At 40.1% G+C, this 144,179-nt stretch overlaps 1 long non-coding RNA gene across 1 annotated transcript; it reads right to left on the bottom strand.

Moving 5' to 3' along the window:
* Positions 1–44,081: 44,081 nt before the first annotated feature.
* LOC307186813 lies at positions 44,082–88,303 on the bottom strand. The gene is made up of 3 exons (XR_013828470.1): positions 88,119–88,303; positions 83,179–83,351; positions 44,082–44,316 (listed from the first exon to the last, which is right to left on the bottom strand). It is a non-coding gene; the product is annotated as an uncharacterized lncRNA (long non-coding RNA).
* Positions 88,304–144,179: the final 55,876 nt, after the last annotated feature.

Raw genomic sequence — 144,179 nt, 5'->3', positions numbered from 1 at the left:
AAATCAAAACTACAATGAGATATCATCTCACACCAGTCAGAATGGCCATGATCAAAAAATCTAGAAACAATAAATGCTGGAGAGGGTGTGGAGAAAAGGGAACCTTCTTGCACTGTGGGTGGGAATGTGAATTGATACAGCCACTGTGGAGAACAGTATGGAGGTTCCTTAAAAAACTACAAATAGAACTACCATATGACCCAGCAATCCCACTACCGGGCATATACCCTGAGAAAACCATAATTCAAAAAGAGTCATGTACCACAATGTTCATTGCAACTCTACTTACAATAGCCAGGACATGGAAGCAACCTAAGTGTCCATCGACAGATGAATGGATAAAGAAGATGTGGCACATATATACAATGGAATAAAAAGCCATAAAAAGAAATGAAATTGAGCTATTTGTAATGAGGTGGATAGACCCAGAGTCTGTCATACAGAGTGAAGTAAGTCAGAAAGAGAAAAACAAATACCATATGCTAACACATATATATGGAATCTAAAAAGAAAAGAAAAAAAATAGTTCTGAGAAACCTAGGGGCAGGACAGGAATAAAGCTGCCAACATAGAGAATGGACTTAAGTACACGGGTAGGGGGCAGGGTAAGCTGGGATGAAGTGAGAGAGTGGCATGGACATATATACACTACCAAATGTAAGATAGGTAGCTAGTGGGAAGCAGCCGCATAGCACAACGAGATCAGCTCAGTGCTTTATGACCACCTAGAGGGGTGGGATAGGGAGGGTGGGAGGGAGACGCAAGAGGGAGGAGATATGGGGATGTATGTATATGTATAGCTGATTCACTTTGTTATACAGCAGAAACTAACACACCGTTGTAAAGCAATTATACTCCGATAAAGATATTAAAAGAGAGTAGGTAAGTTGAGAATAATTACTGTGAACGTATTATGGATACTGTGGTGCAGTAACAATAATGAAGTGTTAAAATCAAGGTGAACACACAAATACTACTGACTGAAGGACTCGAAAAGTTTAAAAACTTGAAAAGGGCAGTTGTGAAAAACAAAGGAGTCCTGGCAGAAGGGTATGTGGAGCTGCTTCAAATGGTGGAATGGAAGAATACCAGTCAAGCCTTCGATCTAACTTGATAGTCAATAACTTGACTTTGAGCAAGTTATTTAGTTTCTCTGAGCCTCAGTTTCCCTCCTTATAAACACAAGAACTAGGCCACATGATCAGTAAGCACCTTTTCTAGCTCTAATTTTTCATGATCCCAACTGAACAATTACCATCCTTTGCTTACTTGCAGATAATTTTATTTGTAATAAAGTGACTAACAACGTGGAGGGCTGTGTTTACCAAATCAATGGAAAATTACCATTTCTAGTGTATATTCCAGTCCAGAGGTTGGCAAACTTTTGCTGTAAAATGCCAGGCAGCAAATATTTTATGCATGGTGGACCACATGGTCTCTGTCATAACTACTCAAATCTGCCATTGTAGCATGAAAGCTACCAGAGAGAATATGTGAATACTTGAGTGTGGCTGTGTTCCAATAAAACTTTATTTACAAAAACAGAAGGCAGGTTGGATTTGGCCCCCAGTCTCTAGTTTGCCAACTCAAGTATGGAAAATGGATTATACATCATTTAATGTAATTTTTAGGCTTAGGTATGTATTATACATATATGTATTATACATCGTAAGAATGCAGTAAAAGCTTTTGAGAAGAAACAAGTTTGCCCACTTGAGAATCCATATAGACTGCTATATTGCACAACTCCAGGGGCCACCATTCACAGTGACTTTATACAGCACTCTAGAATTCTATACAGTATAATATGAACGAGAGAGATGTACCTCTATGGCCCTGCTGGTGGAACTAATACGTGAGTAACACTAACAACCTAAAAGGGAGAAATTGGCTGCTGAGGAAGGAAGGAAGAATCTGAAAAAGGAGTTTCAATGGAATAGAATTTCTACCTTATATTTCCTTCAGGAACTCTAAGCCTGCCCTCTCCATGCTATTTCTTCCCCACTCCCCAAACAAAACGTTCCTATCTCAGGAAAGAGAGAGTATACCAGTCATTTTAACTTGAAGTGAATTTAACAACGAGTTACCTTTCTCAGAAGTGCTTTGATTTAAAGATTCTCAACAATTGGAGGTGCTCCAAGAAACTGTGAGGAGGTAGGGGAGAGCTCCTGAACGTACACCCCAGTAGCCACCTACTGCTTGCAATCCTTTATATTGTTTATCTGTTGGTTTACATCCCTTCCTCCAGAAAGAGAACTTATCTACGCTGAGGTCTTACCCCCACATCAAATCATACATTCCAGTAAAAGTTACTAATCAGAGGACATCTATACCCCTAATCATAGCTGATCAACTCAAGGATGGACATCTGACCCTGGCCAATCAGAGTTCTTCCCTGGGATATCTCAAACCAGAACTCAGGAAAGAAGAGTAGGTGCTTTCTCTAGTAGCGAAACTATGAAACAGCTCTCTGTCACCAACCACGTGCCCTACCACATGCACAAAGCAAGTCCGAGAGAATAAAGCCAATGTGCTGTGAGATGCCGGGAGAAGAGAGTTTGTTAGAAGAAGAGATGTTCTTATCAATACTTCCAGTTATGTTTCAGGCCCTGCTGTACCCCATCCCTCTCAGATTGTGGGGATGCCCTCAGTATCCTTCTAATAAAGTCTCCTTTTGCCCAGACTACTTCAAGTAGAATTTTTGCTACTTGTAACCAAAATAGATCTGAAAAATACAGTCCTGTAACTATAATTTTTTCCCCCAGACCTATACTCTTGTATCACGTCTTTAAGATTCTGTAGGCTTCCTTTCCCTGAGATTTTCCCAAATCTTGCTGATGGAGGAAAAGTTAAAATTTCTTCTACTGTATATCAAGCATCAACCCTAGCCCACTCATGTCTACATGCTAATAGGGATTCTGTGGTGTGGACAGAATCTACAGACTTTTGGGTATTACCACAAGGAATTCAATCTGCACCCATCCCTCAATGACCCTTAGACATGAAAGACAACACAGTAGCAAGTAAGTATATGACATGTCACCCATTTCACCAAAGGGCAGGGAAGAAGTATTCATACTTCAAAAGCTTCAATAATAAATTCAATAATGTTATCCAACTGTAGAAACCCCAACTTGGTAAGTTAAACCCCACCATTTTGTTTTGTTCTCACTGATTAGTTGGTTAATTGTCATTTTAATAAGAAATACATGTACATGGCACAACCTTGAAAGATTACGTGTGTTTATGGTGGTAAGTAAATCTCCCTTAACCACTTCCTCATTCCCCAGATACCAACTGTCCTCCCTAACAGCAACAGCTCTCATCAGTTTTTTGAATATGTTTCCAGAGATATTCTGTGTATTTATAAATATATATGCACATATATAGTTTAATACAAATGCTAGTATTATAATACATACTGTTTGTTCTTTGCTTTTTTCATGTAACAGTACATCTATTCTCATCACTCACCTGGAATGAGGCATATGTTATCTGAAGAACTGAATCTTCTGGTCACATCTGCTTGGGAGCAATACATATATAGTCACAGCTGAAGAGAGAGAGATACCTCCTGAGAGCTCTATTAGATATGCTCCTTTGTTTTCCCTTAATACTATTATAAGATAAACTGAGGCATATTAAAATTTTTAAGAGTTCTTTTGAGCAAACTGATTCAAATCAGGCAGCACCAAACCAGAAGTGCTTAGAAGTACTCTACCTATAGGAGCTCAGAGAAAGACTTTTACAGACAGACATGGAAGCAAAGCAAGGAAGTGAATTGATTGGTGACACTGGTTGCCTTATTTGGGAAAGCCTAGTTGGATGCTTGTGATTGGTTGTCTTCAGGTTTTGATTTCTTAAACCTTAAGGCATGTCAGCCTTATATTTTGGTTTGCTTATGTAGGCTGTCAAGGCACTAGAGCCACCTCAATCTAATGGCCTCCTTGCCTGATTAATATGACAGTACCAACAGCAAGTTCTTTTAAGGAAGAAACTCAAAGAGGCAAAAATACAATACTGAGCTTTGGAGATAAGGTAAATATCTAGCTGCTCACCAGATCCCAAGGGCAAACCTTGACTCTGGAGGGTTTGAAGTTTGAAGCAACACAATTCTTTATACAAGGGAGTTGTGAATTTCAGCACCTTGTGAAACAGAATAAGCTGTGGCCATTGGGTTCCAAGCCATTTTACTAAATTAACAAAAGACCAATTCAGTGATGGCTTTTGAAAAAATATTAGTTAAGTTTTCTACTAAACTTTCGCGGTTGACATCCTGAGAGAATAATTTCATGGTGGTCATAACCAAACCCAGGACTAGATCAAACATTAGTTTATTCTTACATGATCATTTACTTGTAGGTTCTCTTTAAAGGGATATAACTTTCCACAGCTCAAGAGACTTATAAGACAGTTTGAACGACCAGTTTTAAGTGATTTTTACCCCTTCTTTGGAAAAGACAGCTTGAAGTCTTTCTCTTCTATTGGGCAAATCAACTCTATAAGGGAGAACAGCCGTGACATTTATTATCATTTAAATAGATTAGAGTTTCAAAGCATGCACTGTCCTAGATCTTAGGCCATCATAAATTTTGCATAAGTTTCTTTGCTCTGAGAAGATAGTCTGACCCTGGGCAGTGCTGTCCCTGGTCCTTGCTTTTCAATTCCTCCCTCACCCCTGACTTTCTCTCTCCACATTTTAATACTCCTGCCTTTACTCTAATTGGCCTCACATGAATCATAATAGTTAAAGAGTTATAGCCATGGCCAAGAAACTGTTAACAGCTGCCTGACTTGTGCTTACTCTATGGAACTACACACCAAGTCCAACTCCAAAGAAAATTATGCTCTTTGAGCTTCCTTTTATATTTCCTTCTCTCTCTTTCCATCTCCCCTTCTGTCCATGAAGCATACTGACTTCCTGTTACATTGGATTGACCAAGGTCCTTCACTGTAAGCCTTCACTGTAAGCCTACATTCACTTCCAGGCAAATAACTTAGATCTAGACAAATCTATCCACTTCCCTCCTAACCCAATTTTTTGTTGCTATATAACAAAGTCCCCAGAAGTCTCCCTCAGCCTGGTTCTACTGGCAATTTTTTTTTTTTTTGCTAAAATATCAGTAGTTTTTATTAGTGAGTAGCGTCAACAATGAACAGCAGAAAATTTCTTGTTTTCCTCTTTTTTCCTCTCTAGATAAAAACAAACTGAGACGTCTGAGAGCCTCTTTCTCAGAGGAGACAGTTTATAAACCTATGAAATTTGGGAGTAGAGAGAAGAATATGGACTCCGCCTAGTTCTCCCCTCTTTTCACTTTGTGGTCAGTAAACTTAAAATTTGATGTGACTAAGATTGGAAATAATTATTTGCTCTCATATCTTCACGTGGAAATGAATATTCCCATATTACTTATTCAACAAATATTTATGAGTTCCTACGAGATATGTCAGGCTCTGTGTTAGGTCTGGGTGTTAAGCAGTGAAGCAAGTCATGGTAAAGAAAATCTGTGGGGGGAAGGAAAAACGAAAACATAAAACATACACGTATATACACTCACACATATGGGTGTATTTGTATATATTACTTAAACATGTATATGCATATATTTTGTATCTACTATATATTTTACACATCTATGTAAATTTAACTTCTTTATTTACCTCGTGTGCTTATTCTACACATACTTCCTATTGCACAAATTATCACAAGTACCATGAAGCTCAGCGACAGAGAACCAACTACCAATGGTGGGAGAAGTAGCTTCGGGACATTCCTGGTTCCTGGTCTTAAAGAAAAGTAGCAAAGGATCTTGAAGTCTCTGTGTGCCAGCCCACAGACTCTGGTGTGGAATGAAGGAGCCATTCAGAACTGTGTCCTATGTGGGTGACTAAATGCCTGTGAGTTCAGCCGCATAGTGAGCACACCAATGTGTTCATTCAGTGAGGAGCTAAAAATATTAGCACAGATACTGATGAAATGGATAAGGGAAATACTGAAGTCATGGTGTATAGATTACTCCTCTGAAGACAACACCTGTAAGATCCACAGCTTCTTTTCTTTCCAGCAGTGTTCCACAGTGTAATCAAGCTCAGGTGCGTAAATTATGTTTATAGCATTGTTAGAATCTCTGTGTTAACTGTAGTGAGAATATGTGCCTCAGGCTGATAGTCTCGTGTTTCCAATTCATCTTGGCATTCACTTGAACATGAACCTGCCTCTCTATTCCATAACATTTTCTTCCAGGCAGAAGGTCTCTGCTCCAGGACACTACACTTTCTAAAGCCTTTGTGCTCAAAGTCAGGCTTTCTTTTAGGTCCCTCTGAATCAGGAAGAATAATGATCTTCCTCTCTGAGACCCCAGATCTACGCTTTCTGCCCATACTCAAAATTATTTACAGTTTCCTAAATTCCTTCTCTCAGCTGGTGCCTCTCAGAATTCACCCAGAGACATTTTTGAATAGTTTTTCCTTTGTTCCTGAGATGCAGCATCCAACATGGCACTACGAAGCTCAGCCTCCAATCTTTGAGTTTCCCTTAACCTCTCCATGTCGATCTCTCTCCTACTGGTCCTTTCACTAAATGTCCCCACCATGAGACTAGCTAACAAGGTCCTCCTATCTTAATTGGGCTCTCAGAGGCTCACTTTTCTTTATGTAACCCCAGGGTCTCTCAAACTCCCACTGTTCCTCCACAATAACCTAGCTGGCATCAGTAGCCCACCTGGATACCAGTTAGCTCAGAGCTGTGACAATCATTAGCATAGCAAAGCCCAATTATATCTACAAATGCTTCCCCAATATTGCCTTTCCCTGGCAACATTTACCATTTAAAACTCCACATTTACTTTTTGTCTCAGCTGCTCCAAAGTCCAAGAGAAGCCAAATGACTTTGGGAAAGTTTGATATTTGTTTATCTTACTGAGTCATTCCAAAAGAAGTTTGTATAACCTATCTTAAATATCTGATGAAATAATTCATGACAAAATGTTAATAACTAGAAACACGCTAGTCAAACCTTTATATTCATATAGGTCAGACTTTTAATATTGTTAAGACTAATCTCTAGTTATTTAAACTTGGGCAAGTTAGGAAATGTTCCCATTATCAGATTCATCATATTAAATGAGCATACTCATTCCTCATCTCTCAGCAGTAATAGCAATAACATCAATAATATGGAGAGTAGATAGTTCACAAATGTTATGTTCCATCTCTCCTCTCCAGGGTATTTGTGTTATTTTAAGGGGTTACAGCAGCTCCCTCAATGGGATGACTCTGTGAAGGCTTCAGAAGGATTCTGTTTGGGAAAAAACCTTGGAACAAGTTCTTGCCAATGTTTCTGACATTAAGCGTATAGGTAACACCTCACTCTAGCTCTGCTATCAAGAACATCACTGGCCATTTTTTCCTCTCATTCTTGTTATTGTCCTGTAATTATCAAATAAGTTTTTGCAGTTTCTTTTCCCAAAGTCTATGTTTCTGATTATATGATAGGTGACACAAATATTGCAAAATTTACAATTTGGCACTATCCGTACAATAGATAATGTTAACTCATTCCACAATCGTGTTGCATCCCCAAATGCAGAGACTCTATTACACTGATTACCTTTATATTCCTGCAGCAATCATTGCATTTCTCTGTCTTGAATCTGCTCCATCTCTTCTGGCAACAGATTCTGTGCTCTTGACTACAGGAGTGTGCATGTGAACCAATCTGAGTCAAGAAACATTGTCCAACTCTGGCCACTGAGATTGGCCTGGAATAGACAGATGATCTATACATAGTCCTGCTCCAGAATATTTCTGGCTTGAAGGAGCAGAAATCATATCTCTCCTCTCTGGTGGAAGAATTCCTGGTAATTGAGTTTAGGGCTGCAAGTGGCCATGTTCCTTGCCTTATGTAGAAAATTTGTCTATATTAGGAAAAGATGAAGCCAATACATAAAAGAAGCTGAAAAGTGACAGAGAGATGGAGAAAGAGTCCTGACATCATCAAAGGCCAGGGAAGCAGTAGCTCTTGAGGCCAATACCACCTTTTCTGTGATGTGTTTCATGAGTAATAAATTCTCCTTCACCTTGAATGAGAATCTTGTTATTTGTAAGTTAAAAACTGCTTATTCATAAAATTTCCATTATCTTGTCCCAGCTCTTTAAGAAGAACTCCTACCAAAATAAACAGACTGGTCTACGCTATGGGAATCTACTCAAAATCTTGAGAAAGAGATGACCTTTATCATTTCCTACTAATCCACTTTGCAATCCTCTTTGCTGCTGCCTTACTTCATTGGTTTACCTCTTCTGCCATCTCGTCCCTTTTCTTAGATGTTTTCGGTTCTATCCTCAAACAATTTTAGCTTCATCTAGTCTAAAAAGACCTTTCTTTGACGCTGTTGCTGCCTCAGCATACCATGTCATTTAGCCAGGGTGTGCCAGGCTCTGCTGCAATAACAAACAGCATCAGCATCTCAGAGGAAACAACAAAGATTTATTTCTTTCTCATAATAAGTGCAATACAGGGCAGGGTGACTCTCTAGAACAAAGATCTTCTATGTGGACAACTCAATGTCCCTAATAAAGAACATTCCAGCATTCTGTGATTGTACAGTGTACAGCATTGTAGTGGATGTAGCTGCCACAGCAAGTACAAGAGGGGAAAAGAAGGATGGAGAATTGCACACAAACTCCTTAAATGCTTCTGCCCAACACTGAGACATGTCACCTTTGCAGAAATTTTATTGGCGAAAGCAACTCTTATGATCATAGCTAACTTCAAGGATTCAGTTTGCGGGAGAGAATATTGGATATGAGTAAGTATTAGATATTTCTACATCTCTCTCTCCTTTGGTTTTACCACTAGAAATCTCAAGAAGTTACAGCAAAATCAATGTAAATTTTTTTCACAAACACTCAATCCGTAACTCCTTGCAAATTTGCTTCTGCACCAATAACTTGAATCAGTCAGCGTGGGTGAAGTAATGATTTTCCCGCTTCCCCAAATCCAGTAGCTTACAACAATAAACGTTTATTTCTTTTTCATGACACTTGACTGCGGGTTGGTTGCAGCTCTGCTGCAGGCTGAAGCTCCGCCCCTTGTGTCCTCCTTTCTGGGACCAAGGCTGTAGGAGCAGTTCCCACGCTTCTGCTCAGACATGACATCGTTCACATTTGCTCACATGCCATTAGCCAAAGCACATCGTGTGGCCATACCCAAAGGCAGTGAGGCTGGGATGTACACTCCCCCCACAGGAGGCACAAAAGGTTTCAGGGCAGTGGGTGAGGATCCTCATACGGAAACGTAGATGTGAGTAACCACGAGCAATAATATAATCTGTCACAGCTCTCGGCTGGCACTGCTCTGTGGGTACTTTTCTTATTCTATCCACCTCTTCCTAGGTAGGTACCTTTTTCTTACATGGTTTTAACTATAAAATTCTAAAAATAGCACATAAATTACCTCTCTGAAACTATTTGTTTCTCTCACAACTTAACTTAAAATATTAAATCATCTGCCAGAAATATGCATTGTGTGAATTACAATTCCCATCAGCATCTCACTAGACATGCCTTAAACATATCCCAGCAGGTAAGCACTCTTCCATATATTCCCATTTCTGTCTGAGGTGGCATTATTATCCTGACCCATCCCCTGCCATTAACGTCAGTGTCATTCTTAAATCCTACTTCTTTGCCTCCCCCACATCTTGTGAGTTGAGCGTTATCTAAAATCCCTTCTAATGTTTTGTTCCCTCCCATTACCTAATTCTACTATGATCCAGATACTTCTAACTTAGGCTATTTCAATATCTTTCCTAACAGAGTACCTTATAACCCAGAAATTCCTTTCTTAAGTGTATGCCCTTAAGGATTCTCACACACATGCACAGAGAAATTGCAAGAATCTTCACTTCAGCATTGATTGGAATTACAAAAAACTGGAAAACAGGCACATGACCATTAACAAGAGAACTGACTGATTCTGGTATATTCACATGATGGAATAGCAGACAGCAGTGAAAATAAATAGTTACATATATCAACATGGACGATTTTCACAACAAAATGTCTGCTAGAATAGCAACATCACAACATGACATCCTTTCAATAAATATTTCAAATTATGCAAATAATCTCATTGTTTAGTAACATAATTTAGTAAGAGTATGTTTTAAAAGCATGGAATTCATAAATACCAAAATCATTACCATGGTTACTGAGCAGGGCATGGAGAACGGGGGTGAGAAGAGGAATGTGCCTGGAGGTGGTACACAGAGGGCTTCAACTATATCCATAATGTTGTATTACTTAAGGTGGGTTGTGGATACACAGGGGTTTTGTTTGCTTATTTTTTTACTCTTTATGACTTTAACCTATCAGAAATACTTAATGGTACACCATAAAAATTTTAAATGTCCCCTAACTAATCTCTCCATTCTAGACTCTCCCCATCTTAAAGCATTCTGCACCATTAGCCCAATTAATCTTTCTAAAATGCCATTTAGCTTTATCTTTAATTTGCAAGTCTCCTACTAGTTTCTACAGCCTATAAGGTAAATTCCACACTCCTTGCCTATCATCCAAAGCTGCCAAGACCTGGAACCCTCCCCATCACCATCTTCCTTACTCCCTTACCCGAAACATTCTCCCCTTCCCTGCCTGTTTACTTAAGTCTTATTTTCCCATCAATATCCAGTCTACCCATCCTTTTACCTTCAAACCTATCTTAGATGGTGGAATAGATGGCCCTCTTTCTTATTTAGGGCTATTCCCCATGCATACTCTTCAGCCCCTTTCTTCCCACACCCTCTGGGAACAAGTTCCATCAACTTCCCCATTTTCTTTTAACTCGCTATGTTTTCTACATTCCTTTGTCTCCTATACACCCGCTTTATCAAGCCTTCTCTTCCACTTGGCCCTGGGGGTTGAGCATCTACCACTCTGCATTCTTGGTATGCTTTTTTGGGATTGCCAAGACTTGTGAAAGGTCAAAGATTTCACCCTACTTGCAAACGAGCCACTTAGCCCCCCAGAGTTTCATGGCTCTTGGCAAAAGATGTAAAATGCCTGATCAAAGACAAATTATTTTATTGCTTACAGCAAAAGCAAGAGCTGGGACATCAGCTTTTCTCGTGCTAGTTCCCAGAACCCCAATTCCTACTGGAAGACGCAGAAGGCCATGTGACACCTGCACACACACTGGGTTACATTATAGGAAAGAAATCCTGAGATTAGGGAACAAGAGTTTTTTATAATAGTCAGTAAGAGAGAGATTGGTTCAAGATGGCAGAGTAGAAAGATGTGCATTCAATCCCTCTTGCAAAAGCACCAAATCACAACTAACTGATGAACAATAATTGACAGGAAGACACTGGAACTCACTAAAAAATATACCCCGCATCCAAAGACAAAGGAGAAGCTGCAATGAGATGGCAGGAGGGGCCCAATCACAATAAAATCAAATCCCATAACCGCTGGGTGGGTGACTCACAAACTAGAGAAGAATTATACCACAGAAGTCCTACCATTGAAGTGAATATTCTGAGCCCCACCTCATGTTTCCCAACCTGGGGGTCTGGAAATGGGAAGGGGAATTCCCAGAGAATCAGACTTTGAAGGCTAGTGGGATTTGACTGCAGGACTTCGACAGGATTGGGGGAAACAGAGACTCCACTCTTGGAGGGCACACACAAAGTAATGCGTGCATCAGGACGCAGGCGAAGGAGCAGTGACCCCATAGGAGACTGAACCAGACCTACCTGCTACTGTTGGAGGGTCTCCTGCAGAGGCGACAGGTAGCTAGAGCTCACCGTGAGGACAAAGACACTGGCAGCAGAAGTTCTGGGAAGTACTCCTTGGTATGACCCCCGCCATAGTCCACCATTAACCGCACCAAAGAGCCAGGTAGGATCCAGTGTTGGGTCGCCTCAGGCCAAACAACCAACAGGAGGGAACCCAGTCCCACCCATCAGCAGAGAAGTGGATTAAAGTTTTACTGAACTCTGCCCACCAGAGCAACACCAAGCTCTACCCACCACCAGTCCCTCCCATCAGGAAACTTGCACAAGCCTCTTAGATAGCCTCATCCACCAGAGGGCAGATAGCAGAAGCAAAAAGAACTACAACCCTAGAGCCTGAGGAACAAAAACCACCTTCAAAGAAAGACAGACAAGATGAAAAGGCAGAGGGCCATGTATCAGGTGAAGGAAAAAGATAAAACCCCAGAAAAACAACTAAACGAAGTGGAGATAGAAAACCTTCCAGAAAAAGAATTCAGGATAATGATGGTGAAGATGATCCAGGACCTTGGAAGAAGAATGGAGGCAAAGATCGAGAAGATGCAAGAAATGTTTAATAAAGACCTAGAAGAATTAAAGAACAAACACAGGGAAGAATTAAAGAAAAAACAAACAGAGATGAACAATAAAATAACTGAAATGAAAAATACACTAGAAGGAATCAATAGCAGAATAACTGAGGCAGAAAAATGGATAAGTGACCTGGAAGACAGAAGAGTGGAATTCACTGCCATGGTACAGAATAAAGAAAAAAGAATGAAAAGAAATGAAGACAGCCTAAGGAACCTCTGGGACAATATTAAACACAACAACATTTGCATTATAGGGGTCCCAGAATGAGAAGAGAGAGAAAGGACCCGAGAAAGTATTTGAAGAGATTATAGCTGAAAACTTCCCTAACATGGGAAAGGAAATAGCCACCCAAGTCCAGGAAGCGCAGAGAGTCCCAGGCAGGAAAAACCCAAGGAGAACACACCGAGACACACAGTAATCAAACTGACAAAAATTAAAGACAAAAAAAATTATTGAAAGCAACAAGGGAAAAACAACAAATAAAAAACAAGGGACCTCCCATAAGGTTAACAGCTGATTTCTCAGCAGAAACTCTACAAGCCAGAAGGGAGTGGCATGACATATTTAAAGTGATGAAAGGGAAGAACCTACAACCAAGATCAGTCTACCCAGCAAGGATCTCATTCAGATTCAACAAAAAATCAAAAGCTTTACAGACAAGCAAAAGATAAGAGAATTGAGCACCACTAAACCAGCTCTAAAACAAATGCTAAAGGAACTTCTCTAAGTGGGAAACACAAGAGAAGAAAAGGACCTACAAAAACAAACCCAAAACAATTAAGAAAATGGTAACAGGAACATACATATCAATAATTACCTTAAATGTGAATGGATTAAATGCTCCAACCAAAGGACAAAGGCTTGCTGAATGGATACAAAAACAAGACTTACATATACGCTGTCTACAGGAGATCCACTTCAGACCTAGGACACATACAGACTGAAAGTGAGAGGATGGAAAAAGATATTCCATGCAAATGGAAATCAAAAGAAAGCTAGAGTAGCAATACTCATATCAGATAAAATAGACTTTAAAATAAAGAATGTTACAAGAGACAAGGAAGGACACTACATAATGATCAAGGGATCAATCCAAGAAGAAGATATAACAATCATAAATATATATGCACCAAACTTAGAAGCACCTCATTACATAAGGCAAATGCTAAAAGCTATAAAAGAGGAAATCAACAGTAACACAATAATAATGGGGGACTTTAACACCTCACTTACACAAATGGACAGATCAGACAGAAAATTAATAAGGAAACACAAGCTTTAAATGACACGATAGACCAGATAGATTTAATTGATATTTATAGGACATTCCATCCGAAAACAGCAGTTTACACTTTCTTCCCAAGTGCACATGGAACACTCTCCAGGACAGATCACATCTTGGGTCACAAATCAAGCCTGGGTAAATTTAAGAAAATTGAAATCGTATCAAGCATCTTTTCTGAAAATGCTATGGGATTACCAATCAATTACAGGGAAAATAACGTAAAAAACACAAACACATGGAAGCTAAACAATACACTACTAAATAACCAAGAGTTCACTGAAGAAATCAAAGAGGAAATCAGTAAATGCCTAGAAACAAATGACAATGAAAACACAACGATCCAAAACCTATGGGATGCAGCAAAAGCAGTTCTAAGAGGGAAGTTTACAGCAATACAATCCTACCTCAAGAAACAAGAAAAATCTCAGATAAACAATCTAAACTTACACCTAAAGGAACTAGAGAAAGATGAACAAACAAAACTCAAAGTTATTAGAAGGAAAGAAATCATAAAGATCAGGGCAGGAATAAATGAAATAGAAACAAAGAAAACAGTAGCAAAGATCAATAAAACAAAAAGCTGATTCTTGAGAAGATAAATAAAATTGATAAACCTTTAGCCAGACTCTTCAAGAAAAAGAGAGAGAGGACTCAAATCTATAAAATTAGAAATGAAAAAGAAGAAGTTACAACAGACACCACAGAAATACAAAGCATCATGAGACTACTACAAGCAACTCTATACCAATAAAAAGGACAACCTGGAAGAAATGGACAAATTCTTAGAAAGATATTACTTTCCAAGACTGAACCAGGAAGAAATAGAAAATATGACCAGACCATTCACAAGTAATGAAATTGAAACTGTGATTAAAAATCTTCCAACAAACAAAAGTCCAGGACCGGATGGCTTCAGAGGTGAATTCTATCAAATATTTAGAGAAAAGCTAACACCCATCTTTCTCAAAGTCTTCCAAAAAATTGCACAGGAAGGAACACTCCCAAACTCATTGTACAAGGCCACCTTCACCCTGATACCACAACCAGAAAAAGATCCTACAAAAAAAGAAAATTACAGACCAATATCACTGATGAATATAGATGCAAAAATCCTCAGCAAAATACTAGCAAACAGAATCCAACAGCACATTAAAAGTATCATACATCATGATCAAGTAGGATTTATCCCAGGGATGCAAAGATTCTTCAATATACGCAAATCAATCAATGTGGTTAATACACCATATTAACACATTGAAGAATAAAAACCATATGATCATCCCAATAGATGCAGAAAAAGCTTCTGACAAAATTCAACACCCTGAGATAATTCAACACCCATTTATGATAAAAACTCTCCAGAAAGTGGGCATACAGGGAACCTACCTCAACATAATAAAGGCCATATACGACAAACCCACAGCAAACATCATTCTCAATGGTGTAAAACTGGAAGCACTTCCTCTAAGATCAGGAATAAGACAAGGATGTCCACTATCGCCACTCGTATTCAACATAGTTTTGGAAGTCCTAGCCATGGCAATCAGAGAAGAAAAAGAAATAAAAGGAATACAAATTGGAAAAGAAGAAGTAAAACTGTCACTGTTTGCAGATGACATGATACTATCCATAGAGAATCCTAAAGATGCCACCAGAAAACTACTAGAGCTAATCAGTGAATCTGGTAAAGTTGCAGGATACAAAAAATTAATGCACAGAAATCTCTTGCATTCCTATACACTAACACGAAAGATCTGAAAGAGAAATTAAGGAAACAATCCCATTCACCATTGCAACACAAAGAATAAAATAGCTAGGAATAAACCTAGCTAAGGAGACAAAAGACCTGTACTCAGAAAACTACAAAACACTGATCAAAGAAATCAAACATGGCACAAACAGATGGAGAGATATACAATGTTCTTGGATTGGAAGAACCAATATTTTGAAAATGACTATACTACTCAAAGCAATCTACAGATTCAATGCAATCCCTAACAGATTACCAATGGCAGTTTTTACAGAACTAAAACAAAAAAATCTTAAAATTTGTATGGAGACACAAAATACCCCAAAGAGCCAAACCCATCTTGAGGGACAAAAACGGAGTTGGAGGAATCAGACTCCCTGACTTCAGGCTATACTACAAAGCTACAGTAATCAAGACAACATGGTACCAGCACAAAAACAGAAATATAGATCAATGGAACAGGATAGAAAGCCCAGAGATAAACCCACGCATCTATGGCCAACTAATGTATGACAAAGGAGGCAAGGATATACAGTGGAGAAAAGACAGTCTCTTCAACAAGTGGTGCTGGGAAAACTAGACAGCTACATGTAAAAGAATGAAATTAGAATACTTCCTAACACCATACACAAAAATAAACTCCAAATGGATTAAAGACGTAAACGTAAGACCAGACACTATAAAACTCTTAAAGGAAAACATAGGAAGAACACTCTTTGACATAAATCACAGCAAGATCTTTTATGACCCACCTACTAGAGCAAGAAAAAAAACAGTGAATGAAACAGATAAAATGCCCTACATTCATCACCCATATCATCAACAAACAAAATACATAAGTAAAAGATAGTTTGCCAGATGATAAGTGTTATGGGGAAATATAAAGCAGGAAATGGGGAGATACAGAGGGAAGTAAAGTTTTGATTAAGGGGTCAGGGAAGACATCAACAAGAAGGTAACAAGGAAAAGACGGGAAGGAAGGGCTGATACCTAGGAGAAGAGCAGTCCAGGTGAAGGAAACCAATGCAAATGTCCTGAGATGACAGCACCCCAGGCATGCGCATCAGGTTCCAGGAGCAAAAACGAAGGATTAGAGGTGAAGCAAAGTGAATAAGAGGAAGAACCGTAAGAGAAGAGCTCAAGAATTAGCTGCAGGATTCAAGGGAGGAATAATCTGCACTGAGCTGTATTTTTAGAGATAAGTCTGCTGCTTTGAGAATAATTTGAAATGGGGCAGGAGTGAAAGTAAGAAAACAATTGAGGATGGCTTTAAAATAATTCGGGCAGAGATGCTAGCTCAGACCAGAGGGAGAGCAGCTACATCCTGGATAAATCCTGAGAGTACAGTCAATAGGACTGTAGCCATCAGGTGGGTTGGATGTGCCATGTGAGAGAAACAACGGAGGCAAGGATGAGAGCACAGGTTTTTTCCCTGAGCTATGGGAAGAATGGAGTTGCCACAGCCGACACGGGAACACTGAGAGAGGAGCAGGTTTCCGGGCAGATCTGGAGTTCTGCTTCAGGATGTTAAGTAGATACTTGGTAACGTGTGGATGATAATGAGCTATCTACTTAACAAAGTTGGCTACAGCCAGCCCTGCGGCCCAGCAATGTACATCCGGGAACTCCAAATGCTAATGGACAGAAGCCTCCCTTCCCCTCTGCAGAGTTTGGGCCTCGTGGCCTCTACAGATGGGTCAGCTGGAACATTTAATTCAGATCACTTCTCTGTCCAAACAGACACAGAATGATGACAAGGGTCCTTTGTCCAGACGTTATCTGATGAAGGACAGATCCTGCAAATGAAGACGAGGCTGTCTGCCTATCAAAATGCATATTCATTAAACTCTTTATCAACTGTCAGCCCAGAAGGGAGAGTGACAGATTTTTAACAAGAAAATTTGAGGAATATTCCCTAAACATATTGGACTAAATTGTCCCTCAGGTATCTGGGCTGGTGCCAGCAGGCACCGTCCACATCTTGAATTCTTCCCCAAGCCACTTCACGGGGTCAACTGAGGCGTCCTCTCACGCTGCTTAAAAAACAGTGCACAAAGCCTACTTTGAGGGATTCCCTGGTGGTGTAGTGGTTAAGAGTCCACCTGAACACACAGGGGACACTGGTTCAATCCCTGGTCTGGGAAGATCCCACATGCTGCGGAGCAACTAAGCCTGTGAGCCACAACTACTGAGCCTGCACTCTAGAGCCTGTGAGCCACAACTACTGAGCCCGTGTGCCACAACTACTGAAGCCCGCTCGCCTAGAGCCTGTGCTCCACAGCAAGAGAGGCCACCACAATGAGAAGCCCCCTCACCGCGAGGAAGAGTAGCCCCCACTTGCTGCAACTAGAGAAAAGCCTGTGCACAGCAACGAAGACCCAACACAGCCAAAAATAAAATAAATAAAAAATTTTAAAATGCTAAAAAAAAAAAGAAAGCCTACTCTGAGGAGAATGCAGAGGTTGCTTGCTCTAAAAGTGAAAAAATCCCAACGCTAGAGTTGCACCCATTTTGCCTCATATCTCACATCCAGGCCGTATCCCCCAGATGAAAATAGGGTAGAAGGCAGCTTTGCTTGGCTTATGATTGCTTTTAGACAAGCATTTCTAAGTAAAAGCAAAGTCCCACCTAGTATGTATGAACAAAAGAACTAACACACACCTAATTTCACTTTGGCATTCAATTTTATACATTTTCATGCATCTATGAAATATTTCTCACAGAGAGGCAGCAGGAATAACTTAGACGAGAATGTTCCTACATGTAGAATCCTGTCCTTTCTCAGGATTCTCCAATATCAAGTTGGAGGAGGTTAGTCACTAAAGTGAGGCTGAGTTTCAGGCCAAAGATTAGATGCCTCTTTGAAATATTTGAAAAGGGAGGATGTATTCATCCAGATGGAAAACTAAAAGCTCCTTGACATAGAAAGAAGACATTGGCCAGAGTCTGATAGAAACATAATGGTGCTCAACCCAGGGGAGAAAGAAGTTGACAGTTTTAGCATCGTAGATGGAAATGGAACAGACAGAAGAGAAAATAAAGTTCAGAAAGTACTGAAGGAACAAAAGTAGACTTGTTTCTCGAGAACAGAAACCATCAGAGCTGTGCCAGAGAATATGTGCATAGAATGTGGGCAACTGGTCCAGACAGACAGGCAATATGTACACCTTAGAAATATTAAGATGCAATTCAGGGGAGTTTACTATATCCATTGGGATACGTTTTGCTGCAAGTAACAATTCCTGATTAAAAGTGACAATATTCAGGATCCATTATCTCAAATAACAAGAAATCCAGGATTGGGGGATTCAAAACTTGATATAGCAGCTCAACAACGTCAACAAAAACCTTGGTTTAATGCTCTTTTTCTGCACTATAATTGTTCAGGTGTTGGTGGTTTCTCTCATGATCACAAGTTAGCTGCAACAACTCTTCTGTCCTATTTTTCACAAAACAGTATCTGAACAATAAGGTAGCGGATGGGAACATAAAGGGTGTGGCTCTGTCTTTAGCGGTAATGGTGAAGGGGCAGGGGGGCTAATACAAATTACCCAGAAGACCTCTTTTTACCTCCCTTTGACCAAATCTGAGTTATGTGCCAGGGAGTAGGATTGTTCTATTTGGCTTAAATTAATCAAAAAGTCATTCCCTGGGGTGAGTACATTGCAACAAGAATAAAATTAAGGTTTTATTTGCAAGGAAGGGAAGATATCTGTTGGGTAGAAAACCAAGAGTGCCATATTTCACTTCTTGCATTTCCAATATTCCATCTTAAAAAATACTTCTGGAAGGTAAGAACTTTGGCAGGAATAAAGTTTGAGAAACTGAGATTCAGATGTCTAAGAGAGAGGAAAAAAACAATGGGATAAAAACTTCTGTTTCTGGTAAGGTGGTTTATATAACAGAGATGGAACATCTCTAGAGAAATGATAATTTTAAAAACTGGATAAAACATTAACCTCATGTCTTTGAAACTGTCAAGTGCTAACAAAGCAGTGAAAAATTATGTGGCCACAATCTAGAAGCAAATGGAAATCAAGAGAGACAAAGCTGGCACTTAGGGCCATTGTGCCCTAGGAGTGCCTGACAATTTTGAAAGAAGTAGCTGAAAGGCTCAGAAACTGAACAGGGGCACAGCACCTGGAGTTCAGAAGCTTCCATGAGGAGCCTGATAGAAACATCAGCCCATGGGTTGGTGACATGAAGGGCTAGGCCCTGAGAGTAAGTAATATATCAGAAATAGACCTGCCCTTATGGGGTCTTCAGCTTCAAATCACCTTGTTCCTTGAAATTGGTGATAGATCTGGAATAGCTAGAGTCCCTACTAACTGTCCAGCTGAAGCAAACATTAATATTCTTTGGAGAAAAATAACATAACTTGAAGCCACTAATTACTCATATTTTTTTCATATTTTCAGTTTTTAAAAACTTAGGCATTGTCATATCATTTCACCTACTGGCACATAATCAAAACCTCCTGACACATGAGGAGATAAGACAATGTGATTGGAAAGCAAGGACAATGGACAATAAAAACCCACCCACTGGGCTTCAGAGGGTAAGGATATGTAGAATTTAACTACAATTAATGTGTGCAAGGAAAGAAAAAAAAATTGAAATTTAGAAATTGGAAAATTATAAAATCAATAGATGGGCTGAATAGCAAATGAGATACAGCTGATTAGAGAATTCATGCACTGAAAGTTAGATCAGAGGAATATATCCTGAATGAAGTAAGAGAGATAAGAGGAAGGAAAATATAGAAGAGATAAGGCAAGAGAGAGGAAATACACAGAGAAACTACTAATTAAGTATAATTAAAATCCCAGAAGGAAAGGAGAAAGAGAACAGGAAAAGCAATATTTGAGGTGATAATACCTGAGAATTATCCCAAACGAATGAGGAATATCAAGCCATTGATGTAAGAAGCACTATACACAGTAGGCAGAATAAATAAAAAGAAAATTACACCTACACGCAGCATAGTAAAATTGCTAAAGATGAAGATAAATTCCTAAAAGATGAAGATAAATTTTCTAAGCTAGAAAAACATTTTCAAAGTTAACAATAACATAGTAGTTGACTTCTCAAAAGAAAAAAACAAAAAAGAGAATTTATATCTTCAAATTTCTGAAAAAAATAATTGCCAAGCAAGAATTACATACCAAACAAAATGAAAGAAAATGAAGGTATTTTTAGATAAGTAAAAACAAAGAGCATTTTCAACATTATACTCAAAGTAAAGAAAATACTAAAAGAAAGGAATGAACAAAAAGTGTTAAATATGTGGGCAACTTTGTTTTTTAGCTAAACACATGAATAATGCTTCTAGGCTTTTAAAATTGTAGGGAATCAATACAGCCACTATGGAGAACAGTATGGAGGTTCCTTAAAAAACTAAAAATAGAACTACCATATGACCCAGCAATCCCACTACTGGGCATATACCCAGAGAAAACCATAATTCAAAAAGACACATGCACTCAAAGTTCATTGCAGCAATATTTACAATAGCCAGGTCATGGAAGCAACCTAAATGCCCATCGACAGACGAATGGATAAAGAAGATGTGGTACATATATACAATGGAATATTACTCAGCCATAAAAAGGAACTGAAATTGGGTCATTTGTTGAGACGTGGATGAATCTAGAGACCATCATACAGAGTGAAGTATGTCAGAAAGAGAAAAACAAATATCATATATTAATGCATATATGTGGAACCTAGGAAATGGTACAGATGAACCGGTTTGCAGAGCAGAAATTGAGACACAGATGTAGAGAACAAATGTATGCACACCAAGGGAGAAAGTGGCTGGAGGGGGTGGTGGTGGTGGGATGAATTGGGAGATTGGGATTGACATATATACACTAATATGTATAAAATGGATAAATAATAAGCTGTTGTATAAAAAATAAAATTCAAAAAAAACCCAAATATACATGTTAATTAGAAGCTCAAAAAAAATTGTAGAGAATCAAAATATATGAAGCCATAGCATACAATCTGTGAAGGAGAGCAAAGGTAATAAAAGGTTTTTAGTTCCTTGAATTTTGCAAGGAGAGGTGAAAGTCCTAATTTGCAGTAGACATCAATAAATTGAGAAAACATGTTATAATCTGTAGGATACCACTAAAAAAATTGTTAAAAAGGAAATATGTATAACTTTCTTAACAGATGAAATAAAATGCAATAATAAAAATAATCCAAAACAGGTGGCACTTCTTTGTCACTCACCATATAAACAAAATAGAGTAAGCATATGATCATTTCAAAAGATGTAGCAAAAAGCATTTGATAGCTTTTAGTATCCATTTATGATGAAAAACTAATCAAACTAGAAATAGAAAAGAACTTTTAGAAACAGCTTTATTGAGGTACAATGTATATACAATAAACTGCACAGACTGAAAGTATTTGATTTGATAAGTTGTGTTTTTTTGTTTTTTTGAGGTACGCAGGCCTCTCACTGTTGTGGCCTCTCCCGTTGAGGAGCACAGGCTCCAGACGCACAGGCTCAGCGGCCATGGCTCACGGGCCCAGCCGCTCCACGGCATGTGGGATCCTCCCGGACTGGGGCACGAACCTGTGTCCCCTGCATCGGCAGGCGGACTCTCAACCACTGCGCCACCAGGGAAGCCCTGATTTGATAAGTTTTGACAAGTATCTACCCCTGAGAAACTATCACTGCAGTAAGATAGGGACATTCATCACCTCCCCAAGCCTCTTTGTAATTTCTCCTTCCTGCCCCTTCCCACAGCCACCCTCAGCCCCAGGGAAACACTGCACTGCTTTCAGTTATTTTTGTTGGCATTTTTCAGAATTTCATGTAAATCGAGTCTCTATGCTCTTTTTTTGTCCGACTTCTTTCACTCTGTCTAATTATTTTGGGATTCATGCAGGTAGTTTTATGTATCAACAGTCCATCCCTTTTTACTTCTGTGTAGTATCCTATTGTATGGCTATACTACAATCCATACTGACATTCACCTGCTGGTGGACATTTAGACTGTTTCCAGTTTGGGGCTATTACAAATAAAGCTTTCATGAACACTCGTGTACAAATCTTCGTATGAATCCATGCTTTCATTTCTCTTGGGTATATATGTGTGTGTGTCTCTGTGTGTGTGTATATGTAGATACACAGATTTTATATATATATATATATATATATATATATATATACACACACACACACACACACACACACACACACACACACACACATATACCTGTGAATGGAATGGCTAGATTATATGGCAGGTAATACTTAACTGTCTAAGAAATTGCCAAACTGTTTTTCTAAATTATTTCTACCATTTTTCATTCCCAGCAGTGTGAAAATTCTATTTCCTCCACATCTTTACCAACACTTGCTTATCTGTATTTTTTTTTAAATTTTAGGCTTCTACTAGCCTTTTAATTTTCATAATGTCTAAGAATACTGAAAATCTTTTTGAGTTATTTGCCATTCTTTTATTTAGTGAAGTATCTTTCTTTTAGTCTTTGAACATTTTTTTTTTTTTTTTTTTTGCGGTACTCAGGCCTCTCACTGTTGTGGCCTCTCCCGTTGTAGAATACAGGCTTCGAACACGCAGGCTCAGTGGCCATGGCTCACGGGCCCAGCCGCTCCGCGGCATGTGGGATCTTCCCGGACCAGGGCATGAATGCGTGTCCCCTGCATCGGCAGGCAGACTCTCAACCACTGCACCACCAGGGAAGCCCTGAACACTTTTTAATTTGTTTTTTTATATCTTATTACTGAGCCTTGAGAGTTTTTAAAATACATACATATATATTACATACTTACATACAATGATTATTTTTCAATGATATTTTTGTCTCTCTTGGTGCCAGCACCACACTGTTTTTATTACTGTAGCTTTATAATAAATCTTGAAATCAGGTGGCATTATATTACTTTCCCAAGTTTATATGTATGTGTGTGTGCGTGTGTATCTCATACATATATGTGAAATACATTTTTTTCACTAAATATATATATATATTTTTTGTGGGTACATTCCTTTGCCAGATGTACAATGCACAAATATTTTATATCAGTCTGTGTTTGTCTTTTAATTCTTTTAACAGTATATTTTAAAAAGCACGCATTTTAAATTTTCATGAAGTTCAATTTATTTTTTTTCTTTTAGGGATTGTGCATTTGGTGTCACATCTAAGAAATCTTTGCTTAATCCAAGATCACAAAGATGCTCCCCTATGTTTTCTCCTAGAAGCTTCATGTTTTAGATTTTACAGTTAACCCTGTGATCCATTTTCTATTAACTGTTGAACATATTGCAAAGTATAGAACAAGGTTATATTTTTGCATGTGGATATTCGATTATTCCAGCACCATCAGTTGAAAATACTACTATTTCTCCGATAAACTGCCTTACACAAACCATTGTCAAAAATGAGTTGTCCACAACTAAAGATCCCACATGCCACAACTAAAGATCCTACTTGCGGCAACGAACATTACCACGTGCTGCAACTAAGACCCAGCACAGCCAAATAAATAAATATTTTAAAAATGAGTTGTCCATATATGTGTGAGTCTGTTTCTGGATTCAGTGTTATTTTTCATTGATTTTTTTGTCTCTCTTGATGCCAACAACATACTGTTTGGACTATTGTAGGTTTTTATAATAAATCTTGAAATCAGGTAGTATTAGTCCTACAAGTTTGTTCCTCATTTGCAGAGTTGTGTTGTCCATTCCAAGTCCTTTGCATTTTTGTATTAAATTTAGAATCAGCTTGTCAATGTCTGAAAAAATCCAGTCAAGTGCCAAATAAGTATTTAGTGCCCACTTCAGATGCTCAATGAGTTACTGTGCAATGTGATGGGTGAAAAAACTACTATCTCACTGGGGTGAAACTTCTGGGCTTACTTGCTCTGTGTTCTTGCATACACCCACCTTATTCAGCACAAAATGCATGTTTCATCAAGTTTACAAATTACGACAGATTATAATAAGTGAGCAACACTGTGAGCTGGGACCTATGCCAACCCTTACGTGCATTATTTCACTTAATGCTCACAGCAACCAGTAAGGAAGGTACTGTGATTCCTCTCTATTTAACAGATGGAGACATTTAGACTCAGAGAAGGTAAGCAATTTGCCCAAGGATACACACCCTTAATTTGACTCTAAATCCGGCTTATTGACCACTAGGTCACTCTGCCTCTGGGGCCCCAGAGATCCATTTAGATAATAGTATGAATGTCTTATCTGCTCTCTACCAGTTTATAAAACCCCACAAGGGCAGAGACACCAGTACCCACACAGAACCTTGAACATAATTATATGGGAAACATCCAATAAAATATTTTGAAAGAGAATGATTGAACAAATGAAAGGATGGCTGAGAAAAGAGGAAAATAAGAGTTCATATTGGATTGCGGCATATAGAATTTGGGCTTGGTGAATGGTGATGCATTTGTCTGTAAGGCTTTTTGCAAGGTTTTGTAATGATTTACAAAAGGGCAAATCCGGACTGCCAGCAAGATAGTCAAGGAAGCTGTCCATGCAGAAATGAAATCTGACAGTACCAGTTGCAGTGAGAGAAAATTCTGGCAAGCCTTGCAACCCAGTTATGACCACCCAACAAGTATTGTAGAATATGCACCAGCACAAGAAAACACAATGATTTAGAAAACACTTTGCAAGTTAAAAATCTGGGTTACTTAACTAATCTCACCATTTTAGAATTTTGGATGCTAAAGAAACCTTATTGATTCTGCCTCTCAGTTTCATTGCAGAGAAATGGAGCCTGAGAGAGACTGATGGTCCCATCTAAGGTCACACAGTTTGCTGTTATAGAAATCCAAATACATTAATTCCCAGACCAATACTCACTCCTCTACAACACAGAGCCTCTATGTGTATCCAGCCATAGATAATCTCACACTTTTTAGGATCTGTGGACTAAAAAGAGATTTCTGCAGACAGGATTAATGTCTTCAGAGTTTGCTAGAGAGAATGGGGAAGGCCTGATAGACGAAAGAGGAGCAAATAAGCAGGGATCTGGGAAGCTTCAAGAGCAAGCTGAATATACGTTTCCCTCCTGCTAGCCTTACTGACAGTTTCAATGAAAGCAGAATTTCCATGGTATTTACAGGAGAAACTAAGAATCCTCTTCAGCCTGGGTTGACTCAGTTTCTATGTCAACCCATTGCTATTTGGTCATATTACTTTACTTTGCTTTTGTCCAACTCATTTTGCCCACTAGTTCCCTCTACCCTGAGGATATCATGCACTGGGAATATTTACAGCTGGGTACCAGTATTAGGCAGTTACATTTACTATCTTTAATTCTCCCTATTACTTTGCAAATTAGATGTGATCATCATTCTTGTTTAATAGGTGAAGCAACAGAAGCTCAGAATGCATGAGAAATACATCCTAGGTAACACAATTAATAAGATACAGAGCCAGAAATCAAACCAGGTCCTGGTGATGCCCAAGCCTTTGCTCTTCTCACAGTGCAAAAAGACTGCCTGAGTTGAATGCTGCATTCCCAGGCAGCACATGCTATTAACCAGAATGGTGAGTAGGTATGTAGTATGCCTGGTTTGCTGGACAGGAAGAGTGTCCTTCATTACCCAGAACAATCAATGGTTAGAAAATCACTCATTGGTAAAGAGAGGTGGGATATAAAAGCAAGATGAAAGAGAGTCAGAAAAAATAATAATAATTAAAAATAATACATAACCGGTGCCAGGCACTATTCCACACAGTTCACAAAGTATATCCTTATTTAGTTCTTACAACACTAGGAAATGTTTCTATTGCCAAAGAGGAATGGGAAGCTTTTAGACATAGGTGACCTACTCAAAGTCACACAGCCAGGAAATAGTGAAAGTCTTTTAACAGAGTCTACTTTCTATTTTTTTAAATATACATATATGTATTTTAAATTCATTTATTTTATTTATTCTTTTTCTTTTGGCTGTGTTGGGTCTTCGTTGCTGCACATGGGCTTTCTCTAGTTGAGGCAAGAGGGGGCTACCGTTCATTGCGGTGCACAGGCTTCTCATTGCGATGTTTACTCTTGCTGCAGTTGCAGAGCACAGGCTATGGGTGCAGGGTCTTCAGCAGTTGTGGTGCATGGGCTCAGTAGTTGTAGCTCACGAGCGCTAAAGGGCAGGCTCAGTAATTGTGGCTCACGGGCTTAGTTGCGCCGTGACATGTGGGATCTTCCAGGACCAGGGCTCGAACCTGTGTCCCCTGCATTGGCAGGCGGATTCTTAACCACTGCGCCACCAGGGAAGCCCCAGAGCCTACTTTCTTAACCTGTAGGGTTGAAAATCCTCCAGGTGGATTAGAGAAAGAGTAGAAATAGAGAAAGAAAAGAAACCACCAGGTAACCGGAAATGTAATAGGACAAAGTGAACACAACATTAAAATTTGCAGCTTTTACTTAAAGAGAAATAATTGTTGTTAAAGGCCAGGCTCAAAGATTTCTAAAGTACCTTCTGAAGTTCTATAAAGCTTAAGCCGGATATTTTTTTCCTATTTGAGACTTAATATAAGTCTCCAGATATAAAATAGAAATTATATAGTTTTTCTCCGTGCAATACAGTTTCTTTAGCGTGAAATTGAGCAGTGAAATTGTGTTTGCTATTAATGACTAGAAAACCAATTGTTGTGTGATTCACCATAAATGATAATGGCACATGAAAAATGTATGACCACTATTCAGTCTTTAGAGCCAAATCAGATTAAGAACAAGAGTAAGATACAAGTCATGATGACTCTCATTTCTGACCTACATAAGAACACTGAGAGCTTTCCACTCTTGCCTTCAGTTCCTGGATAACCTAAAGCCTTTGATCAAAAAAAAAAAAAAAAAAAAAAGGCAGCCTCATGGGTTACTAAGTACATTTAGCTAAGACCATGAGTACCCTACCCTTCATCTTGTCCTTTCTTCCCAAATTAAATGTCTTACCATGGAGAATCTAGGTACTTAAGAGGTACCTTCAGACACATTGATGCTAAGAAGATCGATCAGATTTGATTGTGGCCCCATCATTTACTAGCTGTTTGTGACCTTGGATGATACAGTAAGAATGTCTGGTCATACCCCAATAACTATTCTCACTTTTCTGTACAATAGAATTTTTAGTTGGGCACATTGTCACCCAGAACACAGACCTCGTTCCCTAGGCTGCCTTGCAGCTAATTCCTTTACATGTGCCATATGACTAATTCTGTCCAGTTTAAGTGAAAGCATCCTATGAGCAATTTCTGAGAACTTTCCTGAAAAGGAGTCTCTTATACCCTTTTCCCCTTATTATTCATCCTTCTCTCAATCTTATTGCCTAAAACATGGATATAATCCTGAATAATAGGGCTAAGGTCACATCCAGTGGATGACAGAATGGGGAACTGGTAGAAGTCTTGGTCCCTGAAGACTTGGAGCAGAGTTACAATATGCCATCCAAACCCTGGATGAACATCTCTGCACATTTACGTGATAGAGAAATATGCTGCTAACTACTTAACTGTTATTTTAAGGTTTTCTAATATTTGCACTCAAACCTATTATGAACTAACGCTAACAAGTTATATTAAATGAGAATAATAATAGTACATATGTAGCTCAGAAGTTTATCTTGAAGAGTAAATGAAAGAATGCAGGTAAATACAAGCCCTGAATAATAAATAAACATTTGTCAAAATACTATTATTAGTATTATGAGAGTATTTCTTCACTAATGAAGACAATTTTCTTGTCTCAGGTCATGTCCAAGATTATGATATTTGAGGCACTTCCTCAAATTATAAGAAAAAAATATAAATGGTCTCATTCAGAAAAAGCATTTAATAAAATTCAACATCTATTCATGATGAAAACTCATCAATGTGGGTATAGAGGAACATATCTCAACATAATAAAGGCCATCTATGACAAACTCACAGCTAACATCAAACTCAACAGTGAAAAGCTAAAAGCCTTTCCTCTAAAATCAGGAATAAGGGGTGCGCCATCAAGACGGCAGAGGAGTAAGACGCGGAGATCACCTTCCTCCCCACAGATACATCAAAACTACATCTACAGCTGGAACAACTCCTACAGAACACCTACTGAACGCTGGCAGAAGACCTCAGACCTCCCAAAATGCAAGAAACTCCCCATGTACCTGGGTAGGGCAAAATTTAAAAAAAACAGAGACAAAAGAATAGGGACGGGACCTGCACCTCGGGGAGGGAGCTGTGAAGGAAGAAGGGTTTCCACACACTAGGAAGCCCCTTCACTGGAGGAGACGGAGGGTGGTGGGAGGGGAAGCTTTGGAGCCACAGAGGAGAGCACAGCCACAGGGGTGCAGAGGGAAAAGTGGAGAGATTCCTGCACAGAGGATCGGTGCTGACCAGCACTCACCAGCCCGAGAGGCTTATCTGCTCAGCCACCAGGACGGGTCAGGGCTGGGAGCTGAGGCTCAGGCTTAGGTCAGATCCTAGGGAGAGGACTGGGGTTGGCTGCGTGAACACAGCCTGAAGGGGGCTAGAGTGCCACAGCCAGCCGGGAGGGAGTCCGGGAAAATGTCTGGAACTGTCTAAGAGGCAAGAGACCATTGTTTCGAGGTGCACAAGGAGAGGGAATTCAGAGCACCGCCTAAACAAGCTCCAGAGACGGGCGCGAGCCACGGCTATCAGCGGAGACACCAGAGACAGGCATGAAGCGCTAAGGCTGCTGCTGCAGCCACCAAGAAGACTGTGTGCAAGCACAGGTCAATATCCACAACCTCCCAGGAGCCTGTGCGGCCCACCACAGCCAGGGTCCCATAATCCAGGGACAACTTCCCCAGGAAAACACATGCTGTACCTCAGGCTACTGCAACGTCATGCCACCCTCTGCAGCTGCAGGCTCACCCCACATTAAAATTATAACTACCGTACCCCTGCTTCCCCCCGGCCTGAATGAGCCAGAGCCCCCTAATTAGCTGCTGCTTTAACCCCATCCTGTCTGAACAAGAACAGATGCCTGAGAGTGACCTACATGCAGAAGTGGGGAAAAAAACAAAGCTGAACCCCAGGAGCTGTGCGAACAAAGAAGAGAAAGGGAAATTTCTCCATGCAGCCTCAGGAGCAGTGGATTAAATCTCCACAATCAACTTGAGGTACCCTGCATCTGTGGAATGCCTGAGTAGACAACGAATCATCCCAGAATTCAGGCGGTGGACTTTGGGAGCAACTGTAGACTTGGGGGTTGCTGTCTGCGACTGATTTGTTTCTGATTTTTATGTTTACCTTAGTATACTTATTAGCGCTTGTTTTTTTTTTAATTTTTGAATTTTATTTATTTTTTTATACAGCAGATTCTTATTAGTCATCAATTTTATACACATCAGTGTATACGTGTCAATTCCAATAGCCAAATTTATCACATCACCATCCCCACCCCACACGGATTTCCCCCTTGGTGTCCATATGTTGGTTCTCTACATCTGTGTCTCAACGTATGCCATGCAAACCAGTTCATCTGTACCATTTTTCTAGGTTCCACATACATGCGTTAATATATGATGTTTGTTTTTCTCTTTCTAACTTACTTCACTCTGTATGACATCCATCCACGTCTTAACAAATTACCCAATTTTGTTCCTATTTATGGCTGAGTAATATTCCATTGTATATATGTACCACATCTTCTTTATCCATTCGTCTGCTGATGGGCATTTAGGTTGCTTCCATGACCTGGTTATTGTAAACAGTGCTGCAATGAACATTGGGGTGCATGTGTCATTTTGAACTATGGTTTTCTCTGAGTATATGCCCAGTACTCGGATTGCTGGATCATACAGTAATTCCATTTTTAGGTTTTTTTTTTTTTTTTTTTTTTTTTTTTTGCAGTACACGGGCCTCTCACTGTTGTGGCCTCTCCCGTTGTGGAGCACAGGCTCCGGACGCGCAGGCTCAGCGGCCATGGCTCAGTGGCCCAGCCGCTCCGCGTCACGTGGGATCTTCCCAGACCGGGGCACGAACCCACATCTCCTGCATCCGCAGGCGGACTCTCAACCACTGCGCCACCAGGGAAGCCCCTATTTTTAGTTTTTTAAGGAACCTCCATACTGTTCTCCATAGAGACTACATCAATTTACATTCCCACCAACAGTGCAAGAGGGTTCCCTTTTCTTCACACCCTCTCCAGCATTTGTTGTTTGTAGATTTACTGATGATGCCCATTCTAACTGGTGTGAGGTGATACCGCAGTATAGTTTTGATTTGCATTTCTCTAATAATTAGTGATGTTGACCAGCTTTTCATGTGCTTCTTGGCCATCTGTATGTCTTCTTTGGAGAAATGTCTATTTAGGGCTTCTGCCCATTTTTGGATTCAGTTGTTTGCTTTTTTAATATTGAGCCGCATGAGCTGTTTATATATTTAGGAGATTAATCCTTTGTCCATTGATTCGTTTGCAAGTATTTTCTCCCATACTGAGGGTTGTCTTTTCATCTTCTTTATGGTTTCCTTTGCTGTGCAAAAGCTTTTCAGTTTCATTAGGTCCCATTTGTTTATTTTTGTTTTTATTTCCATTAATCTAGAAGGTGGATCAAAAAATATCTTCCTGTGATTTATGTCAAAGAGTGTTCTTCCTATGTTTTCCTCTAAGAGTTTTATAGTGTCCGGTCTTACATTTGGGTCTCTAATCCATTTTGAGTTTATTTTTGTATATGGTGTTAGGTAGTGTTGCAATTTCATTCTTTTACATGTAGCTGTCCAGTTTTCCCAGCACCACTTATTGGAGAGGCTGTCTTTTCTCCATTGCATATCCTTGCCTCCTTTGTCATGGGTTAGTTACCCACAGGTGTGTGGGCTTATCTCTGGACCTTCTATCTTGTTCCATTGATCTACGTTTCTGTTTTAGTGCCAATACCATATTGTATTGAGTACTGTAGCTTTGTAGTATAGTCTGAAGTCAGGGAGTCTGATTGCTCCAGCTCCGTTTTTTTCTCTCAAGACTGCTTTGGCTATTCAGGGTCTTTTGTGTTTCCATACAAATTTTACGACCTTTTGTTCTAGTTCCGTAAAAAATGCCATTGGTAATTTGATAGGGATTGCATTGAATCTGTAGATTGCCTTGAGTAGTATAGTCATTTTCACAATATTGGTTCTTCCAATCCAAGAACATAGTATATCTCTCCATCTGTTGGTATCATCTTTAATTTCTTTCATCAGTGTCTTATAGTTTTCTGCATACAGGTCTTTTGTCTCCCTAGGTATGCTTACTCCTAGGTATTTTATTCTTTTTGTTGCAGTGGTAAATGGGAGTGTTTCCTTAATTTGTCTTTCAAATTCTTCATCATTAGTGTATAGGAATGCAAGAAATTTCTGTGCATAAATTTGGTATCCTGCAACTTTACCAAATTCACTGATTAGCTATAGTAGTTTTCTGGTGGCATCTTTAGGATTCTCTATGGATAGTATCATGTCATCTGCAAACAATGACAGTTTTACTTCTTCTTTTCCGATTTGGATTCCTTTTACTTCTTTTTCTTCTCTGATTGCTGTGGCTGAAACTTCCAAAACTATGTTGAACAACAGTGGTGAGAATGGGCAACCCTTGTCTTGTTCCTGATCTTAGTGGAAATGGTTCCAGTTTTTCACCATTGAGGATGATCTTGTCTGTGGGTTTGTCATATATGGCATTTACTATGTTGAGGAAAGCTCCCTCTATGCCTACTTTCTGGAGGGTTTTTTATGATAAATGGGTGTTGAATTTTGTCGAAAGTTTCTCTGCATCTGTTGAGAGGATCACATGATTTTTATCCAATTTGTTAATATGGTGTATCACATTGATTGATTTGCATATATTGAAAAATCCTTGCATCCCTGGGATAAATCCCACTTGATCACAGTGTACAATCCTTTCAATGTGTTGTTGGTGTCTGTTTGCTAGTATACCGTTGAGAATTTTTGCATCTATATTCATCAGTGATATTGGTCTGTAATTTTCTTTTTTTGTAGTATCTTTGTCTGGTTTTGGTATCAGGGTGATGGTGGCCTCATAGAATGAGTTTGGGAGTGTTCCTTCCTCTGCAATGTTTTGGAAGAGTTTGAGAAGGATGGGTATTAGCTCTTCTCTAAATGTTTGATAGAATTCACCGGTGAAGCCGTCTGGTCCTGGAGTTTTGTTTGCTGGAAGATTTTTAATCACAGCTTCAATTTCATTACTTGTGACTGATCTGTTCATATTTTCTATTTCTTCCTGGTTCAGTTTTGGAAGGTTATACCTTTCTAAGAATTTGTCCATTTCTTCCAGGTTGTCCGTTTTAGTGGCATAGAGTTGCTTGTAGTAGTCTCTTAAGATGCTTTGTGTTTCTGCAGTGTCTGTTGTACCTTCTTTTTCAATTCTAATTTTATTGATTTGAGTCCTCTTCCTCTTTTTCTTGATGAGTCGGCTAATGGTTTATCAATTTTGTGTATCTTCTCAGAGAACCACCCTTTAGTTTTATTGATCTTTGCTATTGTTCTCTTTGTTTTTATTTCATTTATTTCTGCTCTGATCTTTATGACTGCCTTCCTTCTGCTAACTTTGGGTTTTGTTTGTTCTTCTTTCTCTAGTTCCTTTACGTGTAAGGTTAGATTGTTTATCTGAGATTTTTCTTGTTTCTTGAGGTAGGCTTGTATAGCTATAAAATTCCCTCTTAGAACTGCTTTTGCTGCATCCCATAGGTTTTGGATTGTCATGCTTTCATTATCATTTGTCTCTAGGTATTTTTTGATTTCCTCTTTGATTTCTTCAGTGATCTCTTGGTTATTTAGTAACGTATTGTTTATCCTCCATGTGTTTGTGTTTTTTACGTTTTTTTCCCTATAATTCATTTCTAATCTAATAGCATTGTGGTCAGAAAAGATGCTTGATATGATTTCAATTTTCTTAAATTTACCCAGGCTTGATTTATGACCCAAGATGTGATCTATCCTGGAGAATGTTCCGGGCGCACTTGAGAAGAAAGTGTAATCTGCTGTTTGGGGATGGAATGTTCTAAAAATATCAATTAAATCTATCTGATCTATTATGTCATTTAAAGCTTCTGTTTCCTTATTTATTTTCCTTTTGGAAGATCTGTCCATTGCTGTAAGTGAGGTTTTAAGTCACCCACTATTATTGTGTTAGTGTCGATTTCCTCTTTTATAGCTGCTAGCAGTTGCCTTATGTATTGAGGTGCTCTTATGTTGGTGCATATATATTTATAATTGTTATATCTTCTTCTTGGATTGATCCCTTGATCATTATGTAGTGTCCTTCCTTGTCTCTTGTAACATTCTTTATTTTAAAGTCTATTTTATCTGATATGAGTATTGCCACTCCAGCTTTCTTTTGATTTCCATTTGCATGGAACATCTTTTTCTATTCCCTCACTTTCAGTCTGTATGTGTCCCTAGGTCTGAAGGAGGTCTCTTGTAGACAGCATATATATCAGTCTTGTTTTTGTATCAATTCAGCAACCCTGTGTCTTTTGGTTGGAGCATTAAATCCATTCACATTTAAGGTAATTATTGATATGTATGTTCCTATGATCATTTTGTTAATTGTTTTGGGTTTGCTTTTGTAGGTCCTTTTCATCTCCTGTGTTTCTCACTTAGAGACGTTCCTTTAGCATTTGTTGTAGAGCTGGTTTGGTGGTGCTGAATTCTCTTAGCTTTTGCTTGTCTGTAAAGCTTTTGATTTCTCCATCAAATCTGAATGAGATCCTTGCCAGGTAGAGTAATCTTGGTTGTAGTTTCTTCACTTTCATCACTTTAAGTATATCATGCCACTCCCTTCTGGCTTGTAGAGCTTCTGCTGAGAAATCAGCTGTTACACTTATGGGAGGGCTTCCCTGGTGGTGCAGTGGTTGAGAGTCCGCCTGCTGATGCAGGGGACAAGGGTTTGTGACCCGGTCCAGGAAGATCCCACATGCTGCGGAGCGGCTGGGCCTGTGAGCCATGGCCACTGAGCCTGCACGTCTGGAGCCTGTGCTCTGCAACAGGAGAGGCCACAACAGTGAGAGGCCCGCATACAGCAAAAAAAAAAAAGAAACCTTATGGGAGTTCCTTTGTATGTTATTTGTCATTTTTCCCTAGCTGCTTTCAATAATTTTCTTTGTCTTTAATTTTTGCCAATTTGATTACTACGTGTCTCAGAGTGTTTCTCCTTGGGTTTATCCTGTATGGTACTCGCTGTGCTTTTTGGACTTGGGTGGCTATTTCCTTTCCCATATTAGGGAAATTTTCGACTATAATCTCTTCAAATATTTTCTCACGTCCTTTCTCTCTATCTTCTCCTCCTGGGACCCTTATAATGCGAATGATGTTGCGTTTAATATTGTCCCAGAGGTCTCTTAGGCTGTCTTCATTTCTTTTCATTCTTTTTTATTTATTCTGTTCCACTGCAGTGAATTCCACCATTCTGTCTTCCAGGTCACTTATCCATTCTTCTGCCTCAGTTATTCTGCTATTGATTCCTTCTAGTGTAGTTTTCATTTCAGTTATTGTATTGTTCATCTCTGTTTGTTTGTTATTTAATTCTTCTAGGTCTTTGTTAAACATTTCTTGCATCTTCTCTATCTTTGCCTCCATTCTTTTTCCAATGTCCTGGATTATCTTCACTATCCTTATTCTGAATTCTTTTTCTGGAAGGTTGCCTACCTCAACTTCATTTAGTTGTTTTCATGGGGTTTTATCTTGTTCTTTCATCTGGTACATAGCCCTCTTCCTTTTCATCACGTCTATCTTTCTGTGAATGTGGCTTTTGTTCCACAGGCTGCAGGATTGTAGGTCTTCTTGCTGCTGCTGTCTGCCCCCTGGTGGATAAGGCTACCTGAGAGGCTTGTGCAAGTTCCCTGATGGAAGGGACTGGTGGTGGGTAAAGCTGACTGTTGCTCTGGTGGGAAGAGCTCAGTAAAACTTTAATCTGCTTGGCTGCTGATGGTTGGGGCGGGGTTCCCTCCCTGATGGTTCTTTGGCATGAGGCAACCCAACACTGGAGCTTACCTGGGCTCTTTGGTGGGGCTAATGACAGACTCTGGGAGGGCTCACGCCAAGGAGTACTTCCCAGAACTTCTGCTGCCAGTGTCCTTGTCCCCAGGGTGAGCCACAGCCATCTCCCACCTCTGAAGGAGACCCTCCAACTCCAGCAGGTAGGTCTGGTTCAGTCTTCCCTGGGGTCACTGCTCCTTCCCCTGGGTCCCGATGTGCACACTACTTTGTGTGTGCCCTCCAAGAGTGGAGTCTCTGTTTCCCCCAGTCCTGTCGAACTGCTGCAATCAAATCCCACTAGCCTCTAGTGTCTGATTCTCTAGGAATTCCTCCTCCCGTTGCCGGGCCGCCAGGATGGGAAGCCTGACGTGGGGCTCAGAACCTTTACTCCAGTCGGCGGACTTCTGTGGTATAAGTGTTCTCCATTTTGTGAGTCACCCACTCAGCAATTATGGGATTTGATTTTACTGTGATTGCGCCCCTCCTACCATCTCACTGCGGCTTCTCCTTTGTCGTTGCATGCGGGGTATCTTTTTTGGTGAGTTCCAGTGTCTTCCTATTGGTGATTGTCCAGCAAGTAGTTGTGTTTCTACTGTTCACACAAGAGGGAGTGAGAACACGTCCTTCTACTCTGCCATCTTGGTTGCTTGGTATTATTAGTGCTTGGTATTATTGGTGGATTTCTTTATTGGTTTGGCTGCTCACTTTTTTTGATTGCTATTGTTTGAATTATTATTACTATAATTTGAATGATTATTTATTTATTTTTCTTTCTTTTTTTTCTCCCTTTTCTTGTGAACTGTGTGGCTGACAGGGTCTTGGTATTCTGGCCTGGTGTCAGGCCTGAGCCTCTGAGGTGGGAGAGCTGAGTTCAGGACACTGGACCACCAGAGGCCTCCCGACCCCACGTAATATCAATCAGCGAGAGCACTCCCAGAGATCTCTGTCTCAACACTAAGACCCTTTTCCACCAAACAGCCAGCAGACTCCAGTGCTGGACACCCCATGCCAAACAACTAGCAAGACAGGAACAAATCCCCACCCATTAGCAGAGAGGTTGCCTAAAATCATACTAAGTTCACAGACACCCCAAAACACACCACCAGAGGCAGCCTTCCCCACCAGAAACGCAAGATACAGCCCCACCCACCAGAACATAGGCACCAGTCCCCTCCAACAGGAAGCCTGCACAAGCCACTGAACCAATCTCATCCACTGGGGGCAGACACAAAAAACAACAGGAACTATGAACCTGCAGGCTGCCAAAAGGAGACCACAAACACAGTAAGTTAAGGAAAATGAGAAGACAGAGAAACACAGAGAAGATGAAGGAGCAAGGTAAAAACCCTCCAGACCTAAAATGAACAGGAAATAGGCAGTCTACCTGAAAAAGAATTCAGAGTACTGATAGTAAAGATGATCTAAATCTTGGAAATATAATAGAGAAAATACAAGAAATGTTTAACAAGGACCTAGAAGAAATTAAGAGCAAAATTAAGATGAAAAACACAATAAATGAAATTTAAAATTCCCTAGAAGAATCAATACAAGAATAACTGTGGCAGATAAATGGATAAACAACCTGGATGATAAAAGAGAGGAAATAACTACCACAGAGCAGAATAAAGAAAAAAGAATGAAAAGATTGAGGACAGTTTCAGAGATCTCTGGGACAACATTAAACGCACCAATATTCGAAGTATAGGGGTCCCAGAAGAAGAAGAGGAAAAGAAAGTGTCTGAGAAAATATTTGAAGAGATTATAGCTGAAAACTTCCCTAACATGGGAAAGGAAAGAGTCAATCAAGGCCAGGAATCATAGAGAATCCCATACAGGATAAATACAGGGAGAAACACACCAAGACACATATTCATCAAACTATCAAAAATTAAATACAAAGAAAAATGTTAAAAGCAGCAAGGGAAAAGCAACAAATAACATACAAGGGAATCACCATAACATTAACAGCCGATCTTTCAGCAGAAACTCTGCAAGGCAGAAGCGAGTGGCAGGACATGTTTAAAGTGATGAAAGGGGAAAACCTACAGCCAAGATTACTCTACCCAGCAGGGATCTCATTCAGATTCCATGGAGAAATTAAAACCTTTACAGACAAGCAAAAGTTAAGAGAATTCAGCACCACTAAACAAACTTTAGAACAAACGCTAAAGGAACTTCTCTAGGCAGAAAACACAAGAGAAGGAAAAGACCTACAAAAAGAAAACTGAAACAATTAAGAAAATGGTAATAGGAATATACATGTCAATAACTACCTTAAATGTAAATGGATTAAATGCTCCAACCAAAAGACAGACTGGCTGAATGGATACAAAAACAAGACCCGTATATGCTGTCTATAAGAGACCCACTTCAGACCTTGGGACACATACAGACTGAAAGTGAGGGGATGGAAAAAGATATTCCATGGAAATGGAAATCAAAAGAAAGCTGGAGTAGCAGTTCTCATATCAGACAAAATGGACTTTAAAATAAAGACTATTACAAGGGACAAAGAAGCACACTACATAATGATCAAGGGATCAATCCAAGAAGAAGATATAACACTTGAAAATATTTATGCATCCAACACAAGAGTACCTCAATACATAAAGCAAATGCTAACAGCCATAAAAGGGGAAATCGACAGTAACACAATCATAGTAGGGTGCTTTAACACCCCACTTTCACCAAAGGACAGATCATCCAAAATGAAAATAAATAAAGAAATACAAGCTTTAAATTACACTTTAAACAAGATGAACTTAATTGATATTTATAGGACATTCCATCCAAAAACAACAGAATGCACTTTCTTCTCAACTGCTCATGGAACATTCTCCAGGATAGATCATATCTTGGGTTACAAATCAAGCCCTGGTAAATTTAAGAAAACTGAAATCATATCAAGTATCTTTTCCGACCATAACACTATGAGAATAGATATCAATTACAGGAAAAAATCTGTAAAAAATACAAAACATGGAGGCTGAAAAATACACTACTAAATAACCAAGAGATCACTGAAGAAATCAAAGAGGAAATCAAAAAATACCTAGAAAAAAATGACGATGAAAACACGATGACCCAAAAACTATGGGATGCAGCAAAAGCAGTTCTAAGAGGGAAGTTTATAGCAATACAATCCAAGCGCTAGACACATCTCAAAATAAACACCCTAACCTTACACCTAAAGCAATTAGAGAAGGAAGAACAACAAAAAAAAAAACCCAAAGTTAGCAGAAGGAACGAAATCACAAAGATCAGATCAGAAATAAATGAAAAAGAAATGAAGGAAACGATAGCAAAGATCAATAAAACTAAAAGCTGGTTCTTTGAGAAGATAAACAAAATAGATAAACCACTAGCCAGACTCATCAAGAAAAAAATGAAGACTCAAATCAACAGAATTAGAAATGAAAAAGGAGAAGTATCAACTGACACGCAGAAATACAATGGATCATGAGACATTACTACAAACAACTATATGCCAATAAAATGGACAACCTGGAAGAAATGGATAAATTCTTAGAGAAGCACATCCTTCTGTGACTGAACCAGAAAGAAACAGAAAATATAAACAGACCAATCACAAGCACTGAAATTGAGACTGTTATTACAAATCTTCCAACAAATCTAAGCCCAAGACCAGATGGCTTCACAGGTGAATTCTATCAAACATTTAGAGAAGAGCTAACACCTTTCCTTCTAAAACTCTTCCAAAATATAGCAGAGGGAGGAACACTCCCAAACTCATTCTACGAGGCCACCATCACACTGATACCAAAACCAAAGATGTCACAAAGAAAACTACAGCCCAATATCACTGATGAACACAGATGCAAAATACCTCAACAAAAATACAGCAAACAGAATCCAGCAGCACATTAAAAGGATCATACACGATGATCAAGTGGGGTTTATCCCAGGAATGCAAGGATTCTTTAATATATGCAGATCAATCAATGTGATACACCATATTAACAAATTGAAGGAGAAAAACCATATGATCATCTCAATAGATGCAGAAAAGGCTTTCAACAAAACTCAACACCCATTTATGATAAAAACTCTCCGGAAAGTGGGTATAGAGGGAACTTACATCAACATAATAAAGGCCATGTATGACAATCCCCGGCCAACATTGTTCTCAATGGTGAAAAACTGAAACCATTTCCTCTAAGATCAGGAACAAGACAAGGTTGTCCACTCTCACCATTATTATTCAACATAGTTTTGGAAGTTTTAGCCACAGCAATCAGAGAAGAAGAAGAAATACAAGGAATCCAAATCGGAAAAGAACAAGTAAAGCTGTCATTGTTTGCAGATGACATGATACTATACATAGAGAATCCTAAAGATGCTACCAGAAAACTACTAGAGCTAATCAATGAATTTGGTAAAGTAGCAGGATACAAAACTAATGCACAGAAATCTCTTGCATTCCTATACACTAATGATGAAAAATCTGAAAGAGAAATTAAGGAAACACTCCTATTTACCACTGTGACAAAAATACAAAAAACCTAGGAATAAAACTACCTAAGGAGACAACAGACCTGTTTGCAGAAAATTATAAGACAGGTTGAAAGAAATTAAAGAAGATATAAACAGATGGAGAGATACACCATGTTCCTTGATTGGAAGAATCAACATTGTGAAAATGACTATACAACCCAAAGCAATCTACAGATTCAATGCAATCCCTATCAAACTACCAATGGCATTCTTCACAGAACTAGAACAAAAAATTTCACAATTTGTATGGAAACACAAAAGACCACGAATAGCCAAAGCAATCTTGAGAAAGAAAAATGGAGCTGGAGGAATCAGACTCCTTGACTTCAGACTATACTACAAAGCTACACTAATCAAGACAGTACAGTAGTGGCACAAAAACAGAAATACAGATCAATGGAACAGGATAGAATGCCCAGATATAAACCCATGCACATATAGTCACCTTATCTTTGATAACGGAGGCAAGAACATACAATGGAGAAAAGACAGCCTCTCCAATAAGTAGTGCTGGGAAAACTGGACAGCTACATGTAAAAGAATGAAATTAGAACACTCCCTAACACCATATACAAAAATAAACTCAAAATGGATTAAAGACCTAAATTTAAGACCAGACACTATAAAACTCTTAGAGGAAAATATAGGCAGAACACTCTATGACGTAAATCACAGCAAGATCCTTTTTGACCCACCTCGTAGAGAAATGGAAATAAAAACAAAAAAAAACAAATGGGACCTAATGAAACTGAAAAGCTTTTGCATAGCAAAGGAAACCATAAATAAGATGAAAAGACAACCCTCAGAATGGGAGAAAATATTTGCAAACCAAGCAACTGACAAAGGATTAATCTCCAAAATATACAAGCAGCTCATGCAGCTCAATATCAAAAAAACAAACAACCCCGTCCAAAAATGGGCAGAAGACCTAAAATAGACATTTCTCCAAAGAAGATATATGATTGCCAACAAACACATGAAAGGATGCTCAACATCACCAATCATTAGAGAAACGCAAATGAAAACGACAATGAGGTATCACCTCACACCAGTCAGAATGGCCATCATCAAAAAATCTACAAACAATAAATGCTGGAGAGGGTGTGGAGAAAATGGAACCCTCTTGCACTGTTGGTGGGAATGTAAATTGATACAGCTACTATTGAGAATAGTATGGAGGTTCCTTAAAAAACTAAAAATAGAACTACCATATGACCCAGCAATCCCACTATTGGGCATATACCCTGAGAATACCATCATTCAAAAGGAGTCATGTACCACAATGTTCACTGCAGCACTATTTTCAATAGCCAGGACATGGAAGCAACCTAAGTGTCCATCGACAGATGAATGGATAAAGAAATGTGGCACATATATACAATGTAATATTATTCAGCCATAGAAAGAAACAAAATTGAGCTATTTGTACTGAGGTGGATGGACCTAGATACTGTCACACAGAGTGAAGTAAGTCAAAAAGAGAAAAACAAAGACAGTATGCTAACACATATTAAAAAAAAAAAAAAAAACTGTTCTGATGAACCCAGGGGCAGGACAGGAATAAAGACACAGACATAGAGAATGGACTTGAGGACACAGGGAGGCCAAAGGGTAAGCTGGGACGAAGTGAGAGAGTGGCATGGACATATATACACTACCAAATGTAAAATAGATAGCTAGTGGGCAGTAGCTGCATAGCACAGGGAGATCAGCTTGCTGCTTTGAGACCACCTAGAGGGGTGGTATAGGGAGGGTGTGAGGGAGACACAAGAGGGAGGCCAATATGGCTATATCTGTATACGTATAGCTGATTCACTTTGTTATAAAGCAGGAACTAACACACTACTGTAAAGAAATTATACTCCAATAAAGATGTTAAAAAAAAAAGAAATGTCAGATTTTCACCATTATATTCTAAATGTGTTTTTATATAAAAATAATTAAAGGCAAGTTATTTGTTTTGAAAACCTACCTCCTGCCCTCACATTATATTTTGTCTGGTAAACAGATGTAAAAATAGCTCATTGCCACTTGCCAGGAATAGACTACAGACTACATGGAGATGGAGGCCCTTTGTGTCCTCCGTGCTTTTTGTAGAGGGGAAAGGGATCCATGCACTGTGCTTCCTGCGGGGAAGGGCACTTGCTGGAGGGAGGGCATTGAGAGGAAGAAGGAGCCAGAGTGTGGAGGAGACAGATAGCACTGAGTGGGTGCTGAGCCAATGAACAGGAGGTAAACTGTTCTTGTTACATCCTGCTGAGCACTTACGCAGTGGCTTCAGAATAAGTTATCACTGCCCTTCAATGTTCTCATTAGCTTAGCAATGTCAGGTGAAGAGGTTTGGACCCTTCCTTCTGATGCCCAGGGGAGGACTCAGTGTGAGCTAAGACACACTCAGGGGTCAGGTTACCAGACTAAAGGGGTCAGAAGTGCCCACATTTGATTCTGAGTCGACACAGACACTATAAGCAGACAGTGAGATCAGAAGAGATTGTAAATCCAAAATCAGGAACACAGATAGGAAAGAGTTTCTAAATGAGATCAGCATCCGAAAGAACTGGGAAATTTGTTCAGGAGAGCAATGTAATAAAGCAGAAAGGGTAATAACCTAGAAATCTGAAGACCTGGGTTCTAAACTAGGCTCCTTCGTATACTGCATGTTTGATCTTGGAGAGGTCATTTAGTTTTTAAGCATCAATCTCTTTTTCACTGAAGTTCTCAACTTCTCCAAGCCAGAATGTCTTCATCTGCACAATGGATAAAGGAACAAAATCTTTCTCATCTTGGTGTTTTAAGAAATAAATGATCTAACCCATCTAAAGACCCTAGCACATAGTGAGCATTCAATAAATGTTAATTGTTCCTGTTGTTACTCTTATCATTATTTCTATCTTGCAGGGATTCTCTACAGACCAGTCAAATGAGATAGTATGTCTAAGCCTAGGGCCTGGCTACACCAGTTCTCAGACCCTAAGCTTTGCCACCTGATGTAGTCTATCACAGTTGTCCACACTCATTTGATATCTGAGGAACCATCAATCTGAAGCCACGTAACAAGCTGTTGACAGCCCCAGAAACTGACGTTGTCAGCAGTGAATTGTACGAACAGGCAAGATGGTGATCATTCAGGGAGATGAAACTGACAGGAACACGGAGGGCTGGGACACCAGTAACATGCCCCTCCTAATTAATTGCCCGATTAAGGTCAAATCCAGTGTGATCAAGAGTAAAGTCTGCTAATTTGAAGTAAAATAAAACATGAACACTCACAGAAGAAGAAAGAAGGTAGAGAATTTGATAGTGATTACGAATTTGATAGTGATTACCACTGGCCTGAAGGACAACTTTTATTTTACTCTTTATACTTTCCTGCTTTCCAAATTTTCTGCAATGCACAGGCATTGGTAATATAATCAGAAAAAAGTTATAAAAGACAAAAATTAAAGTCTAGGTCCCTCTAAGTGGAAGAGACATAAGACCATATTGTAGGGGAGCAGAGGAAGTAGGGAATCTGAAGCTACATCCAATTAGTTTTTCATTCTTGCATCCCTTCTTTCTGTTTCCATAGTCACTTACCTCCCTATTCTGGATCTGTATCACCAGATTATTGTAAAACTATCTTGCAATGCATTTCCTCATTTCCAAGCCCCCTTTGAAGCCGTCCCTCCCACACAGCAAGAACACATCCTGCAGCAAACACCATCTTTGCCAGTCACCTCCTGTTCAGTCACTTATAATGACGTCCTGTCACATCGGATATCACTCAACAGTTGTCCACTGTCGAATATATCTTCTTAACCATTCCTCTGCTATATTTTCTTCTCCATTTCTATTTCTAACTAAAACTTAATGAGGCCTCTAAGCTTCAGCTAAACCAGAGGTTCTCAAAGTGTGGTCTGTGGACCAGCAGTGTCAACATCACTTGGGAACTTGAAATGCCACTTTTGACCCCACCTCAGACCCCAGAATCAGAAATTCTGTGGTTTATCAAGCTGTCCAGGTGTTCCTGATACATGGTAAAGTTTGAGAGGCAAATTTAAAGCACTCAGCTAAACTGACCTGCCAACTCCTTTCAAATGTTGCTTGTTCATTCTCACCAGGTCACCTTTATACACGGTGTGGGGGCTTTGCAATGAATCAACTTGGGTAAGATGAACTATATTTTGCAGCATTTCCTTACCTGTAGGTTTCCCGATAGGCTGGGAGACCAGATTCAAGTGTAAGGGTTGGAGGGTGGAAGTCAAGCAGCCGCCATTTTGTAGCTCACACATGGTGTCACTTGCCTGTCGATTTGCTTTGTGGGTGTGGGGTGGCAGCTGGGTGTGCAACTGCTTCCCCTACCCCTGAATCCTCCTTCACCTTCTCTAACTCCTGGGCCAGATGGGCATTAAGCTCCGTGATGAGGGGCCCCAGCTTCACCTGTGGACACACACCGTCAAAGTCAGAGGCAGTAAGAATGATGAGTTTGTGGGTTCCCATTGCTCTCCCCATCTTATACCCATCTTCTCCTCCCCACTGTACGGTGTATGGACTCCAGTCTCCTGCATCAGATGAAAAGACAACAGCCTTATAGCAACAGCTGTCAGTGAGGTAGATGGCTCTTCCCCTGAAGGAAAGGTGAAAGGCAAGGGTATAGGGAGAGGTTTCTCTGACCTCCACCGCAAACCTCACTAAGTCCCCAGTTTTTTCTCCACACTCTTGTATGCTCAGGGGAATTCAGTTCAAATCTGACCTCAAGGAAGTCTTCCACATAAATCCTATTCCAATTCTATTCTTTCTTTTTTAATTCTGAAAGGTGTGTCGTCCTCCTTTGTAGTCTATCTGTTAATCATTCTCAAGCTGTTTCACATAATATCCTTGCTATGTCCCCACATCTAGATTATGAGCAACTTTTGGCCAGTAACCAAAAGGTTTTTGCCACCACCCTTCCCCCACCCCCAGTAAAGCAAATTCTATTTATTATGTTTTGTAATGTCGCCTTATTTCCCTAGGCTTCCTATTCTTCCTGGACATTATTCATCACTCTCAATGTTTCATAAGTAGACTGATGATATTCAAATATATATCTTCTATCCGGACCTCTTTCCTGAACTTCAAGCCATATATCTAATTGCTACTGGACATCTCCACATGGATATCCCTCGGGTTTCTCTTTTTCTTTTCCAACAAGCTCAAAACTGAACCTTTCAACCAATTCCAATGTTTCTGTGTTTTAGATCTAAGAGAAATGTACCTCTATCCACCCAGTTTGCCAAACTCAAGCTATGATCTCTGTGTTATCCTAGATGCCTCACTCTTTCTTTCCCCCTAAATCCAGTCATATTACTGAATAATCTAAATTCTTCCTCCTTGATCCTATTTACTTTTTCCCTTGTACGTATTAGGTACAATGTGCAAAATGGTTAAAATGATGGACTACAAAAACAGACTCAGGTAGACAAATTCTAGTTCTATTGATTATTATGTACTAAGCCTCAGTTTCCTCATCTGTAAAATAGGAAGATAATTGTACCTATCTCAAATGATTGTTGTGTGTATTAACACACACAACTCTTATGAAGCCATATATAGTCCCTGTCACATGGGAAATACTGTATTTAATAAATATTAGCTATTATGATTCCTTCTGCTATTACTCAAAGCCAGGTCACAGTCTCTTTCCTTGATTATATTACAGCTTCCTAATTGGTTTCCTTGTCACCAGACTTTCTTCTCTTTCTCAATTATAGATGTAGAATTTTATAAAATGTCATAAGCAATTTCTAAAATACCATTAATTATTCTTTAAAATACCACATATATTTTATGATGGTATTTAAAGTATATCAATGTTTCAGATGTGATAAACTAGATTAACAAATTTATATGGTCTGAGTGCCAAGAACTAGTGGGTTTGGTGTGAGCCCCAATTCTTGCTTTTGGAATTTTAAGTCAGAGAGGCACCAGTGCACAGACTTCCTGAAACATCCGTGAAGAGCCCCAGTATTCATAAGGTGGATATACCATACTGCTACTGAGTTATTAAGCAGGTAGCTTTTTTTTTTCCCCCTAGGGCAACATACGGATGCCTGTAACTTTTCTACTTTTCTCCATCATTCAGATTGGAATGTCCTAGGATTGCAGTAAGAAGATTCACCATATCCTTGTGAAGAGATATGCCTTTGATTCTGACCGAGACAGACAGACTTAACAGCTGCACAGCAGATGGCCCTCAGTCATGTTTTAGGTGACTGTTTCGATTGAATATTATAAAACTGGATGAAATTCTGCCAATTTCCCCTTGCAATTACAGAAGTGTGGAGTGAGGAAGTAAAAAGATTTAGTGTTCATTAAAGTGAGCATCCTTAATAAAGTCTATGCTTTCTATTTCTGAAAAGCTGCATGTTTTCGTGTAGCACCAGAGCACTTGTACCTCTAATAAGCTCTGGCCTGTATTAAAATGATTTATATATGTTGTTTACCTTCCCCACTAGACTGTGACTTGAAAGCAATATTATGTCTGATCCATCTTTGTACTCCAGCACCTTGCACACTCTCTTGCCTACAGTATGTGCTCAATGAATACTGAATTAATGAACAATCCGATGAATAAATATGCCATTGAAATTTTCAAAATTAATTCATACTTTATAATGAAGAGGAGAGAGTCACTATTTAAAGGTACTCTGTGGAAAATTGTTATGTATAATGCCAAATCTCCTCATTGTTTATCATATATTTCATACATCAAGTTTACTTAATTTAATACAATTCAAAAATGTACATATTGAGCATCTGTTGCCTTCCATTGATGATAAGGTACTGAGATACAAAGAAGAATGAGACATGGTCCCTGTGGCAAATTTCACTTTCTGCTCTTTTTACAATGGGATTGACTGACACCCTTCCTATGGAGTGGCAGGGTCCATGTTCCCTCCCATGAAGATGAGTGGGATTTCATGACTGCTCCATCTAATAGAACATGGCAGAAGTGATGAAATGTGCCCTTTGACGCTAGGTCACATAAAGGATTCAGGCTTTGCCTTACTCTCTTAATCAGGACACTCTCCATCTTGGAAGCCAGCCACCATGCTGTGAGGAAGCCCAAACTAGCCCACACAGAGAGTGCAGAGACCACACTAGAGAGGTTCACATAAATCTATAGAGAGAGGTCCTGCCTTCTACCCACTAGATGACAGTAGCATCCCTCCTCCAAGTTATGACAATCAAAAATGATTCCATGGAGCTTCCCTGGTGGCGCAGTGGTTGAGAGTCTGCCTGCCGATGCAGGGGACACGGGTTCATGCCCCGGTCCGGGAAGATCCCACATGCCGTGGAGCGGCTGGGCCCGTGAGCCATGGCCGCTGAGCCTGTGCGTCCGGAGCCTGTGCTCCGCAACAGGAGAGGCCACAACAGTGAGAGGCCCGCGTACCGAAAATAAATAAATAAATAAATAAATGATTCCAGACATTGCCAAATGTTCCCTGGGGAGAAGGCAAAATCACCCCCAGTTGAGAACCACTGCCTTAAATGATTCCAGAACCCAGCCTTTGAGCTGCCCCACCTGACTTCAAGTGGAAAGGAAATGAGCTATCCTTGCTGAGCCCTGCCCAAACTGGAGATTTATGAGAAGAACAGATATTGTTATTATAAGCCAATAAGTTGTGGAATGGTATGTTGCAAAGTATTAAATAATGGGAAAAGCGCCTGACCTCAAGGGACTGTTTTTCCCCTGTAGGGTGGAAAGCAACTGTGAAACTAAATAATCACTATTCTACAACAAGCACTTATAAAGTTTACTGTAAAGTTTTGCTTACGTGGCATACCTTGAATAGAAGTGTGTGGGTGAGAGGGAGAGGTTGTGTGTGTATATTCAAAGGGGCAGCCCTCTGATATCGAAGGCCTGGTCTGTGGTCATACTGAGCTATTAGAGCATCTATGTTAACCTAATTTCTGTATATATATAATTACACTGTCTTCCTAATTTGCTCATGCACTTTCAACTGGAAGTGGTGAACACCGGATTCTTAAATAACTCCACATCATTAAGGTCACCTACAGGAACACACATCTTGTTTTCCTGTAAGCTGCATTAGATGACTCAGTGCCAGCATATCTGGAGCAACTGTGAGATAATGTTCTGATAAGAGCTGTGGCAGGGTCAAGTTTGGTCTTTATGGCGCTTACAATTTATCTTCAGATAAATTGATAAAATTTACCTTCATCAGGAAAAAGTCTTGGATACAAAGTGTGGATATGCAGTGACTCAATATAAAATAGATATGCTAAATTTATAGAGGTTTTTTTAAAGAATTTAAAATTAAGATAATATATGATAATATGTATACCTAGAATTTGGTTTTACATAATTACAATGAGTAGTGTGGCCTCAAGAGTAGAAGCTGTGTCTTATTTGTAATAACAGCAGTGGCTACGATATTGACTACTTGGCCGTGGTCTCTGCACAGTGTTATGCTGTGGGGTTAATCCTCACCATAGCCCGGCAACTGCAGTTCAAAGGAGTTAAATGACTTGCCAAAGAGCTCGTGGGATTTGAAGCCTTATTTCTCTGACTCCTAAGCCTGTTGTCTTTCCACAATACCTGCTCCCTTTATCTTTGTGTCCTCGCTAGTCAACACAATGTGTAGTACATTGCTAGACATTCAAATGAGTTTGTAGTTGTTGATTTAAAAAAATACTTTGATCACAAATGCAGCAGCTCGGTATGGAAAAGAGACAATATGGTCTATTGGATTGATCATTATGATGGTCAATCTATGTTTGTTGATTGCCACACTATAGAGGAGTCACCAAATAATTGATTATTCTAGATACTAAGCCAACTGAATCAGCTTGACTATGCAGTATGACTGACTGCCTAGTAATCAGCCACTGAATGGCAAAGCTCATCTATGTAGACATACCCTTAAAAGGGCCTGCTGTACTAACTCATTATTTTCTTGTTTTATGAAGGGAATGTTGTTTCTGGAAGGAGAAACAGAAGTCAGCATAGGGCTTTCCTGGTAGCACAGTGGTTAAAGACTCCGCCTGCCAATGCAGGGGTCAAGGGTTCAAGCCCTGGTCGGGGAAGATCCCACGTCACAGAGCAGCTAAGCCCATGGGCCACAACTACTGAGCCTGTGCTCTAGAGCCCGCGAGCCACAACTACTGAAGCACACAGGCCTAGAGCCCATGCTCCACAACAAGAGAAGCCACCACAATAAGAAACCTGCACACCGCAACGAAGAGTAGCCCCCGCTCGCTGCAACTAGAGAAAGCCCATGCACAGCAATGAAGACCCAACACAGCCAAACATAAATAAACAAAATAAATAAAGTAAAAAAAAAAAGTCAGCATAAGCTCTTTCTCATAAGGAAAGGGATAAGCTGGTTGAGAGAGGCTGCATCTAATGAATATATGCATAAAATATACTGAATGTACAAGGCTAACCGATAAAAAAACATCCCAATTAGATTGTGAATTGTTATTAATATAGGGTGATGCCCACAAAAGGTGAATGAATAAATGAATGAAAAATTGAATAACTGATATATAAATAAATAATGAAAACAGTAGCCCAAACTACTCAGAGGCACTGTCGACTGACACCCAATAATATAACTGCAAAATGAACTTGTCAGGAGAATATCTATACACAGACCAACTGCAAACAATGGCCATTTATATGTCAAACTGGTTGATGATAACTGGTGGTTTGAATTAAGCCTTCGTTTTCTTCAAAGCTGTTTCCTGCTTCACATGGGTCATTATGAACTTTACATTCAGACTTAAGAACCATGCTGTGGATCCACTTCAGTTTTAGTCAGAAAGTGGCAGAGGTACAATGCAGGGCCCAAGCATTTAAAGCCTAGTTATTCAGAAGCCGGTTAGGGCCTAAATCCACTTCAGTTTTAGTCAGAAACTGGGTGAGGTAGAATCCAGGGCCTAAGCATTCTAAAGCCTAGTTATTCAGAAGAGGGGGGCTTCCGGGAAGATGGCGGAAGAGTAAGACGCGGAGATCACCTTCCTCCCCACAGATACACCAGAAATACATCTACACGTGGAACTCCTACAGAACACCTACTGAACGCTGGCAGAAGACCTCAGACCTCCAAAAGGCAAGAAACCCCCCACGTACCTGGGTAGGGCAAAAGAAAAAAGAAACAACAGAGACAAAAGAATAGGGACGGGACCTGCACCAGTGGGAGGGAGCTGTGAAGGAGGAAAAGTTTCCACACACTAGGAAGCCCCTTCGCGGGCGGAGACTGCGGGTGGCGGAGGGGGAAAGCTTCGGAGCCGCGGAGGACAGCATAGCAACAGGGGTGCGGAGAGCAAAGCGGAGAGATTCCCTCACAGAGGATCGGTGCTGACCAGCACTCACCAGGCCGAGAGGCTTGTCTGCTCACCCGCCGGGGCGGGCGGGGCTGGGAGTTGAGGCTCCGGCTTCGGTCGGAGCGCCAGGAGAGGACTGGGATTGGCGGCGTGAACACAGCCTGCAGGGGGTTAGTGCGCCACGGCTAGCCGGGAGGGAGTCCGGGGAAATGTCTGGACCTGCCGAAGAGGCAAGAGACTTTTTCTTCCCTCTTTTGTTTCCTGATGCGCGAGGAGAGGGGATTAAGAGCGCTGCTTAAAGGAGCTCCAGAGACGGGCGCGAGCTGCGGCTAAAAGCGCGGACCCCACAGATGGGCATGAGACGCTAAGGCTGCTGCTGCCGCCACCAAGAAGTCTGTGTGCGAGCACAGGTCACGCTCCACACCTCCCTTCCGGGGAGCCTGTGCAGCCCGCCACTGCCAGGGTCCCGGGATCCAGGGACAACTCTCCAGGAAGAACGCACGGCACGCCTCAAGCTGGTGCAACGTCACGCCGGCCTCTGACGTCGCAGGCTCGCCCCGCACTCCGTGCCCCTCCCTCCCCGCCCCTCCCTCCCTCCCGGCGGCCTGAGTGAGCCAGAGCCCCCGAATCAGCGGCTCCTTTAACCCCGTCCTGTCTGAGCGAAGAACAGATGCCCTGCGGCGACCTACATGCAGAGGCGGGGCCAAATCCAAAGCTGAGCCCCAGGGAGCTGTGAGAACAAAGAAGAGAAAGGAAAATCTCTCCCAGCAGCCTCAGAAGCAGCAGATTAAAGCTCCACAATCAACTTGATGTACCCTGCATCTGTGGAATACATGAATAGACAAAGTCATCCCAAATTAAGGAGGTGGGCTTCGAGAGCAAGATCTATGATTTTTTCCCCTTTTCCTCTTTTTGTGAGTGTGTATGTGTATGCTTCTGTGTGAGATTATGTCTGTATAGCTTTGCTTCCACCGTTTGTCCTAGGGTTCTATCCGTCCGTTTTTTTTTCTTAATAATTATTTTTTTATTTTAATAACTTTATATTTTACCTTACTTTATTTTACTTTATCTTCTTTCTTTCTTTTTTCCTTCCTTCCTCCCTCCTTTCTTTCTTCTTTCTTTCTACCTCTACTAATTCTTTCTTTCTACTTTTTCTCCCTTTTATTCTGTGCCATGTGGATGAAAGGCTCTTGGTGCTGCAGCCAGGAGTCAGTGCTGTGTCTCTGAAGTGGGAGAGCCAACTTCAAGACACTGGTCCACAGGAGACCTCCCAGCTCCATGTAATATTAAACAGTGAAAATCTCCCAGAGATCTCCATCTCAACACCAACACCCAGCTTCACTCAACGACCAGCAAGATATAGTGCTGGACATCCTATGCCAAACAACTAGCAAGACAGGAACACAACCCCACCCATTAGCAGAGAGGCTGCCTAAAATCATAATATGCCCACAGACACCCCAAAACACACCACCAGACGTGGACATGCCCACCAGAAAGACAAGATCCAGCCTCATCCACCAGAACACAGGCACTAGTCCCCTCCACCAGGAAGCCAACACAACCCACTGAACCAACCTTAGCCCCTGGGGACTGACACCAAAAACAATGGGAATTACGAACGTGCAGCCTGAAAAAAGGAGACCCCAAACACAGTAAGATAAGCAAAATGAGAAGACAGAAAAACACACAGCAGATAAAGGAGCAAGATAAAAACCCAACAGACCTAACAAATGAAGAGAAAATAGGCAGTCTACCTGAAAAGGAATTCAGAATAATGATAGTAAAGATGATCCAAAATCTTGGAAACAGAATGGACAAAATGCAAGAAACATTTAAAAGGACCTAGAAGAACTAAAGATGAAACAAACAATGATGAGCAACACAATAAATGAAATTAAAAATACTCTAGATAGGATCAATAGCAGAATAACTGAGGCAGAAGAACGGATAAGTGACCTGGAAGATAAAATAGTGGAAATAGTCAGTGCTGTGTCTCTGAAGTGGGAGAGCCAACTTCAAGACACTGGTTCACAGGAGACCTCCCAGCTCCATGTAATATTAAACAGTGAAAATCTCCCAGAGATCTCCATCTCAACACCATCACCCAGCTTCACTTCACTGCAGAGCAGAATAAAGAAAAAAGATTGAAAACTGAGGACAGTCTCAGAGACCTCTGGGACAACATTAAACACACCAACATTCGAATTATAGGGGTTCCAGAAGAAGAAGAGAAAAAGAAAGGGACTGAGAAAATATTTGAAGAGATTATATAGTTGAAAACTTCCCTAATATGGGAAAGGAAATAGTTAATCAAGTCCAGGAAGCAGAGTCCCATATGGGATAAATCCAAGGAGAAATACGCCAAGATACATATTAATCAAACTGTCAAAAACTAAATACAAAGAAAACATATTAAAAGCAGCAAGGGAAAAACAACAAATAACACACAAGGGAATCCCCATAAGGTTAACAGCTGATCTTTTAGCAGAAACTCTGCAAGCCAGAAGGGACTGGCAGGACACATTTAAAGTGATTAAAGAGAAAAACCCACAACCAAGATTACTCTACGCAGCAAGGATCTCATTCAGATTTGATGAAGAAATTGAAACCTTTACAGACAAGCAAAAGCTGAGAGAGTTCAGCACCACCAAACCAGCTCTGCAACAACTGCTAAAGGAACTTCTCTAGGCCAGAAACACAAGAAAAAGAAAAGACCTACAATAACGAACCCAAAACAATTAAGAAAATGGGAATAGGAACATACATATCGATAATTACCTTAAATATTAATGGACTAAATGCTTCCACCAGAAGACACAGATTGGCTTAATGGATACAAAAACAAGACCCATATATTTGCTGTCTACAAGAGACCCACTTCAGACCTAGAGACACTTACAGACTGAAAGTAAGGGGATGGAAAAACATATTTCATGCAAATGGAAACCAAAAGAAAGCTGGAGTAGCAATTTTCATATCAGACAAAATGGACTTTAAAATAAAGACTATTAGAAGAGACAAAGAAGGACACTACATAATGATCAAGGGATCGATCCAAGAAGAAGATATAACAATTGTAAATATTTATGCACCCAATATAGGAGCACCTCAATACATAAGGCAAATACTAACCAACATAAAAGGGGAAATCGACAGTAACACATTCATCGTAGGGGACTTTAACACCCCACTTTCACCAATGGACAGATCATCCAAAATGAAAATAAATAAATAAGGAAACACAAGCTTTAAATGATATATTAAACAAGATGGACTTAATTGATATTTATAGGACATTCCCTCCAAAAACAACAGAATACACATTTTTCTCAAGTGCTCATGGAACATTCTCCAGAAGAGATCATATCTTGGGTCACAAGTCAAGCCTTGGTAAATTTAAGAAAATTGAACTTGTTTCAAGTATCTTTTCTGACCACAACGCTATATAACTAGATATCAATTACAGGACAAGATCTGTAAAAAATACAAACACATGGAGGCTAAACAATACACTACTTAATAACGAAGTGATAACTGAAGAAATCAAAGAGGAGATCAAAAAAATACCTAAAAACAAAAAACACTGGAGACACGATGACCCAAAACCTATGGGATGCAGCAAAAGCACTCTAAGAGGGACGTTTATAGCCATACAATCCTACCTTAAGAAACAGGAAACATCTCGAATAAACAATCTAACCTTGCACCTAAAGCAATTAAAGAAGAACAAAATAAACCCAAAGTTAGCAGAAGGAAAGAAATCATAAAAATCAAATCAGAAATAAATGAAAAAGAAATGCAGGAAACGATAGCAAAGATCAATAAAAGTAAAAGCTGGTTCTTTGAGAAGATACACAAAATTGATAAACCATTAGCCAGACTCATAAGAAAAAAAGGGAGAAGACTCAAATCAATAGAATTAGAAATGAAAAAGGAGTAGTAACAACTGACACTGCAGAAATACAAAACATCATGAGAGATTACTACAAGCAACTCTATGCCAATAAAATGGACAACCTGGAAGAAATGGACAAATTCTTAGAAATGCACAACCTGCCAAGACTGAATCAGGAAGAAATAGAAAATATGAACAGACCAATCACAAGCACTCAAATTGAAACTGTGATTAAAAATCTTCCAACAGACAAAAGCCCAGGACCAGATGGCTTCACAGGCGAATTCTACCAAACATTTAGAGAAGACCTAACACCTATCCTTCTTAAACTCTTCCAAAATATAGCAGAGCGAGGAACGCTCCCAAACTGATTCTACGAGGCCACCATCAGCTTGATACCAAATCCAGACAAGGATGTCACAAAGAAAATTACAGACCAATATCACTGATGAACATAGATGGAAAAATCCTCAACAAAATACTAGCAAACAGAATCCAACAGCACATTAAAAGGATCATACACCATGATCAAGTGGGGTTTATTCCAGGAATGCAAGGATTCTTCAATATATACAAAACAATCAATGTGATAAACCATATTAACAAATTGAAGAAGAAAAACCGTATGATCATCTCAATAGATGCAGGGAGAGCTTTCGACAAAATTCAACACCCATTTATGATAAAAACCCTCCAGAAAGTAGGCATAGAGGGAACTTTCCTCAACATAATACAGGCCATATATGACAAACCCACAGCCAACATCGTCCTCAATGGTGAAAAACTGAAACCAATTCCACTAAGATCAGGAACAAGACAAGGTTGCCCACTCTCACCACTGTTATTCAACATAGTTTTGGAAGTTTTAGCCACAGCAATCAGAGAAGAAAAGGAAATAAAAGGAATCCAAATTGGAAAAGAAGAAGTAAAGCTGTCACTGTTTGCAGATGACATGATACTATACATAGAGAATCCTAAAGATGCTACCAGAAAACTACTAGAGCTAATCAATGAATTTGGTAAAGTAGCAGGATACAAAATTAATGCACAGAAATCTCTGGCATTCCTATACACTAATGATGAAAAATCTGAAAGTGAAATCAAGAAAACACTCCCATTTACCATTGCAACAAAAAGAATAAAATATCTAGGAATAAACCTACATAGGGAGACAAAAGACCTGTATGCAGAAAATATAAGACACTGATGAAAGAAATTAAAGATGATACAAATAGATGGAGAGATATACCATGTTCTTGGATTGGAAGAATCAACATTGTGAAAATGACTCTACTAACCAAAGCAATCTACAGATTCAATGTAATCCCTATCAAACTACCACTGGTATTTTTCACAGAAGTAGAAGAAAAAATTTCACAATTTGTATGGAAACATCAAAGACCCCGAATAGCCAAAGCAATCTTGAGAACGAAAAACGGAGCTGAAGGAATCAGGCTCCCTGAATTCAGACTATACTACAAAGCTACAGTAATCAAGACAGTATGGTACTGGCACAATAACAGAAAGATCAATGGAACAGTATAGAAAGCCCAGAGATTAACCCCCGCATATATGGTCACCTTATCTTTGATAAAGGAGGCAGGATGTACAGTGGAGAAAGGACAGCCTCTTCAATAAGTGGTGCTGGGAAAACTGGACAGGTAAATGTCAAAGTATGAGATTAGATCACTCCCTAACACCATACACAAAAATAAGCTCAAAATGGATTAAAGACCTAAATGTAAGGCCAGAAACTATCAAACTCTTAGAGGAAAACATAGGCAGAACACTCTATGACATAAATCACAGCAAGATCTTTTCTGACCCACCTCCCAGAGAAATGGAAATAAAAACATAAATAAACAAATGGGACCTAATGAGACTTTAAAGCTTTTGCACAGCAAAGGAAACCATAAACGAGACCAAAAGACAACGCTCAGAATGGGAGAAAATATTTGCAAATGAAGCAACTGACAAAGGATTAATCTCCAAAATTTACAAGCAGCTCATGCAGCTCAGTAACAAAAAAACAAACAACCCAATCCAAAAATGGGCAGAAGACCTAAATAGACATTTCTCCAAAGAAGATATACAGGCTGCCAACAAACACATGAAAGAATGCTCAACTTCATTAATCATTAGAGAAATGCAAATCAAAACTACAATGAGATATCATCTCACACCCGTCAGAATGGCCATCATCAAAAAATCTAGAAACAATAAATGCTGGAGAGGGTGTGGAGAAAAGGAAACCCTCTTGCACTGTTGGTGGGAATGTAAATTGATACAGCCACTATGGAGAACAGTATGGAGGTTCCTTAAAAAACTACAAATAGAACTACCACATGACCCAGCAATCCCACTACTCGGCATATACCCTGAGAAAACCGTAATTCAAAAAGAGTCATGTACCAAAATATTCATTGCAGCTCTATTTACAATAGCCCGGAGATGGATACAACCTAAGTGTCCATCATCGGATGAATGGATAAAGAAGATGTGGCACATATATACAATGGAATATTACTCAGCCATAAAAAGAAACAAAATTGAGCTATTTGTAATGAGGTGGATAGACCTAGAGTCTGTCATACAGAGTGAAGTAAATCAGAAAGAGAAAGACAAATACCATATGCTAACACATATATATGGAATTTAAGAAAAAAAAATGTCATGAAGAACCTAGGGGTAAGACAGGAATAAAGACACAGACCTGGGATTCCTGGTGGCACAGTGGTTGAGAGTCCTCCTGCCGATGCAGAGGATGCGGGTTCATGCCCTGGTTCTGGAGGATCCCACGTGCCGCCGAGCGGCTGGGCCCGTGAGCCATGGCCGCTGAGCCTGCGCGTCCGGCGGCTGTGCTCCGCAACGGGAGAGGCCGCAACAGTGAGAGGCCCGCATACCGCAAAAAAAAAAAAAAAAGACACAGACCTACTAGAGAATGGACTTGAGGATATGGGGAGGGGGAAGGGTAAGCTGTGACAAAGCAAGAGAGAGGCATGGACATATATACACTACCAAACGTAAGGTAGATAGCTAGTGGGAAGCAGCCGCATAGCGCAGGGAGATCAGCTTGGTGCTTTTTGACCACCAGGAGGGGTGGGATAGGGAGGGTGGGAGGGAGGGAGACACAAGAGGGAAAAGATATGGGAACATATGTATATGTATAACTGATTCAGTTTGTTATAAAGCAGAAACTAACACACCATTGTAAAGCAATTATACTCCAATAAAGATGTAAAAAAAAAATTAAAAGAATCATGCTGTTTATTTACGCGTGTGTGAGAAAGAGAGATAGAATGAAAGAGAGAGACCAACCTGTGGAAGTACTTCTGCCAGATACACTGTCAACTTCTCATAGCCTAGATTCTTTCTGATAGCTTATGGCTCTGATCACATGGTTTGGAGCTACACATAACAGAATCTTTCACCTGAGCAGCAAACAGCAACTAAACCTCTCCTCTCTTCCTGAAATAGCAAAAGTGAGGAGGAAAGACAGGTTCAATAGTTCTCAACAGGGGGTGTTCTCTTAGGGGGTGCTGGAAAATGTGGGGGGAATTTGGAGTTGCCACAGTGACAGGGAGCAGGAATGGTATTTAATGGATGAATGCCAGGAAAGGAAAACATCCTGCAATAGACAGGACAGCTTTCCAAAAGGAACAATTTCCCCGCTCCAAATAAGAATATTAATGAGAAATACTAGACAATTCTCTTTTGAAACTTCACAGGCCTCTTGTACAATATCAGCAACAAGAACCAAACTCAAGCCATAATTATGTAGAGGCAACACGCCAGGATTTGCCCTTAAGAATTTTCCTGAACTGAAGCAAAGAAAAACCCTATGGTTACTTCTAAAACCTCTGAACTCTTCTCAACTTTAGGGACAGCACCTCTGAGTTGCTAGAGGCTTTAGAAATTTCGAAGCAGAGAGCCAGGAAATCAACAAATGCTAAGATTCTGTTTAACCCAAGAAGTATCCCCTGCTTAGACAGTAAGCTTGGTTAAATCTGCAGTAGATTATCAAAGGGAATCAGGTGAGTTTCAGGGTGAAAAGCTCATTTCAAAGTGCTACAAAATGTCTCCTTCCTCCTACCCTCAGTGTTGGGGGACATTGTGGTTCTTGTGTATTTCTGGAAGACAATTAATGTTCACTACGCAGGTGGGCTGAGGATTTTAGCAGATGGTGACAGGATGGCTGTAAAAGAGGAAAGAGCTCTTGCAGATGGTATACTTACTCCTTTCTGTGTTTTTCTTTTTGGAGGGGGAAGGGTGGGAGGTAGCTACAAACTCCCCTAGTATTTATTCTCATACATTTTCTGAAGTCACCATATTATTATCTTTCATCACGTATCACAGAGGAGAAATCAAAAAAGAAATGGAGAGAGGGCAACAGGAAAAATCCTTTAACGTACAACTATAAATTCACCCTCCTCTAGAATTACCCTTCATGGACTCAAAGCCTGTTAATGCAGTAAATTTCTCCTGTATTTTCCTTCTGCAGTTGAAATAAGCTAATTACTGTATCTTCTTCTCATAGGCCATTTTTTTCCAATCTTGTACAATTATTTTTGGTGCTTGACTTCCAGCTATATACATTCTGCTCATCGTGTGATTGTGAGATACTACAAGTTGGTCACAATATTCTGATAATGGCTTGTGAGATAGGAGCTGACTTTGCTGGTGATCTCCTGTTAGATGACAACACCATGTCCCTCTGCAGTCTTATCCAGGAGAGAGAAGGTAGTTAATGAAGCCACTCAAATGTGGGCAGCTTCTGCTGCAGTGTGGGTACAGATTTCCCACCATAATGAGCACCCACAGCCATTAATTGGGCTGCAGATCTCTGAGTTTTCCAAGCCTACTTCTTCAGCTCCTGTTGTCACTGCAAAGATGGCAAGTGGCAAGTTCTTTGCAAAGTACTGTCTCCCACAAGTGTGATCCTGGGAAGTTCATCCCCAAGGATTGCTCTCTGCTTCCTTCTCCTACACTGGCTCTGGATCAGTGTACCCAGAGCATTTCCTCTGCCTGCATTTTGATATCAGAAAGGCAAGTAAATGATAAAGACCCTAGAGTGAAGTTGATACCTTTTAATCATTACTTCAATGATTCATTCACATATTCATTTCTCCATTCATTAATATAGTAAATATATATTGAGAACCTACTGTGGACCAATTTCGGGATAGTAACCAGGGTATAGGCAAATAGATCAGGTTGTGACCCTAAAGGAGTTCTAGCGGAGGAAGACAGACAAGGCAACCAAGAATTACAATTCAGTATAATAAGCACATTATTTTTCAAATGTATAGGGTCCCATGGGAACACTATTTCAGCCTGGAGGGTCAGGAAGCAACCTAAATGTCCACTGACAGATGAATGCATAAAGAAGATGTGGCACATATATTCAATGGAATATTACTCAGCCATAAAAAGAATGAAATTCAGTTATTTGTAATGAGATGGATGGACCTAGAATCTGTCATACAGAGTGAAGTAAGTCAGAAAGAAGAAAACAAATACTGTATGCTAACGCACATATATGGAATCTAAAAGAACAGTACTGATGAACCTAGTGGCAGGGCAGGAATAAAGATGCAGACAGAGAATGGACTTGAGGACACGGTGTGGGGGGGAGGGGAAGCTGGGACAAAGTGAAAGAGTAACACTGACATATATACACTACCAAATGTAAAATGGATGGCTAGTGGGAAGCAGCCACATAGCACAGGGAGATCAGCTTGGTGCCTTGTGACCACCTAGAGGGGTGGGATAGGGAGGGCATATGGGGATATATGGCTGGCTCACTTTGTTGTACAGCAGAAACTAACACAACATTGTAAAGCAATTATACTCCAATAAAGATATTTAAAAATTTAAAAAAACAATAAAACAACAACAGAAAGAAAAGCTCATTAATTAGGTGTGACTCTATCAGGGAGCCAACAACAGGAGGAGCACACCACAGAGAAGATGGAGCCCGTGTGAAGACACAGGAACATGAGAGAGCATTCCAGAAGCACCAGGTTGGTAGGGAAACTGGCATAGGATATGCGTGGGGCGTGGCAGGCATAAAGCTGGAGACGGAGGTCTGAAGGATTTAGGACTTAGCTAGAAACGAATTAAGAACCAGCATAGCTAACTGCCACCCAAGTACAAGTCACTAGGTGGCCTTAGTCTAGGGGACTTGGGTTCAGAATAGGGAACTGTGGTGCAATAAAACAGACTTTACTTTCCTCATAATTTACCTAGGGCTCTCCCTGCATTATAATGTGACTCAGTGTAAAGAGGGCTACTGCCAGTTTAGTTTTCAATAAAAGGTCCCGTTTCCTTCAAGCAACTAGAGAAAACAACCAGAATTTAAGTGGCTTCTTTTTTTTTTTTATTCTTAGAAATAATCTATTTTATTTTATTGTTTACTATACCAGCAGTGTATTTTCATTCTGTAGGTCTATAATTGTCAAATAATGGCAATGTCTTATAGTTTAATCTGTTATATATAATATACATGAAACTCACAAAAGCAGCTAGGTTATAAATTTGACCACAACAAATATATTAGTTCAAACACGTTTTTAAACTTTTATTTAATGATAACATTCCTTGCCTGATTTGTATGGAGGAAATTTGCTGTGGTTGCTTTGGCCACCCAGCATCCAGTCCCCTTCTTTTATGGTACTATTATCCCACATATTTTTAAGAACTATCCTATGCCCACTTTCCGTGTGTCCACTTGTGGTTCCATTCCTACAAAAGTGAAGTCTGTTACTCAGCTTGGGTCATCAGCACACCAAATTGCTCTGGTCACAGAGATTGGTCCTAAGACAGACACACAGCCCCAGCTGGTCCAATCAAGAAAAATCCTTGGGCTTGTTCAAGAGTTGCCACATGATGTGTTCTCTCATGTCCACTGGACACAAATATGGGAACATTTAAGGGCTTCAGTTACTGCCAGTTATCTTGCTACTTTGGGCACCTTGAGACTGAAGTCAACATGGTAGAAAGTAGACCCAGGAAATGGAAAAAAATTTGAGCCTCTTGGATCAAGCCACAACTGAACTCTGGACTCCCTAGACATGTATGTCTCCCCAAATTTTCCATTTTATTAAAGCCAGTTTGAGTTAGATTTCCTGTCATTTGATACTGAAAAAGTATCCTTACTGATATAATGCTAAAATTCTTTTTTCAAAAATTATCTCCTTAAAAATGTAGTGTCGGGCTTCCCTGGTGGTGCAGTGGTTGAGAATCTGCCTGCTAATGCAGGGGACACGGGTTCGAGCCCTGGTCTGGGAAGATCCCACACGCCGTGGAGCAACTAGGCCCGTGTGCCACAACTACTGAGCCTTGCACGTCTGGAGCCCGTGCTCCGCAACAAGAGAGGCCGCGATAGTGAGAGGCCCGCACACCGCGATGAAGAGTGGCCCCCACTCACCGCAACTAGAGAAAGCCCGCGCACAGAATCGAAGACCCAACACAGCCAAAAATAAATAAATAAATACTGTGCTGTCAATACGTAACACACCAAATTCTATCCTTTAAAAAAAAAAATGTAGTGTCTTAGGGGATAGAATATACTGAACGTCGAACAGGTGAAGGGTAATGGAACAGGATCTATAAAACCTGTTTTACAGGTCTGGCTTTGCCACTTACTAGTCATATAGTTTTCAGCAAATTACTTCATCTTTCTGAGCTTCAAATTGTCTACATTGAAACTACAAATAATAATTCTAAGCCCCTCTCCACATAACAGCCTTGCAATGAAAATCAAATAAAATTATGGAGGAACAACTTGTCAAATCTGAAGTGCTAACTGAATGAAATGGCTATTGAAGTATTTATATTTTCTTACAAGCCCTTAAAGATGCTAGTCTCACATCAGGAATCAGTCTCATTCTCCCCAGCTGTCTAAAATAGATTTAAGGAGGTTGATATCCAATCAGCACTTGCTATAAAGCATCAGGTTCCTGAAAACTAAATGGAAATCAGCATTACCTCAGGTCAGGAGCCAACTAAACTTAAAAACCTGCTGTGCCCATGGGAACACGGTACATGTTAATTGACATTATGTTGCAGTAATTTAAGGCAAGAAAGAAAAGGCAGGAAAGATACATCTAGTATCTACTTAGATCCCAAAGAGGTCCAAAAAAAAATCAGCTAATAAAGAAAACAAAACAAAACAAAATCAATCTAGGCTGGCTTCTAGGCTGTAAACCACATTTTCATATATCTTTTACCTGGTTGCTGTGGTGACCTGTCCCAGAGTAACAAAATTTTGCTTGAGTTTTAAATATATACTCTGTCACCAATGACTGCAAAGAGACTTTGTTCATTTGTTCATTTACCCATTCTCTTTCTCAATGCAATCAGTTACCTAGTGCCACCAATTCTCCTGGGGCATCTCACAGATTCCTCCACTGCTTAGCAAGTCACTCAAGCCACCTTACAGTCTCCCTGCACTCTGCCACTGGCCCTACCCATTCTCTCCCTGTCTCTCTTCCCCATCCCAGCCTTCAGAAGGTCAATATCTGAGCCAAGTTGCAATTCCTAGACATAACAGGGAGCAGCCACACTGTTCCCTGGACTTAATATACATTTTCATACCTCTGGGACTATGCTCATTTGGTTTCTTCTGATTAAAATGTTCTTTCTACTAGTTTGTCCTATCCTTCTTCTCTGCCTACTAAATCCTATTATTTTTTTTAATAACAGAGATTTTAAAAATTAAAATATTTATCAGGCTCTGATAGATGAAAAAAAACTGGTTAGTATAAGAAAAATCATACTGCTGTCCTAGTCTATCTTTTGTTTGTCACCTCTTCATAGAACCATGAGACAAAGAAATAGATCTCTATTGTTTGAAAATTAGATCACGATCAATAGATGATATGCAGTAACTAACACTGCCTGCATGTAGGGGACACAATAAGGAGTGGTAGGGACTGTGAAGAACTGAAGATCACACACTTCTCCTCAAGCAGGGCAGAGAACTCTCGGATCTAGACTATCGTTGCTCTATAATTACATAGGCTTAATGTTGACAATCCTTCAATTTTCAAGAGAAGCCACACAGCTTTATTTTTATGTGAACCTAGATCAACATGTTTTGTTGGCTATGTATAGCCCAAGAACACAATTTTATAAATCTCAGCCTTATGACCTTGCTCAAATATTGCATTCTCTGGGATGCCTCAATTACTCCCCTGACCCAGTAGAGGTGTTCCCTTATTCCTAATCCACGTGCCCATTATGAGATTGCAACCAGCCACGACCTCGAGGTGTCAGTGACAAGGTGCACCTAATGTGGAGCATAATCATATATGAGTGGCACAAGGGGTAGACTGTAACATGCGCGGGTATGCCCTGCACCCTTGATTTCAGCACAGCTCTGATGGGAAGACTGATGCATACTGCCAGCACCCCATCTCAAATGCACCCCATGGCATCTGTTTTCTGCCTCATAGCTTTCAGGTAGAAAGCAGCTCAGTCTGTGCAGGCATAGCCCCCACATGCGGGGCAATTAGATAAATGCCCCAGCTAACCTGTCCTTTGGTTGAACAATTCTGTCTCAATAAATTACACCCCTATCACAGTGTTTATATGGATGTGAATTTAAAGAAAATTATTAACCCAGATAATAAGCATCATCTTTCAAGGGGCAATTCTTGTCCCAATTAGTTAGGCTAGCAGGAGACGCTACTAACCTCATGACAAAATTACAGAAAAAAGATGGGCTTCCCTGGTGGCGCAGTGGTTGAGAGTCCGCCTGCCGATGCAGGGGACACGGGTTCGTGCCCTGGTCCGGGAAGATCCCACATGCCGTGGAGCAGCTGTGCCCGTGAGCCATGGCCGCTGAGCCATGGCCGCTGAGCCTGCGCGTCTGGAGCCTGGGCTCCACAACGGGAGAGGCCACAACAATGAGAGGCCCGCGTACCGCAAAAAAAAAAAAAAAAAAAAAAAAAAAAAAAATTACAGAAAAAAATGATAGTGCTGTTTATAAAATCACTACAGCACTTTCTCCTCAAAATCCATACATACAGGATGCTCTCTTAGTTCTGCACAGGATCATTTTGGTGAGAGTTTTCAGTCATGCAGCTGTAAGGCAAGTACCTACCCACTTTTAACTAGGAAGGCATGTACCACAACACAGATGCTGTAGTTCTGGTATCAAGTAGTCTTTTTAACATTATGATAGTGTTTTCCTTGTAAAATGGTATATCTCTGAAGTATTTATTTTAATATTAATTGATTTTGTGTTTCTTCTGCTGAGAGCTCTACACTGGGGTGAGGAAACAACTGAAATGGAGAATACTCACCTAAGGACGATCAAATCCCATAATCTGGCAGTAGGCCAAGAGTTAAGACACAAGATGGCCAGAACCCCCGTGAGAGGTTGTGGACCCTGGACTTGAAAAGCTGACATATCTAATATCCAGTTTCAAGTTTCCCTTCTCTGTGTTGAATTTTTCTTATGTCAGCCTCATATCTTAGTCAAGTCATTTAGTATTTTAAATGACAGCCTTTTGCTGGTAGTTAGGGGCAAGCTATCACAGCATGAAGAAGAAATGATGGGAAGACAACTGGGGATGGGCCGGCACAGAGGGTGGGTGTGAGCAAAGCACAGCCACACCCAGGATGGTATTTCTTGTGAGTTGAGTTGTGTTACTCCAAAAGATGTTGAAGCCCTAACCCCCATTACCTGTAAATGTGACCTCATCTGAAATAGGGTCTTTGCAGCTGGTCAAGTTAAAGTCAGACAATTAGAATGGGCCTTAATACAATATAACTAGTATCCTTATAAAAAGGGGAAATTTGGGCACAGAGACATGCATAGAGGAAAAACACCCTAGAGACAGGGAGAACACCATCTATAAGACAGGGAACTACCAGAAGTTAGGAGCTACCAGAAGCTAGGAGCGTGGCATGGAAAAGATTCTCCCTCACTGTCCTCAGAAGGAACCAACCCAGGCAACCCCTTGATTTTGGACTTCTAGCCTCTGGAACTGTCAGACAATAAATTTCTGCTGTTTAAGGCACCCAGTTTGTGGTATTTTGTTATGGCAGCCCCAGGAAACCAATACAGCATTCTTCTAGCAAACCTCAGAGATAAATGGACACAGGATGAGATTTTTATAGTCACACAGGAGGGATTCTCAGATTACTGTATTTAAATTATTAAAGGTAAGCATGAAAAACTTACGGACACTCAGAGAGATGAATCACTCCACTTGCTTTCAGAATGCAGCACTCCAGCTTTCTCACTGTATCACAGGAGTTAAATCTGTGACCCAGCTTGAATTAAACTCCTTCATGGCATATAATACAGTGTAACACAACACAAACTCCTTTTCTGTCAATTTTACCATGTCCTTAGTTCCCAGCAGATTATTGGCACTTGATATTAAGTTAATATCGTATCAATTACACCTGCTTCAAGGCCCTTCTTATATTTACAATTTTCAAAAACACACAGTCCCTCTGATTCCAAAGGTTACTGCCCTCAGAAGACCTAGGCCAAGGACAGTAGTTCCTTAAAATCTTGGAAGAGTATTATTAAGAAAGGGATGAGGTTGTTCAGGGTGCTCAGTGGCCTGGAAAGAATCTTGAGCACATTCTTCTGATGCCTGCTTTTTTCACTTGGTGATATATCATGAACTTTTCTCCATGTCAATAAATATTCTTCCACAACATGATTTTTAATAGCTACAGGGATTCTATCATCAGGAAGTACATTCCATAATTCACTTAACTAATCCTCTATTCCTGAGACAAGTCAATGAAAAATCAAGATAGTGAATTGAGCCCAGAGGTATGTACACCCTGAGGACCAGCTCTATGATCATATGTCTCATATTCCTCTACAAATCTCTATATGGGGCTTTCTTTGTCTAAGAGAGTGCCTCATGGAATCTCACTCTCCAGTCTGTAGGCGTTACTAGGCTTTTCTGAGAAAAAAAAAAAAACAAAAACCTGTCACCAAACTTCTGACTATATCATGCATCCATTCACTCAAAGAACAAATATTTATGTGGCACTTAATATGTGTCAGGCACCATTCTGGTGCCTGACGATAGAGCAACGAACAAGACAGATATGATCCCTGCATTCTCGGACTTTAAAATCTAAGCAGAAAACAAAATTAACAAGATAAATTCAAACAGCTGCTATGAAGCAAGTAAGAGAGATGATGTGAAAGGAATTGATGGGAGGAGTGTACTTCAGATGGAGAGAGAGAAAGCAGCATATTAACTGAGACCTGAAAAAGATTACTGTATAGCACAGGGACATATTCATTATCTTGTAATAACCTATAATGGAAAAGAATCTGAAAAAGAATACATACATATGTATATTTATAACTGAATTACTTTGCTGTACACCTGAAATTAATACAATATTGTAAATCAACTCTCAACTGAAAAAAAAAAGGAAAAGAACTATCCCTGTCAAGAGTCAGGGAAAAGCATCCCATGCAGAGGAAACGGCTAGAGTAAACGCATGATACGGGAAAAAGTATAGGAAATAAAAGTTGGCCAGAGTGGCTGGATAGAGTGAAATAGCAAGTGACATAAAGAGTTCAAGCAGTAGGCAAGTGCTGGATGGGACATGGCAAGGCAACAGGACTTTACTCTGACCTCAGTGAGCTGATCGTTTGGAAGGTTTTAATTCAAGGAGTATTATATGTCAGCTCTGTTTTAAGAAGAACCCTCTGGCTGTGGTCAAAAGCATAGATTAAAAAAAAGCATGAGAGGAAGTAGAAACAGACCAGTTAGCAGGCTACTCCTATGGTCTAGTTGAGAGAGGTGTTGGTTCCTTAACACTGAGTTGATGGCTATAGAGATAGAAATTGTGAACTGGTTCAAGATATATTTTGAAATATAATAGACAAGGCATATTGATAGAATTGATATGAATGGTGAGTTAAAGGAAGAAATCAAAGATGACATTTTTTAATGAAAATTTTCAAACTTAGAAATGGACTGAATAATTACCAGCCATGTACTCATCATGAAGACTGTACAGCTAACATTTTACTATATATAATTTATCACATGACCATCCATCTACCCATCCCACTGTCCATGCATCAATTCATGTTATTTTTTGACACTGTCAGGATGAAGAAAAAGCTGAGAACATCAGAGCATTTCACCCCCACCCCCTACTACAGTATGCATAACCATAATAATAAGAACCATATATTTTGGTTCTTTTATTTTTATAGGAAATATCTGCATACAATGAAATGCAAAAATCTCAAGTATACCATTTAATGAGTCTTAATAAATGCATACATTTATGTAATCCTAACTCAGGATTTTTAAGCCTTAACACCATTCTCAACCTTAGATAATTATTTGCTGTGGAGGCTGTCCTGGGCATTCTTGGACGTTTAGCAGCACCCCTGTTCCATACTCACGGGGTGTCAGTAGTTCCACACACCTCCCTCCTCCAGCTGTGACAACCAAAAAGGTCTCCAGATTTTGAAAAAATTAATGTGGGGGGCAAAATTGCCCCCAGTCATTAACCGCTTCCCTAATTCCTATCATGATATAGATTATCACTATCATCCAGAAAGTTTCCCCATGAACCCACCCAGCAAATCCCCACCCACCCCTCTCTCAGAGGTAACTAATATTCAAAGTTTTTGCCACATAAATTAGTTTTGCCTGTTCTAGAATTTCATGTAAGTGAAATCATACTGTATGTGCTCTTTTGTGGAAGGCTTTTTTCAATAAGCAAAATGTTTTTGAGATTCATCAATGTTGCTGTGTATACCAGTACTTTGCTCCTTTTTAATGCTAAGCAGTATTCTATTGTATTACTGTACCCAAGTTTGTTTAGTCATTCACTTGCAGATGCAGAATTTTATATATTAGGAATAAACCTGATATGAACATTCTCATGTAATTCTTTTTGTGGATATGTTTTCATTTCCCTTAGGTAGGAGCAGAATTGCTGAATTACAGGATACATACATATTGTTAAGAAACTGCCAGACCTTCTTACTAAGCAGTTATACTATTTTACACTTCCATCAGTAATGTATGAGAGTTCCAGTTTTTCCATATCCTTGCCAACACTTGGTATTGTCAGTGATTTTAATTTTAGCCATCCTGGTGTGTGTTCAGCATATCTTGTTGTGGTTTTAATTTGTATTTCCTTGGTAATTCTAATGCTGAGTGTTTTTTCATATGTTTATTGGTCATTCACATAGTTTCTTTATGAAGTATCTGTTTAAAAGGTTTGCTCATTTAAAAAATTGGGTTGTAGGGCTTCCCTGGTGGCGTAGTGGTTGAGAGTCCACCTGCCAATGCAGGGGACAATGGCTCGTGCCCCGGTATTGGAAGATCCCACATGCCACAGAGTGGCTAGGCCCGTGAGCCATGGCCGCTGAGCCTGCACATCCAGAGCCTGTACTCCGCAATGGGAGAGGCCACAACAGTGAGAGGCCCGCGTACCGCAAAAAAAAAAAAAAATTGGGTTGTAGTTTCATTACTAACAGGATTTCTTTATATATACTGGATATCAGTCCTTTGTCTCATGTATGTTTTATGAATATTTTATGCAGGTCTGTGGATGGCCTTATTAATAATGTCTTTTGATGAGCAGAAATATTTTAATTTGGATGAAATCAAATTTCCCAATTATTTCTTTTTGGTTATTATTTTAGGTGTAATTCTAGACTCCCTATTCTGTTCCATTACCTATTTGTAAATCCTTTTGCCAGTACCACACTTTCTTGACTACTGTGACTTGGTAGTAAATTTTGAAGCCAGGTTAAGTCCTTTGTCTTTCTTCAAGATTGCTTTTAATATTCTAGATCCTTTGCATTTCCATACAAATGTTAAAATCAGCCTATTAATAGCTTTAAAAAGAAAAGGCTGGTAGAATTACTATTGGGACTGCATTGAATCTATAGGTTATTTTGGAGAGAAACAGCACATTAATAGTAATAGGTCTTCTAACCACTGTACATGGTATATTTAACTAGTTCTCTAATTTTTCCTAACTGTTTTGTAATTTTTAATGTAGTGGTCTCGTCAAACTTGTTCCTAAGTATGTTATGCTTTTTGACTCTGTTGTGAAAAGAATTTTGTTTTAATTTCATTTTCCTCTTTTATGCAGTTAAATATGGAAAATGCAATTGATTTCTGTATACTGATCCTGTATCCTGAGACACTGATAAATTCAAATGTTATAGTGGCTTTTTTGAAGGTTCATTAAGTTCTTCAACATTGACAATCATGTCATCTGTGAATAAAGACATATTAACTTCATTTCTCATCTGTATGCCTTTTATTTCCTTGTCTTTTCTTATTGCAACATCTAAGATTTCCAATAAAATATTAACTGAAGTGGTGAAAGTAGACATCCCTAACTTGTTTGTGGTTTTGGAAGAAAGCATTCAATATTTCACCATAAAGAATAATGTGCTGGTTTGTCATGTCATAGATGCCTTTTATCAGAATGAGGAAATTCTATCTACTCCTAGAGTGCTGAGAATTTTTATCAAGGAATAGATGTTAATTTGTCAAATGATTGTTTTTCTCCATCTATTGAGATAATCATATGTTTTTGTCCTTTATTCTATTAGCATGGTGAGTTACACTGATTGACTTTCTAATATTAAACCAAATATTATCAGGGATAAACCTCATCCATTTTATGTGCTGTTGGACTTTATTTGCTGATATTTTAAGAATTTTTGCATCTATGATCATGAAGTACATTGGAGAGTAATTTTATTTTTTGTAATGTCTTTGTCAGGTTTTCCAATCAGGATTTTTCATAGTTTTTTAATTTGGGCAACTGGTTGGATAGTCTTCTAAGATGGAAAAGAGTAGCAAGAACATGTTTGGGGGAGTTGGGAATCACGAGGTCCATTTTATACTTGCTTAGCTGAAATCCTATTCAACATCCAAGGGGAAATGTCAAGTAGATAGTGGTATAAACAAATTTAGAGCCTAATAAAAGGGCTGGCAAGTTAACTGTGAGAGTTATCAGTATCTAGATGATATTTAAATCCACAAAAATGGATGAGACAGTCTACTATAAGGGTATAAATTGAGAAAAGAGTGAAGGGAAGCTCTTGGACACTTTAACATTTGTAAATTCATTAGGGGAGTAAGAGAAAATAAAAGACTGAGAAAGAACAGCCTGTAAGGGAGGAGGAAAATTGGGAGCTTGTGGTTCACAGAATTCAAAGAAGGAAAGTGTTTCGTGTTGAACACTGCTGAGAGTTCAACATGATGAGGACAGAGAATTGACAATGATTTGGCAACATGGAGCCACTGGAGACAATGACAAGAATCTTTCCGGGGGTTGGAGGTGGGGTGGAACAAAGGTAGACTGCAGTGTGTTAAAGACAGAATGGGAAGTGAGGGAAAGATGAGAGTATCACCAACTTGTTATAGAATTTTTCCTGAGAATGGTAGCGGAGAAATAGGGCTGGAGAGGATGAGGAATGAAGAAACAATGAGGAAAGAGTATTGCAACCTTTGAGGTAAGTAAGCAAGACAAAACAGAAGACAGGAGAATTTCACTTAAAATATCTGTGATAGTGGAGAGAGCTGTGGACAAAGGGTCGGACCAGGGTTGTTTCCAGCTTTAAAGTTAATCAACTACATGACTGAGGGTAGGTCATTTCCCTTTCTCTGAGCTTCATTCTTCTCCTTGGTAAATGGATGTCTTTTGGCCTAGATATAAAACAAGACAGTTTAAATATTCCTCAACTCCTGTGACTTCTCTGACAGGTCTCAGAATTAAATTGGTCTCTAATCTGTTATGCTTACATCTTAAAATTTATGGTAATTTTGTTTTATCTACTGTGTCTCTTAATTGTTTGCTTTACCTGTATTTTGCAAGCAGTATTAAAATAAGAGGCCAAGTCTACTTTATTACTCTACAAAAGAAGATATACAGAAAGTGAGAATTCTATTTATATGAAAATAGGCTGTAAAGAGGAGAAGTCAGGCCAGCATGAGAAAGTTCCAGGGGAAAAAAGGGGATACAGAGCCAGGGGAATTTCCTAAACAGAGGAAACACAGCTACAGATGCTTTTTTAGATCCCTTACAGCCTTCACAGCAAATGGAAGAGAGATGATAAGGGTACTTGAAGGTTAATGACAATCATCCAATCACATCATGGTAGATGAAGTGCATTTGATAAACTATAATAACTAGCCACTAAAATAACTAGGCCAATCAAATTATCTTGTTTGTTAAGATAAATGTATTAGATTAGCCATTTTACGAAATCCACAGATTAATGTTTAACTAATAAAACTCATTTCTTCAAAAAGAAGTAATTAATTGTGTTGATGTAGTGTCAAGTAAACAGGACAAGTTGATTTGGAGAGGAACAAAATTTAAACAGATTTTTCTGCAAAGAATATGTATATTTAAATAGACTCACAAGTCAAGACATCACCATGGATCTGTTGAGTTTTTACAATTCAATGTTTTCTTTCTACAATTATTAGACACTAGGAGGGAAACAAAGAAACTTAGAGGAAATGATTCCTGTTTTTAAGTAGCTTCTAACTGAATTGAAGATAGAGAAAACAGTAGTGAATATACTGACTAATGTAACTTCATGCCTAACTGGGGAAAAGACTAGAAAATTAGTAGTTGTGCAGAAGAAATGGGATATTATAGGGCAAAAGATAATAAGAGAAGGGTCATGGAAGATGTGGATTTTAAGTACATTAAAGACATTAATAGAATTGAGAATTAGAACACATTTGTTTAGTGACAAAATCCAATATGAACTGTATCAGGCATAAACTGGAACTTGTAGAAGATACAAGTAATCAAAAGGATTAGCAACTATAGTGGCAGGTACACAAGTACCTTGAGGACCCCTTCCCTCCTTTTTCTCATCTCTACTTCTTTTGGTTTCTCAGCTTCATCTCAGTTCATATCCAGTGGAGGATCAGAGAAAAAGACAAAAAAAACCACAAAAACACAAAAGGGTGCAGCAAACCAGGCAAAGTATGTATACAGGTGGGAAAAGACAAGCTTATTGCTTTTCCATGTAACTCGAACTTCATTAGGTGACCGAACCCCCTTCTTTCGTGGTTCAGGTATCTGAAGGAGAAACTGAATGATAGGAAGACTACAGTTAAGAAGCAGAAGTAAGAAATCAGTAAATATAAGAAAGAAGGAGCAATCAAAGAGATTTTTTACATGCCAATTTTAATGTAATCAAATTATCAGATACATCATAAAGAAAAAGAATACAGAAAAGTTCAGGGATAAAACAGTCTTTTAAAGTACATTGGAAGTGACCATCAAGATGGTGGAAGAGTAAGATGTGGAGATCACCTTCCTCCCCACAAATACATCAGAAATACATCTACATGTGGAACAACTCCTACAGAAAACCTACTAAATGGTGGCAGAAGACCTCAGCCCTCCCAGAAGGCAAGAAACTCCCCACCTACCTGGGTAGGACAAAAGAAAAAACAGAGACAAAAGAATAGGGATGGGGCTTACATCACTGCGAGGGAGCTGTGAAGGAGGAAAGGTTTCCACACACTAGAAGCCCCTTCACTGGTGGATACAGGGGGTGGCGGGGGGTGGGGGGAAGCTTCGGAGCCACGGAGGACAGCCCAGCAACAGGGTGCAGAGGGCAAAGCGGAGAGATTCCCGCACAGAGAATCAGTGCCAACCAGCACTCACCAGCCTGAGAGGCTTGTCTGCTAACCCGCTGGGACGGGGGAGTGCTGGGAGCTGAGGTTCGGGCTTCAGAGGTTGGATCCCAGGGAGAGGACTGGGGTTGGCTGCGTGAACACAGCCTGAAGGGGGCTAGTGCACCACAGCTAGCTGGGAAGGAGTCTGGGAAAAAGTCTGGAACTGCCTAAGAGGCAAGAGACCATTATTTCAGGGTGCACGAGGAGAGGGGATTCAGAGCACCGCCTGAAAGAGCTCCAGAGATGGACGTGAGCCACGGCTATCAGCATGGACCCCAGAGACGGGCATGAAACGCTAAGGCTGCTGCTGCAGCCACCAAGAAGCCTGTGTGCAAGCACAGCTCACTATCCACAACTTCCCTCCTGGGAGCCTGTGCAGCCCACCACTGCCAGGGTCCTGAGATCCAGGGAAAACTTCCCCAGGAGAACAAACAGCATGCCTCACGCTGTTGCAACGTCACACTGGCCTCTGCCGCCACAGGCTCGCCCCGCATTCCACACCCTTCCCTCCCCCTGGCCTGAGTAAGCCAGAGCCACCTAATAAGCTGCTACTTTAACTCCATCCTGTCTGCGGGGGAACAGATGCCCTCAGGCGACCTACATACAGAGCCGGGGCTAAATCCAAAGCTGAATCCCAGGAGCTGTGCAAACAAGGAAGAGAAAGGGAAATCTCTCCCAGCAGCCTCAGGAGCAGCAGATTAAATCTCCACAATCAACTTGATGTACCCTGCATCTCTGGAATACCTGAAGAGACAATGAATCATCCCAAAATTGAGGCGGTGGACTTTGGGAGCAACAATATATATATATTTTTCCTTTTCCTCTTTTTGTGAATGTGTATGTTTATGCTTCTGTGTGTGATTCTGTGTGTATAGCTTTGCTTTTACCATTTGTCCTAGCGTTCGGTCAGGTTTTTTTTTCTTTTTTCTTTTAGTAAAGTTTTTAGTGCTTGTTATCATTGATGGATTTGTTGTTCGGTTTGGTTGCTCTCTTCTTACTGTTTTTTCTTTTTTAATTACTTTTTAATTTTAATATTATTTTTCATTTTTTATGTTAATAATTTTATTTTTTTAATCTCTTTCTTCTTTCCTTTTTTCTCCATTTTCTTCTGAGCCATGTGGCTGACAGGGTCTTGGTGCTCTGACGGGGTGTCAGGCCTGTGCCTCTGAGATGGGAGAGCCGAGTTCAGGACATTGGTCCACCAGAGACATCCCAGCTTCACGTAATATCAAATGGCGAAAGCTCTACCAGAGATCTGAATGTCAACGCTAAGGCCCAGCTCCACTCAATGACCAGCAAGCTACAGTGCTGGACACCCTATGCCAAACAACTAGCAAGACAGGAACACAGCCCCATCCATTAGCAGAGAGGCTGCCTAAAATAATAATAAGGTCACAGACACCCCAAAACACACCACCGGATGTGGTGCTGCCCACCAGAAAGACAAGATCCAATCTCATCCACCAGAACACAGGCAACAGTCCCTTCCACCAGGAAGCCTACACATCCCACTGAACCAACCTTAGCCACTGGGGGCAGACACCAAAAACAACAGGAACTATGAACCTGCAGCCTGCAAAAGGAGACCCCAAACACAGTAAGTTAAGCAAAATGAGAAGACAGAGAAACACACAGAAGATGAGGAGCAAGGTAAAAACCCACCAGACCTAAAATGAACAGGGAATAGGCAGTCTACCTGAAAAACAATTCAGGGTAATGATAGTAAAGATGATCCAAAATCTTGGAAACAGAATTGAGAAAATACAAGAAACGTTTAAAAAGGACCTAGAAGAACTAAAGGGTAAACAAACAATGATGAACAACACAACAAATGAAATTAAAAATTCTCTAGAAGGAATCATAGCAGAATAACTGAGGCAGAAGACTGGATAAGTGAGCTGGAAGATAAAATAGTGGAAATAACTACTGCACAGCAGAATAATGAAAAAAGAATGAAAAGAACTGAGGACAGTCTTAGAGATCTCTGGGACAACACTTAACGTATCAACATTTGAATTACAGGGGTCCCAGAAGAATAAGAGGAAAGGAAAGGGACTGAGAAAATATTTGAAGAGATTATAGTTGAAAACTTCCCTAATGTGGGAAAGGAGATAGTTAATCAAGTTCAGGAAGTGCAGAGAGTCCTATACAGGATAAATCCAAGGAGAAACACACCAAGACACATATTCATCAAACTATCAAAAATTACATACAAAAAAAAAATTAAAAGCAGCAAGGGAAAAATAACATATAAGGGAATCGCCATAAGGTTAACACCTGATCTTTCAGCAGAAACTCTGCAAGGCAGAAGGGAGTGGCAGGACATATTTAAAGTGATGAAAGGGATAAACCTACAACCAAGATTACTCTACCCAGCAAGGATCTCATTCAGATTCAACGGAGAAATTAAAACCTTTACAGACAAGCAAAAGCTAAGAGAATTCAGCACCACGAAACCAGCTTTACAACAAACACTAAAGGAATTTCTCTAGGCAGGAAACACAAGAGAAGGAAAAGACCTACAATAACAAACACAAAACAATTAAGAAAATGGGAATAGGAACATACATATCAATAACTACCTTAAATGGAAATGGATTAAATGCTCCAACCAAAAGACATGGACTGGCTGAATGGTTACAAAAATAAGACCCATATATATTCTGTCTACAAGAGACCCACTTCAGACCTTGCGACACATACAGACTAAAAGTGAGGGGATGGAAAAAGATATTCCATGGAAATGGAAATCAAAAGAAAGCTGGAGTAGCAATTCTCATGTCAGACAAAATACACTTTAAAACAAAGACTATTACAAGAGACAAAGAAGGACGCTACATAATGATCAAGGGACCAATCCAAGAAGAAGATATAACACTTGAAAATATTTTTGCATCCAACACAGGAGTACCACAATACATAAGGAAAATGCTAACAGCCATAAAAGGGAAAATCAAAAGCAACACAATCAGAAGAAGGGACTTTAACACCCCACTTTCACCAATGGACATATCATCAAAAATGAAAATAAATATGGATACACAAGCTTTAAATGATACATTACACAAGATGGACTTAATTGATATTTATAGGACATTCCCTCCAAAAACAACAGAATACACTTTCCTCTCAAGTGCTCATGGAACTTTCTCTAGGATAGATCATATCTTGGGTCACAAATCAAGCCTTGATAAATAAGAAAACTGAAATCATGTCAAGTATCTTTTCTGACCACAACACTATGAGACAAGATACCAATTACAGGAAAAAATCTCTTAAAAATACAAACAATGGAAGCTAAACAATACGCTACTAAATAACCAAGAGATCACTGAAGAAATCAAAGAGGCAATAAAAAAATACCTAGGAACAAATGACAATGAAAACATGACAACCGAAAACCTATGGGATGCAGCAAAAGCAGTTCTAAGAGGGAAGTTTATAGCAATACAATCCTACCTCAAGAAACAACATCTCAAATAAAAAACCTAACCTTATATCTAAAGCAATTAGAGAAAGAAGAACAAAAACCCCCCAAAGTTAGCAAAGGAAAGAAATCACAATGATCAGATCAGAAATGAAGTAAACAATAGCAAAGATCAATAAAACTGAGAGCTGGTTCTTTGAGAAGATAAAATTGATAAACGATTAGCCAGACTCATCAAGAAAGAAAGGGATAAGACTCAAATCAATAGAATTAGAAATGAAAAGGGAGAAGTAACAACTGACACTGCAGAAATACAAAGAATCATGAGAGATTACTACACGCAACTCTATGCCAATAAAATGGACAACCTGGAAGAAATGGACAAATTCTTAGAAAGATACAACCTTCTGAGACTGAATGAGGAAGAAATAGAAAATATAAACAGACCAATCACAAGCACTGAAATTGAAACTGTGATTAAAAATCTTCCAACAAACAAAAGCCCAGGACCAGATGGCTTCACAGGCGAATTCTATCAAACATTTAGTGAAGAGCTAACACCAATTCATCTGAAACTCTTCCAAAATATAACAGAGGGAGGAACACTCCCAAACTCATTCTACAAGGCCACCAGCACCCTGATACCAAAACCAAAGATGTCACAAAGAAAGAAAACTACAGGCCAATATCACTGAAGAACACAGATGCAAAAATCCTCAAAAAAATACTAGCAAAGACAATCCAACAGCACATTAAAAGGATCATACACCATGATCAACTGGGGTTTATCACAGGAATGCACGGATTCTTCAATATACACAAATCAATCAATGTGATATACCATATTAACAAACTGAGGAATAAAAACCATATGATCATCTCAATAGATGCAGAAAAAGATTTCAACAAAATTCAACACCCATTTATGATAAAAACCCTCCAGAAAGTAGGCATTAAGGGAACTTACCTCAATATAATAAAGGCCATATATGACAAACCCACAGCCAATATCATTCGCAAGGGTGAAAAACTGAAACCATTTCCACTAAGATCAGGAAGAAGACAGTTGCCCACTCTCACCACTATTATTCAACATAGTTTTGGAAGTTTTAGCAACAGTAATAAGAGAAGAAAAAGAAATAAAAGGAATCCAAATTGGAAAAGAAGAATCAAAGCTGTCATTGTTTGCAGATGACATGATAGCATACACAGAGAATCCTAAAAATGCTACCAGAAAACTGCTACAGCTCAGCAATGAATTTGGTAAAGTAGCAGGATACAAAATTAATGCACAGAAATCTCTGGCATTCTTATACACTAATGAAGAAAAATCTGAAAGGGAAGTTAAGGAAACACTCCCATTTACCACTGCAACAAAAAGAATAAAATACATAGGGATAAACCTATCTAAGGAGACAAAAGACCTGTATGCAGAAAACTATAAGACACTGATGAAAGAAATTCAAGATGATAGAAACAGATCGAGAGATATACCATGTTCTTTTTTTTTTTTTTAAAGAAGATGTTGGGGTAGGAGTTTATTAATTAATTAATTAATTTTTGCTGTGTTGGGTCTTCGTTTCTGTGCGAGGACTTTCCCTCGTTGTGGCAAGCGGGGGCCACTCTTCATCGTCATGCGTGGGCCTCTCATTTTCGCGGCCTCTCTTGTTGCAGAGCACAGGCTCCAGACGCACAGGCTCAGTAGTTGTGGCTCATGGGCCTAGTTGCTCCGCGGCATGTGTGATCCTCCCAGACCAGGGTTCGAATCCGTGTCCCCTGCATTAGCAGGAAGATTCTCAACCACTGTGCCACCAGGGAAGCCCTACCATGTTCCTGGATTAGAAGATTCAACATTGTGAAAATGACTATACTACCCACAGCAATCTACAGATTCAATGCAATCCTTGTCAAACTACCAATGGCATTTTCACAGAACTAAAAGAAAAAATTTCACAATTTTTATGGAAACACAAAAGACCCCAAAGAGCCAAAGCAATCTTGAGAAAGAAATACGGAGCCGGAGGAATCAGGCTCCCTGACTTCAGACTATACTACAAAGCTACCATAATCAAGACAGTATGGTCCTGACACAGAAACAGAAACATAGATCAATGGAACAGGATAGGAAGCCCAGAGATAAACCCACACATATATCATCACCTTATTTTTCATAAAGGAGGCTAGAATATATAATGGAAAAAAGACAGCCTCTTCAATAAGTGGTGCTGGGAAAACTGGACAGCTACATGTTAAAGAATGAAATTACAACACTCCCTAACACCACAAAAATAAACTCAAAATGTATTAAAGACCTAAATGTAAGGCCAGACACTACAAAACTCTTAGAGGAAAACATAGGTAGAAGACTCTATGACATAAATCACAGCAAGATTCTTTTTGACCTACCTCCTATAGATGAATGGATAAAGAAGATGTGGCACATATATACAATGGAATATTATTCAGCCATAAAAAGAAATGAAATTGAGTTATCTGTACTGAGGTGGATGGACCTAGAGACTGTCATACAGAGTGAAGCAAGTCAGAAAGAGAATAATGAATACCGTATGGTAACACATATATATGGAATCTAAAAAAAAAAAAAAATGGTTCTGAAGAACCTAGGGGCAGGACAGGAATAAAGGTGCAGATGTAGAGAATGGACTTGAGGACACGGGAAGGGGGAAGGGTAAACTGGGATGAAGTGAGAGAGTGGCATGGACATATATACACTATCAAATGTAAAACAGATAGCTAGTGGGAAGCAGCCGCATAGCACAGGGAGATCAGCTCAGTGCTTTGTGACCACCTAGAGGGGTGGGGTAGGGAGGGTGGGAGGGAGATGCAAGAGGGAGGAGATATGGGGATGTATGTATATGTATAGCTGATTCACTTTGTTATAAAGCAGAAACTAACACACCATTGTAAATAAAATAAAATAAATAAATAAAAGATAAAGTAGATTGGAGGCAATTCAAATCAAAATTGAAAAGAGATTAAGAAATAAGTGAATTAAAAGAAAATGGAACTTCATCTTCCCGCCATGTTGGAGCAGTTCGTACCCGACTAGCGCCCCCACCATAAACCGTGGTCTGCTGGTAAATGTTGAAGAACCAGTTCTCTAATAAAGAAAAGAAATCCTTGATTTATAACACTTGCCTGTTTCCATTACATACATACTCCCCCTATGGCTGATTTCAAGGCACAAATGGTGTAACAACTGGCTGGCAAAATTCCTAAAAATTTGCTTTTCACAAGCTGGCATGGGCTAACTCCAAGACCCCTTAACTTGCTATAAAACTCGGTAAAATATCAAGGAAAATTATTTTTAGGCATTGGTAAACCGGGAAGTTTACATAGTGAGCACAAAGTGTACCAGCTACCACCCCACTCTGTTTTCTGCCTGGGGAAAATTTCCCAAAACAGATGGAGCTAGACCTGGAGTCTAAATAGAATATAGCATTCCACCTGAGCTAAAGAGTCTCGCATTCATTTGGATATAGGGAGGGGGCTGAAATGTGAGCAGCCTTCTAATAAATAGGAGGGATCTGTGCAGAAGTGAGAACCAGAAATCTAAGTAGGGTTCTCCAGTGAGTCCTTGGCTGAGGGCTGGGCTGTACAGGTGCAAGGAGAGACTGAACGAAGCTTACAAAAAAGTAATTGCTATGGGGCTGAGAATAGAAAAGAAATACTGGGCTTCCCAGGTGGCACAGTGGTTGAGAGTCCGCCTGCCGATGCAGGGGACACAGGTTCGTGCCCCGGTCCGGGAAGATCCCACATGCCATGGAGTGGCTGGGCCCGTGAGCCATGGCCGCTGAGCCTGTGTGTCCAGAGCCTGTGCTCCGCAAAGAGAGAGGCCACAGCAGTAAGAGGTCCACGTACAGCAAAAAAAAAGAAATACTAAAAGTCAAACTGAGTTATGAGTTATATTAGAGTCTGGACTAGCCAGGGTGGAGACACCACCTTAAAATACTGTTATCACCTCATTAGCACTCAGCATCCAGCAGAGACTTCAGAAAAGCCATACATTAGTGGGAAGGAATGATATCTTTAAAGTGCTGAAGGAAAAACAACAACAACAACAACAATCAGCCCAGAACTCTATAACCAACCAGCAAATATTTCTCTACAAAATGAGGATGAAATGAAGACACTTTCTTTCCAAAAACATCTAAGAAATCTGTTGTCTACAGACCACTACTTCAAGAAATGTTAAAGAACATCTTTCAGGTTCAAGGGAAGTGATACTAAAGATTTGCAAGACTTCTATTATAAAAACTATAAAATATTTTGGAAAAAATATTTGAAGAAAAATTTAAAGAAAATTTAAATAAATAGAGATATACCACATTCATGGATTGAAGGACTCAATATTTTTTTCCTTAAGGAAAAAGAAATAATTTTATTATTGTAATATAATTGCTTTACAATGTTGTGTTAGTTTCTGCTGTACAACGAAGTGACTCGGCTATATGTATACATTTATCCCCTCCCAAGTGGACCTTCCTCCCATCTCCCCCATCCCACCCATCTAGGTCATCACAGAGCACCAAGCTGAGCTCCCTGTGCTATACTGCAGGTTCCCACTAGCTATCTATTTTATACATGCTAGTGTATTTATGTCAAACTTAATCTCCCAATTCATCCCACCCTCCTCTTCCCCCTGCTCCATGTCCACATGTCCATTCTCTGCATCTGTGTCTCTATTCCTACCCTAAAAATAGGTTCATCTGTAATCTTCTTCTAGATTCCACATGTATGTGTTAATATACGACATTTGTTTTTCTCTTTCTGACTTACTTCACTCTGTATGACAGACTCTAGGTCTGTCCACTCCATCCACATCTCTACAAATGACCCAATTTCATTCCTTTTTATGGCTTACTAATATTCCATTGTATATATGTACCACATCTTCTTTACCAATTCCTCTGTTGATGGACATTTAGGTTGCTTGCATGTCCTGGCTATTGTAAATAGTGCTGCTATGAACATTGGGGTGCATGTGTTTTTTTGAATTATCTTTTTCTCTGGGTATATGCCCAGTAGTGGGATTGCTGGGTCATAAGGTAGTTTTATTTTTAGTTTTTTAAGGAACCTCCATACTGTTCTCCATAGTGGCTGTATTAAATTACATTCCCACCAACAGTGTATGAGGATTCCCTTTTCTCCACACCCTCTCCAGCATTTATAGTTTGTAGATTTTTTGGTGATGGCCATTCTGACCAGTGTAAGGTGATACCTCATTGTAGTTTTGATTTGCATTTCTCTAATAATTCGTGACGTTGAGCAGCTTTTCATGTGCCTCTTGGCCATCTGTATGTCTTCTTTGGAGAAATGTCTATTTAGGTCTTCTGCCCATTTATTGATTGGGTTGTTTTTTTGATATTGAGCTGCACGAGCTGTTTGTGTATTTTGGAGATTATTCCTTTGTCCATTGCTGCATTTGCAAATATTTTCTCCCATTCTGAGGGTTGTCATTTTATCTTGTTTATGGTTTCCTTTGCTGTGCAAAAGCTTTTAAGTTTCATTAGGTCCCATTTGTTTAGTTTGGTTTTTATTTTCATTACTCTAGGAGGTGAGTCAAAAAAGATCTTTCTGTAATTTATGTCAAAGATTGTTCTTCCTATGTTTTCCTCTAAGAGTTTTATAGTGTCCAGTCTTACATTTAGGTCTTTAATCCATTTTGAGTTTATTTTTGTATATGGTGTTAGGTAGTGTTGTAATTTCATTCTTTTACATGTAGCTGTCCAGTTTTCCCAGCACCACTTATTGAAGAGGCTGGCTTTCCTCCGTTGTATATTTTTGTCTCCTTAGATTAGGTGACCATAGGTGCGTGGGTTTAAAAAGGATAAATTAGTCTCCATCAAAATTAAAACTTTAGTTTTTCAGAAGATACCATTAAGAAATGAACAGGCAAGCCAAAGACATGGAGAAAATACTTGCAATACATATATCTAACAAAGGATTTGTGTCACAAGTCATTAAAGAAAAGTCTTCTAACTCGATAAGAAGAAGACAAGCAAGCCAATTTACAAAAACGTGGGAAATGTTTACAAGACACTTCATAAGAGGAGATATACAATGGCCAGTAAGTACATAAAGAGAGGCTCAACATCACGAGTCACCAGAGAAACACGTAAAACCACAGTGATATACCCTGTCATTTGAATGACGAAAATTAAAACTGATATAATACCAAATGTAATATGATTATGGAACAACTGGAACTTTCATACATTGCTGTTTGGAGTGTAAAGTGACATAGCCACTTTAGCAAACAGTTTATCAGTTTCTTAAAAAGTTAAACATACACTAACCATATAACCCAATAAGTGTATCCTTAGGTATTTCTCCAAGAGAAAAAAATATATACCATACACATATCCATATAAACGCTCATAATGATGGTTCATATCAGCTTCACTGACAATAGAAAAGTTGAAATAACTCAAGCACCCATCAAGGGTGAAAGGATAAATAAATTATATATTGAATACAAAAACAACTGTGTATATTCCCACAATGAAATACTACTCTGCAATACAATGAATGTCATTCAACAAATGTTACATTCAGCAACATGGAAGAAAAAAATTTTTTAATTATGCTGAGCGAAAGAAACCATATACAAAAAGTATATATTGTATGTAAAGTATACAATAACTCCAATTGAATGAAGTCTAGAACATGTAAAACAAATCTAAAATGATAGGGATCAGATCTGTTTTTGGAGCAAGAGACAGAGGAAATTGATTTTAAGTGGGCATGAAAGAACTCTCTGGAATAATGGGAATGTTCTGTTTTGATTGGGGTGCTGGATACATGGTACATATACATACAAAACCTCAACAAACTTAAAATTTGTACATTTTATGTAAAATATGACCCAATAAAGTTGATTTTAAAAAATGAAAATAGAAGGAATAAGCATAAGAATAGCTACTACTTACCAGTGTTTTGTATGTCTCAGACACTTTGTAGGATGCTTGTATATACCACTCAATCATTCGAGCATCCTTCAAGGTAGGAGTTATTACGAAAACGGAGGTTGAGAGCAATGAAGTAACTTGCTCAAGGTGACACAGAAGGAAAGTGACCCACAAGAAGGCCCAGGGGAAGAATTCTATGGAAAAGCAGAAACCAAACTGTTAGAAGGAAATGATGGGAACAAGCCATAACATCTGAAACTAGAGGGAAGAATCAAAAGGTGTTTGTAGAGGCAAATATGTATGAAGAAAGAGAGCTAGTTGGATATGGGGGATTTATGTTTCATGAGCTTGGTCTTCTCAATAAAGTAGAAGATGGGATTGCCTGTTACAGGGGGCTGGAACATGAGGAGAAATCTGGAATAGTCCCAACAGAAATAAGAAAGGATTGCTGGACAGCAACGAAGACCCTCTCCAAGGGAGGGAAAATTAGGCATGCACTGGGATAGCTCTGCTGGACTCTTCCACTTTCTCTGGCAGGTTCTGCAAACTAAGAACATCAGTGATGAAAGTGATGGTGGACACAGCCTAAGACAATGTAAATCTGTCCCAGGCAAGAGCGACCCAGAGGCCTCTAGGAGAGGGTAAGTAAAGCCTTCTCGTTTGAAGTTTAAAATATCCACTATCTTGACCATCCTAGTCGAGGGGGAAACTGCCAGTTCTCTCTCTTTTTTAATATGTGACTTACTAGGATTCTGTCAACCTACTAAACTGGAAATGGAATAAAATATAATAGAGTAGAAATTTTAGCTGAACCAATTCAAACATTCTGTAGGGAGTCTTTCCTGTCCAAGCACTATTATGTACCTCTGAATAAACTGGGTCTGGGCCCTGGTTTGTTATTTTTAATTTGGACTAATATAGTTGACATAAAAGACTAAAATTTGGAGGTTATTCAGTCACTCACGTCCTGACCAAAATTCCAACATGTCAAAAATTGACATCACCCTCACCATCTCAATTTCCTCTGTTACTGCCAATGTTTGCCTCATACTCTTCCTTCCCAGACTTGAGATAGAGGTCTCTGGACCTAAGAATTGTCCCCCTTCACCCCTCAACCCCTATGCTTTTCTCCTATTCCTCTGTCAAGAACTAATGCCACATCTTGCTAATAGGTGCTATGCATGAAGATGGTTCTGTAGTCAGCTATGTTTGGGAAACCTTGCGTTAAACATAGTTACAAGGTTTTGCTACAGGACCTTTCAGAAATTTTAATGTGTTTCTGTGTGCTGTGAATCTCCAAGGGAGAGAGAAAATATTTGATCATGGAACCCCTGTGGTTGTAGCACTGCCTGAAATTCACCCTGGGAAGCACTGGCCTAAATCGCAGTAACTACCCCCTCGCCATCCTCTCTGCCTTCGGTGTCTGATGTTCCAATCCACCTTAAATACAGCTGTGGGGAATTAGCTCAAACCACATTTTCCTTGGGCTGGGCCTCAGCTGTAAAAGCTTTGATGACCACATACAGTACCTATAATGCCACATCCGAGCCCCTCCCGGTGTGACCTGCGAAGCTCTCCTTACTCAAAAGTGAGAAACCACACAGCTGACAAGGATGTCACATGCTCTCAGTGGAAGGAAGTTACTGTTTCCAGAATGCATATGTCCTTAGACTTTACATTTTAAACACAAGACGAGTGAAAAAAGCCTAGATGACCCTCCCTTTGGAGGAGGAGAAGGAGACCTGGAGATCAGGTTTGCCCATGGTTTTTGCCCAGATTCTAAACACTGTGGGTTACGTGCAGACCAGCAGATAAGAAGTGAGTCAGAACAGGGATGGTGGGGGGTCACTTGGCAACATCTTCTGAACTGGCTTAGCTCTACCAACAGCAGGGAGACTTTCCTTCACTAAGTACCTTCCTTCATTCAGGAGTAATACAGCCCAGTGCCACCCCAGCACCCGCTTAAGTACCCAAAGCTATAGACAAGTTCCCACAGTCGAGCCTTGGAGGCAGCACCACCAGTAGCCTAATGTTGCCCCTTCAAAGATGTGCTTTGCTTTATCACATGCTATATATACCGTAAGAATTACCTAGGACCCATTTGCTCTCAAATGCTCTGACCTCAAATTATTTGAATACTCCAGGTCAAAATGTAGTGTGGACCTGAATTATCTAAATAATTAAGTTGTGTAGACATGTGCTTGGTTTCAAGAGCATGTGACTGGAATAAAAAGAGCCTGTTTCTTTAAGCAGTTTTTACAAAGGCTTTCTAAAGCCCTCCCCTGTTTCACTGATTCATTTTTTTCAAGAGAGAAAGACGAAGTGTCGATGAATGAGTTGGACCTCTGCAGGATCCCAGGAGAGGACAGGAGGGGCTGGTGGGAGAGGGAGAGGTGGGTGGCTTTTTCTTCTGCTTTGCAAAAGCTCCAGGGTCCCCAGTCTTCCCTGATTTCCAAGATGCTACACTCACTGTTTGGACTGACTCGATGCCAAGAAAACCCTTCTTTCGAGCCTGGGAGAGTTCCATGCTGTGGGATTAAAAAGTAAATGAGAACAGAAAGGGATGAAGGATAGAGAGTGAAAGGAAAAGAAAGCTGAGGAAATGAGTCTATTTGCAAGCTGGGGAGTTTCTGCATCTCCTGGCTTGCTAGGTTCCAGTGATCCTTAGAAATAAAAGAGACAGCACTAATATAAAATGCCCCAATCCAGAAAGGAATAGGCTTTTGCACAGGAGGTGTCCAAGCAGTCTCTCTGCCTCTGGTCTGGCAAATAGCAGGCCCTCAATAAGAGGACAAGTGTGTGAAGTTGTCTTGAAGATCAGCTGGAGACTGCAGCACCCACAAGGCTCTTCACAGGGACTTGTGGGTCTCATAGGACCCTTTTCTCATGACTGTGTAATCAGAGCTGTTAAACCTCATTCATGCCAGTAGGGAGGACAATGGAGCGACCCTGTATCTGGCAGGCTAGAGGGAGCAGCAAGGTACCCATCAAAACAGGCACATGTAAAAAAAAAAAAGGTTTTGATAGAATGTAATATATTTCAAAAAAACATAAAGTAATCACTGGATTACTTTATGGGACACTAGAATAGTTTCTTGTATTTATGTAACAGCTGCATGTACTTCAGATCAGTCGGCCATTGCTACAAAAATACCGTGTAATAAGCCATCCAGAATTCAGTGACTTAAAACCTCAGTAATCAGTAAGTCAGCTGAGCATTGTCTCATCTAGGCTGGACTCAGCTAGTCAGGCAGGTCTTCCTCAGGCCAGAGTGGCTGGAGCATCTCTGCTTCTCAGAGTGGGGCTGGAGACAGCTGGGTGGCTCTGCTGAACTTGTCTCTCCTTTTCCTCACACCAGCAGGCTAGCTCGGACATGTTTTCCTCTTGGTATTGACAGAAGCACAAAAGAGGGCAAGTCCAGTGTGTAAGCACATATCAAGTGCCTGCTAGAATCTTGCCTACTAACATCTCATTGGACAGAGCCATGCCCAAATTCAAGGGGTAGGAAAGTACACACTGCCTTTTGAGAGACACTCTGTAAAGTTACGTGGCAAAGGGTGTAGATATAGGGAGAGGTGAAGCATCGGGGTCAATGGTTCCACCTATCATGATGAACCACCATCTCTTCAGTTTTAGGGCCTCTAAAGATCTTCTCTAGGCATCACTGTTTCTTCACCAGTGAGTAGCTAGATAGTGTCAGGGATGTCTCTGTGGGACTCAGTTTCCTGATCCATAAAGTAGGGCTAACGTTTTCTCTGCCTGTCTCACAGGGCTGGTGTGGAGGTCAAACGATAAGATGGATGTAACAGTTCTTAGAAAGCTCTAAGGTGTTAGACAGTGCAAGCTGTTACCACAATTACTACTAGAGGACAGTACCCTTTGTATGTATTGGGCTTATAGACCATACATTCTCTGTGCAGCTGCTCAGCGCTGCCATTGTATCATGAAGGCAGCCAGGGACAATATGTAAATGATGAGCATGGCTGTGTCCCAGTAAAACTTTATATACAAAAAAGGCAGCTGGCCAATGGCAATAGTTTGCAGGTCATGGTGTATGTCCATGAACTGTAGGAGTGGAGGTTAGGATGGCTTTTCATTTGCCTGACATGCTTGGGCAAGGACTCCTTCTACAGATTCCCTCCCTCCCTCATACTCATCTTAGTGTTTAACAATCTTCACCATTAAAAGATGCATTATATATAGGCATATGTATAGCTGATTCACTTTGCTGTACAGCAGAAACTAACACAACATTGTAAAGCAACTATACTCCAATAAGAATTAATTTTTAAAAAGATGCATCATAATATGTCAATTATACCTCAATAAAAAATAATAATATTTTTAAAAAGACACATCATATCATTAAAGCTCTTCATTCTTTACTTTAAGCCCATGTTCTCTAGTTCTGAATGGGGGAGAGTCTGTTTATTATAGATCAGGTACTTTGTACACTGTAGGTACTCCATAAAGCCAAGTTATTTTGGAATTTCTGAAATTTGAGAAGAGACGGAAAACATTCTCTATTTTCTCTGGAACATAAGAAGATCCCTGGCTTCCTCCTTCCCCACTACAAGCCCCTGTGTGATCCTCTCTTGCAGACACAGGAGGCAGAGCGAAAACATGGATCCTAGGATGTATCTGTCAGTCCCTGTTGAGGGGAGAGTCCCTTTATTTCTACTGAAGAAATAGCTGCTGCCACTGAGAGCTCTCTACAACCCACTTTGCTGTTTTCAGAAATGTCTTTGCATTTTTGCTTCCCTGTCAGCCGGAGGGGTGATTCTCCATCACAATCAGGTATAAGCCTGGCTCTAGCCAACACTCCTGGGAGATAAGTGAAGAGAGCAGACTTCTCGCTTCTAAGCTCTGAAAGGTCAGTAGGCCTACCTTAAAGGAGAAAATAAACAGAAAAACAAGCTGGAGGAAATCAAGAATAGTCACACAACCCTATGATTTCTTACCTGAACTCTTCACTAGGCATTCTGAATGAGCCACTTTGGAAGTGAAAACAGCTGGTGCGAAGACTGCAAAGGCTGGTGTGAGGGACTTGTTTTTATGAGAGGGCAAACAACCCAGAACTTTCCATAGGAAGACAGCTGAGTCAGGAGCCCATTGCAGAAGATTTCATTGTCCTGGAATGATCTTCTCCACCTGAAATGAGGGTTTCAATAGTAAGTAAATTACCTGAAACTGCCTAGTGAGTCAGTGCAGGTAATGAGGACATTTGGGGTGACAAAGCTTGTATCTCCCCACTTGGTCCATAGTTTAGAAAGCAGGCAGGACCCCATATTGACTTCGTGCCGTCTCATCCACAGAGCTGGAAGGGCTCTCAGGGTACATTAAACTCAGTGTGGTCATCATAGGGACAATCTTTTCAGGAACCTGCAGGAGGCTGGCAGATGCCCAGTTTTCCCAGGCTGCTCTAAGAATCAATCCCTTGTAGCACAGATCAGTCTCAAGGAGTTCCTGCTCAAAGGGAAGATTCCCTTTCTCTGTGCTCATCTGAGAATGGAGATGTGCTGAGGAACTGCCTCCCGGGAGCTGGAGCCCTGGGTGGCGCATTCACTCTGCCTGGGTTAAAACCAGGTCTGGCTGCCATTTGTGGCACACAAATTCCATATGACTAACCAACCTGGCTCACTAATGCTCTGGCTTTACAAGGTATCTCCTATGCATCCTTCTCTCTGTTTTCCTACAAATCTACCTCATGTTCTGGCCCCTCCTTAACTTTCCTATAGCTTGACTTTATTTAGTCACAGTCCTGTTTTCCTAAACACATGTCCTTTACTGCAAATGGGATTACTCACTATTCCCCAAGCTCATCTTGCTTTCTGCTATCACTTCTTTCCTCACACCATTTTCTCAGCCTGGAATGTCCTACCCCATCTCTACCCAATCAGATCTTTCAAAGCATTATTTCTCCTAGAAAGTCAATCAAAAATGATATAATTAAGTCCCTTAAACCCTGGACTTCAGTTGAGTTTCTCTTAAGATGTTAATCATGTTCTCTCTCATAAGGAAATACCTTTTCTGCCTTTTTAGATTTGGAAGCAACACTATCTCTACACTGTCTTCCACTTCCCAAAATATAATTCATAATAGATGCTCAGTTAATACTTGTCAACAAATTTATTTGTCAAATGCAAAACTCACTGCCTGAAAGAGTTCATTTGCCTTCCTAAGTATCTAGAGAACAACCAGGAAATGTTACCGTATTGTGTGTATAACTTGCTCTGTCCCTCACAGAAATTAGGAAAGGCATTTTACAGGAGTTTTCCTAGGTTGTTTACCAAATCAGATCCTCTAAGCCTAAGAGAAATAAGTTAAATCTTATTTTTCCCATAAGAGCAATCTTATAAAATTGGTTTCTGTTCTTAACCAAGACCTGGTGCCCAACTTCTTCATATGAATGGTCACAAGCAAGATATTTAATCAATTTTAAATGTTATACCTGTTACACTATATTGCATAAAGCTTTCTACAGTGTATATAAATCAATTAAACAAGGCAACACAGCAGCCTATAAAATAAAGTTTTACATTAAGTAAAATATAGGTCATAAAGGTCTACTGTACAAAGTTTTCATCCTCTTTAAAATCCTTTCTAAAATAAATCAGCCAGTGAAGATACTCCATTGTTAGGGTCATGGTTTCAGAAAGATTTCTTTGAGGAAATACTGTAAAGCCTCTTAGGAAAACTTTGTAAGGGATTAAAACTGTGGTGACTTTTGGAGAAACTAATGCAGGAATGTAGGTTTGGTTGCCCCTATTTCTCCCTGATAATTACCCTACGGTGAGTATAGATATTAACCAGCAAGCCTGAATTTCTCTCAATATGGAAGCAGAAAGTTCTCTGCCTTCTCAACAGCGCTAGTTAATTTTCCCTGTTACATGACAATAACATACTTAGCCAAGAAATCTGCCCTGACATTAAAATGAATGCATTTGGGCTTCCCTGGTGGCACAGTGGTTGAGAGTCCGCCTGCCGATGCAGGGGACGCGGGTTCGTGCCCTGGTCCGGGAGGATCCCACATGCCACGGAGCAGCTGGGCCTGTGAGCCATGGCCGCTGAGCCTGTGCGTCCAGAGCCTGCGCATCCGGAGCCTGTGCTCTGCAACGGGAGAGGCCATAGCAGTGAGAGGCCCACGTACCGCAAAAAAAAAAAAAAAAAAAAAAAATGAATGCATTCATTTTTTTTCCTACATGATGGTGTCTTATTTTTTGCATCTGATAAAAAAACTTCACCTAGGTTCCTTCCAGTTTGACAGACTAAAAGTCTATGATGCTCATAGCCATCTCCACATTACATCTCCACAATGATAAGCCTCAGGGCTGCCTTTCACAACTGAAGGTGGTCTGACTCCATGTTATTGATCTATCTATGATTTATGAGAACAATACCAGGCCTTTCTCCACAGTTATCAAATCTATTCCAGAGGTGCTTAACCCTGGCTACACATTAAGAATATCATTGCTATTTACTCAAAGGAGTTGAAAACTTATGTCCACACAAAAACCTACACAAAGATGTTTATGGCAGCTTTAAACATAATTGCCCAAACATGGAATCAACCAAAATGACTTTCAGTAGGTGAATGGATTAAAAAAACAAAAAATGTGGTACTTCTAGAAAATGGGATATTTTCAGCACTAAAAAGAAGTGGGCTATCAAGTCATGAAAAGCATATGGAGGAAACTTAAATGCATATTAGTGAAATAACACAAAATGAAAAGGCTACATACTGTATGACTCCAACTATATGACATTCTGGAAAAGGCAAAACTAGACACAATGAAAAGATCAGTGATTACCAGGGTTAGCAGGGAGGAAGGAATGAATAAGTGGAGCACAAGATTGTTAGGACAGAGGGCAGACAGCAGAAGCAAGAAGAATTACAATCCTGCAAACTGTGGAACAAAAACCACATTCACAGAAAGATAGATGTGATGAAAAGGAAGAGGGCTATGTACCAGATGAAGGAACAAGATGAAACCCCAGAAAAACAACTTAATGAAATGGAGATAGGAAAACTTCCAGAAAAAGAATTCAGAATAAGGATAGTGAAGATGATCTAGGACCTCGGAGAAAGAATGGAGGCAAAGATCAAAGATGCAAGAAATATTTAACAAAGACCTGGAAGAATTAACTAACAAACAAACAGAGATGAACAATACAATAACTGAAATGAAAACAACACTAGAAGGAATCAATAGCAGAATAACTGAGGCAGAAGAACAGATAAGTGACCTGGAAGACAGAATGGTGGAATTCACGGCTGTGGAACAGAATAAAGAAAAAAAATGAAAAGAAATGAAGACAGCCTAAAAGACCTCTGGGACAACATTAAACGCAACAACATTCGCATTATAGGGGTCCCAGAAGAAGAAAGGACCAGAGAAAATATTTGAAGAGATTATAACTGAAAACTTCCCTAATGTGGGAAAAGAAATAGCCACCCAAGTCCAGGAAGCACAGAGAGTCCCATACAGGATAAACCCAAGGAGAAACATGCCAAGACACATAGTAATCAAACTGGCAAAAATTAAAGACAAAGAAAAATTGTTAAAAGCAGCAAGGGAAAAATGACAAATAACATACAAGGGAACTCCCATAAGGTTAACAGCTGATTTCTCAGCAGAAACTCTACAAGCCAGAAGGGAGTACATGATATACTTAAAGTGATGAAAGGGAAGAACCTAAAACCAAGATTACTCTACCCAGCAAGGATCTCATTCAGATTTGATGGAGAAATCAAAAGCTTTACAGACAAGCAAAAGCTAAGAGAATTCAGCACCACCAAACCAGCTCTACAACAAATGCTAAAGGAACTTCTCTAAGTGGGAAACACAAGAGAAGAAAAGGACCTACAAAAACAAACCCAAAACAATTAAGAAAATGGTCATAGGAACATACATATCGATAATTACCTTAAACATGAATGGATTAAATGCTCCAACCAAAAGACACAGGCTTGCTGAATGGATACAAAAGCAAGACCCATATATATGCTGTCTACAAGAGACCCATTTCAGACCTAGGGACACATTCAGACTGAAAGTGAGGGGATGGAAAAAGATATTCCATGCAAATGGAAATCAAAAGAAAGCTGGAGTAGCAATACTTATATCAGATAAAACAGACTTTAAAATAAAAAATGTTACAAGAGACAAGGAAGGATACTACATAATGATCAGGGGATCAATCCAAGAAGAAGATATAACAATTATAAATATATATGCACCCAACATAGGAGCAACTCAATACATAAGGCAACTGCTAGCAGCTATAAAAGAGGAAATCGACAGTAACACAATAATAGTGAGGGACTTTAATATCTCAGTTACACCAATGGACAGATCATCCAAAATGAAAATAAATAAGGAAACAGAAGCTTTAAATGACACAATAGACCAGATAGATTTAATTGATATTTATAGGACATTCCATCCCCAAACAGAAGATTACACTTTCTTCTCAATTGGGCCTGGAACATTCTCCAGGATAGATCACATCTTGGGTCATAAATCAAGCCTGGGTAAATTTAAGAAAACTGAAATCATATCAAGCATCTTTTCTGACCACAACACTATGAGATTAGAAATCAATTACAGGAAAAAAAAACGTAAAAAACACAAACACATGGAGGCTAAACAATATGTTACTAAATAACCAAGAGATCAGTGAAGAAATCAAAGAGGAAATCAAAAAATATCTAGAGACAAATGACAATGAAAACACAACAATCCAAAACCTATGGGATGCAGCAAACGCAGTTCTAAGAGGGAAGTTTATAGCTATACAAGCTTACCTCAAGAAACAAGAAAAATCTCAAATACACAATCTAACCTTACACCTGAAGGAACTAGAGAAAGAACAAACAAAACCCAAAGTTAGAAGAAAAGAAATCATAAAGAACAGAGCAGAACCAAATGAAATAGAAACAAAGAAAACAATAGCAAAGATCAATAAAACTAAAAGCTGGTTCTTAAAAAAAAAGATTGTTAGGACAATGAAACTACTCTACTTGATATAAAAATAGTGGATACATGTCATTACATATTTGTCCAAACCCATAAATTGTACAACACCAAGAGTGAACCCTAATGTAAAGTACAGACTTTGAGTGATAATGATGTGCCAATGTAGGTTCATCAATTGTATCAAATGTACCACTCTGGTGCAGGATTTGATACGGGAGGCTATGCATGAATGGGATCAGAGAGTATATGGGAAATACCTACCTTCCTCCCAATTATGCTCTGAACCTAAAACTGCTCTAAAAAATAAAGGTCATTTTTTAAAGTCTTAAAATTAATAAATGAGAGTCCTCTCCTACCAAAAAAATTATATATATATATGTACATATATATATATATAACTTTATATATATATATATATATAAAGTTATATATATATATATATATATGCTTGGCTTCTCCTCTCAACCCCAAAGCCAATTAAATCAGAAAATCAGCATCTCTGTGAGTGGAAATCAAGCCTCAGTATTTTTAAAGCTCCCTAGATGATTTCAATGTGCCAGCAAAGTGAGAATCATAGACCTCTGCAAATAAAAAGCAGCCTGCTCATTCATTTGAACCTTAAACCAAATAACCACCTGAGAGAATTCAGAAATCTTGGGTTCTAGACTCAACCTGACAATAATATCCATATGCATAACTTTGAATACATCATATCCCCTCTCAAAGTCTTAGTTTCCTCAAGTATAGCATGAGCAGAGTGTCCCCCATTATCAAACAGTCCAATTCCTCAACAAACACTAGCAAACAGAATTCAACAGCACATTGAAAGGATTATACAACATGACCAGTAAGATTTATTCTTGCAGTGCAAGTATGGTCCAACATACAAAAATCAATCAATATAATATACCATATAACAGAATGAAGGAAAATAACCACATGATCATTTCAATTGATGCAGAAAGGGATTTCACAAAAGTTAACACACTTTCATGATAAAAACACTCAACAAACTAAGAATAGAAGGAGATTGCCTCAACATAATAAAGTCTATATATGCAAGGCCCTCAGCAAACATCATACTCCATAAGGAAAGACTGATAATCTGCCCTAGAGTGCTACATTTGTTACACTCAATGAACCGACATTGACACATCATTATCACCCAGAAGTCCACAGTTTACATTAGGGTTCACTCTTGTACATTCTGTGGGTTTTGACAAATGTATAATGACATGAATTATAGTAACATACAGAGTATTTTTGTTGCCCTAAAAATCCTCTGTGCTCCATCTATTCATACCAACCTTTTCAGACTGACTTCTTTCACTTAGTAATAAGCATTTCAGTTTCCTCTAAGTCTTTTTATGGTTTGATAGCTCATTTCTTATGGGAAATCACTGTACTTTCTGCTCAATTTTGCTGTGAACCTAAAACTGCTCTAAAAAAAAAAAAGTATTTTTTTAAAGAAATGAAATGCTGCTATTGACATAAAAAAACAAAACAGGGCAAATTAAAAGAAAGTAGAAGAAACAAATATTTATGCAGTGCCTATTATCTGCCATTATTCTGCTGGATGCTGCGACACAATGATAAGCAAAACAGACACTGTCCCCATCTTCTTAGAGCTCACCATCTAGTATAGGAATCAGACATCAAACCACACAAATACAAAAGTATAATGATCAGTGACAGCATATACAGGCATACCTCATTTTATTGTGCGTTGCTTTATTGCACTTTGCAGATACTTCATTTTTTTTTTTACAAACTGAAGGTTTGTGACAACCCTGTGCTGAGTATCTCTATTGGTGCCATTCTTCCAACAGCACTTGCTCACTTCATGTCTCTGTGTCACATGTGGGTAATTCTCGAAATATTTCAAACTTGTTCATTATTATTATATTTGTTATGGTGATCTGTGATCAGTGATCTTTGATGTTACTACTGCAAATGGTTAACGGTTAGTATTTTTTATCAATAAAGCATTTTTAATTAAAAAAATAATGGAAGAGTGAAAGCTTTTCCTCCAAGATCAGATACAAGACAACGATACTCGCTTTCACCACTTCTATTCAACATAATACTGGAAGCACTATCCAGAGAAATTAGGTAAGAAAAATAAAAGGCATCCAAATTAGAAATGCAGAAGTAAAATCATCTCTGTTCACAGAGCACATAATCTTATATGTAAAAAATCCTGAAGATTTCATTAAAAAACTTAGAATTAATAAATAAATTCAGTAAAACTGCAGGATATAAAATCAACATGCAAAAATCAGTTGTGTTTCTACATACTAACAATGAACAATCCAAAAAGGATTTTTAAAAAATACCATTTATAATATTTAGGAATAATTTTAAACAAGGAGGCAAAAGGCTTATACACTGAAAATTTTTACATGTTGATGAAAGAAATTAAATACACAAATAAATAAAAGACATCTGTGTTCATAGATAAGAATATTTAATATTGTTAACGTACCAAAACTACTCAAAGTGATCTGTAGATTCAACACAATCCCTATCAAAATCTCAACAATATTTTTTGCATAAACATAAAAATCCATTCATATGGAATTTCAAGGGACATCAACTAACCAAAACATACTGAAAAGAAAAACAAAGTTGGGGGTCGCACACTTCCCGATTTCAAAACTTACTACAAAGTCACAATAATCAAAACAGTGTAGTACTAAAAGATAGGCAGACATGTAGATTAATGAAATAGAACAGACAGCCCAAATAAGTCCTAATACATTTGGCCAAGTGATTGCTGACAAGGGTGCTAAGACCATTCAGTGAGGAAAGGACAGTCTTTTTAACAAATGGTGTTCAGAAAACTGGATACCTACATGCAAAAGAATAAAGTTGAACCCTTACCTTATACCATATACCAAAATTAATTTAAAAATGCATCGAAGACCTAAATATAAAAGCTAAATCTATAAAATGCTGAGATAAAAACAGAGGGGAAAATCTTCATGACATTGGATTTAGCAATTACTTCTTGGATATGACACCAAAAGCACAGGCAACAAAAGAAAAGTTAGATGAATTGGACTATACCAAATTTAAAACTTCTGTGCATCAAAGGACACAATAAACAGAGTGAAAAGGCAACCTACCAAATAGGAGAAAATATTTGCAAATCATATAACTGATAGAGGTTAATATCTAGAATATATAATAAATTCCTACAAGTCAACAACAACAAAACAATGCAATTAAAAAAAGACTTGAATAGACATTTCTTCAAGGAAGAGATATGAATGGCCAATAAGCACATGAGAATATGCTCAACATCATTAATCATTAGAGAGATGCAAATCAAAACCACCTCATACCCATAAAAACAAACTCAATCAAAAAATGGGCAGAAGACCTAAACAGACATTTCTCCAAAGAAGACATACAGATAGCCAAGAGGCACATGAAAAGATGTTCAACATCGTTGATTATTAGAGAAATACAAATCGGAACTACAATGAGATATCACAACAGTCAGAATGGCCATCATCAAACAGTCTACAAACAATAAGTGCTGCTGAAGAGGGTGTGGAAAAAAGGGAACCCTCTTACACTGTTGGTGGGAATAAAATTGGTATAGCCACTATGGAGAAAAATATGGAGGTTCCTTAAAAAACTACAAATAGAACTACCATATGATCCAGCAATCCCTCTCCTGGGCATATATCCAGAGAAAACATGGTTCAAAAGGATAAGTGCACCCCAGTGTTCATTGCAGCACTGTTTACAATAGCCAACACATGGAAGCAACCTAAATGTCCATCAACAGATGAATGGATAAAGAAGATGTTGTATGTATACACAATGGAATATTACTCAGCCATTAAAAAGAATGAAATAATGCCATCTGCAGCAATATGAATGGACATGCAGATTATCATACTAAGTGAATTAAGTCAGACAGAGAAAGACAAATACCACATGATATCACTTATCTGCGGAATCTTAAAAAAAATGATACAAATGAACTTATTTACAAAACAGAAACAGACTTAGAGAATGAACTTATGGTTACCAGGGGTGAAGGGTGGGGAGGAGGGATAGACTGGAAGTTTGGGATTGACATGTACACACTGTTATATTTAAAATAGATAACGAACAAGGACCTACTGTATAGCACAGGGAACTCTGCTCAATATTCTGTAATAACCTATATGGGAAAAGAATTTGAAAAAGAATAGTTACATGTATATATACAACTTTGCTGTACACCTGAAACTAACACAACATTGTTAATCAATTATACTCCAAAATAAAATAAAAAAAAAGAAGTCCTTACAAGCTTAAAAAAAACACAAAAAAAACAGATGACAAATGTCAGCAGGATGTGGAGTAATTGGAATTCTTGTGTACTCTTCAAGGGAATGTAAAATGGTACAGCTGCTGTGGAAAACAGTATAGCAGTTCCTCAAAATTAAACACAGAATTACCATATGATCCAGCGATTGCACTTCTGGGTATATGCCCAAAAGAACTGAAAGCAGGAACTTGGAGAGATTTACATACCCATGTTTTTAGCAGCATTATTCCCAGTAGCCAAAAGGTAGAAGGAACACACGTGTCCATTGACAACTGGATGGATAAACAAAATGTGGTATATGTACACAATAAAATATTATTCAGCCTTAAAAAGGAAGGAAATTCTGACACAGGTTGCAACATGGATAAACCTGCTGAGGGTCCGGGTTCAGTCCCTGGTTGGGGAACTAAACTCCCACAAGCTGCGCAGCCAAAAACAAAGTGGTGACGGCAGCACAAAATGTGAATGCACTTAAATGCCACTGAACTGTACACTTAAGAATGGTTAAGATGGTAAATTTTATGTTATGTGTATTTTACAATTTTTTTAAAGAACAGTATGATGCATGGATTCTATTCAAATGGAACAGTTATTCAGTAGTTAGAACACATGAGTACATACTACGTGACAGCTGGTTTAACACAACCACCTCCATCCCGATGATGATGAACCAGCAAACTCAGATTATGTAGTTGACTGATATTAGGGAAGACAAAAGTTACCCTGTTGAATTTCAAACCAATTATTTTAGGTATCATTGAATTACAACCATTAGCTGAGATTTCTGTCTGCTGGTTCAGTTTGAATAAAAGAAGAGTTTCTTGCAGAACCCTCTATAATCTACCGTGAAGATGCTAATGCATGAGTGGCTTGCATATAATATACAGTATAAATGTGCATGCATGTTCATCCTTTTGGGGGTGAGATAAAGCATTTTTTACTGCATTTGATATATAGAACCTTCTAAACTGATAATATCGGATATTAACCTAAAACAAATATTATATAATATTTTTTTATTTAAAAAAGATATACTACTACTTTACCACAAGAGAGAAAATTTCTGTCTTTTGAATGTGCATAGTTGATTGGACATTTAGACCAATCAGACTCTATTAAATATGAATATAATCAGCCAGAGCTCCTCACCACTGCCACACACACACACCTATCTAGTTGAACTTGATAACTTGGTAACTACAGTAAAAAAGTGGTGCATTATAAACAACATAGGACAGTTAAAAGTGAATTCTTATAGTTATTAAATATTATATTGAATATTTTTAAGTAGATTATATGCACTGCAAAAATCTCTACAAATTGGCATCCACACAGCAGTAGAAAATTCCCAATCAAATCACTCATGCCCAAAAAATGTTGATATCTGAGTTTCATGAGGATGAGACTTCTTTTTTGCTCTCTGCAGTATCTCCTGTGTCTAGAATAGTACAAAGTGGATGCACAATAAGTGTTAGTAGAATGAAAAAATAATGTGTATAGTTTCACTGAGGGTCTCTTGGTCAGACATCCTGAGCATGGCATGGGTGGGACCAAGCCCATGGACCAGATGAGCCAATGAAAGGGAACCAGACCAAACACTTTCCTCCTCACCAGGCAGAGTAGACTTGAGGAAAATGCCTCCAATAAAGCATAATGTTTCTGGACTGTAGCAATTTCCTGTCAGAGCAACAGACAGTAGGTCCCAATATGAGGGGTACCAAAGGTTCCAATATGAAATGGGAAGGAAGTGATAAGGAATTTAGGGTGGGCTATATGCAGAAGCCCAGACAGGAAAGAGGCCACTAAAATGTAGGAGAACCCCAGTCACTGAATTCTTGGAAGAAAACCTTATGCCAGGAAGGCATTTCAGAAATCAAGGTCAAAGCTCCAACTCAGGGAGCTGGGAAGAAGGAGAACTAGGTTAAAATCAACAAACCAGAAATTTCCATTTCCTAAACGGAGGCAAATCACAAGGGTTAGATTAGCAAGATGGTTAGCACCTCATAGCAAGTCCTAAAGTGTGGGTCTGAGGACACTTACAGATCTCCTATGCCTAGAACTGGGGATAAGTCCAGTGTGTTCATGTCACCTGGCTATGAAGAGTAAAGGGATTCAGAAATCCCTCAATACCACAAATCACCTGTGTGCTGCCATCTTAGAATTTACAGTATAGCTCTTCAGTTCAATCCCTGATCCAGGAAATAACGCTGGGAGGAAAGGAAGAACAGAGGAGACGAGACATCCACACAAGAATGCACAATGGGAAGGCTTTCCACTACAAAGAGAATTACATTGACAAGACACTGGGGAAGACATGCACTGGATGCATAGAAGTATTCCTGCCATGAAAAGGATTCTACAGATTCTTTTCCCCTTGCTTATTGCAGTAATGTGTTTTCTCTAGTCTGTGATAAACAGCCTAACTGTTCATTCTTAGTTGGTGGTTTCTCTGACTCAATCTAATTAATGTGTTCTAAGACTCTCCGCTCCTTGTCAAGTGTAGCTGGAAAGTAATAATAATAGTTTGTAGTAGCAATAATAAATAGGGTGTGTTTTTTTTTGAGAACTTACTCTTTTAATTGTCACATGACCCTATAGTATAGATATTGCTAACATCCTCATTTTATTGATGACCAAACTGAGGCACAGAGACAAAGGTAATTGGTCCAAGGTCACACCCCTAGTAATCTGGGATTCAAATTCAAACAGACATACTAACAGTATAGCCCTTGCTATAAACCACTCTGTATAGTGAGCTACTCTCACTGACCCCCTTTGGTAAATTTGTTTCTGAGCATGATCTCTGACCTAGTATGACCTCTTTTAAACGACTCATACCCTATCTTACAGATGTTAACTCAATACAGCTTTACAGTACATAGCACACTTATAAAACAGTGATTGAATCTGATCTATGGGTCCATGTAGCCATAGCAGAGGGTGATGATTCCCTCTCATTTCACTCAAACTTCCCACTCCGTGTGGAGAAAAGCACATTTCAACCATCTTCAGAGATAAAACTTTATGTGCTGGGCAAGTAACAGGCTAGTCAGACACCTTTCAGGGACTTTGAATGCCAAGCTTTCTTGAAGACCTGAAGCACAAAAACATTGTGAAACCCATGTCAATTCAGGGAGGTTTCATTCTAATTAACATGCCCTGCAAAAAATCAGAATTAGATTATGCAGGGATTCATTACATATAAAGTGTCCTGAGAGGTACCCCTGTATCTAAATATTAGATTTTCTTTAAATCATACTCTGAATTTGTATACCCTGATTAACATACTACACTTGTTTTTATAAATTGTTTGTTCGTTTGTTTTTAATTCATTACTTCCATCTATCAGGAATGGGACAGAGCAAACTAGCAAAGGCATCCGACTGCATGGCTGAAACCAGCTCTAATAGCCAGGTAAGAACTGAGAAGAAGAAATACAGCAATCCTAAAGCAGCAAGGAACTGCAAGAGTTAGAAGTACATTTTATAGGGCTTCCCTGGTGGCGCAGTGGTAGAGAGTCTACAGGGGACATGGGTTCGTGCCCCGGTCCGGGAAGATCCCACATGCCACGGAGCGGCTAGGCCAGTGAGTTATGGCCGCTGCTGCGCATCCTGAGCCTGTGTTCCACAACGGGAGAGGCCACAACAGTGAGAGGCCCACGTACCGCAAAAAAAAAAAAAAAAAAAAAAAAAAAAGAAGTACATTTTATAATGAATCAAAGGCCAGAAATGAAAAATGGGCCCTTCAAGAAGCAGGCCTTCCTATTAAGGAGTTGATCAGGCAATAAATGCATGTACGAGTGAGTTCACACCACCTTAGGGAATGAGGGCTACAGAGACAACTACTCGCTCCCTGCTCTTGAAGAATTTTATATCTAGAACCAAAATGTCTAACAGAACTTCCTGCAGTGATGAAAATATTCTACATCTGCCCTGTCCAATGTGGAAGACAAAAGCCACACGAGCCTATTTAAATTTAAGTTAAAAATTCCGTTCTTCAGTCACACTAGCCACATTTCAAGTGCAAAGTAGCCAAATGTGGCTATTTAAATTGAAGTTTAAATTAATCACATTTACAGAACATTAATAATTTAGTTCTCAGGAATACTGGTCACATGTCAAGTGCTTAGCGGCCATCTGTGGCTCATGGCTGCTGTGCTGGGCAGTGCAAACATAGAGCATTTCTTTCATCACAGGAAGTTCTATTGGACAGAGATGTTCTCGAAAATGTCAGAAGAGGAGGAAAGTATAATGTCCTTATTTTTAAGAAGTATTAATTATATGATCTTCTTTAAATGAAATCAATCATGAGTGATACCAAGCAGGACGAGGTGCACAAAAGGCTCATAGGCTCCTGGGCACAAAAGCCTTTCTGTGTCCCCCATTTCTTGTTTGTAGGAAATAGGCTTCATTCAGCCTCCAGGACCTTCCCTGAGTTCCAAGGGCAGGTTCAAACAGATGCTAATTAGGGAAGGGAGGAGATGCAGAGACAAGGGAGGAGCAGTCAAGAGGAACAATAGTGCAGCCTTGGGGCAGGGTCCTGGTCCCCCCTCAGGGGATATACATAACAATATCTTTGAGCTGTTGTGCAGATACGGAAGCCCCACCAGGTGGGAGAAGTTAACAGTATGCTGCCCACAAGCACATAGACCACAGACCATTTGGAACCAGAAGGATGATGATGCTGCCTCCCACTTACCTCACCACCAACCAATCAGAAGAATGTCCACGAGCTGATCACCCCCCTCTTTGAACCATTACTATAAAACTCCTCACTACCCCCTCCAGGTGGGGACACAGAGTTTTGAGGGCTTTAGCTCACTGTGGACCCCTTTGCCTAGCAAAGCAATAACGCTATTCTTTTCTACTTTGTCCAAAACTCTGTCTCCGAGATTTAATTCAGTGCTGGGGTACAGAGGCCAGATTCGGCTTCAAAGCCATGATGAAAAGTAAAAACAATGGACGAGACTCTTCTTATCAACTGAAGGCAAACTATATATACTTAACAACATACCTATATCCAGATGGATACTCGATCTTAAATTGGCTTTGAATTCATACATAATTATAACACTGTTAAGCAACGTCTTTAGCAATTGACGGTAAAAGGTTAGGCACAAAAAGCCTCCACTTAAGAAGTTTCCTATGAAAAGAAGTTAAATCCATTCAAGTCTTGACTTTGTAGTCAAAGATGATCCGTGTGTGTTGATACAGCCATCAAGGAAAGAATGAAATTTAGGATAACAGAGATACCACCGAGGTGAATTATTTTGCTCCAGCAAACCTCAGGCTGAGATTTATTTCTTCTCCTTGGTAATGCATAACGAAGAAAGTCAAGTGTGGACTTGTGTCAGTGGACCATTTAAGCTGATGCATTACAAAACTAGTAGTGGCTTTCACCTCATTTGAGCTATAGACCTATCGATGTTCTCATTAAGAACTAATATTCTCAGTGACTTGAAACTCATCATAAATATTTAAGTAGAATTACTCCTAAAATTAGAGCTTCCTCCCTGCCCTTCATTCATGAAAGGGTCTCAACCCATTTGTGACTATGTTTCCAAGGAGGAGCATAACAGGTATGCCCACAGTGACGAGCCCTCAATATTCATGTAGACTCTGATACACATGCCATGAAAATGGAACACAGTAGTTGTGCAGAGTAGAGTACATGGGTCTCCCATCATCTTGTTTACATACCTGGATGTTGGGGTTGCCTTTTCGTTACCATCCTTATTTTTTTTTTATATCTATTTTTTTATTATTTTTTTTAAATTTTGATAATTTACTTTGGCTGCACTGGGTCTTAGTTGTGGCACGCAGGTTCTTCGTTGTGGCATGCGGGATCTTTTAGTTGCAGCATGTGGACTCTTAGTTCTTAGTTGCGGGATGCAGACTCTTACTGGTGGCACGCACGCAGGATCTAGTTCCCCGCCCAGGGATCGAACCTGGGCCCCCTGCATTAGGAGCACAGAGTCTTACCCACTGGACCACCAGGGAAGTCCCTTGTTATCATCTTTAGAACTCTGGTCTTCAATGACTTTGGCCCAGAAAACACTCAATAAGGCAATTTGATTTTTCAAAATTGGTTTCTTCACACATGAAATAATTTAATTTAATAACAATGATAGTAATCTTGTTAATTGAAGGAAGGAAATTCACTGAGCGAAGCCACATTAATGCCTAGCATCATTTTACTCTGTTCAGATTTTCTGAACTTAGCAGACTATACCCTGGCTTCTGGAACACTCCATCCCAGGTGTGACTGAGCATCTTGGGTGAGCACTGCCCACCTCCAGGGAAGAGATCTCTGCCCTGGTCATGGAGGTTAGCCAAAAATACCTGGTGTCAAGTGGGCTGCCTTCCCTTTTCATTTCCTCATTCCAAACTCCTCTTTTCCCTGGTGTGTTTTTTTTATCCCTTTTTCCTTAAAATAAATAAATAAATAAATAAATAAATAAATAAATAAATATATATATATATATATATATATATATATATATATATATATATAATCTCCTAAAACAGTCCTTTTAAAAATAGCCTCTCATGCTTTCTTCCATTCGGTGATCCATAGAAACCCTCAGGATAAACCCCCAAATCCCAGCTCCAGTAGTTATCTAATCATGATCATTGCTGTTATTACAACCATCAGCCATTCATCCGCTGTTTCCATCCTTACTGGTTTCATTACATTGGTTAAAACTATCCCACCAGCACTGAAGCTCCTGGGGTACTACGTTATCACCTCCTCCGGGAAATGACTGCCATGAAACGCTCCCAGGTACGGGCTCCTTTTAGTCATGCCTGATTGGATTAAGAGCGAACATCTGAACTAAGACAAACTAGTCAAATTGTTTCTTCCTAAAAAATTTAGAATTAGAATTAAGAGTTTAATCAGTCTGACCTGGTTGTTGCAGTTGCACACTTGGGAGACTTGAGTTGGCTATCACCTGCCTCACATGTGATGGAGGCACAGGAAAAAAAAAAAAAAAAAAAAAAGGAAGCCTATTGCAAAAAAAACAACAGAACTTCTGGCAGATTTTCAGTTCAAGCTCCTATCTCCCCAGTCCCACCCCTCCACACCCCTCATGGATATACACAAATAACCACAATCCTCTTTCAAAGATCACCACCTCTCTGACATAATCATCTCCATCTCTTTTCTTTTTTGCTTTTGAATGACTGTTTTCATATATCCTCTTCTTCCTTCGTATATTAAGTACAAAGATTCCCACCCACCCCCTTTTCTTAATATTTATTTATTTATTTGGTTGCGCTGGGTCTTAGTTTTGACACACAGGATCTTCGTTGCTGCATGAGAATTCTTAGTTGCTGCATGTGGGATCTAGTTCCCTGACCAGGGATCGAACCTGGGCCCCCTACATTGGCAGTGCAGAGTCTTAGCCACTAGACCACCAGGGAAGTCCCTGCTCCTCCTTTTTAAGGCCAACCCTTCAACTTGACTTGGCCCTACTCCTTTCCATCTCCAAAGAAACCCTCAACAGCTATCTTCAATTACCATCTCTGGCACCCACCTGTTCATCTTCCATTTCTATTTCTCCAGGGAGAAGTCTTCAGGTGTGCTTCTGTTTTCCTTCACTTTGTCACCAAACTACTGGAGAGAGAGGTCTGCACTTTGTAAACAAGTACTGAACTCTGGCTACCTCCGAGTAACAATAACCCCAGAGCTCTGTGTACGGCATGACTCTGCTACTACCTCCTGTCCACCCTCACCCTCCATTAAGCCCAGCAAGCTGTCCTCTACCCTCATCACTCCATGGAAGCAATTATCCCAAAGGGCACCTTAGACTTCCAATCACCAAGTCTTAGGTCCTTTTCTTATTCCTCACTCTATTTGGCTATTGCATCAGATAACAATAACAGTTTACTCTCGGTGGTAGGCAGAAAAATGATCCCCCCAAAATGCCCAGCTCCTAATCCCTGGATCCTGTGTACATGTTACCTTATATGGCAAAAGGGACTTGGCAATGTGATTAAGGTTATAGACCTTGAGATAGGGAGAGTTTCATAGATTATCCATGTGGGGCCAATCTAATCACATGAGCCAAGAGTCAGTCAGAAAAATGTGATGAAAAAAGCCATAGGAGAGATTTGAAGCATAAGATGGACGTAATCCACCATTGCTGAAGATGGAGTAAGACAGCCAGGAGCTGAAGATGGAGTAAGGCAGCCTCCAGAATGCTCAGGCAACAGCAAACAAGGAAATGGGACCTCAGTCCTACAACCACAAGAAAGTGAATTTTGCTAACAATCCTAATGATCAAGTAAACAGATTCTTCCTTAAAACCTCCAGAAAAGAATACAGTCCTGTGACATCTTGATTTTAGCCAGGTGAGAACCCTGCCAGGATTTTGACTTACAGAACTGAAGATAATAATTTTCTGTTGTTGGGACTTCCCTGGCGGTCCAGTGGTTAAGACTTCACCTTCCAGTGCAGAGGGTGTGGGTTCCATCCCTGGTCGGGGAGCTCAGATCCCACATGCCTCACGGCCAAAAGACCAAAACATAAAACAGAAGCAATACTGTAACAAATTCAATAAAGGCTTCAAAAATGGTCCACATCAAAAAAATCTTTTAAAAAAATAATAATAATTTTCTGTTATTGAAGCCACTAAGTCTGTGGTAATTTGTTACAGCAGCAACAGAAAACTAAAACACCCCCTTCATTCTGAAATTCTCTCCTTGGCTTTTGTACTAATGTCTTCTGTGGTTCTGCTCCATCTCCTGGAACTCTTTTTCTTTTCTTTACTCCCATTCTCCCTATACACAGGTAATTACTAAATTTTTGTTTTCATTCCTAATCTCCTTCTGGCCATATTATAAAATTTCATAATCTTACCAACCACTTCCACTCATATGGTACCAAAAGCTAAACTCCTGCCTCTGACCTTTCCCCGAACTGCCTGGTGGTCATCATCATCTAAATAACCTACCGCCTAAAATAGTTAGTATGTCCCAAACTGAACCCACCATCTTTTTTCCAAGGGTTGCTTCCTCTCATTATTGTTCTTTTTACTCATACTACCATTGTCTCAGTTACCCAAATTCAAAAACTCCAAACCATCATGGATACCTACTGAGCTTCTAAAATACCCACCTCTACAATTATTTTCAAAGTCCTATATAATCATCGTTCTATGTGTTACCCTTTCTCTACTTCTATTGGCCTACTGTATCAGCCAGGGTTCAATCATGACAATAGAAACTACACTAATTATTTTAAATAGAAAGACTTAAATACAGAATTGTAGCTCTGCAGGTGACAGAAAAACAGAGAAGCTAAACAAGGGATAATCAAGCAATTCAGAAATAAGTACAATGGTAAACTGCTACTATCCTTAATGTGGAGAGGCAAAAGTGAAAGACAGGATTACCAAAGCTACAGCCATAGAGCAGTTACCACTGCTGCCCGAAGTACCACCTGAAGCACACTGAAAGAGAACTACTCTTCCTTCCTCCTTCCCTCCCTTCTTCCACCAGAGCCTCTCATCGGCCAAACCAGCAGGAAGCCAGCTGACAGGTGATGCGGAGCCTGGGAAACACAAGCTGTAAGAGTCAGCTCCCTTGCAGTCAGGGGAAGAGAAAGGCATAGGTCTGAAAGCATATAAGCAGTTGGCTGATATATATGCTAGCTCCATCCCTCGTTTCCTCTCACCTTGACTATTTATAATAGTCTCTTAATTGGCCTTCCTGCCTCATGTGTCTCCACACCATCCTATAACACTACTGCCAGATGCATCTTTCTAAAACAATAATCTCATCCTGGTACTTTCCTCTCCAAATTTTTCAATAGCTCCCTATTACCTACAGAAAAAGTTCTTAATCCCTTTGCCTGGCGTGGTTACCCTGATGGTCCCAATGAAGCACATCTCTCAGTACCCTTGCCCTTGTGTGTCCTCTCCTACACAGACTCGAGGCTTGAGACCAATGGGACACTTGCAAGCATGATGCAAGCAGAGGCCTAATATGCATTTGAACATTGCTGCTTATCCTACTGGACTGAGAGTTCTTAGGATCCAGCCACTATGTAAAGCACCCAAACTATGGATGATCCTAAGAAATGCTATGGAAAGTGTTATGTGGAGAGAGAGAGGTCATAGGCCCCCAGCCATCCCTGCTAAGCACCAGATACAGGAGTAAAGCCATCTTGGAGGTTCCTACCTAGCCATCTGAGAGATCCCAAGTGGGACCAGTGAAAAGCCACCCAACTGAGCCCCAGTGAACTTGTAGAATCATGAGCAGGTAACACAGTTGTCTTTTTTTTTTTTTGCAGTACGCGGACCACTCACTGTTGTGGCCTCTCCCGCTGCGGAGCACAGGCTCCGGACGTGCAGGCTCAGCAGCCATGGCTCACAGGCCTAGCTTCTCCGCAGCATGTGGGATCTTTCCCGACCGGGGCACGAACCCGTGTCCCCTGCACCGGCAGGCGGACTCTCAACCACTGCGCCACCAGGGAAGCCCACAGTTGTCTTTTTAAGCCAGTAAGCTTTGGAGCGATTTGTTATACAGTAATAGAAAGCCAAAATATTCCAGCTCCTCTCACGAACGTGTAAGATCTAATTCCTGTAATAAATCATTATTCCACAATATTTGTAATGATTTTGCTTCTCTAAGCAAATCCTGACGGCTACACCTGGCGTTAAAAGCTCTCTGCAGTCTGTCCCCTGCCAACCTTCCCCTGCTCACCTCTGACTACTGTTCTCAATCTACTTTTACTCCAGCCAGTCAAATCACAGGTTCTCACACATGGCCTCCACTCTCGAGATCCACATACTCCTCACCCAGAATGTCGCCTCCTGCTAGTATTCGCATAAGTAAACATCGGTTTAATATCACCACCTGCAGGAAGCATTACCACATCTCAACAAATAATAATCTCTCTTTCCTCTGTAACACTCATATTTTATGTTGGTATGGTACCTATCTTGCATTATTGTTAATCAGTTCCTGTGCAGAACTAGTAGCTCTGAGAGGACAGGGTTGAGATTCCTAGTACTTCTTTTTCTCTCATCAGCCCCCAGGACAGTACTTTATACATAGTGTATGCTCCTTAAATGTTTGTGGACTAACTGGCTGACTCAATTAAATATCAGTTAATCTTGGGTGACCAAGAAAATAATGATGCATGTCTACCACTAGAATGAAAACTGCTGGGCACTGACAAGAGACTCAAAAAATACTCAAATATTGAATGACATACTCATGTGATACGTTATATGAACCTTATATTTCAGGGTCATCGTCCTTAAATACTGTGTAGTTCCCAATATGTTTGAAACATTTAAAGTTATAATTACAATCCTCCCTTCTTTTCCTACAACTCATTTTCTCCTTCCTCTTTTTGTATTATTTTCTCTCCCCAGGCTGTACTTCTTTTTTCTTACCCAAGGGCAGGGAGCCTTTTCCAGGCAGGCTGCGTGCTGCCCAAACCCCCATGCCTAGGTCCACAGAGATGTAGGGGTCACGACAATTATATTAATCTGACCCCTTTCTTTCTGTGTAGATTTATTTCCTGTGCCTGGAACCACCAAAATGGGATGTTCTCAGAGTCCTAACCCTCTGAGGGTAAATTTTAATTTAATCATTTAAAAATGATAAGAACAACCATGTTCTTGGTTAGCACAAAACATCTAGGAGATTGCTGCAAATATTTGGCAATATGCACTAAAGAGGGAGGAAAGCATGTGAAGCCAGACTGGTTATAAATGCAAAGATAGTTTTATGGAAATTAAAAACTAGAGCCTGAAAATGAACTGGTACCCCATAACGTGATAATTTCTAAGAGTGCCATTTAAAAGAATCCACCTACTAGCATGCCGTATTTTTCTCTTTTTCTTTTTTTGAAATGGGGCTTGTGCAAAATTCTAAATTATAAACCAGATTCATACTTCATATAATAAAATGGAAAAAGTAAGGGCTTTGCATTGAGACACGATTTGAATCCCAGTGCTACTCAGCATTTGCTGGATACATTACTTCAACTCTATCGCCCTCCAAGCTTCCTCCACTGCAATACAGGGATAACAGCCCTTACCCCACAGAGCTGTTATGAGAGCTATTTGTATGAACACAGGAAAAACACCCTACCTGGCACGCTGCAGGTGCTCAAGAAATGGCCAAAGTGGGATGCTTAATGAATCTTTTTCTCCCACCAGCACTCAGAACAGGACTTTGTACATAGTATGTGTCCTGCACCCGGCCCTTCCCTAGAGGAGATGGGGAGTCATTTCCATGTTGACTTCCTTTCACTAAACCAGTTATGCAGTTTTCTTACTTACGTAATGACAAGACACAGTCCTTGAAGTTCGAGGATCATTAGTCCCTTAGAGACTCAGCAAGCACTCGTAGCAATGCAAGTTCAGGTTGGCAGGTAAGTGTCAAGCCCCCTCCAAGCTCTTCTCTGGCCCTGGAACTCTGAGGAATATGTGAGATCCAGGGTTCCTGATCACTAGGAATTTATCATCTGTGGACACACCACATACACCTATGAAACAACAACAACAAATCCACCACACATTTTATAGCATTTTTATAATATTTCATGTTCTTTCATAGGAAATGTTCCATTCAATCTTCTCCAAAGCTCCAGGTGCTTCTGAGGTAGGCAGGATACGTATTAGCATTCTAACCATAGAGTGGATGAAATCGATGCTCAGAAAGGCTAAGCAATGTGCCAGGGCCACATAGGTGCTTTGTGGCAGAACCCAGAATAAGTCCTGGGTCCCCAGATACCCTGTCCAGTGCTCTTCCCAGGAGACACTCATCTTCCTGTGCTTCCTTCCCCTACCCTCTGATTTCTTTGTGACTTTACCCAAAAGAAAGAGATTTTCAGATCATTCATTCATTCAAAGGCATTTCCTGAGCTCCATCTTTGTGCAAGACTCTGTGCTGGGTGTTTTGTGGGGTACAGGGATGGCTACAAGAGCCACAATACCTCTAGAGAGAGGCAGCATCATGGGAGAGGAGGTGGAAAGTGCTTCCATTCATGACAGCCCAGAAGGGATTCCAGAAGGACATGGTTCTCCGTTGCCCCTGTGAAGACGAGATATAAGAGCAGGTAAGTCAACCCAGGCCATTGACTCAGATCCGCAAGAAATGCGGCTTCATTTCTACTCTGAGTTCCCTCTGCATATAGAGGCAGTAGCCTGTTTTCTGTAAGTTTGTATAATCTCAGTCCATTCAGGGTATGATGGTCATTTTTATGTGGCAACTTGACTGGGCCACAGGATGCCCAGATATTTGGTTAAACATTATCCTGAATATGTCTGGGAGGGTGTTTCTGGGTGAGATTAACATTTGAATCAGTAGACTGAATAAAGCAGATTGTCCTCTCCAACATGGTTGGGCCTCATCTGTTCTGTTAGCGCCTGAACTAAATAAAAGGCTGAATAAGAAAGAATTCTTCCTCTCTGCCTGTCTTTGAGCTGGGACACCAGTCTGCCTTCAGACTCAGACTTGGACTGGAACTTCCACCATCAGCTCTCCCAGGTGGCAGACCTTGGACTCAGACAGGAACCATATCATCGGCTCTCCTAGGTCTCTAGCTTGCCCACTACAGATGGTGGACATTCAGTCTCCATACCTGTGTGAGCCAATTCCTCATAGTTAATCTCCTTCTTTAGACACATAAATAGCCTATTGGTTCTGTTGCTCTAGAGAAGCCAGGGTCTTCTCTCACTCCTCGCTGATGGGGTATCGGTCCCTGGGGGTAGCAGAAGAGGGACTGACTTAGGGCCAAGAGACAGGAAAGAGGAGACAATTGGGCATCATCCCTCATGACCTATATTGCCACTGGCACAACTAGGGGCTCACACTTCTGGGAGATGACAGTTGCACCCTCATGGTTCAAACCACCACAGGTCCCAGATCTAGCTCTCAAGGCCTCTCCCACAACCGTCCAAGGTATTTGGGAGGCCTTTGGCTGTTCCCTTGTCCATGCTAGACAGCCAAGAATTTTGACGAGGCTGCCTCAGACCCATAACACACCTAAACACACCACGCAGCCCCATCGCTATGATTCTCCGTGACTGGGGGGCTGGGGGGCTCGGCACAACTTTCATAGTCTCAGGATCTGCTATAACGTGAGACACAGGTCACACCCACCTCAGATCCGTACAAGCAATCAAGTATTTCTATTATGGCACATCCTCAGCATCCCACAATATCCACTCCTTCCTTGCCTCCCTATACAGTAAGTCCCCTACATACGAACGTTCAAGTTGTGAACTTTCAAAGATGTGAACACGCAGCTGGTTCCAGCAAGGAACCAGAGCCTGTGCCATCAGTGTCAGGCATGAGTGAAACTGCAGCTTGCCCTCCTATTGCTGATGATCCTTCAGCTCTACCACCTCCCACCGCCTCTCCCTCCTCCAGTCAGTAACTCTTCCTGCCTGTTCACTCGATCCCAGCCCCCGTATGCCAGCTGTGGTACAGCTGAGATCTTTCTCCAGCTGGTAGCAGAAAGGGACGTAAATATCCAAGGCATGATAAGGACTTGATGTGCCATTATTGGCTTGAAGATTAAGGGGGCCATGTGTCAAGGAAATAGCAAACTCAGTCTTAAAATCACAAGCAACTTGAATGAGCCTGGAGTATTGTGTTGGCCAGAAAGTTCCTTCGGGTTTTTCCATAAGATGGTACAGAAAAAACGAACTTTTTGGCCAATCTAATGTAGTCTTCCCCAAAGCCCAGCCAACCCCTTGATTTCTGCCTTGTGGCTCTCTGAGCACAGGAGCCAGTTGAGCTACGCTATGCCCAGACCTCTGACCTACCAAACTATAGGATAATAAATGGCTGTGTTTTAAGTCACCAAGTGTGTAGAAATTTGCTATGGCAAGAATAGAAAACTAATATACATAATAGAGATTTTAACCATTTTAACTGAAATATAGTTAATTTACAATGTTGTGTTAGTTTCAGGTATAGAGCAAAGTGATTCAGTTATATATAGATATATATTTTTTTCCATTATAGGTTATTACAAGATACTGAATATAGTCCTCTGTGTACAGTAGGTCCTTGTTGTTTATCTATTTTATATATAGTAGTGTGTATATGTCAATCCCAAACTCCTAATTTTATACACACACACACACACACACACACACACACACACACACACACACAGTTGACCCTTGAACAAAGTGAGGATTAGGGGCACCAAACCCTGTTCGTTCAAAAATCCATGGATAACTTTTGACTCACGTCCCAAAAAAAGCTTAACTACTAATAGCCTACTGTTGACCAGAAGCCTAACCAATAACATAAAGAGCCAGTTAACATATATTTTGTATCTTATGTGTTTTATATACTATATTCTTACAACAAAGTAAGCTGGAGAAAAGAAAATTATTAAGAAAATCATAAGGAAGGGAAAATACATTTACAGTACTGTACTGTATTTATTAATATCCTAAGTTTACATCATCTATTTATAAGATGAATCATCTGTCTGTCAGTACCAACATCAATATTGCCTTATATGATACAAAACCCTGTAGATGTTATATGCATTAGTAACACTAGACATTAAAAAATGAAAAGATAGTGAAAAAAAGAAATTCATCTTTATTTACAGGTATCAAAATTCATGCATTGGAAACAAAGAAGCAGCAATATGATTACTTTATGGTAGCCTAGTGTAATTGATACAATTGCTTCATGGAAGCCTAGCCTATACAACTAACGAATGAATCATTACAAAATTTTTATGGCATGGAGTATTACAGGCATAGCCATAATACACTATTGGAAACACTGTTACTTTTTTTTTTTTAAACCACTTAACCTGTGATGATGGACTGATACATAATTCTCCAATTATGAAAGGGAGAGATATAATGTACAGTAATGTAATTCCTTGAAAGTAAAGTTATAAAACAGTAAGAAAATTAATACGTTCTTAATTTTATATTAAATATCACTCACCTTATGCCTATATAAAAATACACTAATATCTACATATATTTTATGCATTCATAACATACCCTTTTCTTAATCATCTCAATAGTTCTAGGCTACAGTTTGTCTGAGTTTTTTCAAATTGTCACAAATCTCAAAAAATGTTTCCCATATATTTATTGTAAACAATCTGCATATAAGTGGACTCACACAGTTCAAACTCATGTTGTTCAAGGGTCAATTATAACTCAGAATACATATATATATATATATTCCGAGTGCATATTCTGTATGTATGTGTGTGTGTGTGTGTGTGTGTGTATATATATATATATATATATATATATATATCTTGCCTGGCACATTCTAACTACTAATAGTGTTAACTAGAGCTGGCCATCTTCATGGATTACATCTGAATATCTAGGTTCTTCCTCAACCCTTTCTTGGTGATCACTTCCTAGCCCTAATCACTTCATTAATTTTGTAATGAGATGCTCCCTATGGACCTAATTTTGAAATAACTTTTTAGGCAAGTTTCTCTTGCTGAGAAGAGAATCAACACTGAAGGACCATTTGTGTGTGAAAAGCCTTTTTCTACCAAAGCAGTCTGTCTCTATTGCATTATCAGGAGGGTTGAGAAGAATGGGAAAGTGACAAGTAAGCCTGAATAAATGGCTCAGTGTGCTTCCATAGAAGAGAAGGGGGTTGCTGCATTCCCCAGGCGCAAGTGAATCATCATAGATGGCTTTAAATAAATGAAGCCCTCCTTCAATGAAGTCTTCTGCATGGGTGCTGGTGCCTGAGCCTGACAGGTGTCAATCACAACAAAGGTTGAATTTCTCACTATTAAGAGTAGAATTCTACAATGTCAGAGATGCCTGGGAGTTTCAGAGGTCATCCAAATCAAGGGGGTTCAGAGAACAGAATTCACTCTAGATAGTTTGAGCAACATGAGATTATTGCACTGTATACTGAGTTGAATAGTGTCCCTCCAAAATTCACGTCCACCCAAAACCTCAGAATATGACTTTATTTGGATTAGGGCCTTTGCAGATGTGATTACTTAAGTTAAAAAAAGGACATACTGGATCAAAATGGGCCCTAAATCTAGTGTCTTGTGCCCTTATATGAAAATCATGTGAAGACACAGAGACACATACAGGGAAGAAGGTCATGTAAAAATAGAGGCAAAGATTGGAATGATGCAGCTACAAGCCAAGGAATGCCAAAATTTGCTGGCAACCACCAAAAGCTTGGAAGAGGCCAAAAACATTCTTGTTGGAGCCTTCGGAGGGAGCATGGCCCTAGTGATACCTTGATTTTGAACGTCTAGCCTCCAGAACCGTGAGAGAGTAATTTTTTGTTGTTTTAAGCTATCCAGTTTGTGGTGATTTGTTATGGCAGCCCTAGAAAATGAATACACGGTGCATTAAATTGCTCAGAGTATCACTGCGGGGAAAGGCTGCTGAAGAAATGGACCATAGCCCTAGCTTCTGGGAATAACCCCAAAGCTGTACTGTGGAAGCGGTCAGCCAAAGGAGCCCCTGCTTCTGACTCCCTCAGAAGACCGTCACATCCACCAGCTCGAGGACCACACTGTCTCTGCTACTAGGGGAGTAGGTAAGATAGGATGCCTGATGTCCTGCCTCTCTGCCTTCTTAACTCAGTCCCAAATTTAAGTCTCTAGCAAGGGTTTCAGATCGGTAAAAGTGACTCACAAAATCTAGCTGCAAGGGAGTCTGGAAATGTCAGTTTTAGCTCTCCAGCCTCTGCAGCCAGGAGACACAATCAGAAAGGTTAGAACCCACACAAATCACACTAGACATCAACGTGTCTGCTCCTTATTCCTCACATAGATCCAGATTCCACTAACCTTTACCGAAATCTCTACATGGGCCATGCACTGTAATATAGGACCCCTCCTATTTTATTTCATTCATATTCTCAACAATCTTTTAAGGCTATGATTATACTTATTCTACACATAAGGAAATTTAAGTTCAATAAGATTTTGAATCTCACTGACCACTTCACAACAATTTAGTTAATATCCAACAGGTATTTATCAAATACCTACTATGTGCCAGGCTTGCTGGAAATAAACAGGAAAGACTTAATCTCTAATTCCAATTGCTTAAAGTCTAATGCCATCGTTTTAAACTTTGGTGTGCATAAGAGTTGCCTGAAGCCCTAGGTTTTGAGGTAGATTGCTGAGCCCCCACGACTAGAGAAATACAGTCTGAGGGCTGATTCTTATCAAAGTGATGATATGAACCCTAGTCCCTTGATTTCAGGCTCAGTTGCCCCATCAACACCCTGAAAATTCCTTCAGGTGCAAGGCAGGTAAAATAAATATGTGGATAAGGTAGATACAAGTCAGTAAGTGTTAAGTCATTTATTTGTAACTGAAACCATCCTGGTGAAACTAACACATTCTCAGATTATTTAGAGCCTTTGAGTATCCAGGCTAGGAGCCCGGCAAGGTTCCTCACCCTCCTCTTTACCAGGTATGAATCCAAGTGAGGAGGAGATTGCACTTCTAAGCCCACCTCCTCCCAGAGCACCTCTCACAGTGAATCGTAGGTGCCTCTTGTCTGATCAGCCCTGCTGGTCTATTAGTAGGAGGAGAGTTGGGGATTGAGTCTTCCGTGTTCACAGTTCTGTAACTATGGGCCAGGTACTAAGCTAAATCGTAACACACTATAAACGTTTGTGGAAGAGCGAAAGAAAGGGAAAGAGTGGATAAATCATGTCCTTTCACACAGAGGGAATATATGTCTTCTAGCCTTAAATTTCATAGAGAAGAAAACACCCCCCAAGAATTCAGGATGGTCTGCACAATGTCCCTCTTCCTAGCTTTGGCCATGGTGTCTCCTCCACGGACTGAAGGTGCACTAGGTCTCCTTCTCTACCACAGGGGGAACCCCCAACTCTAAGAAGGGCCTGAGCTGCACCCTCTCTGGACACTACTTTCTTCAAACTCTGCTCTAAGTGTTTGAAGTACAGTGGTGAACAAGCAGTTCTTGTTCTCGTGAAATTGTTATTCTAGCCAGATAATAAGCAAGTGCAAAAACGGGTAAACAATAATCATAGATAATGATAAGCATTAGGAAGGAAAATAGAAGACAATGTGATAGAGGGATAGGGTGACAACTTTAGGTAGTTGGTCAGAAAACACCTCCTGTGTAGGTGAAATTTAAGCAGAAACCTGAAGGATAAGAAGGTACCATGAGAAGACCAAGATGAAGAGTGTTCCCCCAAAAAGGAACACCAAGTACAAGACCCTTGTACTGGGGAAAGGCTGACTGTTTTAGGAACAGAATAGATCCAGAGTGGTTGGAGCTTAATGACTGGGAATGTGACAGAGGCTGAAAATGTTGCATGATGCGGGTCACTTAGGACTTTATAAGACATGCAGATAATGCAGTTAAGTAACAACCCCCAAGGACCTAGTCTTAGAACTTCTGAGAGGGGTCCAAGCACAGTACAGTAACAACTGCCCCCTTGTAGATGGCTCTGATCCACACCCTTGAAGAGAAATCTAGAAAAGTCTTCCTTGTCCTCTGCTGTGAGTGGACACATTCCCAAGGACACCGAAGAGACCTATCTTATTAAAATGAAAACCTACTTTAATGTAACAATAGGAAAAGTGTCTTAAAACTACTAGATTCCGTAGGTTGCATTCATAATCTCATTTCAAGTGCACCAAAGTTATAACTCAATATATAATTGTTGGGCTTCCCTGGTGGCGCAGTGGTTGAGAGTCCGCCTGCCGATGCAGGAGACACGGGTTCGTGCCCTGGTCCGGGAAGACCCCGCATGCCGCGGAGTGGCTGGGCCCGTGAGCTATGGCTGCTGAGCCTGCGCATCCGGAGCCTGTGCTCTGCAACGGGAGAGGCCACAGCAGTGAGAGGCCCACGTACCACAAAAAAATAAATTAATTAATTAAAATATATATATATATATATATAATTGTTCTTACTGCTCTGCAACCAATGCCAGTTGGGATTTCACAGCCCATCTTACCTTGATTCATTCCTATTCTTCCCCATGGTTATCTCAGTGTAGGCTGGCATACATTAGCATAAACAGGGCCCGTCTATAGATGGGTGGTGGGGTGGGAATGTGTGCCCCTACCAACGTGCACAGGGGTTGCCTGAAGAACCACCAGAATGAGGAGGCAGCTGGCAAGGTGAGGTCTGGGTTGAGAGATTTCTGGAACATGCATGTAGATTCACTTCCCCAGATATCATTTTTTTTAATCTTTTATTTTAAAATAACTTTTCACTTGCAAAAGAGTTGCAGCGATGGTAAAGAGATTTCTCACGTACTCTTCACGCAGATCCTCCTTGGGAACATCCCATGTTAGCGTCTTACATGACCACAGTTCAATGACCAAAACTTAGAAATCAACAGCTATAAATCTACAAACCAAACTACAGATATTGTTCTGATTTCCCCAGTTTTCCTCAGTTCCCAAAACAGGAACCAACCTCCCACTCTGCACCACAGCCAAGGGGAATAGAGGGAATTAGGATAGGTGGAACCCAGCTGGGAACCGGAAGAGCCCAAGAGAGGTGAACTAGTACAGAAAGTAGAGGAGAAGGAGGGAGGGAACACACCTTCTGTGTGATTGTGTACATTGAGGGAGAGAGGGGGCTGTCACCTCACTTCCTTGAGGAAGGGGGTGCCATGAGCTTCCAGAGGGTGGGAACAGTGGACGAAGTGGCTCCAGTGTGACCCTATTTGAGAACCGAGGCTCTGATTCACTTCCACTGGGCCTGTCTAGGATGCAGCGTCTCTGGTTGATGGCAGTGTGCAAAGAAGGTGGACGCCTCCCTCTGGGTGGCATTGAACACCCATTCCAGTCTATATCAGAGTCTACATAAATGGCACCCCTCAGGCTCTCCAGTATCTAAACCGCACAATTACACAGGGCAGGACACAGCACAGAAACCAGGGCGGTATTTGCCATGTTTAACAGCATTTGGGAAGCAACAAGATGGGTGTAGGCAGGAGTGAGAGAGATGAAGAGAAAGGGAGGACAACTAAAATTGCAACAAATTACCTAACTGAAACTCGTCTAGAAAAATAACATTTTACTGCCATTGGGGAGTTAACTACCCTCCTTCATACCTGCACCCAGGCTTGTTGGTGGATAAGCAATTGTCACCAATACTTTCCTGACTTCCATGAAATTTGGAGAGATGCAACTCAAGGAGCATCAGAGTGTTTTTCAGAAGTACATTAATAGTAGCTGTTCCTACCCCCTCCTCTACCCGACCCCAACAGAGGTAGAAGTGGCTTATTAACCAGTTGGATTTTCCAATCTATGAACCAGAGAAAGGATGTACCTAAGCTAGTAGTAAATATCTCTGATGTCTGCTTGAATATGAGGGAAGGAAGTTAGAGGAGAGTAAAAGGAATTGCTTGTATTCAAGGAACGAGTTTTCTGCTTCCACAGAGGGGGAGACTCAAGATGAACATTTAATAAGCAGCATAAATATGCCTGTTTCTTCATCAATAAATGAAATGGAACCAGAATCTGGATGATGAATTCATTAAGTCACAATTCCTTTGATTTTAGTGTTTGGTATTCTTTTACATTCTGTGTCATATGGGGCAGAACTTTGGGGTCTCAAGCAAGCAGTGACACAAGCACTTAAAGATCCATAACTCTTTTCTGAAAAATAATATTATCTGTAGCAGCAACCGCAAGTGAAGGAGAAGGCTGGTCTTCTCTCGAGTGAGATGACAAGGGTAGTTCCTAAACTTGGACAGTGTAAAAGCGCTGCAGGCTTCTCTGAGGAGTGGACGAGAAGGCGTGCCCTCGTCCAGCATTTCCCAGGTCCTCACTCCTAGCCATGGGAGTGCCTACAACATTAACTCCTAATATGATTAGTTTTTATCACCATATAAGAACAATGGACTGAATTGTGTCTCTGTAAAATTCATATGTTGAAGCCTAACCCCCAATGTGATCCTATTTGGAGACAGACCCTTTAGGGAAGGAATTAAGGTTAAATGAGCTCAGAAGGGTGGGGTCCTAATCCAGAATTGATGTCCTTAGAAGAAGAGAAAGAGACACCAGAGACCTCTTTCTCTCTGCACGAGCACCGGAGGAAAGGCCCATGTGAGGACATAGTGAGAGACGGCTGCCTATGGGTCAGGGAGACAGCTCTCACCAGAAACCAAGTTTGCCAGCACCTTGATCATAGACTTCTAGCCTCCAGAGCTGTGAAAAAAAAAGTTCTGGCTTTTAAGCCACCCAGCCTGTGGTAGCCTATTATGGCAGCCCTATACACACACACACACACACACATTCTCTTCTCCCTCTTTTTTTCACACAATGAAGCATGCACACCCCCACACCTTTATTTTTCTGATTAACAATGTCTTTGAGACTTCCATATCAGAATATAAAGATTGTTTCATTCTGTTTTATAAACACTAGCATAATATTCCATTGAATGGATGTGCCATGATTATTTCACTGGTCCCCTTTTAATGAACACTTAGGCTGTTTCCAAACTTGGCAGCGCAAATAATGTTGCAATAAATAACCATATGTATAGAAATATACACATATGCATAAGAAATACATACATGATTTTGCACATGTCACACTGGGCATTTTTTTGTTTGTTTGTTTGTTTTGCGGTACGCAGGCCTCTCACTGTTGTGGCCTCTCCCGTTGCGGAGCACAGGCTCCGGACACGCAGCCTCAGTGGCCATGGCTCACAGGCCCAGTTGTTCCGCGGCATGTGGGATCTTTCCAGACCGGGGCACAAACCCGTGTCCCCTGCATCGGCAGGCGGACTTTCAACCACTGCGCCACCAGGGAAGCCCACACTGGGCATTTTTTACACATATGAATTAGTTGCCAATATGTAAAAATAGGGGGATTTCATGTATAATCTGGATTTGTTACTCTTCTTGAAATATGAGAAGATCTGAGGACACCAGCCCACATTCTCTCGTGGCATACATCGGCAGGAGCTGAGAACTTGCTGTCCTGTCAGCAGGCCACGTGCCCTCCTGCTTGCCATTGCCTCCACTCAGCCGACTCACTCACCAGTATTACTCATCAGACCCCCAGGGATGCAGGCATTTTTGACCCCAATAGATTCTCCAGTTTCATGGAAGCTTAAGATAAGTTATCAGCAAGTGCAGGAACTATGTGCTAGCTTAGTTCATTCTCATCGCCTTCTCCAAAAAAGGGAAAAAAAGCCTTTACTAAGTTAGAATTTAATGTTATGCCTTCTGCCTCTATAGAAAGTTGAAATAAGAATTGTCTGTTTAAGGATTTTAGTGTCTTTTACGGGGCTGTCACTGAAGATACTGTCCACTGAGTTACTCAAAGTTCTTTAAATAAATTCTCATTCCATAAATGTCTGCTTAGGTTTGATTCCAGAATAATAAAAAGGTCTCTTTGGGTGAATGCATCTAATTTCTCTTGTCAGAAAATGAAAATGGAATAATGCACAAACTTCTTCTTTTGCATTAGGAAACAAAAGAAACTTTTACCCAGATTCAGCGTCCCTTGAGAGTTATCAGCTGGTCTCCGCTGCCTTGGAAAGTTCTACCTCTCACATTTTATTTAAATCAATCATGAGCAACCCCCATCCTTCAGTCACAGGCAGTCCATCTAGGTTCAAGTTCCCACCTTTTAGTCAATTTCAGGATGAACTTAGTCCCCAAATTAACATTTTAATGGCTAAAACTCAGTGCCATTTATTTCACTGACATTGTCATATTTAATAATGTAGATAACCTAAGTTATAAAAATATACATTTCCCCTGAGGGATCTAATAAACCTATTTTCATTTTGAATGAAATAAAAATTACACATAAACATGTATATTTGTCCTGTACTAGCTCTTACAGAAAAAGGAAGTTTGCTTATTTAGCAATGAGTTAGGTGAACTTTTTTTTTTAATATCTGAATGTCTTCTTGAGTCCTGTGTTTCAATAGGAATCTGCATCGTGGCAGTAGGTGTGGTAAAAATACTGAATAGTGAAAAGAACACTGTTTTTTATTTTTAAACTTCCATTGTTACCCTATAATGCTAAAAATACAACCTAGTATAAAAGTTAATTTCATATATTTAATGACTTAAGGAAGTTCTAGGTCCGCTTAAAAACTCTGATCGCAAATCCAAAATTTAGTTCTTAGCTAAGCAATCAGTCGGCCATAGTTAAGTAGGCTGGCTGTCAGTTGAGTCTTCAGCTCTTTTCCCAGTTTCAGGATCTAAGGGAACAAGAGTCAAAGCCTACTGTAAAGAAGCCTGGACAGTCGCTGCAGTGCTGTCACTGGCTAGTTGTGTGAGCTTGAGGAAGTGACCACAGCAATCAGTGTCCTTCCCTGTGAAATGCGTCTGCTCCTGCTCAAGGGTGCTGTGATGATAGTCAAACGACATGTAACATGTGAACATCCTTGGAAAAGGTTCAAGTGATGTAGTAGTTACAATAATAAAAGCTAATATGGACCAGACTCTCCTCTAAGTAATTTACATATATTAATTCATCTAATCTTCACGGAAATTCTATGCGGGCTATTATTATTATAAATCCTCATATTTTATAGTAGAAAAACTGAGGCACGGAGCGGTCATATGACTTGCCAAAGGTCACACAAGAGCCAGGAGTTGAACTAGGATGTCTGGTTCCAAGGCCCATGCTCTTAACCACTTTGCTGCCTCCCAAATGTAAGGAAGTGTAAAAATTACTAAATTACTATCCAAAGGTAGGTAAATTTCCTCCAAATTCATCTTTGCTATTTTCTTCCCAGACATTAGTTCATGCCCAGGAAAGGAAAAAGCAAATCTTCCTTTGTATCTTTCCTACAGGACTGTTTCCTACTAAATAGGAATGGATATGTGACTGATTATTCTCTAAGTTGCTGTAATGCATTTGTTTATCAGTGTGTCAAAATCTGCAATGTGCTTTCCCACCCATTATCTAACTTGAACTTCACCAGGGCAAAGCAAAACAAAAACTCATCACTATTTTCATATGACAGAGGAGAAAGTTAAAGTGTGAAGAGATGATGAAAATCACTGAGGTCTCATAGCCAGTAAAAGGCAAAGTTAGGACTAGAATTCATTTTTTCTGAATCTAAACCCTGGGCTCCACCTACAAACCCATCCATGTTTTCCCCAAGCTCTAACTAAGATGCAGCATGGTAAGGGGTGACATAATTGAATCCTTTGGTCCTATGCTTATACATTTCTTCTGTGGGAGAGCAGAGGGCATGGTGGGACAGGAAGAATGCTATGTTGTTGAGCACAGGGTACTGGTCTTCCCAGAGAGCACTGGCATAAAGATATGCTGTCTCCAGTCATGTGTGTGTTGGGGGTATATGTGCTCATCAAGACTAGGGGCCACCTACTCTGTGGTTCCTGGAATGTGTGCCCATAGATGAGGTTCCTTCCCTTTTCTCCTGTGCCCCAAAACCTGAAATGGAAGACAGAAGAGAAAGGAATGTTGGGTTCCTTCCAGTGCACTTCCAATCTTGACTGTAGTTGGTGGACTCTTGCCCATAGATGGTGGAATCCTGCCCTGGAGGCAGCATCAGGGATAGCCCTTATCCATGTGCTTCATTTCCCAGCCATGGCAGAAGATGGCCAAGAGGTAGTGAGGGACTAGAGAGGACAGCAGAGGACATAAAAGAAAGTCAGAGAGAGGAGGAATGGCATCAAGTGTTACCTTTTTGGAAGCAACAAGGAAGAATTAGTATGGAAGGGATAAGGAAGGCAACAAATATTTGAGGAATGTTTCAGGTGCAGAGGAAGTAAATGATTCTCTGGCAAATCCTACATAGACCCACAATGCTCTTCCACGATACATGCCTTCAATTCGGCTAAAGCTCTTCATATCCCCCATCTCTGTTGCTTCACAAGAAGCCCAATGCCACTGTCTTAGCCTCAGGGATCGAAGCAAATCAGTAGGTGATGAGAAAACTGAGAAAGCAGAATTATCTTAATTGAGATGAGCAAACTGGGGCCAGGATGGTGTCAGCCAGCACAGGCACATTAGTGGCAGGCAACTTTGTCCCTGCCACTGCCTCTATGCTCCCAACAAACACACAGTGTCTCTGAGGACCCCACAAATGCTTTCAAAATTCATTAAACCCATCACATTTCTGACATCTCTTAAAATCACCATTCTCCATAATTTCAACGTGTTTGCTTCAATTGTCATCATCTGATTTTCACAATACAAGTCCAGTGAGTCCACTTCCCTCCACAGGGGCATAGAGGGTGTCGAGGGTTTTCAGCTGTAGTAGATGCACTTAGATGACTTACCCATTCCACCTGAATGGATGGATCCTCCGGCAGAACCACATACCACTCATCGTATCATTCCAGCTGGTTGAGTTCACAGCTGGAAGACTAGAGGCTGGGGGGTGGCATGTGATATGGTAGAATGAACATGAGCCTGGACATCAGAATTGGGATCTTAGCCCACTCTATCCCTTTCCAGATGGGTGACCTTGGGCAAGTACCTAACCACTCTGAGTCCTAGTTTTCACCTCCATAAAATAGAAATAATATCTTCTTCTAGGGCTTGTTATGAAGACTAAATTAGGTAACATGTATATAGTGCCAGAGACAGTGTCAAGCCTTGAGAGTAGATGCTCAAGAAATCATAGTAAATATCACTATTATCATCATTCTTGTAATGAATCCCAAAATAATGAACAAAAATTAGAAAGGCAGCTACCAGAGAAGATTTTTCATAGCAAATGAAGTTTACAAGCACGTATTATTCAAAACACTCAACCAACTCTTCCTTCGTGCTCCCCAAACAATTTGTACCTATCTCTACCGTACAACTTTTATCAATGGAATTTGGCTTGTGAATCTGCCTCTGAACTGAGTGTGAGCTCTGCAGAAGCAGGAAGATTGTATTCATCAAGAGCTTCTCTCGATGCCAAGAAAGAATAGGAATTAATAAATTCTGAATGAATGGAAAGCTGTCAAAAAAAGAAAAAACACTTCCTCAGAAGAAATTTATTCTGCAAGTTGATTTGGAGATGTACTAGCAAATGAGTTTATAACGCTTCCCTAAATGTCACTAGGAGGTAGCCAACCTAAACTGTAATTAATTAAAAGTAATCTGTAAACTTGTTGAGTGTAAACTGTTACAAAAGGATGCTGAATGAGAAAGGGAAGGACTCATGCAACTACAAAGGCAGGTGACAATGGTCACCACAGAGGAGAGTTGAGGAGAGGGTCGCCTCTCTCCTGCTCTGCTCTCGGCGCGAGGATGCTCGGACTGGAAATGTTCTGGCTCTTCCGACAAAAACGTCTCTTGGGACAAGAGAGACAATTCATCGAGCTGCCAAGGCTTGACAGGACTGTCCCTTGAGGACATCAGCTCTGATTCTATATTCACCAAGAAACCTTCTGAACTGTCATGTTTTTCGGAGTGAACTCACAGTCTCAGGCCAGGTTTTTCTCCAGCTGCAAGTTAATAAAGCCGCATTCTAACTTACATATCAGAATTGGGGTCAAAGAGGGTATTATCATGAGCCAATTATTTGGTGCCAGGAAAAAGCTAAATAGGGTAAAACTGCGGACTGGACTTAAATGTCAGAAGGTCCAGTCCTGCTAGCCTTACCTGTCATATCACTTCAGCGAATACGGGAAAGATTACAAGAAAAGCTAAGGGCTGGAAGGAAGCCCCAACCTTCATTGTGATTATTCCCCATTTGAACTTCAGAGTTCAAAGAAGCATTATATGGACTACAACAACAAAAACAATTTCTTTTGTCTCAGTAGACACCAAGCAAAAGATCAAAAGGCAACAAGTGTATATCATGGTAAAAGAAATATTGGTTAACTAAAAAAGAAAACAACTTTTGACAAGGCAATTGATACTAGAATTATTATAAAGCATAGCTTTATAAGGTAGGTAATTATTGGTCTCTTATAGGTAACACTCAAACTTATCCTCTTAGTCACTTCTAGCCCCATGACTCTTCAAATGTACTTATAGGGTACCAAAATAACTTGTTGATTCAATGCAAATAAATCAAACTAACCATTTTACCTTATATATACAAAATAACTACCTGAAAGACTTTTCTTTAACTTTACAACAAATTGGGTAGACATTGCAGAGATTAGGTAGAGATGTCCTGTGGTCTATGAGCCCAGAGAAATTCTCAATTTATTTACATCTGGACAACATGAAAAGTACCAAGAGGTGGTACCACTCACACTTACTTTTGCTTATAGTTGCAAAAATGCAACATGGCTTTAAAAACTGTTATCTGTGAAATTTTCAATCGCTATAAAATTAGAATGTCTTTCTGAAACTCTTTCTTCTACTCTGTGTCTATGTACAATAATCTCTAGCCACACCAGTCTATCTGGGACTTTCATTCTCCATGTGTGAGTCTGACTCTATGTAATTCTCTGCCTCACTCTTTCTTGCTCAGATGACCTACCCCATTGTCTGATTCTTGCCCCTCCATATTCAATTTTCTTCTCATTCCCTGTTTATCTTTCTTTTTATCTATCCTAGTGCTGTCCAATAAAACTTTCCATGATGAAAATGTTCTATATATGCACTTTCCAATAGTAACCACTAGTGACATGTAGCTACTGAGCATTAAAATGTGGCTAATGCAACTGAGGAAGTAAATTTTTACGTTTTTTAATTTTAATTCATTTAAATTTAATTTTAAATAGTTACATCTAGCTAGCAGTTACCATACTGAATAGTGCATAATTCTAATACATAGAACTACTACTGGAATTCATATTTTTAATCACTATAGTATGTGTGCATATGTGTGTGTATATAATCTTCATCTCTTAGAAATAAGAAATTAAAGTGATGTGGCTCTCAAATGATTTCTCCCTTTCAACAAAACCATGGTCACTGATCTTTTTTTTTTTTTTAACTCTCTAAGCTTGAAATTTCTAAGGAATTCAAGGAAGAAAAAGGAATAGTGAAGCCATGAAGCAAGAAAGAGAAATAAAAAAAAATTTCAGGCTATAAACTTGAGCAGCAATGTATATCCATGAAGCCATTCCCCAACTCAGCTTTGGAACTGCCTATCATAGAACATTAACGGCTGAGTAGCAAATACTGAATATTTGTGGATTTGGCATGAGGAGATCTGTGCCGGGGGCTCTTCGATGAGGCCTCCCCCGTTCAGAGATTTCACACGACCGCACTCTGCCATGGCCAGAGCGGTTGTCAGCCAGAAAAGCCACGCACGCCTTGAACCTGCGTGTGATTCAATCTAGAGCGAAAGCTCCGCCTACAGGCCACGGAAGTTAGTGCAGTCCGGCTAACAAGGTCTTCATTCATCCTGACAAGAAGCCTATACAGTAGAAAATCTCATCTCCAAATCCTGCCACAAAATCACACGTTCACGGGGGTGTGAGGAGGTGGATAAAGTGAAGCATTTGTCAATTCCATCTCACCAAAACACTTACCTCCCTGATTCCACCACAGTGAAGCATTTCATTTCAGAACAAACAGCAGCTTAGCACCAACCTCCTCTCCAGGTGCAGTTTAACTCAGCACCAGGATCTAGGTCCCCTCACAGTTCCTAATTCTCTGCTGACTGTACATGCCACTGTACATCCTTTTCTTTTATTTGGAGAATGAATAATGTAAATGATTTTACTGACAATGAAGTACTTATTAAGGAATCTAGAGATAGAATTAGATCCTCCTACTTTCCCTTCATTGAATGACAATGGAATAGTCTATTGTTACATTAAATGTATTAGAGATGAGCATAATAACCCTGCTATTTTTATCACTCCACCACCCTTACTGGATTTACTCTTTAATACAGACAATGCGGAACTGAGATTTTTAGGTTTCCTTTTTGACCCTGACTACTTAGGGCATTTTTATCCAGATTACCCTGGACAAAAAGCCAGCCCTGAGTCTGAGGGGGAGGTGAGCTTGCCTGGAAAGCCATTTGAGGTTGCTGCCTGCCAGGAGTCTGAGCTCTTATGAAGGAAGACCACCTCGGCATTCAGGAATTGGGACCCTTTGGGGTTTAATAGCACCATCACCAGAATCCAGGCTTTTTGATCCTTAGAGGTCAGAATATGGAAGCATGGTTGGCCACCTTGCTGTGTTTGTAAACTCTGCTGGATCTTTCATGTATGAGTTCCAGTTTCTATTTATCTCAATGACAGGGAATTAGATGAGGGAGGGTGAGGCCATGGAATAGGGTCAGAGAGCCATACCAGAACGAATATTCATTCATTCACTCATTCATTTGTTCATTCAGTATTTATCTGTCTATAATAGACAGAGTAACAAAACTAGAGAGCGGCATCGTTGCTGCCTTCGCAGAGCTCATACTCCCTGGTGACCATCTGACAAAATGTGTTAGGCCAAAGCTCACACTTCTGTTGAGCTCAGATAGTTATTCCATGGGAGTTCAGCTAGGTTCATCTATGTTAGAAATATAGGAATGAAAATTCCAGTTGCAGCTTAGTTGTTTCTTTCATTCTGATGCTATTTGCTATCCCAGCAAATTAATCTTCATTTTTTCTTCAATCAAATATTTAAGGAGCCCCTATTGTATGGAAGGCATTATGCTAGGCTTTTTATAGGTTCTGTGAGCAACGTAAAGGTCCTCAAGGAGCTCACAAGCCAAACAGGAAAATAAGACACATGCATAAATACCTTTACTACATTGAAAAATATATAAAATTGCATAAGAAAAACCAAACAGATAAACTCTTAGGAGAGATCATGGGATGGTGGGATTGCTGGAAGGATCAAGAAAGCTGGAGGACATAGAATCTAAACTTGATGAGACAGTGTGATTGTAACAAGTAGAGATTCTTCAAAACAAATCAACAGAGCACTAGGTTTTTCAAAACATCATTAAATTCATTAACCCAGTTGAGCTTCACGGCAGCTCTGTGGGTAAAGTTAGTAATATTGTTATTAACTTTTTTTTTCCAAATGAGGAAACTAAGCCTTGGATAATTTAAATGACACATTAATACAGAGGTCACCTAGGATTCTGCCATAACCTAGGTACCTAACTTCAGAGTTCTGTACTTACCAAGGCAAACTTATTACTCCAAAGAGGACAATCTTTCCCTTACTTGCTGAGTCATTGTCCCTTACAATCTCCTCAGCTTTGCTCATACAGTTCATCCCAATTTTTATGATCTTATATCCTTTCTTCACTTTTTTTTTTTTTTTTTTTTTTTTTGCGGTACACGGGCCTCTCACTGTTATGGCCTCTCCCATTGCGGAGCACAGGCTCCGGACGCACAGGCTCAGCGGCCATGGCTCACGGGCCCAGCCGCTCTGCGGCATGTGGGATCTTCCCGGACCGGGGCATGAACCCGCATCCCCTGCATTGGCAGGTGGACTTCCAACCACTGTGCCACCAGGGAAGCCCCCTTTCTTTACTTTTATAAATTATCTTTATAATTTCAAAGGCATGTGGGATTCATGCCAGACAAAAGGATACAAGGGTGTGGTAGGTTGCATTTCCCAAAAATGGTTACAATATTTCTGGTTCCACGTGCTCTTCCGTAATTGGCCATTCTCCCACCAAGAAGTGGAGTCTATGTCCCCTCACCTTGAAACCAGGAAGGTCTTTGTGACTACCTGGACTAGTAGAGTACAGCAGAAGTGACGCTATCTGACTCCTGAAACTAGGCCATAAAAGGTGATACAGCTTCCACCTAGTGTGCTCTCTCTCTCAGATGCTTGTTCTTGGACCCCAGTCACCATGCTGTGAAAAAGCTGAAGCCACATGGAAAGGCCCACAGGAGAGATTCTGAGACCCTGGCCCTCATCCCTAGCTGAGATCCCAAATAGTGATATCCTGTTAAATGTTGAAACATTGATTCTCTGGAGGTTGAGTGGGAGCTCTGATTTGTAGTATTTGCCAACTGCCATGGTGTACATACTCCCACTATAACTGGATTTGAGAAACGGATACACACAACTGGCTCTGCAACTCAATACAAGCGGCTGCCAGTAGGGCACTGCTCCCAGGCCTCAGCCTGCACCCACTTAGCCCCCATGAGACTGAACCACTTCTTAAGCAAACACTCCAGCCCTCAGTCCAGCTGCCCCAGCTGACGCCAGTTAGAGCACACACTGACTTCCCCTCCAAAGCCCTACCCAAATTTCAGGTTTATGAGTAAGTGATTGCTGGGTTTTGGTAAGCTTTTAAGCTACCAAGTGCTGGAATGGTTTGTTATAAAGCCTGAAACTAGCAAAACAAATGAATAAATGTGAAGGAGAGGAAGACCACAAGATGATTCTGAGGTTGTAAGCCCAAAAGATTGAAACAGCAATTATATAGTTGAAGCTAAGGATTCTGCAGCTAAAATTTATGTTTGAAAATCGCAATTGTAGACTCAAGCAAAGCAAATAGATAACAGAGCAGCTGATATTGGCTAGACATTAGGTGATTATCTGATTAAACTAAGATGTTACTGGAGCCCAGCTTAACCTCTAAGGGTATGTTTATATTTTAAAAGAAGAAGCTACAGAACAAATCAGTAGTCCTCCATCCATGCTAGTCAGAGGTGTTCTGTTGCTAAAATCAAATAACGGTAGTTGTTTGTACCTGAATTCACAAGGAAAAGACATTTCAATGAATACAGTTTTCTCAGTTTAAAATGTCCCATTAGAAAACCGAAGATCTTAAATCTTTCATGACCACTACAGTTTTGCTGTTGCTGGGTCCTAGCAAATAAGATAAATTATTTAAGTACTACATTGATGTGACCAAAAAATTTAGAAGTGTCCATAGTTCCTTGGCATATGTGATTATGGGAGTGATTTCATATTGCAGCATACAATACAGTCATATTTTCTGCTGGTTAGACGTTCTTAGCTTGTAAATGGCATTAAGTATATCAATATTTCGTGGAGTTCTTCTCAGAAGATGACTTGCTCTATAGGTGTTTTGCCAAGTGAACAAGACTGAGAACCACTAACTTAAATGAATCTGTCATTCGTGGAACGTAAGAGACGATATTTTTTAACAGGTTGGGAAGGCTAGCTGTACCGTCCTTGCTCCGAACGACTGCCAGGCCTTCACCACAGGACAGAGAGAATAGTAATCAGCAATTTGCATCTTATTTCTGAATGGCTTACTACTCTGGCCTTAAGGCAGCGGAAAGAAGCCAGAAGCTTTCTGAAGGCAAAGTTAGCTTGAAGACACAGAACCATATGGTGGTCCAAAGAGACTTGTGATTATAAGATCAGACTGCATAAATATAAAATGAAAATTGTAACCAAATCTAGGGATGAAATCAAGGTGATTGAAAACAATTAAGGAAAGTGAGAAGGGACCTAACATGAGTAATCCTAGTTCTACCATGCTTAGTTGCTTTGAGAAAGTGTGTGTGTTACATCAAAGTCCTAAGAACTGTTTCTCAAGCAAGACTATGTAATAAAATAATCTATCATCAATAGATAAAAAAGCCCAGCCAATTCCAGAAAAAAAATCATTCCTAAAATTTATGCTTTTTATACAAAAAGTATAGAATGAAAACGAAAGGTGCAAAACACTGAACAGTGTTATGGACCTCAATATAATCACTCTGATACTCAAAATTGTGATGGCTGAATTTTCCAATATTTGGACCTCCTAATAAAAATACTAGTTAGCCAGAGGATTCTGAGCTTATATAAAATACAGTGATAATTATTTACTGATATTCTTTGTGGTTTACATTTCACTCATTTCCAAAATGGATTTGAGGCAGCATTCTTTTTTAGATCAAAATTGACTCTCAATCTCTCTCTCTCCTACTCTCTGTCATTATAAGATTAATAGGTCTTGACAGCTTCTTTTCTTTATGGTCACTTGACACTTCTTAATCATTTAAAATACTGAGGAAATGAAACTCCTCTGAGTTTCTTAATCAATCCTATTGCAGCACATATTCTTGCTAGAGCTATCTTCTTTCTAACACTGGCTGGGGCAGAGAGGTGCAGAGTGGGGAGGAGATTGGTACCCCCTGCCTTCGAAGGAAGCCCCTGTCAAAGACTTTAAAATAAAACAAAACTCTTTGCTAGCAAGGGTGTGATAAATTCATGTGCTTATACTACTATTGGTCTAAATGTGACAGAGCTTCAAAATTGCCCTTATTCTTTGACCCAATAATTCAAGTCAAGGAATTTGGTCTGAAAAAATTTCCAAAGAAAATCTTAAAAATTAAAGTAAAAGCATATTCATCTTATTGCTAGATATAATAGAATTTTAAAGTGACATAAATGCCAATAATACAAGAAGTTTAAATACATTCTAGTATATATCTATACAGTGTAATAATTTACAGCACTCACATGCAGTATGATTTCATTTGTGCGTGTGTTTGTGAGTGTATGTGTACACGGATCAAAAAGGAAATAAATAAAAATCCTAACAACAGTTATTTCAAGTATAAGAATTACGTTATTACTATTTTCTTCCTTACATTTTTCTATGCTTTCTAAATGTTCTGTAGAATGGACAATATTTTCATAATCATAAACAAATGATACTATAAGCAAGTTGCCCATTCCTATCCTTAAAAAATCAATCAGAATTATTCTCTGAATAATTCTCTGAATTATTGCAGACAGTCTGATGCTGGCCTAGCTTATTTCCTTTTTTATTGGGTGTGCTCTGCCAGGACTTTGCTTCAGCTTGGTTCTCCCTTCATCACACCTGCCTGAGTGCTGCCTGCTCCAGAGGCCGCAGCCCTCTGTGTACCAAGTAGGGCAAAAAGCGTATGGCTTTCTCTCTCCCATCCACACTGCTACTCTCTACTTTCTGCCTTTGCTCCAGCTTTACAAGCCAGGAACTCGGCATCTTACTTGTTACTTCTGAATGGCTTACAACTCTACTTGCTTTTCCTCTCCCTTTGTCCAGGGCTCGCCCTAGCAAACATACTGGCTTTAATAACGTTCTTTCTTTTTTTCTCACCGTCATGAACAGGCTGAGAGTCAATTATCTTTCTCGGTTCACACACAAGTAGAAACTGTGGGCCCTCACAATTATTTAATTAAGAAAGAAATCTGTCAGAACTCTGAAGTTTGATTCAAACTGTCCTTCTTGTTTTTATCTTCTTTGACACCTTTATGCAAAGATCTGCAGAAAAACATTCGTCCTTTGAGGTTTCTGGGCCTCTCATATGTATCAAGAGGCCATGAATATTTATACTCTCTAACCCAATATTCCATTTCTGGGAACATAGCCTCCCACCCCAAATCCAAAACTTGTGGGGAGGATAGGCTATGAGATATTCACTGTAGTATAATTTGCAATAGCAAAAATTAGATGTAACCCAAGTGACCAAAATTGAGAAATAATTAAATAAAATGAGGCACATCCATAAAATAAAGGGTTTTTTTTTTTTTTTTAGTTATAGCCATTAAAATTAATGACTAAGACTAGGTAGCAATGGGCAAACATTTAAATATAATTTTAATGTTTAAAAAAGCAGGACTTAAATAAATTATAATCTAAGTAAAAGGGTACAAGCAAATCTGGAAGGACAGGCAGAGATTGCAAAGAAAAGCATCATTTTTTTCTCTCCAGTTAGTTACTTTCATTAGTTTGGAATATATTCAAAGCCCAATAAAAAGGTACATATTAACAGGTCTAAAACTTCCAGTATTGTAGGATCTTACTACCCACCTGTGGACTGAGGTGAAGTTTCCTTCCTTCCCACTTACCCCATCCCAGCAGGGCAATGGTGACCTCCTTCTAGAGAACACAAAGTTCCGTGTCAGAAACCTGGTGAAGCATTTCACTTTCCTCCCACCCAAATACCTCTGCTTTGAACAAAGTGAACTGAAGACCAAAGTTTCCCACTGTCCCACCAATCATTTGTGATCCAGTGTCTCTCCCTAGATCTGCTGGTGCCTCGGGCTCTATTCCTACCATGGCTGTGTCTTGTACAATGGAGTTATTAGCAAGTCTGCAGGGAGGGACCTCTAAGTGCCAACTGGGCAGTCTTGAGGGAAGGGATTTCCCATTACCTTTTGGAGCTAATACGTCTGGTCTAGCACTGCTAGAGGCCAGCCCCCAGGGAGTGGAGGCTACACTCACCTTTACTACTGCTGGAGGGGATGCTTTAGCCCTCCTGTGACCCATGTGACTCCTGCCAGACCTACTGCCTCCTCTGTTCTCCACTTGCTCCTTAGCTTTGCGGCTCTCTTCTGCCTTCCACTAGAATGTTCCTAACACCTCTCATTAAGTCAGCTAACCATTTTTCTGTTTCTCAAGGTGCTTGTATTAGGTTGGCCAAAAAGTTCGTTTGGGTTTTTCCGTAACATCTTACAAACCTCGAACGAAATTTCTGGCCAACCCAATACTTGAGGCTTCCCCCCGGGGTGTTCGGCTGAAGAAAGACAGTTCATTCATCCTGATAGAACTCAGAACCTGCTGAGGCTCCAGCGGTGCCGGTTCCCTCTCGTTCCCATTCTGTCAGTGCTTCTGGGGAGCACAGAGGACCCAGGTAGGAGCAGGTCCAGATTTACACTTAGACAACCAAATCTATATGCATCATCACAAGGTCATTTTCCAATGCTGCACAAATTCCCCAGCCTTCCAGCAAGAGGAAAATCCCTCATTAATCAGAGTGTTTTAAACTCCCAGGAGAACATATAGAAACTGTGCTGAACGTATTCACTCCTAACTTCGCTTGCCTTTTTCCCAGCCCTCCTTGGGCCCAAGCCACGATTTTCCTAAAGTCCTGAGTTGTGGGTTCCCAGGTCCCTTATGTGCACATTTTGTTTTGAACTTTAGAAAATGACATGTATGTTTTTAAAAAATGACTTGGAAGAAATACATCCAAGTGATCACTATAAATGTTAGTGTGGTGGAATTATAGATGACTTATTTTTCTAAATCCTTATTTTCCAAATTTTTGTTTTACATTTTTCACCCTAAAACATAGAGGGCAAATAACACAAGAATATTTCAAGATCTTCACCACTGATCAAAACTCCTTACAAAACCAGAATATTTCTTTTATTTGATCTTTGTTTTGTTTTCCCCAACTTCTTCTATCCTTCTCCTCTCTGGTAGGGATACCTAATTGTGGTCTCATCCATCCATCCATCCATCCATCCATCCACTCACCAATGCATCCATCCATCCCTTTTCCATTCCTGCTTTAGCACAACCAAGTAGGGAAGCCATGAGCTGCCTTTTAAAAAAAAAAGAAAGACAAACACTCAGTGGCAGCCACAGGCACTAATGTGAGAAGCTGGAGAAGGTGTCATTTTTCACTCAAACTGACATTTAAGCTGTTTCATAAATATGAAATCAAACTTGAGGGTCCAGATGGGCTGCCACCCCCTCTGCCTTTTGCTGGAATGACATGCTATTTACCAGCCTCAGAAAGGGGGATTGAGGAATGAAACTTTCAGAAGATGAGTCACTGAGGGAAATGACTGATGAGTGATGAATGAACTGGTGATTTTTTCATACAGAAATCAGGAGAGAGTCACTGCACGATGGACAGCAGTCCCCAGTGCGGACTACAGCCACAGTCGAACTGTGACAAGGAGCAAGGCAGTCACATTTTCCAGGAGCTGCACAGAGAACAAGTCAAGATTATCCCCGAGGTACATGGAGACATTTCCAAGAGAAGAGGGTCATGTTTTTTGTGGATGATCCCATAGCAGCAGCTGTCTCATATCATACATGCATCATCAGAAGAGCATCACATGAAGCCACATATAAAATTTGAGTTTTGGGGTTTCCCTGGTGGCGCAGTGGTTGAGAGTCCGCCTGCCGATGCAGGGGACACGGGTTCGTGCCCCGGTCTGGGAAGATCCCACATGCCGCGGAGCGGCTGGGCCCGTAAGCCATGGCCGCTGAGCCTGCGCGTCCGGAGCTTGTGCTCCGCAACGGGAGAGGCCACAACGGTGAGAGGCCCGCGTACCGCAAAAAAAAAAAAAAAAATTCTTTGGAGATACCAGCTTTGTATGTATATGAGCACCCAGGGGGAAAGAGTCTTGTTATATTTCGATAGATCAGCAATACCATAGAGCTGCTCTACCTACCTCTTCCAAGCACTCTTCCGCAAAACAAAGTCCTCCAGAAGGGGCCTTAACGTTAGCACAGTGTTAAGATAGGAAAAATTCTCTCCCTCTGCTCCTCCCTAGACCAAAAGCACCATAATATAATCCTTGCCAAAGCAGTACCAATGTCTCCACCCTGCTCCAACTCCAAACTGCCCCACCCCATATGCCACCATTGGGGGTCTGATCAGGGACAGCGTGCACGTACCTAAGACCAAACAAGGGGGAGAGTAGCTACTGTGTCACCTGAAGAAGGATTAAGAAAATCTACAGTGAGAATTTATGCTAGTAAAATAAGAAAATTTGTAGGAGAAAGAAGGAGGCCAAGAGGTAGAGACAGAAATATCTAGCCAAACCTGTGACACGCTTCATTTCTCTCTAAGGTCTTCGGTTTTTAGTGTGTCAGTGGTTTACTTGCAGATAAGTGTCTTTTGTCTTGATTGAGTTTAGTGGCAAAAATAAATTTTCATACATACATATATTTCATATATGGATATATTTCATATATATATAGTGGTATGAAAATTTACTTATATATATATATATATGTATATATAAAGTTAACTCAGAAGGTATTTATTGTTTAGATTGATTTGATATGATTTATACAACTTTCAAGTTGTTCTAAATGAAAGTTTCCCTTGAATGGGCCATTTGGCTTTCCAGCCGCCAGGATTATTAATTCCAGACACATTGTCTTATGCTCACATGCAGATGTCTGTGGCAGGGGTCCCATTACGGCTATTTGAGAGAATCACTCAGGCATGTTTGGACTAGAATATCAGTAGTTTCCGTTACAAAGATGGGAAGATGTGCACCAATTCAGGGCATATAGAACCCAAATGTAAAGCTGGTATAAAGAAAACGTACCACTTAAAGAGAACTAGTCTCTTTTCTACTATTTAGGATCCTAATCGTTTCATTGAGATACTGGGCCGTATGCTGGCAACTTCCACACTGGAAGAAATTCAAAGGTTTAGCAAAAGAAAGTTTTATCTCAAGCTCACCGGTAAATATTAAAATCTACATTCAATTTATTCAGAAAGCATATCTTATTTGAATACTATGTGCTTAATCCTGTGCTAGGCATTGAACAGGGTTTTTTAAAACATTGGGTTTTTTCCTACATCTAATGGCATAATATGTTTGCTATGAAAAAAATAAATAACAGTAAAAGGCAGTAAATAAAGTACTCAGCCAGTTCACACTGTAGAAAAATTCTGTTTTGTTTTCATAGCGATTGTATGATCTCCTACGAAGGACAATGGAAGTAAAGTAGGGGTTGGTGGGCAGGCATTGAGGTCAAAGTTGCTACCATAAGATAAAAGAAAATGACTAGGAATGGTCCCACCAAACACACCCAAAATATCAGGATTAGCTACAGTGGAGAAACATCTAAAATTAAGTACTTCTCCAGGAAGTATCAAGTATCCACAGAAGATGCAGTAACAGACAACAGGTGGGAGCCAAGACAAGCAAATGGCCTCAGAGTCCTGCAATTTCAAATGTATCAGTGGGACAATGGAACAGAATGGTGGCAGTCCTAGGATGAAGCAAAATGCAGAAAAGCCAACAGGCAGTATCAGGAAAATCTGAAAGCAGGAGGCAAAACCTCAGCCATAGGGCTGGTCTACAAGGCCGCTGGGGAAGACAGGAAAAGCAAAGGTCTTAACCGTAAGAAATTGGGCATGACAGGGCTTCAAGACAAGGCATAAGATTTGAGAGAACAAGATAGGAACCTAGCCACCAACACAGGGGTCCAGAGGCAGGAAGCAGTCTCAGGAACCAAAGGACACAGGATGAGAGCCAGGCAACAACACTAACTAATATTAATACACTGCACTGAATAGTTTCGAAGTATTTTTACTTTCAGTATCACATTGTACGGGTTCCCAGGTCTTCTGTTTAATAAATTCACCTAACATGTGCCAGGACCCATGGCAGGGATGGAGCACCTACAAATAAGGAACTTAGAGATGAAGAAGGCACGACCCCAAGACTTAGGGGACTATCGTCAAGTGTGAAGTACTGATGGATGAAAATGCAGTCCCTCCTGAGCGTCACAGAGTTCAAAAGGAGAAGGAAGGCATCGTGTCCTCTGTCCTTTTTCTTACTCTTGGTAATTGAATGAAAAGTTCACAGTGACAGCCTTGGATCTAATGGTAATGACTTAGCAACATTACACATACCAAACAACTAGAATTTAAATTTCCATACAAGTGAACATTTAATTTTTGTCCCACAGGGCTGCACTTAGAGCAAGGGATCATTTTAAAATTCCACAGAATATGCCCTGCCATGCAGAGCACCAGAGAACCTTGAGGTGGAAAGTGGGCTGCCATGTGACTTGGGTAATGTGGAGTTCTGAGAAAAGACCTCTTACAAATGTTGGGTAATGAAATTTAGAAAATAACATGGAAACCTCAGCTTCAGTGAGTGAGGGAAGACTAAGACAGTGAACACATGGGGTTCAAGCCTGGGAGTACCCTAGGATCTGGGGAACTTTGAATAATATGAACCCAGTTTCCCTCTTCCCCCAGTCCTCCACCCAACTGTTCTGTTGCTAAGACAACAGGATGCTAGCAGGCATATGCATGTGTCTGCTCCTTGCATGCTGTTGCCTAGCAACAGGACTCTGTAGAGCTTGGGCTCTTGCTCTTTACACCTACCCGGCTCCATCCATTGCCTTGACTTGCCAGTTGCTTTCCCAACCCCCCAAGGCAAAGAAACAAGAAGCAGGAGAGTGCTAGAGGCTCAGGATCTGATCTTCTCGTCAACAGCCTATTATCAATACCAGGAGAAAACCCAACCCGGGCTTCACTCAGCTTAACCCCTACATCATGAAGTTATCAAATGTAAACTGACAATTATAGCTGAATGAAATCAAAGGATGATTTGATATTCTTTGTACTTGAAATCCCTTTATGGAGTCCTAGTCTGTAATAACCAAAGGGATGAGTCCTAGTCTGTAATAACCAAAGGGATGTTGTGATAAGAAAAATACTAAACCACTGGGGCAAAATTAACAGAAGGATTTTACATCTGGAATGAGACAGGAGAAGGTGGAAGATAAAAAAGGAAGAGAGGGAAGGGGGAAAAGAAAGAAAGGAGGAAGAAATAAAGGGTGGAAAGGAGGAGCAAGAAAGAGATGTGGGGCTTTTAACTCACAATAAATAATATCCCTTTGGAATATGTCAAGTGTGTAAACTGGAAAAAATCTGCAGCAGTGTGTGGAGTAGGATCTGATGCCTAAATGAGTAACAACAGAGCTTTCTGAGCTTCTTTTCAGTACCAGGCATTACGTTAAGTGCTTTACATAGATCACTTCCGTCTTCATAATAACCCTGCAAGATGGATGTAAAGGAAAATAATTTTGTAGTTCAGTGACTTGACCAAGGCCACACAGCTAGTAAAAATGCCAAAGCTAGTAAAAATAGAGAGTATTCAAACCAAAATTAGTATGACTCAAAATTCCACATGCTTTCTCGACAGGTATTACAATAAATATCTGGGAAAGTATGCACAAAACTTGTGAAATCACACAAATTTGTTAAATTGGGGACCTTTTAAAGGAGCTATAAATATGCTTTATCTAACATTAAAGGAATGGCTTTTTCTTCAAAGCTTCAATGCAATAATTTGTGAAAAGAAAATTATCTTACCAAGTGGGAAAGAAAAAGCTGATCCTTTAACATAGTGCTCAGTGAAGAAGTCTAGACTCTTTTGGATGAAGCTGGAGAAAGGAAACTCCTGGGTTTACTCCCATTGAAAAGAAAGTCCGAATTTTGGAAATGCTATGGAATTATGGGAAACTTTGTGTACAGCAACCAGTATATACAGAAAAGCAATTGCTCCAGGAAATCAAATATAAACAAAAAATAAAGTTCCGCTAAAACCTTGGTGACCTCTGCTGTGGGTCTTCTTCCTAGCAGCAACACGACACCCTTGGTTGGTGAACAAGGAACAAAGCACTGACAGCAGGGATGGACACACACATATTCCTTTTCTCAGACCCTCAAACCTCCATGAAAATAGAAGGCATATGGCACACTGGTCCCATCATTCTGGTAGCTGTCCCCAGGCTTACCTGGCCTAGGCTTAAGCAAGTAACCACGCCAAAGACATTTATTTCTCGTTCTGAAGGGTGAGTTCAGGCATGCTCAGAAAATTCTTTTGTTATATTCATTAATTCCCATGATAAAGAACCTTCTCTAAATATTCATAGGAACCAGGTCAACCCCACTGGACTATTACTCTCAAGATCCTGGTATCCTAAGTGCACAAAATCAGGTTCACAGGTTAGTAGCCCCATCCATCCCCAAATGTAAAGTGTTGTTGTTATTATTTTATCACATATGACAGCTATTCTCCAGAAATAACTTGGCTTTTCTTAGGGATTAGGGCCAAACATGAAACAGGCTTTCCTGCTTTCCTACACGGAGCTATATGAGTAACTATGCGGCAGAGCTCTGAAGTAATAAACTACGTAATTTGTAATAAAGGAATGCTTATCATGGATAACAACACAAGGTGCAAAGACTAGTGTTTGTCCCACAATATCCATTCTGTCTTTCTTTCCTAGCCACAGGACTTTTAGCCCAGCATACAGCCACTCAGGCCAAAGTCTGGCCAATAAGATATAAGTACATTTGTTGTGTAGCAGTTTTTGAAACTTTGAGGAAAAACTATTGCACAAACTCTGCCCCTCTTCTGTTCCTTTCCCTTCTCCACCTTCTGGAATGTGGAGGATGTCATCTGGGAGCAGGAGAAAGAGAGCCACACAAGGGATGGCAGAGTAGGAGCTAAAAGGAGCCTAGGTCCCTGGGGACAGAGTGGAACAAAGCCACTACAGCACCTCGGGACTCATCCCACCACATTTTATACAGGAGAGACGACATAAGCTTCTATCTTTTTAAAGTCTCTATTTGTTGGGTTTTATTGTTTCCTTCAGCCAAATCCAATCTTAAGTAATACACAGAGATTACAGCATAGCTCTTATAGCCTAATTGGCTATCTAGGCAGGTAATAATGCGAATGACCCATAGCAGAGAAGCAATCTTGAATAGAAATGAGGATCTCAGCTGTCCCAAGGGGAGACTCTCTCCTCCTTCACTGGTAATCCAAGGAATTCTTAACATTTTCATTAAACACGTAATTTTTCTTGTAGAATGCAAAATATGATGCTCTCTTCCAAAAAAATAAGATTTTATCCACAGACAAAAACTCGCCTTTCGAAGTTTCTATGCCACTCCCTAGAGGAAGGAAATCCCCAACAAATCCTCCTGAGCAAATACCTAAAATGCACACCCAGTAGGTGCTGTGTCTCCAGACATTTCCAAGAAATGACATCCAAGAGGCCTGTCACCAGAGCTCTTGTACAGATAACAAAGCAAACTTTGGGGGTAATGATGAAACTCATCCAGCCAAATGGATGAATACAAAATATGACTTAATGTCTTTTCAATGTTTAAAGAAAATCTGTGCACTGAAAGTGTAGGATTCACATCAGTCCTGTCCAACAGAAATACAACACCTGCCACAAATGTGAGCCACATATGCAATTTTAAATTTTCTAGAAACCACATTGAAAAAAAGGAAAAGAAACAATTGAAAATAATTTTAACAGTATCTTTTATTTAACTCAATATGTCAAAAATATTATAAACATTATATATTATAATCTATATTAAACAAAACAATATATTTGATGTTCCTTTTTTTTAACAAAGCCTTCAAAACCCAGTGTGTATTTTATACCTATAATGCATTTCAGTTTGGGCTAGCCACATTTCACATGCTCAGCAACCACTGCGGCTAGTGGTTACTGTACTGAAAGGTATAGATCTAGACTATGCCATTCACTGATTAGTAGAAATAATAACATCAGTGAAGTGACTTGGGCCTCTAAAGTTTTCCAATGCCAACCAAATCCCCTGCCTTCCAGTCATAATTTTATGTAACCATAGATAATGAAGGAGATTCTTTGTAAACAGCTACTGAAATGGTTATGCTCTTACTACCACTCACAATCATTTATTCAAATCTTACCAGTCATGAGGTTCTCCTTCTATGCTAACCTTATGTCTACTGCTGCACTTAACCTTATTCTTCTGATTCTGTCTTCCACAGAGGAGAGACACAGTGACACAAATCTCCCACATAATAACCCTCCATGTTAGGAAGCAGAAAACTCCAAGGGCAATTTCAACTTACCTCCCAAAGGAGGCGGCAACATAGAAGAGCCACATCCAAAGCCCAAAGCATTCAGTCTCAGAGTTCCTTTCTGCCAACTTGCTCACAACTACCACCATTTTCCAGTCTAGTTCTAAGACCAAGGCCACTCTGAAAGCTTTTCCTTTAACCACAAGGCGATACTGAGTATAGCTTCTGACTCCAGGGTCTACCCAGATCTTTAAAAAGAAAAATCTGAAGAAAAAAGGGAATAGAAGGAGGAAGAAGAAGGAAAGGATACAGAAGAAGCAGCAGAAGAGAAAAGAGGAAGGCAAAGAAATGTGCTATGTCCAGTCACATGATTTGAGGGCTGACACCAGAACATAAACCTGAGAAAAATATCTACCTCACCTACTCGCCTGGTTGGAAATTCAAGCATCAATAATTTATTTCCTTGAGCTAAACCAAGAGTCCATGCATGCCCAGTTAAAGTGAAAATAACCCTAGAAAGTAAAATACCAAACCTTCAGGTCTTACTACAGTTTTAATTCATCAAATATAAGCAATTTGGTCAACCAAGCAAGCCCTGGTCAGGCAGGCACAAGTCTGGTGAGTATGACATGTGGGGTGGGAAAGAGCCAGGAAATGGGAGCCAAGCCTCCAGGTCTTAGTGTGACAACCTGGGAGACCTGAGGGGAGGGGCCCCAGCAGCAGCAGAGGATGCCCTCACAACCATCGAGGACCGAACCCTGACCCTTTCCACCAGCCAGAGCCAGCCCTGCATGGGACCTCTACTACTTCACTAATCAGTAAAAATACAACAGTTCTCCCTTCTTTTTCCAAACTCCTCTTTGATCTTTCATCACTTTACTATGAATTGGCTGCTTTGGGTGATCTATATTTACATCTTGAAAATATAAACAATGTAACATGTCACTGTCACTTCAATTCTCATGTTTTATTAAGATCAGCATCTCTTCCTTGAGCCCAGTGAGCTTCTGGTCTTCCAGTTTACTTGACCCAGTAATAATGAAATAAAACATGAGATCTTTGGACTTTTAAAATTCAACTGCACAGTCACTTGAAAGCTAACACTTGACGACAGAGCTCAGAAATTTAGGAATACCTGGAAAGGTCCAACAGTCAAAATTTTTGAAAAAGGATGTCTATCACTTCATAGTCGTAAGAGGTTACTCATTCAGTCATTCAACAGCAATGGCTCAGTAGCTACCATGTACCTGGCACTGTGCTCGGAGAACCACAGTTAGTAGACAGGATAACACACACCTGTGTTGGGTGTCATCAGATACGTCCCCAAGGAGAAAGGGGGAACAGAGGAAGATGCCGGTTCAGGAAACTGGTTGGCCAAGGGCTTGGTCCCTTCCTTTCTCACAAGTCCAGTGTCTCTCTCTCCCCAAGCTGCCTTCTCAGAGGAACAATGTTCACCAGCCATGAATATATAAACAGCTGTACTTCCCTGTTAGCAAGCAAAGAATGAGGAAAGAGAAGATAAAAGAGGGAAGAACTAGAGTCAAAGCTCCTTCTAAGTTTTCTTTTCCAGTTATTATCAAACAGTGAACATCCCAGAGGTAAAATTAGTTCAATTCAGCTTTTTGGTTCCATTTCTTTGCCAATCTTCCTCAAGCAAGTGCAATGGAATAAATAGGACCCATCTTAAGGGTAGGCACCCCACCCAGTGTCAGTACAAACTTAGTGTCATCCTCAAGCATCCCTAGAGTTGGGGGCTCTGGCAGTAACCTCTGGACTAACAAGAAGATACTGGGATGGTCTCAAATGTACCCAGTAGAGGAAAAGGTCCTCTGTATGCTAGTCCTGTATCTAATCAGATTTTTTAAGTGATTTCTACCTTCAATTCCAACACATGTTCTTGAGAGAAATAAGGAAAGGGGATAAAAAGCTCCAGTGCATTACAAAAATCACATTCAAGAATCCTAATACCCACTTCAAGGTGTATTCCTCTTTGGTAAACATGCCGTCTGTTTGCATTTAATTCTTCTACACAAGCTCTGCAAGAAAGTTAGCCAAATTGATAATCGATTCACATGATCTTTGCTCACTCACTTATTAAAATACACCAAACAGTTAATTCCCTTCTCTGTTGGGAGCTCTCACTGGCTCCATGCAGTTTGAATGTTAAACAGCCACTCAGAGCTCCAGGAATATAGTAGAGCCATTAGGTGGTAACTATTTCAAACTACTCAAAGCAAGTCTCTGAAATGAAGGGCCTCGCCGTCCCTTCAATGAAATCTTTAGTGAATCTTTATTGATCTGATGACCAGCAGATGAAAAAGAAGACCTAAAGATCTCAAAAGGACCTGATTTAGTTGACCAATCCATCTTCCGCCTCTCACTCCCTCTTCTTGAATAAGGGGAGAGAGAAGAGTTTTTGAATACACTTCACTCCTCCAGCTGCAATATAAGACCACTAAACACAGTGGCCAGTATCTTACCAATACCCTGCGAAGAGCTTCTCTCAATCATCCTCCCCTTTACCCTGGTCCAGGGGCTGATATCACATCAGAAACTGTAAGTACATTGCA

Source organism: Stenella coeruleoalba, assembly GCF_951394435.1.
Source record: "Stenella coeruleoalba genome assembly, chromosome: 5".
NCBI lineage: Eukaryota > Metazoa > Chordata > Mammalia > Artiodactyla > Delphinidae > Stenella > Stenella coeruleoalba.
The sequence above is the reverse complement of the archived record's forward strand: the minus strand, read 5'-3'. Positions and strand labels throughout refer to the sequence as shown.